This window comes from Oreochromis aureus, linkage group 5, assembly GCF_013358895.1.
Source record: "Oreochromis aureus strain Israel breed Guangdong linkage group 5, ZZ_aureus, whole genome shotgun sequence".
Taxonomy (NCBI): domain Eukaryota; kingdom Metazoa; phylum Chordata; class Actinopteri; order Cichliformes; family Cichlidae; genus Oreochromis; species Oreochromis aureus.
Window position 1 is genome coordinate 19,517,567 of NC_052946.1, and position 119,955 is coordinate 19,637,521.

Consider the following 119,955-nt stretch of genomic DNA (forward strand, 5'->3'; position numbering starts at 1 on the left):
TGGTTCTTTGAGTTACAGCTGCCTTCCTATAAGCTTGAAGCAGTCACACCATTGTCCTCTGACATCAATGAAACATTTTCACCCAGAGAGCTGAAGCTCACTGAATATTTGATCTTTTTTGGACTCTCTGTAAACCCTACAGATGGGTATGTTTCTGAAATTCGGCTTGAACTTCAGCTGGTCATCTTAATCATGTCTACACACCTAAATGCACTGAGTTGCTGCCCTGTGATTGATTGATTAGATATTTGAGTTAACATGTAGTTGAACAACTGTACTCAATGAAGTGGCCAACAAGAGTATATTGCACTTATACCAATATTTTGGCAGAAGCCGCACATTGTAGGTTAAATTATCCGAATGCATCCAAAATATTTTACAAACATAGAAACTCTTTATTACAACAGTATCTCTCGCTTTAGCTTCAGCCATGTTTTTTTTTTTAACACATTCATATCATTGTACAGTGGAAGTCATTCTTTATCTTCACCACAGCTTAAAAAACAATCTCTGAACAAGTCAAAAAACCCTAACACAAACATTCAACATCATTCACAGTTTGAGATATTTAGATGTGATAAAAAGAAGGTGTCAAGTTGGCCTTGTCACTAAAACACCCTCTGAAAAAATATCTTAAAAACCCTGTTTCCACAATACATAAGAAAGCCTCTTTATTTTAATCAGTCATTTTCACACGTCTCCCTCTAACAGTTGGCTATAAAATACAATTTCAGCTCATAGTTAAACTGCAAAACCAAGTCTTTTAAAAACCTCAAGCAAATTCTGTCTACTCTGTTCTTCCCACAATATTAAAGTAGTGTGCAGGGGTCGTATTTGACATGGAGCTGTGCATGACAGTGAAATATTGTTTCCTGCACTGAGGTACTTAAAAACAAAACCCTGAAGAGAATCAGGGTAGTAAAAAGAAAACAATCCACATGTATTCTCCTTAAAATCTCACAGCAGAAAAACACGAAGAAGGCAGTTACTGCACTTGTCAAAATACATTGGCCTCCTTGTCATCACTTCTTTTACAAATACCTAAACTCGTCATTTAAAAAATGCTTGTGTTGACTGACATACACAACCAAAACTTACACAGTTTTACCAAACATAACTTAGAGTTTAGTACGTTAAACAATGTAGAGAACAGAGTCATCATTCAATTTTTAGCAGTGCATCAAGCAAATGCTGATTTATTTATTTTTTTAAGATCTAAATTTATATCCAAAGACATTGATAGATACATCACATGGCAGGAAGCGGGGGTAACCCTAAACATCGTAGTTACATCGTAAAGCACCAAGGAAAGTTTGTCTGTAAACAACTTGTACCAAATCCATGAGCAGTCAGGCCACAATATGTACACATCTAATGTAATCGAATTGGCTTAAAGCTGCCGTTGTCACTGACAAAACTCCAAACTATTGTTCAACATGATTTTTTTATTGCTGTCTTCTTTAACATTACTTTTCTTGCAGCAATGTTTAAAATGACTTGCTGAAGTCTTGTAAAAAAAAAAAAAAAAGTGGCACGCGGAATTTTAATTTTCATATTTGTATACTAGGGTAATTTATCTGATAGCAAGATGTAACTGCACAATATTAAAGTAATGATTTCAGAGGGAGCCAGTGTATTTAAGCAAGTGTTTCTTAATTTGAGATGAAAAGAAATTCTCCAAAAATATTTTACTGCCAAAACGTCAGAGACTCAAACACCAAATTAATGTTGTTTTTTTCATCTATTAAAAAAGCTTAAACAACATAAATAGCAATTCAGTGAGTCATTTACTGTACAGAGCTGAGCCGAAGGCCAAAATACAGCCTTTTTTTTTCTTTTTTTTAGATAAAGCAGTAACTTCCCTGTTCGCAAGCAACAGTTTGTACATCTGCATTTAACTGTTCCACCATGATTGTTTTCAAAAACAAGGATGAAAACTGATGAGGCAAAGTGCAGTGATCCAAAGATACAATTACAAGTCTTTAAAATGAATTTAGCTACCTGGTGGACAGCTTTCAAGAAAAAATAGAGAAACGTGTTTTCCTGAAAGACTGTGTTTCTTTAAACGTATTTTCAAAATATAGAGACATTGAAAAGTCAGCTGTCTGTATATATATGGTTGTTTTTCGCCTGTTCAATCTCAATAAACTCTGAAGTCTCCTCTGCAATTTGTCCTGGGATACGGAAATCAATGGGTATGGCATGTGCCGGCTCGGCTGGCTGTGACTGAGCCACAGGGCAGCAGGCCTCACCCTTAGGACTGGAAGTGCTGTGAGAGTTTTGAGGATCCAAGTTGCAGCCGGTGCCCTGAAGAAACTGAAGGAAATTCTCCTCTATGGATCCTTCGCGGCTGGGCAGTCTGTCCTCCACCTCGATTCCCGCTCGACGAAACAGGCAAGGCAGATGCTTGCCCAGCTCCTCTCGGATCTGTCTGTTCAGACAGCCATAGAAGAAGGGATTGGAGGTGAAGCAGAAGTAGCCAATCCAGGTGACCACTTCCTCCAGAGAGGCCAGTGTGGCTGGAGGGCTGGCAGCCAGCGCTGAATACAGGTGGAAAGTAAAGTAGGGCAGCCAGCAACAAAGGAATTGCCCACCTACTGCCGCCAACACCGCTGCAGCCTTCCCTCCTCCAAAGGGGCGTTGTGGAGTTCCTCTGCCAGTTCCAGTACCTGTCCCGGAGCTGGTAACCATTGTAGAACGGCTGCTGAGTGACTCTGACCGCTGGCGGCGAGGTGTGTCCATCCACGTGGGCAGTGGGCCGTGGTGCATGGCAGCCACCCGGGCCACTTTAAACATGTTGCAGTAGACAACGAGAATCACCAGCAGTGGGCACAGAAAATACACCAGAGTGAAGAGAACCATGAAGGCCAAACGGTTTGACCCTCCCCCTGTCCAGTGCAGTGAGCAGCGCCTGTGACCCTGAGCCGGGGGAGGTGGCACAGCACCGCCACCCCCTCCCTCAACCCCGCTACTCTCCAAAAGAGGAGTTTTTCCACCCTGCAGGAACCAAGCGAGCAGTGGCAGAGCAGACATGGCCAGAGCTTTTACCCATATCCCTACAAGCACTGAAGCTACCAGGCCAATGGTCATCTTCACTTCATAACGCATCGGATGTATGATGTAGTAATAACGCTCCACATTGATGACAGAGATAGAGAGGATGGCAGCACTGACTAGGCACACACTGAGAAAGAGGTAGCTCCTGCACAGGGCCTCCCCGAAGAAGGCGCGGCTCGAGAGCATGCCAAGGGGCATCAGCACCAGGGCTGCCAGAAGGTCCACCACGCACAGGTGGAAGACAAAGGCAAACTTGTGGAGCTGCGGGGCCTTGGCAATGACCGCCATGACAGCCACGTTACCCACCACAGCCAACAGATCCATGAGCAGCATCGCCAGTAGGGCTAGCGACTGGGACAGAGCCCAGCCTTCAGGCAGAGAGGAGGCAGACATGTTGGATGTAGGCTGTAGAGGTGTGTGGGAGGAGTTCCACATTGGCTCCATTGAAGGGTGGGACGAGGCAGGCGGGCAGAGTCAGTCACAGGCCCATCACCCATCCTTCAAAGAAAGGGAAATGTGGCCAGAAAACAGTGACTTGAAAATGAGGTAAAAAGCTGCCCTGTAGTCCAATAGATGTTGATGTGATGTCAGGAAGTTTAGATGTTTTGAATCCTTTCCATTTAAAAAGCCTTCTTGTCTTTCATCAGTCACAAACCCACCCTACAATAAGAAGAAGAAGAACAGAGGGTAAATATCTGTGAGTGGATGTTTGCCTGTGTGTTTACTGTGTCATGAGAGACCTCTAATTTGCAAATATCAGTTATATGAACTCATCCTTCCATGGTGAGTTTCCCTTTTTGCCCCAGCTACCATCAAAATTAATTCACTTAGATGAAATTTTATAAAAATCCTCCTTAGCTTCTGAAATCTCTGTTAAAGCGATCTTGCTGATAAGGTAATCCAAAGCCAGCCCTCAAACCAATTAACTCTATTAGATATTCATTATTCAAGGCATGGACATTTGACACCTTTTTTAGCAACATGCTGCAGGAACTGAGTGAGTAAAATGAATGAAAAATGAGAAGTCATCATGCAGTAGAGTTAGGCCACATCTAAAACCAAATAATAATACTGAAAAAAAATGCATATTTATTATCACAATAACTCTAAGGGAAAAAATTGGAGAGCAGTTTAATTTTTAAGAATATATTACAGCAAAGAAGGTCAACGATAAATCCAGACTTAATCTTCCCGAGCAGCAACAGCAGGAGGGTATAAATACTTTTCAAGCACACATCCTGTCTGTACATGAGCTAATTCACCAAAACCAGTACTATCACTGACTAGTTAATAGGCCTTTTCCATCATATCTACAACTGCCATGAGAGCACTTCGCTTGCTTCAAAGATATATTTTGTGGTTAACTTGCGTATTTATGACTACCTTTTCTAGCCCAAAAAAACCAAAACATAGCCACAGACTCTGGGAGGCCTGTATGTAGGTCTGTGATTGTACAGAGGCTGATGCCTTCCACTGAGGAAGCCCTGATCATTTAGAATGAGTTAATTTAATGTTTCAAATAGAATTTCTGAGGATATTTCACAGGTTGAGCAGGCTGTTAGCATGTTACCTGTGCACAGAAACAGAGAGCCATGGTTGGCTGTTGCCATATAAAGGAAATCATGCTGCCTGCTGATATGAATTCTGTCTGCCACAGATGTGACGTTTACAGTCACAGTAATCCACGTACAAGTAAAAACTGAGCTCTAACCTCTCTCATCACCTATGAATGACTGCCCACACTGAGCAACGTCTGTATACCACACATAAGGGTACAGTCAATTCACTTTAACCCTCCTGCCTGGTTTGGCCATGCCTTTCCCTTCCACCTGCTCGTTTATATTTTAATTATTAATGCATTACACCCATTTTAATAATAAGCAAGGCTCTTATTCTGTATATCAGAATGTAGCTTAAATGAATTTGTTGCAGTCAGCGCTACACAACGAGCAGATTACAGGAGGCGTGAGAGAACAAGCGAGGAGAATGTGGTGAGGATCGGGGAGTGTGATGGGAAGACACAGAAAGAAAAAGGCAGAGAGCATAATATACCTGAATCAGAGTATTTCCTGATGCAGCTGTCTGCTGCTTTTGGGTCTGAGGATGGAATCCTGGTTTAGCTCCTACTGCTGAGGTACACAGTGGAAATCAATCACTGTACCTTAAGAAAATGCTGCTGAGGTACTTCCCACTGTAACAGCCCCGTTTCTTTCCCCATCCCTTGATCTGCCTTGTGCATCCTTCTCCCTAGCTGACAACAGCTGTGGCAGCAGAGATTTCTCTGAAACGATGCTGATGTAAATGCTTGCAAAGACACCAGCTCACTCTCTGCCTTCCCCCTCCACTCACACACAGTGCAGAGATGGAGCAGGAGGCAGTGAGAAACAGGACCAGAGCTGCTGTCTCCACAGGGTCCTAATGTCCTTACCGTCATCTCAAATTGAGTCTTCAAAAATGAAGGAATGCCACTGCAGCAGCGTTATAAATTTGTTTTAAACAATGAGTGCTTTAGTGTGTCTCAGCCGGGTTGTCACAAAGTTAGTAAAGATGGTCTTCAGAGGATGATAGCAGTCATTTTGGCAGTCCCCTGACTTCACAGTCAGCACCACAGGGAGTTTAAATGTTAGCTTTATAGCTCAAAGCTGAAACTTCCCATGTTAAATTTACTGCAGCAACAGTCAGAAAGCCGCTTTGCTAACTGTACATGTTCCCTAAATAATATACAGAGCAAAATCCAATCGCTGCTGATGTGCATTTTTAGCTTGCTGTGTGACCTGATGGTTACTTTGCTACACCCTGACTGCTCCAGATGTAGCACAGCTGAGCTTTATATTTTTAAAAGTTGCCCTCTGCTGGGGATTTAGAAGGGGGAAAACATATCACCTTTCCTGACAGGAAACCTACTGTCACCTGCTACTAATATACCAAAAATATTGTTTGTGTGTTTCCAAACTGCTGCCTTGGAAAAGACGATTCCGAAATGACCTGATAAAGTTCATAAATCTTTGCTCATGCTCCTCCCTCTCATATCCCGCCCCTTATTTCTCCTTCCTCTTCCAGTTGATTTTCTGTTGTCAGCCTGTAGTGTTTCAGTTTGTTATTGTACAGATTTAAGCGCCTTCCAGTCTAAGATTTGCTGAGACATTGAAGGATTGATTAGGCCGGGCCTCAGCCTCCATCCATCCCAGCTTCTCAAACTGGGACTCCTGTTGCCACGGTGATCTTTTTCACATGGAGTCCATCCTCACTGCTCTGTCTGCCGAGGACAATGAAATCTGGGCTATTATGGATAAGGCTACTCTACTGAAGGAGTGGGCATAAAGCTGCTGAGTTCTGGGGTGTTTTTCATTTGCATTTGTAAGGTTTCCCATAATTACACACATAACATTTGCATTTCATGGAAATTATGTCTTCTTTGACCATTAAAAAGCACGTTTTAATTTGCAGCACCTCTCATGCATTTTTAGATTAAACTAGTCGCTCACTAATAGCTCTATTATGATAACGCCACTGGTTTAGTTGCTGTGAGAATTGAGGTTTTCTAGTTTATTGCTCCCATCCTCCATTTCAGTGTATTTATTGCACTATGGCAAGTAGAAGATGCACAGGTTTGCTGAGAGTGGAGTGGTGTCACCCACTTAAAAAAGAGCAAATAGTACTTATTGATTTACCATCTGTCACTGCAGTTGTTTGATTCATTTCTAACCAAAGCACCTTTTTTGAAGATTTGTGAATTGAGTTATTGTGTTTTTACAGCATTACAAATTTGTAGATTGTAAATATGTTGGACCTGTGGCCTGAGGAATTCTCCATTTCACCAAGAAACTGCTGTTGACAGATTCCCACACAGGTGGCTTATTGATATCTACGGTAAGAAGTTTGGCATCATTTACAACCCTGTGCTCATCAGTGTGCCAGGATGTGTAAATAAAAAAAGCTATTTTTTTTTGTCCTTTGGCCTCAAAACTCAAATGCAAACATGATAAATCACAGTAGCATCATTTTCTGTATGTTACATAACTGAGTCATTATACGTTAATCGCCACCATCATCATCAGCTTCTTTCAGCCAATGCTTCAAAAACAAAGCAGCAGAACATACAGAACATAAGGAAACATGATCAGTTTTTGGTGGAGGGATTTAATAGACAGCACTTACTACTGTTGTCATGGTGAAGATGTATCAAGATGCCTGGTAGCGCTGAGGAAGGATGCGAAACATACACATGCTTGTGTAACGCACAGCACTTCTCAAACACTACACATGAGTGAATCAACATTGCAGGTATGCGGTGTGGATGTGTGCACTGTGCGAGTGGAACTGTCTGCTTGAATCTGTATTCAGGCATGTTCACCTGAGTGTGTCTGAGTGTGTGTGTGTGTGTGTGTGTGTGTGTGTGTGTGTGTGTGTGTGTGTGTGTGTGTGTGTGTGTGTGTGTGTGTGTGTGTGTGTGAGAGAGAAAGAGTGTGCATATCAGGTGTTGACTCACGACAAAAATAGCAGAGTCTTGCTTGGCCGGCAGCACCAATCACTGCCACCACAAATACAATGGTTTCCATGGCAACCTTGAAAAATAGACTCCACATTCGCACTCAGAAATAGCAAAGGACGCTTGTAATAACCCCAGAGAGCCCCTACTGCCAATAATAACCACCGATAGATATGAATGCGCAAATAACAGCAGCACTCAGAAACTGAAAAAAAAAAAATCCTTCCATTACATTTACCAAAGCATAATTACCACTGCCTACACAAACAATCAGCTCAAATCCAAACGCACTTTTCGTAGGGGTGCACCAAGGCACGGGCAAACATTAACCTGCACCGTGTTGATAGCATCAAAGCAAGAGAACAAAACGACTGTTGAGGCGAGCTGCACAATACCTGAGTGAAGGATACAGAGTCTTTACAAATGTCTAACAAGCATCTGTCATGTCACATTTTCAGATGGCTTGGAAAAGTCAAAATGTGTTGGAGTGATGCAGAAAAAGACTTAAGTGCTGACTGAATGTTGCCTTGGAGACTCTTGGGGAGGAAGGTTTATATCAGAGCAGACAGTCAAACATATTAGGATGCAGGGATTTTTTTTTTTTCTACACCCCTGGGAGCTAAACAGCGAACGATTCCACTAAATTTAGTAAATATTGAGTTACTATCGGGCAGGTTCTGGAGCTGCTATAGCAGAGACACAGATTGAATTACTTTGCCATGTGCAGTATGTTTTTTGTTTTTTAATATGATGAAGATGTGGCTCTCTCTGTTATTACTATACTGTAATCAGAAAGTTTAGCATAAACACCTACATGTGCCTCTGGTGGTGTCAAATTTAGTAGCTACATTTATTTATTTATTTTCTGTGTGCTGTAAACGGCCTCTGAACACTATGCATGTTTGTATACATGAACACTTGTAGCCAGTGCATTTACCAGTCGTGCATATTTCCTACTTTACAGGTAGAACAGATCAATGATAATTTTCTTTATTGATATGTTGATCTGTTACACAATCAGTACTTACATATGTGTGTGTGGGTGTGTTTGCTCAATGTAAGACATAAGAGTGTCAGCGCTTCGCCCTGCATAGAGGAAAGCAAGGTCACAATCATTTTTACTGATGGGGTATCGTCGACACCCTGCCAGGCAGGCAGGCAGGCAAGCAGCGTGAGCACCTAAGTTTTTATAAATGTGATAACTGGAGAATGAAGCGAGGTAGGAGCTTCAAATTGCTACCATAGGTGAGTCTACTAAAATTACTGGATGACTTCAAATCTCAGCGCCCTTGGCTTCAGGGTCAGAGTAGGTTTTCTAAAAAATCTTCTAAATGCAATAACTTGAGAACAAAGCAACGTAGGATTTTGAAATTGATGCCATTGGTGTGTCTACTGGGAGGCTGAGGGGGAGCACAGGTGGTCACCAGTATTTTTTATATATATTATAAGCCATATGTTGTTGGGCTTACTTTTTTGCTTTATACTTTTAGGCCACTACTTTCAGGTAGAAATATTGTATGTTTTTAAATGTGCAAGACTTTTTCAAAGCTACTTTTACACACAAGCATATAGTTTCTAAAATATATTTTTTCCAGGTTAAATTTGACAGTATACACTGACTGGCCGCTTCATTAGTTTTGCTAGTATTTAGTTGGACTCCCCTCTCACTTTCAGAAGTGCCTTTATTCTTTATGGCACAGATTCAACAAGGTGCTGGAAACGCTCCTCAGAGATTTTGGTCCATGTTGACTTGATAGCATCACAGAGTAGCTGCAGATTTGTCGGCTGCACATCCATGATGCAAATCTCATGTTTCTCACCACAGCCCAACATTTCTATACTGGATTAGGATTTAATGACTGTAGAAGCTGTTAGAGGACAGTGAACTCATTGTCATCATCGAGAAACCAGTTTGAGATGATCTGAGCTTTGAGACATGGTGCTGGAAGCAATCATCAGAAAATGGGTACGCTGTGGTCGTGAAGAGGTGGACACAGTCAACAAAAATACTCATGTAGACTGAATATTATTGAGTATTACTGAGGGGTGGATATTTAAGTTACTGTTCAGTTCATATCAGCTCAAAGTAGTGGATATTCTCCTCTAACCTCATGCATCAGTAGAGCATTTTTACCCAGAGAACTGCTGCTCACTGGATATTTTCATTTTTCTGGACCATTCCCTGTAAACCCAAAAGATGTTTGTGTGGGAAAATCCCAGCACCACATGCTTTGATTTCCTGCCCATGTAGTTGGCTCATTAGATATTTTTCTCAATGATTAGTTGAACAGGTGTGCCTAATGAAGTGGCCAGCGAGAGTGTCCTAAGTAGTCAAAATGAGCCCTTTAGTTACAAAATTAAATGCTTTTTTTTCCTGTTCACGCAAATCTTCATGAGCTTTCTGGAAGAGGCAGAGCAGCTGAGTTATTTGTGTAACTGGTGAGCAGAGCTGAAAAGTTATACAAGAAAGCACATGTGCTTCTTCGAGCAGGGCCTGAACATGCTGCTTGGACCAGATGGTGGCAGTATGTCCACTGTATTGTGCACTGTATTATCAGTGGTTGCCGGCTGCACACATTTTAAACAGTGAGCAGCAATATCTCCAATAATGATAGAAAGAAACCTTATTAACAGTAACCATCAAGTAAAACCGCAAAAGCTTTTATGCATCTTGGCATCCACCGGAAGGCTGATCGTCATTCTTCCAAAGAAATTCAATCATTTGGTGGTTTGATGATAGAGATGAAGAGATGATGGAGGGCTGTCTAACACAATGGGACAAAATCTTAAACAGATTAAGATTAACATGATATCTATGCTCATCAAACCTTTCAGTGATCCCTGATGCTCAGGACTACTTACAGTGTATTTATGTGCAGTGATCCTTCATTTTAAAGGGGCAAGCAAACTCAAACAATCTCAGCATAACGTCCCCCATCGCATAACAGAGTTAATTCACTGAAGGGTTCAAGATTTTTTCTTTAATTTGTCTCTGCTTGTTCTTAACCTGTACTTGACACAGGTTACTCTGGTTTATTTTATTCTTTCTCTGGTTGTGAAGGACTTTAAGTGTTTGATAAATCAGCCAAATCCATTACCATGGAGTCCTTGATAAGGAAAATAATAATCAGTGATGTGCGATTTTACAAAGATGACCACAAGTACAAATCTGTCCTAAAACATATCCCAGCTAAGACTGGGGAAGAGGCAGGACACACCCTGGACACAACAGGGCAAACAGAGAGGCAGAAGACAATGCAATGTGTGTATTCAATCCAATGGACAGTTTACCTAACAGTGAAGCATGAGAGGGCATCCAGAAATCAGAGCAACCACAGGAGAGCCACATAGGTACAAGGAAAACATGAAGACCTTGTCTAACAAGCAAGAGCTGAGCAACAGGTTCAAACCCAGAGCCTTTCTTTCTTTTTTTACTTTAAAACACACATTTCAGAAATATTACACACCAGAGCAAAAGACAAGAGCGTCTAAGGTTGCAGGACATATCCTTTGGGCATCAGGATACAAAATGTTAGTGTCAATCCATCAAGCTAGCTTTTGAAAAACATGTCTCGTGTCTTACAAGGACATTCCCTTTATTTTCCACACCGTGGGCTGGTTTGGATATTAACTGCGACCGCTGCCCTGAAGCTGCACTTTAGTAATAATTTACAGGAGAACTGTAAACCTCATTACCCTCCACAAAGCTGTGGCCTGAATCACTCATGCTGTCTGATACTTCCTTATAGAATTCACGTCAGGCTGAAGAGCTTGAAGAGTTTGGTGGGACGAGGGGAAGTGAGTTTACATGACTCAGCAGTGCACAATAAACACTGGAAAGAATGAGTATAGTGAGGTATTTATGTTTATTCTGAAGACTAGCTTTGTGGATGGATAAGGATGTCAGTTTGCAGCCTTTTTGTTGCATCTAAATCTATGCCAGTATCTTAATATTTGCGACAAATAGAGCAGACCACCTCCAAGCCCATTTTTTTTACTGAAGGTGTCAAACTTTAACTCTTTCGTCCATAAAGATTATATTTGTGACCCCCACATACCCTTCGTGACAGGTTTTAACATCTCAGTATATATCAATAAAGATGTGGTTTGATGACCATTAGAGTAGGTTCTGGGTTTTTCAAAGGTAGTCTAAGTAAGCTGTGTGGGCAGTGAGAGTTTATACCCTCACTAACTTCTGATGCACACTCACACTCAGTTAAGGTTACGCCACCACTTAAAACCAGGCACAGTGGTTTATTCTTCAAATAACAGTATTTGCTGGGGATCATTTACATATAAACACACATCTGGCACTGCAGTCAGTATTTACAGCATCAGGACTGTATATGAAAAACACCACAGAGCCCATTTCCCCTGCAGAGAAGAGTCACATCACTCACTGTGGCTCACGGAGGTCTGCTGAACAGTGAAATAAACTTTGTTGGGCACTGGATACACAGGCGATGTTAACACTCTCCTAATGATGAGTATTTACACACTATTATAAAGTGGAGGCTGCTGATGCATTGCTCCTGGAGCGGACCCCCGAGTATGATGCACATCAGTTTCTCCTCTGGGAATTTTTGTGTTTATTAAAAATTATCGTGGGGGGTTCAGATTTTTTTATGTTGCGGTCTAAAAAACGCTTTCAACCAAATGCTCAAGTTTCACTTTTCACGACCCCACTGCAAATAAATCGCACGTTTCACACTTTACTACAATGCCCAGAGGCTACAGCACAACAGCAGCTGGAGACCGACCAGGAAGTAAGGAAGCACAGGGAGGGTGATGACGTGCGTAAATTACCAGAAATGCAATATCATTAGCTTTTCATGCAAGTTCATCTGCTCCCTCACATCCAGTTCATTCATTAGAGCAAATATTTTATTGGCCTCTTATCGTGAGCTTTAATGCCTTTATGGCATTGAAAAAAGCACCACTTATTTTTCCATAGTGGAATTAAAGGGAAAGGAAGCCATGGTATTTGATTTCTTTGCTTATTTGTTGCTTATTTACTCTTCATTTAATCTGTTTGCATTATGTATTTCTTTTATCCTTCATCGCTAATGAATGATTGGCCTTTTGCATACATGAACATTAGTAAGTGATTTATGTGAGTAATAACTGCTTATTTCATTTTGTATGACCCTTGAGACACTGCACTACTTTATTTAACTGAGAAACAATAATTTCGTCATAACTGTAAGGCATGAATGGCATGAATCTTCTCTGTGTCCAGCTTTTTCTGCCACTTTTGTTTTTGTCTTTCTTTCGTTTTGAAAAAAATACTGAATGTGTGATGTCAGCAGTATCTTGGCATGTGACACTAATGTGTAAGTGACACCTCAACATCGCTGTGACTGCCTGCTGGAATCTTGCCCTGAGCTCTTGTCACAGTTTAACACTCAAAGACTTGTAGGTCACCATCAAGTGTGGCATGTCCACCTTTTGATCCCAGCTGAAGTCACAACTTCCCGCCTGTATTCACTCCTCTTTTTTGGTTCAGCTACCTGACCGTGTTTCTGAGCATGCTCAGTGACACTGACAGGCATCAGACCTTGTATATTGTTTTTAGTTTGGTTCTCCATTTTTGTTTCTTTTTTAAATAGACACAAATTTGAGTCCTGAGCTGTCTGTGCCTTTTTGTGCACATCTCCTTGGCAGGTAGTCAGTCTGTCCTCTCTGCAGCGCCATGGTGCCTCACAGCATGAATATCCTGTGTCTGAATCTCCTGGTTGCCTGGGGTCTTTGCATGTTCTTGTACCTGTGTGGTACTTTAGCTTCCTCCCACAGTCCAAAGACATGAATGTTAGGTTAACGAGTGATTCTAAGTTGGCTTTGGATGTGAAGATTGTCTTATTTCATTTTCAGTAAATTATGTTAGTCTCATAAATGGAATTATTTTTACGTTGTTAAAATGAGTTGGGTAAACTCAAATCGATTTATTTTGCATTCCTGCCTTTAAACTGAGTTCGGCTGCATATGTTTATTGGGTTGATTTAATTGAGTTCATCCATGTAAGAGAGACGGGTAGATCGTTTTTACCTTGGGTTTTACAGTGGGATTGTGCCCAGGAGATTGATAACAAGGTAGCATGTGAGTTAAATAGTCATCTTTCATGTTAGCACCCGTAGTGTTGCCCTTTTTTACCTGCTTCAGTTGTAGATTCATCTGTTATCAGTGTGTAGGCTATGCTGGCATTTTCCACACACTGGCATGCAGACCTTTTCCACAGCAGACATATTGACCTGTCATGAGGTGGAAACCACAAGTTTAATTAATAGTGTCACTGACGGCACAGTCCCCTTTAAGCTATTCCAGTCAGCTGGCACAAGTAATACAAAAACCACAGACACAAATGCTGCCTTTGTTATAAGTTACACCTGAGGTCTACCTGTGAGATCACAGCCTTGAAAATGACTGTAAATGAAGTGTGACCTCATCAAATAAGAGACCAGTTTTCAGGACTGGTTTGTCAAAGCTTTCCTTTGCATGGATGTCGCAGTAGAATAAAACTTCTCCAAGCAATCCATCTTAAGAAACTTTATGTGCCTCTCAATTTCCCTGCTTTGTTTGACTGATTGTGCTTAATGTGTCTGTGCCTGCCTGGTGTTTACTGTAAGTCAATATGCTGTGCTGTACTCTGAACTCCCCATATTGATTCCTATGTTACTGTACCCACATCATGTCCAGAGCTGCTGCAGTTCACCCACGCAGGTACCTCGTCCTTCACCAGGATGTTAGGACAACTTTGGGGAAAGAGATTCATTATTAAAGGCATGGTAGCACTGAATGAGCCATCAAGTCAGGTTAGGTAAAAATGAAGAAAAAACTTAACTATTTATGTTTTTTGCCTGTTAACAAAGAAACTAAAAACATTCCCCTAAAAATTGGTCCAAAGAAAACCTTTGAAAGACCTCCAGAAAACCTGGAGAACCACTGTTTTAAAAATATATATATATATATCAGAAATGTTGGCTCATTGGAAGCAGAATAAGGATCAGCTTCGGTGAAGATGATGAAATGTTGACGCTTGTGTAGCCGAGCTGTCATCTGACTGCTTTCATGTTGGGTCCTTGTTTTGTGTCTTTTGAATCAGAGACTGGTCATAAGTGAGAGAGACAGAGAGCAGGAGAGGAAATGTGGCACACACCCACCTCTGCCGTTTACACCCCTCACATCAGATCAGCTCTCGGATACAGTTGCATTTCCTTTCCTCACCAGTGAGGCTCGCAGACAGCCTCTTCCGGTCATTTGGAGCCGGACAGTAAAGTGCGTTCGCCCGTAGCTCACCGTGTTAAGGTGGATGTCTGTGAGCTCGCGGGTCGCCGATGATAAAGATGATGAAGATGAAGACGATGCATCTGTCCTAATCATCTCCGAGACTGGACTGCTAAGGACTTCTTTCTCTTTAAAAACGGGGGGAAAAGGTAACGCAGTATCGCATCCGCAAGCTGGGACAAATGTAAATGCTTTGATAACTGATATCAGAGAAACGACTAACACCCACACTCAGTTAACTTTTAGACTATTTTGTTTATTTTGAATAATTTGACACATTGATTAATCACCATAGTCTGTTATTTATTGTATGCTGCGACACGATATGACACTGATAACATTTTTGCCGACATTCAACTTTTTAATGATCCAGCTGCGCAAATGCACCACGCCTCTCTGCATTGTTTTAACGGCATGAAACTCTGCATCATTATCCTGTCATATTATGTCCTGACAGCTGATTTATTGATCACGTGGCACAATGTGTGATTGCAGATCCATGATTCTCCACTGTGAAAACTAAGAGAACATCCGGAGTCCCTGCAGTGCGTAGTGCTGGCGCCATGGTGGGCTCCATCGGCTTTTCTCGGCCTGCTGCTGTTGCAGTGTTAAAACGAAGGAGCTGCTTTATTCTGCATTTGACTTTGCTGTTACCAGCAGTGAGAGCCAGTGGGCAGTTAACTGGAAGCCCCCTGGTTTGTCAGAAGACTTGTTTGTGTGCCAGCACCATCATCAGCTGCTCCAAGAAGAATCTAACAAATGTTCCCAACGCTCTTCCATCGTATGCAGCTGTGCTGGACCTCAGCTTCAACTCCATCACTAAGCTCCAAGCTGAGTGGACCGGCATCAGACTCGACCGACTGCAAAGCCTGCTGCTCAGTAATAACAACCTCACCTTTCTCTCCTCTGAGGCATTTGTGAATGTGAGAAAGCTTCGCTACCTGGACCTCTCCTTTAACAGCCTCCGCCTGCTGGACGAATACATTTTTGAGCCGCTGGAGAATCTGGAGGTGCTGCTGCTTTATAAAAACCACATCTCTCAGATAGATCGCTCTGCCTTCTCTGGCCTCATCGAGTTGCAGAGGCTCTATCTGAGCCACAACCAGATCTCACGCATCCCCGTAGAGCTGTTAAAGGGCCGAGGCAGGCTGAAAAGCCTTAGACTGCTGGATGTTTCCTCCAACCGAATTAAAGCTCTGCCCCTGGATGAGCTTCAGGCTCTGCCTGCCTGGATTAAAAACGGTCTGTACTTCCACAACAACCCTCTGACCTGCAGCTGTGAGCTGTATGAACTGATGGCACACTGGGAACTCAGGGAGCTCAGCCCTTCCACTGACTTCAGCAGTAACCACACATGTGTGACATCAGGCCAGCCGAAGGAAAAAATGGCCATACTAGATCTGACCAGACAGTACCTGAACTGCAGTGAGGTCAAAGGTTTTAAAAAAGAAGGCTATCTGGAGCAATCTTTGGTGTTAGACTGTGACACCAGACAGAAGAACATGGTGAAGAGATGGGTGCTGCCAGGAAACCTGACACTGTCTCAAAACGAAACCACTTTAATCCGTAACCAAAGCAGCCTTAGGATTGGGCCCCTGAAGGTAGAAGACTCAGGGATCTACACCTGCTATGCTACAAGTGATTCATTCAATGAGACGCTGTATGTAACAGTAGTGGTGTTTAATACCACCATGAGCAAAGGACTGGAGAATCTAAAAACAGCCTACACCACTCTTGTAGCGTGTCTGATCAGTCTTGTCATGATTCTCATCTACCTCTTTTTCACACCGTGTCGCTGCGCTTGTTGTCCAGGTCAGAACATGGAGAAAAATGACGCCAAAGACAGCCTCCACTCTTCAACTGTCACTCTCTCCCATGCACACGAGGAGACATGGCAAGAGAGGGTGGGAGGTGGAGGTTTCCTCTACAGACACGCGGCCTTCCTGGAACCTAAAGAACAGCTGGAGCAGAATGGGAGGCTGAATCCAATAAGTGAGGAAGATGAGGAGTGGCAGGGGGCCAACAGGGGCAGAACGAGGTCTGATGTCAGCTCGGTGTGCTCCAATTCTCCTATGGTCATATGAGATAAGAGCGATCGCCGCTGCTTCTTCGTATGCTCAGAATGTGAGCAAAATATCAAAAGTGAGCATCTTCCAAACAAAGCTTTAGTTGACTCGAGATGGTGGCGCCGTTCCAGTAACATAAGATTCAAATTGATTTTAATCTCGTGATTAAATCAGTTTTAGGCCTTTCCATTTGTGATGAGTCTTAACTATTCAAATGAATCCTCTGTGAAGGCACAGAAAGCTATATTTCTGGTAGAGGACTCCACAATTCCACAAAGTGTTCCCTAAAAATGAGAATATATGAACTTTAAATATTGTTTGCATTCTTAAAAATGCTTACCATGTAGACATTAACCACCAAGCAGCACTCAGTAGACTACTGAAAGGCATTACTGAGAGAAGGTAACTTCAGAGTAGCCAGTAGCCTGCGTGTTAAAGATATGGCTTTTCTTGCAATTGGGATGAAGGTGCTGCAAAGGTGAGAAGTTCTGAATTTGTTGAATCACATAGAAAGGGAGGCTAATGTTTATGCAACGCTTCCAGAACGTACTCTGTTACTATTTTTATGCAATATTTATGCTATATGTAACATTCCTGTTTGGTTAAACACAGAAAACAGTGCATTTAATAATTACTCTTATGCAACTTTTTCAGTTAAATTTCTTTTTAGATGCAAGTGCGATGTAATGTTTAAACAGCAATATGTGTTTTTTGCAGTGATTTTGGCCTTAAGATGAAGTGCTTTTAAAAGCGGCTCTGATTAAATATCGTATACAGGTATACTTTTATTATCATTTAAAAAGAATTCTAATTTCTGCTGAATTTAGTGGACTTTCTGTCTCATAAAATATTATTTACATTGCACCAGTTCACAACAACAGCTGTCTGAAGGCACTAAGTTTTTAATAATTCTTTCAAATCAACCAGACGAGCTACACATATCTTCCTGAGAACCGGGGAAAAATGAATCTTCCCACTGAACTTTTTCTGTGATTTCCGCCCTCTTTGTAGCTAAAAGAGGCCCCCCAAACACATAAGATATCAATGGACAGACCAGGATGTCCTCTATTTAGTATACCAGGACTTAATAGGGTAGCTCACATAAGTCAAAAGATATCAACCTAAAGCCAAGTCCATTAGAGAGGACATAAATGAATAGGCTGGTTCTCAGGATATAAACACTCATAAGATATTTTATCAGTATAAACACAATTATTGACTTTTATTTGGCAAATTTATTCTCTTCCAGTATACATACAATTTCAGGAAACAGTGCTGTTGTTGAGCGTCAGTAATCCGCAGTAAATATTGATGAAATCTTGATGTCATTGTCTGATTGATTAGTAAATAGCATGCCAATAGCATGAATACAGTCTCATTTAAAAAGACACTATTCCACTGACAAAGCTTCGGTTATAGTTACTGTTATCTATAGATTATGCAGAAAAAACAAAACCTGGTTCCTGGTTCATAAAATAATCATTGCAGTAAGCTAAAGTTAAACATACATTCCAGAAGACAAAAACAAAATCACCCAGCTGAATTTAGCTACAAATCAACAAATGCCACCATTTTATTACGGTCTATATGAGCAAGTTATTAAATGTAAACATGACAGGTTGGGTTCGAATTAAATTGCCAAAGATTACGGAGTAATTAGAGTAAAAAAAATAGTATTGTTTTGTGAATTTGGACGGATGGATGGATGAGTCTTAGAAACTTATGGAAGCTGGGAACCACTGCTGTAGATGGAAAACTTGAAACTGATTAATAATATTTAACAAACATATTGAAGAAGTTTCTAGTTGAGCAAGTTTATTTGCATATTTTGTTATGACACTGTGATAAAATATCGTGTTCAGTGTCAGTTTTCAGAATGGCAACATGAACGCACGTACTCTCATACTGAAGAGTAAATGGCAGCCCGGAAGCACCGCCCAGGGGGAAACCACTGAGAGCAAGTACCATCCACTGAATGCTTCTGGGCATTAGTGCCCAACCCTAAGCAAATCAGCCGATGCCAGCCACAAGCCAGAAATCTCATAAACACTGTCAGAAATAGCAGCTGCAGCCAACACTCGGGCCCCTGTGGCTGGCCGACAGCTGAAATATAAATGTAGATGTAGCAGTTTTTCAAACAGATGCCAAAAGTCCAACAGAATCCTCTTAAAAGGACTAGAAGCTCATATTTTACCCTGGCTGGTGCAACCACAAAAGCTGTGTTACACTGTGCAGAAAGGAGTGTGAATGGAAATCAATGAAGACCAAAAAATGACTCAAATAAATGCAACTTATAATAATAAAAAAAACAATAATTATAAATTCAGGCTGTTCATTTCAGGTCACAGTCTTAGCAGTAAAGCATCGTAATTGCTACACAATCACTGGATAATCGAAGTTGCGTTATAGAGGGTATGTATGTTAATGTTGAAGGTACAGTGATGTTTATGCACTTCTCATGGTGCTTTTTCAATATAACCTCGGTGTAGTCATGATTACATGTGTCTGTGGGAGTTTAAGTTTGGAAACTAGTCATGACAATCTAGCATGTCTGTTAAATATTATGATGTAGCAACACAGCCTGAGGAACTTTTCAGTCTGTCAGAGGAGGCACATATCTACTCTGTCATCATGTTGGACATTAGAATAACCAAAGACCGAGCTACGTGTGACAAATCATTACCTACATGTTCAGTGTTTACAGTCAGTATATTGTCAGTGTGCTGAGTTCACCCACTGTATTTTAATATATGCAATCCTGAATAACGACTTATTGCATTTCATCGTTTGCTCTGTGTTATCTTGTTTATTGCTGTACTACTCATGTAGTTCATAAACAACAAAAATAAACAATGTAAAAAGAGACGTGTGCAGTATGTCCTGTGACATATATGCAGCTGCAGCTAAGTAGCGGGTGACTGAATCCTCATTTTTGAGCCTTTAATGCTATTATTACACTGAGTATAGTTAGTAAGGACAGCTAGACAATAACATGCATGTTAACACTTTATAATATGACCTCCAACTTATTGTTCTGTGACGAAATGGAATTTCAACATATTTTATTTGAAATTACAAGGTAATTATATTTTCCTACACATACTTGAAGGTATGAATACTAGAATAAGGGGCAACACAGCAACAAAATTATTATTTATTAATAATTTAAAACATTAAACTCAGAGGGACACGGTCAAATTCCTTCTCCAAGTCCACAAAACACATGTAGACTGGTTGAGCAATGCACTCTCAAATGTCCTCGACAGGTTAAAGAGCTGGTCCAGTCTTCCGCGACCGGGACAAAAACCGCATTGTTCCTCCTGTAGCTGAGTTTCGACTAACTGACGGACTCTCCTTTCCAGCACCCTCGCATAGACTTTCCTGGAGAGGCTGCAGCCTCTCCAGGAAAGTGTGTGTGGTAGTGTGATCCCCCTATAGTTGGAACACACCCTCCGGTCCTGTCTGCCAACATAAAAGTACCGCCCCTGATCTCCACGCAACATCGTAGAGGCAATACAGTCCTACAACATCCAGAGCCTTTAGGAACTCAGTGTGAACCTCATCCACTCCAGGGGCTCTGCCACCAAGGAGTTGTTTAACTGACTCAGTGATCTCACGCCCAGTGATGGACAAGTCATCCCCCTTGTCTCCAGACTCTGCTTCCTCTAGGGAAGATGTATCAGTAGGATTAAGGAGATCCCTTCCACTGCCTGACAAAATCCTCAGTTAAAGTCAGCACTACATACAGTGCAGGTAGAGGACCGCTTTCCCCTCCTGAGTTGCCTGACGGTTTACCAGAATCTCTTTGAGGCAGTCCAAAAGTCTTTTTCTGTGGCCTCACTGAACTCCTCTCACGCCCGAGTTTTTGCTTCGGTCCGAAGCTTCAGCCACTGTCCAAGCCGTGTTTCATTTGGCCCGTCTGTACCTATCAGCTACCTCTGAAGTCCACCAACCAACTGAAGGCACCAACCAGCTCAGTGCAGCATGTCTGTCCAGGTCTGTCCAGCATCCTACCCGGCCACCTGATCCAACTCACCGCCAGGTGAGGCGTTGGTCAGTTGACCAGAGTATACGGCTGTAGATTCAAGAAGGCCAGATACACTAAACTATTGTTCGGCTTATAAGCGCAGTGAACAGTCAGGACCCATTCCCCAACCTGCAGGATCAGGGAACAACCCCTCTCGTCCACCGGGAAAAACTCTAACATGCAGGCAGCAGGGAAGGCAGGGATACTAAGATACCCACCCCAGCCTGCCGTCTCTCACCACAGATGACACCAGACTGAGACAGATTCCAACTCCTCTCCAGGAGACTGGTTTCAGAGCCCAAGTCGTGTGTTGAGGTGAGCCCGACTATATCTAGCCAGTACCTCTCAGCCTCACGATTAGCTCATGCTCCTTCTCCACCAGAGAGGTGGCGTTCCATGTCTCAGTCACTAGCCAAGAAATTATGCTTTACTTAAATTTACTTACAGTCTAATTATTTCTTTGTTTGCTGTAAAAACCTGACTTGTTAAATCCTTAATCTAGTGTACCTACCTTTAGATATTTGAAGATAAATATATTTAGATTGTCATTTTAAATAAAATATATTAAAATCTATTTAATTGTTGGGAAATTGTGCCCTTAGTTGTGGGCCATATTATAAAGTGTTGCTATCTTTACTACTAAGGGCCACTGACTCTCTTATCAAAAAAGAGAGTCTTAATAAGAGACTATTCCAATTCAAAATGTAAAACTGTTCCTTTAACTTCGGCTCCGACTGATCAGACTTGGCCTGACTGTTGTGTCCTTCTAGGCAAAGATTAATTTTCACTTGCTGTCCTAGTTAGTCTGCAGGAAATCCTCTGGCTTCAGTTTCTAAATTACATTATTGACCCAACCTTGTTCACTTGAGAGTGAAATAGGAGACCACATGGACTGTGGGGGTGGAAGCTGGGAGTCGTATTTGTTGCATCTGTGCCTGAAACATGCCGGCTTCTGGCCACATTTGAAGTTGCTGGATTTTCAACCTTATTTGGATTGTTGACCACAGTATGTCCCCGAGGAGAGTGAGCTCTCTGTGCTGTATTCAGTTTCCTCTGCCTATCACAGTCCAAGACAGAGCTGCATTATATCAGCTTCTGACAGCCCAGTGTTTCCATCTTATTACTGTAAACTTGCAATTTACACACATAAAACACATCTAATTTTATGTGGAACATAATATATGACACTTGTTCATGTGACAGTCTGGCATGTGTGTGAAGAGGGTGCACTGTGACACCTCACCGGCTGCCCTGCAACTCATCTCCTGGTTAAATGATTGAAGAGGTCTGCAGGGATGTTCGTGCTCCCTGTCTCAGCAGGCGCTTTCTCATATTACCACGCTTACTCGCAATACACCCAACACTACCCAGGTGTGTGTGAGACTAGGCTTACAGATCTGAAAAATGCAGGACGAAAACACAACACTGAATCAGGATCTGCAAAGTGTTTAATTCATAAAAAGCCCAAAGGAGACAGAAGGGGGTTGACAGTGGCTGATCTGTGTGATGATGCAAGCGTTTAAATGGGAAAGAGCTACATGATATGCCAGATTATTATTAGAACAAACGCAGCTGTCTGAAGAAAATATCAGATTGCTGAACATCACACACACACAGATGGCAGTGACTGTGAGCCTGCTGACAATGAATGAATGGCGTCTTTGCTCAGTGGTTTAAAGGCTGAATTCTAAGTGAGATGACTCATCCTCTCCTCAGGCCCCTCCAAGGAGAATCACATGAATGGGGAAGCGACTGAAGCAGCAGTTGAGCGAGTCTACTGCCATCTAGTGGCCGCCAATACCCTGACATGGAAGGATTCATTCTTATCTCTGCAAAAATATTCTTGGACACTTCTCAGATCATTTTTTTCATGCTTGCATGGAGTATGTAGGATTTGCCCTGATGTTGTATAAGATGTGGAAATGTTTTTTTGGTGGTCTCAAAAGCAGAGGATGGAGGCTGGTGAAAGAACAGATCAGTCACTTTGTTACTGTTGTCTTCCATTATTTGTTAATCTTATATTGGTGTTCCCGATGTTTCACAGTTTTTCACTCCATCGGGACAGAGCAGAGCCCGTCGTGCTCAACAATCATGGCCGATGCACTCTAAAGATGACTTCACAGCAGGATAAATGTTCTCCTCTTGCAGCAGCTGCCAGATTGAAGCAATTGGAGCAACTTTTCACTTCAGTTTCGCAAACATCTGGGAGCACACTCATAAACATTTTCTCCAGAATATCTCAGGCCTCATAGCTTAACCTAAAAAGGAATAACATGCTGGGAGTGATTTATAAAAGTGCAGGAGAAATTATAAACTCTGAGCTCGATGAGGTGAAGAACACAACGCGGCCCCGGTGGTGAAACTGCACCGTTAGGTTCAATAAGTATTTGATGATGACACATTTTGCCTCTGTGCACCAACACAGAGGATACTAAATACATTTTTAAGAAAAGTATGGACATAACTTTTCATTTTACAGTCGTTTACCCCATTTTTAGAGGCTCATGTCAACATGTTTAATCTTCCAAAAGCTTATAGATCCAACTGTGAGCCACACTTGTTCTCAGGTGTCCTCACTTTCACTACATCCTGATTGAGTTTCTGTTGACTTTTCTTATCTACTCTCTGTAAAAGTCCCTCTGAAGTGAAGAATACTGTTGCTGCTTTTATTTGGCAAACGCAACGTTAGTTGTGCAATCATAAAGATGAAACTGACCGTCTCCTATTTGTGTCAGAATGAACGTGTTCATCCTGCACACGGGAGACTGGATGTTACTTATGACAAAATAGCTGAACTTTTCCCCCATACAAGCTACAAAGCCTCTGTTTAATATCGCTCCACTCAATGCTGCCCTCCGGAGGACTGACAGTGTAAAAGGCTCATCATTCAAACAAATACCGAAAAAATACAGAAAATCAGAAGAGTTTAAAGAACAGCTGCCTTTATTCAAGCACAAAATCAAGTGATGTTCACATTATTATGAGAAACAATAAAAAACGTGGTGTCAATATGAAAAGTGCATTTTTGTAATTTAATTAAATTGTACTCACAGAGCCAGCGTCCCACAGCGTGAAGGTTTTGGGTTTTTTAAGCTGCAGACTGCTCATTCAGTCAAAAGGTGCTTTCAGAGCGCGAACCATTGAGGATGTTTTCATTCTTCTTTGCTTCTGTGTCGAGGGAATGACCTGAAACACTCAACATTTTGATTAGAAGCGCCTTCAAAACATGTTCAAAACAAAAAAAAGTCAGAAAAGTTTCCAAGTGTGCATTTTAGATTCAGAGCTGGAGGAGATGACATTGAATTAGGCCAAATAATACAAATTTCTTTGAAGTTAAAATGCATGGTCCTGGGATACGCTCACAATATAATCATTAATCATATAAAAGTTTTTGCTTTTCCACTTGATTTCATACTGTTTCACTGGGTTTGCTCATTTTAATTTTATTTTGAAATGTTTGTTTCAGGTAGTTTGTATTACTTTTTTATTATTAATATGTGGAGGGTATTTATAAGACGGAAAAAAACAAACATTTTATCAACAGCTGACTCACAGTCACTCATGTGAACGTCCCAAGTTTAATAAACATGCATAAACTGTCTGGGGCCATCTCCCCCTTTATTTTCATTTAAATGTGACTTTTTAATCGGTTCAGTTCATTCTTGTTATTGTATCCACACCTAATTTTAGTTCACTATAACAACATCAAGCTTCAGTTGCCCTTTCTGGTACAGGGTGTTTGCAGATGAAAATAAGCCCATCCCACAACTGATTTCCAGCATTTAGACCGGAGGTTACTGCGTTCACATAAAGCATATTCCTGTTTTTTACCCTTCACCCTGCAGAAATCCAAGCGCCTGTACCTCTGATTTAGCAAGCAATCCCGTTGGCATGAACCTTTGCACCGACTAAACCTGAAGCTGTAAAACTAAATTTGCACGCCTCATGTACCGCGGCTGGCAGCGCAGAATACAGTAAACTAAACAGACTGCCATCATAACGAGTAAGAACTGAGGCTGCTGTGACTGACAGCACCTGCTGATGACTGATTGCATCTATATCCATGATGCCCAGTGAAAATAGTGCTGTGTAATACTGCAAGTTTTGGTATCGATACCAAGTAAATACAAGGACAGTATTGTTAATACCAATACGTTTATCTTATAAAGGCAGCTTATGTAGAGAAGAACAATGTGCAATGATTTATGAGATGAATCACCATCAGTTTGCAAAATCTGAATAAATTTTACTGACCAACAAATCACTGTGATTTTCACTTTCCACAATAATTAGTTAATAATACAAATTTAAGACACACATTTCAGCTTTTCATACATTTTAAAACTGGAAAATGTTTAAGAATTTTTTCTAGTGTATGTTTGAGGTATAGTTTTTCATTTTCAAAAAAAATATTTAGTAAAATTCAGTGGGTACATTCTGAACTTGGATGATAGAAACAATGTACTGATCCTAGTATTCCAGTATCCATCTGATACCATCATTGGTATCAATACAATCATTATTTGGATCAGCCGCAGGCCTCTAACATTGACATAATTCTTTCTCCCAGTGCAGGTAAGAGCACTTACAAATTATAAAGGTCTTGAGATCTACTTTTCCTCATTTTTGTAATGTTTAGTTTACCGTCTATTTGTTTTATATATACATATCTTCAGTTATTACAGTGTTGAATTTTCTTTACCTTCTATTTATATTTTACTTTAACTTTAGTTTCTGGCGTAAGTTTGTTCATTTCAGTTTAGTTTTTATTGTTTGAAAAGTTTTAGTTTTTTGAAGTATTGCTGTATTTAGAGCATTTACCAGAGACAAGATTTCGGATAATCAGTGTCGATACTGATATATATATAATATAAACACGGAACTTTTGAAAGCAGTCGACTTACAGTCTTGTAGGTCTCCAAAGCCTCATCAGGCAGGTTGTGCTAACAATTTTTACCAAATTAGCAAATACTAAACTTTTTTATTTTTATTTTAGTTTTCAAAGTTCACAAAATTGTTTGTTTTTTTTCAAAAGTCTAATTTTTTATACCTATTTTAGTTTTTAATGAACTATAATAATCTTGCCTGTATAACATTGTCCTGCATCATTCTTTAGTGTACCTGAACCATTTCCATTTTCTTGGCTGTTCCCATTAACTGTATTTTATTTATTTTTATTTTTTTACATCTATGAGTTTTACTCCTGCACATATATTTGACTTACTTTGAAAATCAACATTTAATTTTTTACTGTAATACCAATTAAAGGAAACTATAGCACCATCTCACTGAGATTAAACATTACTCACATGTTAATGCACTCAAAGGGGCAGAGCTTAATTTTAAGTACCTTTTAAAATGAAATTAAATCTTTTGCTAGATTACAGCAGTTTATGGGCTATAAAAACATAATTTGTTGAGACAACAGGAAAGAAACTTTCACCGACTGTCACTGACAAACTGCGACAATGTTAGCTCAACACTAATCTGTGGCTTTTATGCTTTTAACAAAATCAGAATTATTTTAATTTTACTGCATGTTAACTGAATTTTTTGCTATTTTTTCCTCACCCCTCCACTTACCAGCTTTTATTTAAGCAACAGCGTGTCTGTGGTGCTCTTTGACATTACAATACGTACCCGCTCGTGTCGTTGTGGCCATCAGTATACGTTACCTGAGGGGTAGGAGCAGCCAGGAGGAGACGTAAAGCTGTTACACTTCACGCCACCCCCTCCAGGGGACACCTTAAGCCGGAGCACCGTGTGGATACCTGGAGCTGAAGGATAGCCGTCCTTTTTGTTTGAAGAACAACCAGGAAACTACGATGGGAGTCATCCTCTCGTCTCTGTGCTCTCATATGCAGTTTGCCACACAATCTTTTTAAAAGTGCATAAATCATCAGATCAACAAACCAACTAAAAGATTAGGATTCGTGCTCAGGCCTCAACTGGGGCGATCTCTCGTCTCTGCTGCGCTTCCTTTCCGATATTTGGCAGATGCCGTCTCACCGCCTTGACCTCCTCTCCGACACAGGCTGAGGCAGCAGGTCTGGCCCTAGCACAGAGATCTTCTTCTTTAAAACTCCAATGCAAGAACAATAAGCAACTACACAAACACTGCTCCTGCTGCAGACGCTGAACAAACACACTGTGCACCAGTGTGCTGCTGGAGCCAGATGAGGGGAGGAAGAAAAAGCTCCCGCTGAGAGACGAGCCCTGTTGAGAAATAGCTCTCAGATGAGCAGGTTCTGTGTCACACCTCCGCACACACAAAGGCGACCGAGGAATAAGCCACAGGTCTGAGGCGGCACAGGGATTCTACATTTGCCTTTCCCAAACAGGCTGCACAAAGTATTCTAGCACCGCCAAATTTCAATCTGAATGAAGGTCACATGAAAAAGCTCTTCACGAGAGAGGTCACCGAACACATGTCGAGCATCACGAAAACACAGAACTGAGAAGCTTTCCCTCGATTCTCACACTTCCTCTCACGTCTGCCGGGAAGGCTCCTGCTGTCAAAGTGAAAGCCTTTTTCCCCCTTTCTTTTTTTTTAAAGACTTTCATAGAAAATTCCAAGAACAGAAAAAGGTCACAAAAGTTGTCTTCCGAGGCACTCGTGTTTCCCACGAAAGAGTAAATTTATTAAGACAAGATGCATGAAGTGCATGTTGCACTTTGTGTGTTTTTGCTGACAGGTATACTTCTTAGGCCCATGAGCATTGATGATCTCCATTTCTCCCTCTCTCTCTCCAGATATCCTGAGTATACAGCACAAATCACTCTTTATCCATTTGAAACACAGTACTCAAATCAAAGCATGAAAAACAATCATTAAGAGTCCTTTTTGAAGGCGGCAAGTATGGCCAGTTGAACATGGCCTCCGTTCCTCGTGTGTGGAAACGTACACCAAAGTCCACTGATCGTACTGCAACTTTTTCTTTTTTGGAGACTCCAAATCAGGCAAAAAAAAAAGAAAAAAGACCTGTGCATGGCATACATATAGCTCTTCGGTTAGAGGTTACATTTTTTTTTTTTTTTTTAAACAATAGGCTTTCTTAGGGTAGTAATTGTAATCAGTCAGTTAAAACATGACAAACGGAGTGAGGTATCTGCTCAAACAATAACTGCTCAACCAAACTGTGGATAATTAAAAAAAAAAAAAAAAAAAAAAAAAAACACAGCAGAGAAGGGAAGGACACAAAAAGCAACCTCATACTACAAAATAAGAGCCCGACAACACAAACTACCCTTGTAAAATTTGCATTGAGACTGCGGGGCAGTTGATTTAGCTCGGTACTAAAATATTAAAAGATAACGATAAGCAAAAAATTTCAAACACACACGAAAAAAATCTAGTCCTCAGGTTTTGGACTTTTGGCCAATCAGGGAGCATTTTTCACAATTTCAGATGAGTAATAATAATAATTTAAAGATTAATGAGTAGTTGGATCCTGATACACCTTTGAGAAAGGAAAGCTTGCAGAGCTTGCTGCTTGTGTCCATCCCCTCACAAACGGCTGCTGCTGGTACAAGTGCTTGGTGAAAATTGTGAAAGCACCGATGACAAACCTCCACTTAGTCATAAAGTAACATGACTTTGAAACATGGCACACACACGCGCAACTACACATACACACACAAAAGCACTGGTAATGTAAATTATACTTGAAACTCCTGATGCTCTTGTGTACCTTAACTTTACACATGAATATCCAGAAGGATCAATGGAGTGATTTGGTCTGTTTAACTGCTCTTTCTGCTATAATTTGAAGTCTTAAAGATCATTTACTGAAAGTTGGAATTTGGAAGTCTTCAAAAAATTTTTACTTGGTCACAAAAAAAAAAAGAAAAACAAGTACATACGAACATCTGGTTTAGGTCAATTACTGGCCAACGGATAATGCTTTAAAGCAAATTGACTTCCTTAATCAAGAGGACAAAAAAAGAAAAAAGAAAAAAAAAAAAAAAAATCACAGTGTACATGAGTTTGATTTCAATGACCAAAAATGAGGCTAAATGCTCTCTTCTGGATCTTCAGCTCATTGTTGTAGGCAGGAGTTGTGTGAAAAGCACATAAAGGACCAGTTCTTTTTAAACAATAAGGCAACACACACAGTATTGATTCACAGACCTGTAGTTCACTCTGGACTCCCCTTAGGATAGTACCCTTCAGGTAATGTGCATTTAATCTAAATATCTAAATAGTAGAAGGCAACGTTTCACCTGATTTATCAATCAAATTCATCAACTTATAAAAATGTACTTAATTCAGTTTGACTTTAATTTTTATAAACCTTCAACAGGATGAAATAGAAGCAGGTTAGAGAACTAAAATCTGCACCCTGCTGTTTCTCTCCTGCACTGCTTTAATACCACTTCTTCTCCCTGTGTTTACATCTCACAGTTTAACAGTTTTGAGTGTGATATGACACATATATAATTTCTTTTTTTCTTTTTTCATTTTTCACGATGCTCCTCTGATAATAACCATAACCAAGTAGTCGTCCTCTGATTTGGCAAAGGCTTTGGCAGAGGCATCCAAGAACTGCTGGGAAAACTCACATGGGGGAAAAGCGTGTAGTACTCCTCCGTGGTCCTTGTCACGGCCGCCCCCAGCGGGGAGGCTGATGATACCCGCCGCCTCTTTCTGCTTCAGGTAGGACACCAGGTTCTTCAGGGGTCTCTCGGTGGAGTTGACGGCGTCCTGGGCACCGCTGTCATCGGATTTCCAAGGCAAAGCGAGGAGGATGGCGTATCCGCTGGAGCCGGCGGCCTTGATGCGACGGGAGACCTCGTCCAACTTCGGCTGGTCCAGGCGCAGGCGCTGGCTGATCTTCAGTTGGGAAGCTTGGCCCCCTGTAGAGCCGTCCACCAGCAGACTGGCAGCCACCTTCATGTCCCCTTCCAGCAGGTGCAGTGAGGTGGGGAAGCTGCTATTCTTCAGCAGGAGGACGCCCTGCCACGCCTGACTCAGCTTCTGTTTGTCAGCATCTGGGTCAGGCTGCTGACCGGGTTTGGAGGAGTTCGTAGAGGAGGAAAGATTTTCTGAGCGGTCCTCCTTCTTCGCTGGGCTCTTGGAGGAGTCACTGGCTTTCTGTTTGCGCCCCTTCTCGGAGCCGGAGCGTGGCTCTGATGGGCTGCGTGTTCTCCTTTTCTTGTCCACAAGCCCAGCGTCCAGGCTGTTCTTCTTGTCTTTGACTGGGGAGGTTCTGCCAGAGCGAGGCAAGCGTTCGGGGTCACTGTAGCGCCCCCCATCTCGGCTGCTCCCTCCCGGGCTGCGGTCCAAAGAGCCGCCATGACGCCGCAGACCAAAGTTACTGCCATCAGGAGAGTGCTCCAGCCGCCAACCGTCATCTAAAGGTCTCTTTTTGCGGGACAAATCTCTGCTTTGCAACTCCCGCTCCCGTTCTAGTGACCAGCTCTCATGGGAGCGCCTGTCCAGACGGTCTGCCGGGTCAAAACCTCGCATCCTCTCGTGTGCACCGAGGCCAGACCATTCAGCAGAGTAGAGATCCCTGTCTCTGAAGCGAGCAGGAAGTGGAGGGGACCGCTCTCTCGCTCTCACTGGATCAGAAAGGCGGTGTGAATAAGGCTCGGTGGCTAATTCATAGTGTGGCAGGGGGAGAGGAAGCTGCGTATACGGCTGCTGCTGGTAGCGAGTCTCTGCTTCTGCAAAGTCCACTCTGAGTCTCCTGTCGGGGCCACCGAGAGGGAAGCCACGCATGTGAGTATACCCAGCCTGAGCAGCATCCAGGCTCTCATACTGGATATAAGCCCATGCGTCACCTTTCCTGTAGTCTATAGTCCTGATGGTCCCGAAGCGGTCAAACTCTTTGGCAAGTGCAGCAAGTGGAACCCAAGGCCCGAGCCCCCCCACCCACAGCCTGGTCGAGGGCGTAGGTTTCCCATATCCTATTTTAATCGGGCTGTGGCCCAGGATTTTCCCAGCCATGGCCACTTTGGCCCGATGAGCCATGTCAAGGTTCTCAAACTTGATGAATCCATAGGTGTTGCTCTGGCCTCTCACTGTGCGCTTAATGTCCACCTCTGTAATCACTCCAAACCTGTCAAACGCCCTCCTCAGGTCGCTCTCCGTCACAGTCACGTCCAAATTGCCCAAAAACAAAGTCCTGTTTGCCCTCTGGTCGTCCTCGGGGCTCAACATGTCCTCATCGCGGAAACACTCGGGAATGTAAGGCGGTCTGTTTCTGCCTTCGTACACGGGAAAATCTCTGTCTCTGTCCAGGTCTCTGAGGTGAGGAGGCGGCGGAGGGGGAGGGGGCAGACGGCCCAGAGCCAGCTGCTGTAGCCGGTAGTCTCTGAACCCCATACCTGTGGGTGACAGAGCTTTCTGAGCGTGGAGGGGTCTGTGTCCCGCGGGGAAGCCGTCTTTAGCAACCGGGGAGCGGCTCCTCCGTCTGCTCATGTAGACTGTCTCTATTTTCAGCGGCCGATCGTACAGCACCAGCTTCCCGCGGGCGTGTTTGGCAGCACGGGCGTCATCGGGTCGCCTGAAGTTCACAAACGCGACCCTCTCGTCGTTTTCTCGGGTTATTTTAACGCTTACGTCCCCAAACTTCCTGAACTCGTGGAACAGGCCGTCCTCTATGTCCTCGTCGTTGAGCTGGGAGCCCAGCTCGCTGATTTTCAAAGTCTTGTACTCACTTCCTGGGTTTGACGGAGGCCTCGGGTCGCTGCGTGAACCCGACCTGGAGGATTCCGCGGCGAGGTCAGCGCCACCGTGCGGCTTGTTCACGGAAACAACTCCGTAGTCGTAGCCGCTGCTAGTCCGACTGGATGAGTTGTGTCCGTCCGAATCCCTCAGGTCTCTTTTGTCGTTGTGTAAGCTCCTCCTGGATGTAGAGCCGCTGTAAGCAGAGCCGTTACCCGTGTTGCCGCTAACCGCCGACAGGGCTCCGCTCTTCTTGCTGCTCGGGTGGCTTCCTCCTCGGTCTCTGCTATCATCCAGCGCCCGGGAGCGCTTCTTCATCGGCGATCGCTCTTTCCCCTTCATTTCTAAAAGTCTGTCTGCCGACACTGAGCCGCTTTAATGAACTCTACTACTGAAATCGAGCTGAACTTAAAGCGCTTCCCACTGCACTCTCAGGCGAGCAACGTAAGCGCCATGTTGGATTACTTGCACTACTGTACAGGAAGTCCCGCCTCCTTCCCTGTAAAACAAGCCGATTGGCGCCGTGGCTTGTCAATCCATGAAAAAGGAAACCAGCTCACCTATTATAAAAGAGGGTGCGGCTGTGCTGCTGAGGTCAAAGTACAGTCCTGCAGGCAGAAGCTTATTTTAAAACGGGTTGTGGGATTGTGGTTGAAGCACTGCATAAACAGAAGAGGCCCAAAGCAAGAGAGCATATGGCTTTTAGATTACTATAACTTTCATTTTCTTATTGAAATATAAAAGAAAAATATAATTTTTTATAATTTTTGAAGATTTAGTATACATCAAAAGTGGCGTAATGTCTGCACAGGAAGGCTCCAGGTGCCCTTGAAGTGAGGTAACTGATGTATTGTGTAATACTAGACAGGAAAAACAGTGGCGGGGGGATGGGCTGACTGCCATAATACGTAGAGCTAGGATCAAACAAGTTATTTGCATCTGTGCGGTGCTGTGTCTGAAATAGCCCGGTAGGTGCAGCTGGTCATTGCCCCTATTCGAAGAACAGAGTTGTGGAAATGTGATGAGCTGAGGGAACAGTTTTTAGATTGAAGTGCACGCCTTAACTGAGAGGTAACTTGCAGGATAATGTGTAAGATTTGAATAGTCTGATTTTCTAAACCGTAATCACAGTTTCATTTCTAGCCTTTAGGTATGATGAGAACCAATCAAGAACCTGATCTGTTAAACCGAGTGAATCATGATAATCAGATATTTTCAGTATCCTCCTTCCTTCAGATTGCTCGTGTTAAATGTCACAGTCTGTGGCAATTTCTTAAACTTTTCGATCTCTGCTGGTTATTGTAAGCACAATTTATTCGCCATTAGAAGTGCAAACTGTGCTTTAAGAAGTGAACAGCGGTTAAAATCCGTTTATGTCCGTCTGTCTGTGACTTGCTGGCCCGCTGCATGCTGAACACAGAAACACCACCAGAGGGCAGAGAAGCTTCTTTAAACATCTTCAGTGAAACAGGAAATCAAAGCACAGCCTGTCTCTATAGCAGAAGCCTTTGGGTATCAGTGGTAGAAACAGCTCAGCTGGAAACATTTTCATGTCTAGTTACTCTTCTGTACTACTCCAAGCAAAATATAAAACCATTATATCCTCCTCAAAGCCAGCCTGTTCATTTATGTCCTCTGTAATGGACTTTTTAGGTCCATTTGAGCTAACGCACTAAGTCCAGGAAATCCAGGTCTTTCCAGTGATATCTCATGTATTTGGGTGGCATGTTTTAGCTCCAAAGAGACAGGAAATCACAAAAAAAACTGAAAGATACTTTTTCCCTTTAGTTCTCAGGACGATATTACATTTCTATTTTTAATTTAATTGTTACTGTAGTAGCTCTATATTACTCTCTTCCTGGGAAGATGTTTTCCACTAGTGATTAATTAACCTTTCTCACTGTCGAATGATGTTCAAACTTGCTGATGATCAATTCATCAAATGCATTTAGCAGCACCTAGCTGCTACTTACACTCTTAATTCATGTGGATGCAGTCAGGATGTGCTCAGTTTCACTGGACCGCAGACAATCCTGTGCTCACGTGACTGTAGCTCCTACTAAAAATGAGCTCACCATATTCCACATGATTCCTATTATGTGGGATTCATTGTTAACATTGATAACACAGAGAGATAAAACCCTGAGGCATGTATGTAGGGCACTCCCACATGCAGGATTACAGGCAGTATGACAGAAGGGCGAGAAATGGTTGTGCAGTTTTTATGAACAGACAAGCTTCCAGTTTCAAAGCATCTCCATACACTTTCTTCATGCTCAATCATTAACTACAGTTACATTTTGCTCTGTCCAGCCTATGTCCAAATAAACAAATCCTCATTTTAGGTCATAATATTCAAATGACACAAAATCATGTCTTTTTGCCACATTTAAAACTGTATATTTATTTTTTCACAGTGAGTTTGACCTGATTATTTGCAGCACCAACTGTGTTGCACCAACAATACTTTTTTTTTTTTTTTTTTGTAAGTGTGCTTTGCTGCAGGGGTATTTTAAAAGGATTATGTTGTCCAAAAAAATGGGGACAGGAGCTTTGTCCTCAACCCTGTGAGCTGGACAGGCCCCTGTTTGAGAGGCCATCTGGTGAGGTTCTTCCACGGAGAGTCACATGTCCCCTCACAGGTCCAGCAAGGCAATCTGCTGTCCAGTATTAAAATTGGTTTGAGTGTGTCTACAAAGACAGCATGAGTGGAGAAGTGTGGTGCCGGATCTCTTTCACATAACCAGGTCATTTTTTTGTGTAATCATTGAAGCAGAGCAAATAAATGACATATAAACAGTGGCAATGGGTTAAAAGAGATTTTGTAGTAGCATGTACACGTTCATACCACAAAATAAGCAGCTGGAAACAGCAGTGTTGTCAGTAAGCGTTATATAAAGTGTTTGCCAAATTAAATCATTTTAGGTCAAATTTCCCAAAGCTACTGCTACAAATTCACAGAAATATTAAACCTCGACCGCAGTGAAACAGATACGAGGTTCATCTGTTAATAACCCCTGAAAACAGAACGGCGTACCAAGGTTTTTGTTAATGAGCTGTCAAAGGGTAAATCTGGATTAGCGGAGGGGAAAAAACAGCTTTTAATGAGTTTCTATTTTTGTGTGTTGCTTTTAGGTGAACATCGCGACCTGATCCACCGCTCCACGGCTTTCATCTGAAACAGATGCTTGGTAACAGATCTGCCTGTGCTTTTTCGGCATCCGCCAACCAAAGGACAGCCGGCCTTTCACCTGTGTAACCTGAGCCAGCATGGATGGAGTCATGATGAATTTCCAATCTTCAATAGAAACTCAATCCTGAAAATGAATCCCACTGATGTCACTGAAATCACAGTCCTCTAATCAGACCTATCATTATTTCTGATTAATATTAATTAGTGAAAACCTTCTCACACAGCAGATTTTGAGTAAAATATGTGTAAATAATTTTTTTGAAAAAAACACCATCTTGGAGTGAGCACTGCACTAAGTCTGTCAGAGCTAAGCATGACCCACTTTCTCCTGTGTCCTGTGAACACCTGCACAACACCAGCATATCCCCACGTACTCATGCACAGGCAGCAGTTAATGCTGCCTCCACAGAGAATAATGTAGGAGCTAAGAGTACGAGTCATGTGCATTTGCTGTGCTAAAGATGCACCTGAATTGTCAAACATTTGGACAATCAGTTACTTTGACAAGCCTTTTCACATCTTTTAAATGTGTCCATACTCACTCGCCTACAATAGAAATGTCAGTGGACGTGTAAGCATGTTTATTCAAGCACTGAGAATAATGGGCTGTGTAAACGAGACCACAGAGCCCAGTGCAGGGTGAAGCTTTTTTTAGCAGCTCAGAGTGACCCAGACAGCGCAAACCACGAAGGAAGAAACAGCAGGGAGGGAGGGAGGGAGAAAGAAAGGGATGGGACAGGGGGAATATAAATGAGACTGGAGTAAGGGAAAAGTACTGGGCGGATGTGGTGTTGCAGATGCATAATGCGTGAGCACATGTGAGTGGGTGTTGGGGAGCAGCAATGAATGCTGCGAAACAGCAGGGAGACGATGTGGAGTTGGAGACGACTGAAGGTGAACAGCAGAGAGGAGCAGAGATGTGTTGCGAAAGGGTGCTGACGTCAGGCACCAACGGTCGAGAGATACAACAAAAAAACCCCAAAACAAACAGGAGACATGTTGTTTGAGGAAAAGGTTTTAAAGAGAGGCTCTTTAAGGCGAAAGGAAGGACAATGAGAACAATTGCTGATCATAAAAAGGTCCAGTGGTTAAGACAAAGAGGAATATAAGACTGGAAATAAACTGTGTTTGTAACACCTCACACCACAGTGAAATGGGTTTTTTCAGCTAATTGCTTGTTTGGAATCACCTTGCTGGTGCACAAATACTATTTTATGCCTGTCAAACAGTGTTATCTTTGGAATTTGTTAGGTAAAGAAATGAAACGAATGATGTGTTTCTGTGACAGGTGGGGTGTGCCCTACCTGTACTGGCACATAACACTGGTTTATTCCTTGAGTTAGGGGCCTTTTCTTTATGCTTGAATGATTCGTAGGCCCACCACCCGCAGGAGGCGCCATAGGGGTCGGGTGCATTGTGTGTCGGGCGGCGGCCAGGAGCGGAGGCCCTGGCGGACCGATCCCTGGCTGCCAAGACTGGCAATAGGGACATGGAATGTCACCTCTCTGGTGGGGAAGGAGCCTGAGTTAGTGCGTGAGGTTGAGAAGTACCGGCTAGATATAGTCGGGCTCGCCTCTACGCATGGCTTGGGCTCTGGAACTAGTCTCCTGGAGAGGGGCTGGACTCTGTCTCAGTCTGGAGTTGCCCCTGGTGAGAGGCGGCGGGCTGGGGTGGGTATTCTAATATCCCCCGGCTTGCTGCCGGCACGCTGGGGTTTTTCCCGGTGGATGAGAGGGTTTGTTCCCTGCGCCTCAGGGTCGGGGAGCGGGTCCTGACTGTCATCTGCGCTTATGCGCCGAGTGGCAGTTCAGAGTACCCAGCCTTCTTAGAGTCCCTGGGGGTGCTGGAAGGTGCCCCACCTGGAGACTCTGTTGTCCTGCTGGGAGACTTCAACGCTCACGTGGGTAACGACAGCGAGACCTGGAGGGGCGTGATTGGGAGGAACGGCCTCCTGATCTGAACCCAGTGGTGTTTTGTTATTGGACTTCTGTGCAAATCACAGTTTGGCCATAACGAACACCTTGTTCGAACATAAGAGTGTCCATAAGTGCACGTGGCACCAGGATGCTCTAGGGCCGCAGGTCGATGATCGATTTTGTGATCGTATCACCAGACCTGCGACCATATGTTCTGGACACTCGGGTAAAGAGAGGGGCTGAGCTGTCAACTGATCACCACCTGGTGGTGAGTTGGATCAGGTGGCGGGGAGGACGCTGGACAGACCCGGTGCACCTAAGCGCGTAGTGAGGGTGTGCTGGGAGCGTCTAGCAGAGGCCCCAGTCGCGAGATCTTCAACGCACACCTCCGGCAGAGCTTCAACAACATTCCGAGGGAGACTGGGGACATTGAGTCCGAATGGACCATGTTCAGCGTCTCCATTGCCGGGCTGCTGCATTGAGCTGCGGCCGCAAGGTGGTTGGTGCCTGCCGTGGTGGTAATCCCGAACCAAATGGTGGACACCAGAGGTGAAGGGAGCCACCAGGCTGAAGAAGGAGTCCTATCGGGCTTGGTTAGCCTGTGGGACTCCAGAGGCAGCTGACAGGTATCGACAGGCCAAGCGGAATGCGGCTCGGGCAGTGGCTGAAGCAAAAACTCGGGTGTGGGAGGAGTTAGAGAGGCCATGGAAAAAGACTTTCGGACTGCCTCGAAGAGATTCTGGCAAACCGTCAGGCGTCTCAGGAGGGAAAGCGGTGCTCTACCTGCACTGTGTATAGTGCTGGCGGTGCGCTGCTGACGTCGACTGAGAAAATTGTCAGGCGGTGGAAGGAATACTGAGGACCTCCTTAATCCCACTGACACGTCTTCCGAGGAGGAAGCAGAGTCTGGGGATGAGGGAATGACCCGCCAATTTCTGGGGTCGAGGTCACTGAGGCAGTTAAACAACTCCTCGGTGGCAGAGCCCCTGGTGTTGATGAGGTCCGCCCGAGTTCCTGAAGGCTCTGGACGCTGTAGGGCTGTCCTGGTTGACACGCCTCTACAATGTTGCGTGGAGATCAGGGGCAGTACCCTGGACTGGCAGACCGGGGTGGTGGTCCCCATCTTTAAGAAGGGAGACCGGAGGTGTGTTCCAACTACAGGGGATCACACTCCTCAGCCTCCCTGGGAAAGTCTATGCCAGGGTGCTGGAAAGGAGAGTTCGTCCGTTAGTCGAACCTCGGATACAGGAGGAACAATGTGGTTTTAGGTCCTGGTCGCGGAACACTGGATCAGCTCTTTATCCTCTCAAGGATACTTGAGGGTGCATGGGAGTTTGCCCAACCAGTCTACATGTGTTTTGTGGACTTGGAGAAGGCATTCGACCGTGTCCCTCGGGGTGTCCTGTGGGAGGTGTTATGCGGGAGTATGGGGTGTCTGGCCCATTGCTACGGGCCATTCGATCCCTATACAACCGTTGTAAGAGTTTGGTTCGCATTGCCGGCAATAAGTCGGACTCGTTTCCGGTGGGTGATGGGCTCCGCCAGGCTGCCCCTTATCACCGATTCTGTTCATAATTTTATGGACAGGATTTCTAGGCGCAGCCAAGTGGCGGAGGGCTTTCACTTGGTGGCCTCAGAATCTCATCTCTGCTTTTTGCGGATGATGTGGTTCTGTTGGCTTCATCGGTGAGGGCCTCCAGCTTGCACTGGAGCAGTTCGCAGCCGAGTGTGAAGCAGCGGGAATGAGGATCAGCACCTCCAAATCTGAGGCCATGGTTCTCAGCCGGAAAAGGGTGGAGTGCCCACTCCGGGTCGGGGATGAGTTCCTGCCCCAAGTGGAGGAGTTTAAGTATCTCGGGGTCTTGTTCGCGAGTGATGGAAGAAGGGAGCCGGAGATCGACAGGCGGATTGGTGCTGCGGCTGCAGTGATGCGGACGCTGCACCGGTCCGTCGTGGTGAAGAGGGAGCTGAGTGTAAAAGCGAAGCTCTCAATTTACCGGTCAATCCACGTCCCGACCCTCACCTATGGCCACGAGCTGTGGGTAGTGACCGAAAAGAACGAGATCGCGGATACAAGCGCAGAAATGAGCTTCCTCCGAAGGGTGGCTGGCCTCTCCCTTAGAGATAGGGTGAGAAGTTCGGCCATCCGGGAGGAGCTCAGAGTAGAGCCCGCGCTCCTCCACATCGAAAGGAGCCAGTTGAGGTGGTTCGGGCATCTGACAAGGATGCCCCTGGGCGCCTCCTGGGTGAGGTGTTCGGGCATGTCCCACGGGAGGAGGCCCAGGGCAGACCCAGGGCGCGCTGGAGAGATTATATCTCTCGACTGGCCTGGGAACGCCTTGGTGTTCCCCGGATGAGCTGGAGGAGGTGGCTGGGAGAGGGAGGTCTGGGCTTCTCTGCTTAGGCTGCTGCCCCCGCGACCCGATCTCGGATAAAGCGGATGAGGATGGATGGATGGATGGATGATTCGTAGATCAGAGTTAAGTGATTTAACAAGCAAAACCTATTCCTCTGAAAATGATCAGGTACAAGGACTGGATTGAAAATTAGTGAAAAAGCAGCCAAAAAACTGGCTCCTTGCAAGCAAAATATAACTATATAAGTGGTAACTAAAGACTTTTGTGCAGTGCCAAATACTTGGCTAAATGAGAAGTACAATAAATGAAACAATAAAAGACAAAACGACACAAAACTATTTGTACTCAGACCACTCATCGTGGGAACGACTAAACTAAATTTAGACGCAGGTTTAGAGAATAAACACAATCAGACAGGGAAGGAAGTAAACCTAAATGCAAGAGAGAAACATGCATGAACTTTAGCACTAAAACACAACCAAGACTAAAAGGCTGAGCAAACTGAGTGCACCTGCACAATAAACACAGCTAAGAAATACAAAATCATAAAGCAACCAAACAGAGCACCTGAACATGAACTGGAATCTTGAACTCCAGCCTGATCAAAAGTCCTGGATCATGACAGTATCAGGATATGGGGCATATAAAGCAAGAACAAAGCTGAATCTACATGGGACTGTTGGTTCATTTGCTAACAAGAGAGGGCAGCAGCAGCACTGTGACAATAGTCCCACAGGTCTGCAAGGCTGCTGATGCAGGCTTAATAACCCTCAACCCCTAAAGACCAATCGTAATGCTGAGTGGAACCCTGCTGTCCAGTTAGCAGATGGCCTGCAGCAGAAACTGAGGCTGTGCAGCTTTGGTCAAGGGTAGCTGAGCATCAGTCAAATGTTTATTTTACAGTTAATGCCCTGTGCCTTGTAAGTCATAGGGTTCCTGTTATCTTCCACAAGACCAGGTGAGGTAAATGTTCTAGAAGCTAAAGCGGGTAAAGTAAACTATCTTACATTTCCAGAAGTCCTCTACAGCCACTTTGATGATTTACGGTTTTGATTTAACACAGATTATAAGTTCATTCCTCTCCTTCTCACGGGATGCCACTGAAACTTCAGTTTGCAAACCGGAGAAAGCAAAGTATGGGGAAGGGGGGATGCAGGAATGAGATGGCAGAGATGAGGCTTGTCTGTCATATGATCCTGGGGTTGCTGTGGCAACTGCTCCCAGTAGTCAGATGAAGGTGTGTCAAGAGCATCGTCAAGTGAGAAAAAAAAAGGAGAAATGTGTGAGAGCGAGCTTGTCTTGTGTATTTTGATTCCGCCTTAAACAAGCCTGCTGCACAGAAATAAACCTGCTTCTCTTACACTACAAAGGCCATGTTCTGCTTTGTTGTGTGTGTCATTTAAAACTGTTAAACAGGATTCTGGCCTCCGACAGAGTTTAAAGGCAGGTAATTACACTCATTTCCTATATTCAATCAAAATAAAATAATAATAATACAATAATGTCTTATTATTAATGATTATAATCATTAATAATAATCCTTCCGTTTAAAAGGAATCTGATAATGATGCAGACACGTCAGTGTCATAGTACAGGAAGCGGACATGTGGGAGCAAAATAAATCCATAAACTCAGCATGAAAAATGGCCTCTCAATACTATCTTCTCCCTCTATCTCGGTGGTAATAAAGAATATTCTGCTGGATGGTGCGTGATTTATGGTCCCCTGGGTGACTCGGTCTGCTGCAGTCGTGTCGCACGTCCATGTCTCAATAGAGAAATGACCACCCAGCTCAAGACTTACAGTTTCATCACAGAGATAAAGCTATTAGTCTGAGATTACTGCAGTGGAGTCCATGTTGGGAAATATTAAAAATAATCTCTGTATGAATAGTTACTGGGTATTTTTATGTTCCTAAACTGGGTTTTACTGACTTTTACATTCATTTCTGGACAAGAAGGCAACAATAACACCTCATCGCCTCAGCCTGAGGTACATGTCTAATAGGAACAAACGCAGCAGCCCAGAGTCATGCAGAGGCTCCAGTCTGGTTTCCAGCTGATGCTGAGTCATTTCAATTATTGATTACTGTTGATTTATTAATGCTTACTTATTGCTGAGTAATGTAAAACCTCTCATGTTTCCCTTTCTTGTGTCTTTGAAAACAGTAAGCTTATCTGCTTATATGCTTTTTTTTTCTGCTCATATACTGGCTCCCAAAAATCCTTTTATCAAGCAATTTCAGTTGTGTAGAACTAAGGCAATTTAGTGGCTAATGGGTAACTATGAGCAGTCTGAGGGGTGGCTGTCCTCCCAAGGAAAATGTCAGAATAAGCCTGTGACCAGCAAGTGCCCCCAAAGGCCATGTTTATGCATGAGACGAAACTGCCCTGGAAAGTGTTAAGAAAGCAAAGGAGGTGATGAGGTGAGGCCGGTAGAGAGCCAGGTCAGTGTGGATGAAGGGGTCTGCAAACCTGACCCTGAGCTGAATCTTGGAAACCTGTCCGTCACTGTTTATATCAGGTTTATAATAGTCCCGTTTTTGTGCATGACCTTTAATGTAAGCGCAAAACTTTGTTAGACACCACGTTAATTTGAGCTTTATTTGGTTGTTTTCTATGTTTTGTTGCCCAGATCTGCTTGTGATTATTGTTATCAGATATATTTTTTCTTAAAATAAACATTTCCTTTAATATCAACACTGAATCTTCTCTGCTATAAAACGCACATTTCAACATTTTGCTCATTTCATCATAATACTGTCACCAGAAACCAGGCTCATTGAGCTCTACCTTGGTTTTTTCTCTTTTTCTGAGCACTCTTTTTCACTGTGCCGACCGGTCATGGCTGAACGGCTTCAAATTTCCATCAAATGAAAAAAGCGAATGACGAAAACTGCGTCAGACGGTCGTTTCCTCAGGTAGGAGTGGATAACCTTGACAAATCCGCGCACAGTTGTAGCCCCCTTCATTCATTCGGCGTCCTTCTTCCGGCGCAGAGATGCCGTGATGGATCTCAAACAAGTGAAAGAGTGGGGCGTGTTAATTTGCCACTGTTGATAATGAGCGCCACTTCGTGCGTCACGGTGCGCTCTCCACCCTCCACGTCAATTGTTGGCAGTGCAGCATGTGATGCTCCGTCCTGCACTGTCCTGTGAGCGCTCAGTCAGTACCACAGCCGCGCACACACACACACACACACACACATACACATACTCGTGGTGGATGTATTCATGCCTCTCTCCAGATATTCTCTGACAACTGCGATCGCTTAAGCCCGGATTTTACTGCTGCACAAGACTCACGGTGAGAAACTCCTGCCATTACTATACTCAACATTTCTTTCTCGGCGCTGCTTAAAAGTAGTTTTAATTGTTCTGTCTCATACCTGAGATGCTTGCCAACTTTAAAGAGAAGTTGTGCTATGTTGCGAACAAAACTGCATCCAGATTCAAATGTGCTCCGGGACGCACGCAGGTCTGGGCTCTGCGAGTGACCTTGATTCTGCTCAGGAATGAAAAACAGAGGTGAAAACAGAAAACAGAGGCAGAGGTATTGCTATCATCACCAGATGTGTCACCTGGTGTTCCCAGAGAGTGATCTGTGTCGTAGTGTTGATGATGGAGATTTTCACAACCTGCAGCTGGTTTCCGCATGCTTTCCATTCACACAGTTCCAGCCTTTCAGGCCTAATCTGCCATTTGGCCATTACAGACATGCATGCTTCAGACTTTTAACACCTTTTACTTTGTGAAACAGCTGATTAACCTTTAACTGTGGCTCAGACTTGTAGAGCACGTTGATAATAGCAGGATCAGCTGATCAATGAAGTCTGGACATTAATTAAGACTGATTGCAGAAGCTAATGCATACAGGGTTGCCTCTTTATACTCAAATTGCATTTTGCATCGTGTGTGACAATGTCAATAAGTAACAGCATCTGTGTATGAATGTGTACATGTGTCACTAATAACCAACTTCTAGCTAATAGGTGAGGTCCTTTGGCCTTATCTGCAAATGAATATAACTTTTACACACCGTGGTCTGTTTGTGATGGAAGGCTCAAGCGTCTCAGTCTTTGACATACTGCTTTTCATATATGCTGGTATTCGGATCTCTTTTTAGCCACAGACTGTTAGTAAGAAACAGAAACACTTTTCTATTCTAGGCAGCTTCATACATACACGGAAAACTGCTTTCTTGCACATGAAAGTGTGTGTGAATCCAAATCATGTGTTTTTACTAGACTGATGATGATGCAGCCTGTATATCTAAATCCCATCCCTCGTTACAGTGATGTGAAATCACCAGGACAGAATAAGTATGCAAAGGCCAGGTTGTAACTGTGTGGTGAGAGTCTTTGAAGGACAGAGCAATGAATGACCTCAGACAGAGCAAGCTTTACCCGAAGGTTTCTTCCAACCTTTTGCTGTAGTATGAAATTGCTCCACACAAACTCAGTCTTAGCATTAGCTGGGGTCATCTGAACTGTGTGCTGATTTTTTTTTTTTTTTTCCAGAGGATTATTGGATGGGTTAGTTGATGTTTGCTGTTTTTATTTTTCCAGTGTTGGCCCCATGATGCAGTCGCTGATTGATATTACGTGTATACTGTAGCGTGGGATTGAATGACAAGACAGAAAAGCAGCATTCGGGTGGTTTTTACAGTTAATGCACACAGGATTATGAAGACTTGTGAATGGCTGCGCTTGGATTATTACATCATGGGATCATCTTGTCGTGCACAGAGGAGGAAATCTGTTTTAGGGATGTTTTGTTTTTTGTGTTTTTTTTTTTCTTTAGGACAGCAAAAGCGCATCAAGAATATGTAGGTTTGTTGTTGCCGGCAGAAGCTCTGAGAGGGTTTGTGGAGCATTTAAGGTCTGCTGAATCGGCTGGTACTGAGGAAGCTTGTTTTAGGCTGATGTAAGCAGTGACGATGAGATCTCGGGCGCATCACTGCTGTAGCATCACGTGAAAGGTACAGCACCTTCATTCAGCTCAAGTGTGGAACTGGAAATATGAGCTCACAATCACAGAGAATACTTTTTCTAGTTAATTTCCTTTTCTTTTCTCTTCTTTTTCACTTCAGACCTCATATTTTGCAGTTTTTGCATCTCAGTTGGGCAACATGATAGAGAAAAGAGCCCACTCAATAAGTAATGAGCCTACGCAGGCTTGTGATGTGGATCAGGAGAACGTATAAGGGCACTTCATCCAAAGCATCATGTTTACTTACTTTACATTTGGGTTGAACCAACCGCTCCCTCGAAGAGGGGTGGGGATGGATGTTGGCGCAAGGCTCCAGAGGATTAAAGGATTTACATGAAAAAAGCTTCACTAAAGTTAAGCTTTTCAGAACAGGGAAATTAAATAGAACAATTTGCAGGATTGGGAATTTTTGGGACCTGAAAACATTGCATGAGATACAAAGAGCTGTGGTGAGGGGCTTTGTTTCCGTTCCAATCACTGGTGAGCTTTTCTTAAAATCAGATACTGCATACAGTTGCAAGAAAAAGGTTATTATACATGCTGTAGACATATATTTCCACATTTCTACATAAATATTACCACAAACATCATAAGAATATGTGGAAAAGTTCTAATAAGCATAACCCAAGCAAACAACACAACAAGACCATTTATTTTTGAGGTAACCGATTCAATGTTGCGTCCCTATGTGGCAAAGTCGTGTGAATCTTTGCTTTCAGTATCTCAATGTGACCCATTTAAGTGGCACGAAGTGCAACTAAGCATTTGCCTTAACTATTGATCAGCCACGTGTGATGGCGTGGAGAATATTTTAAGTGTACCCCAAAGCTCAGAGCACATTAAACTCCAACATCTCTGTGAGCGCCCCACTTCTGGCCCTTTCACAATACTTTGTGTTGGTTATTTTAAAATATAAACCATCTATTGTAACAGTTTTTCAGTTTCAGATGTCTTGACATTTTTTCCCTTTAGAATTTAGGCCTGCAGAAAGGCCTAAATCTTGACACTAACAAGATCATGTTTTACAGATGGGATAAGGTTCTTGTTTTTCTTTTCATATGAACCAAATGCTCTGTTTTTGGTGTTGTGCATCCACAAAGTCTCCTGACTTCACCACACAGCCCTAAAGGCTGTAAACGGACAGCAGTGATGTTGTCTTTGCAGCCCTGCATTCCTCAGTATTGTTGTTCTCCTGGTGGTGGACTCATGAGCATGACAAATAGCCAATGTGAGAGATGTTTAGTTACTTAAAAGTTACCCTGGAATCACGTGTGACCTCTCAAAATGCCTGACTGGTGGAGTCTAAAATTTTACAAAGGATTGTTTAACCCTCTCCAGCCTGATGAGCATCAGTCATCTTTTTTGCTGAGGTCCTCAGGTGTTCAGAGAACTCATTTCTTCACACCACGATTCACTTCCTTTTAGTGGTCAGTATCAGAGGTCTGATATTTAAATGCTGGTCAGAGTCCACTAACATCTCAGTGTCATCACCTGTTGCTTTTATATTCAAATTTACTGCTAATACCGCTCCTCATCGCAAACGTATAATATTGGATCAAATTCTGCAATAAGTCAATGTGACTGGTTCTGCTGGTTTTATATTTTCTCCCTTAAGGACTTGTAGTAACCTCTGGTAATGTTTTAGGTCACATTTATGCAGAGGCATAATAAAATTGTCCCCAAACATTTTCTTACAGCTGTCTTTGTGACAAATTGTCTGCGATCCTGTCTTTATGGTGCCATTCTTTATTGGCTCTGGAGAGATATAACCATGTGTTACAATCCAGTGGCTTATTAGGAGGTTAACCAAGCACTAAATGGGGTAATACTTGTGTCAGCTACTGTACAAAGTGTTATTTAACGATCACAGTTAGGAAATTAGACTCACCAAGGGCAGAAACCTTCTAATATTTTATTTAGAATGCAGACGCTTAATGTTATTATCATTTGATAATACACCATCATTACCATGTTAAATGTTACACCATTTTGGGTGCAACTTTCGCTCTGTTTTGTTTTTCTGATGCAGGACTGAAGCCAAGAACTGAAATCCAGCAGTCGCTCTTCAGCATCGCTCTTCCTTTCATCCCCACCTGACGTTTGGCCTCTGTCACTTCTTCCAGTCTCTCGCTCTCTGTTTCTCTCTCCACTCACCCCCCCACCCCCCTCCTGACCCTCAGCCTCCCTGATGCCTAAGAACAGCAAGGTGATACAGCGCGAGCAGAGCCATGAGCACGTCACGGAGTCGGTGGCTGACCTGCTCGCACACGAGGAGCCGCTCGACTACAAAAGCAGCTCCCTGAACGTCGGAGGGGCTGCGGGGAAGAAAGTCCCTCAGATAGAGGTCCCTGAAAACGATGGGCGACCCGCCTGGAACAGCAAACTGCAGTACATCCTGGCCCAGGTGGGCTTCTCTGTGGGCCTGGGGAATGTGTGGCGCTTCCCTTACTTGTGCCAAAAGAATGGAGGAGGTGAGTTAGAGGCAATACTTACAACATTTACCACATTTACACTGTCTTCTTTTTAAATATGATTCATAACAGCCTGTCTGGGTCTTGAGCTCTTTCAGCCATCCTACTCATGAGGATTTTGCACTTAAATTCTCTGGAACTGATGAGAATTACATTTATTTCTTCATTTAGTTAAATAACTCCCTTACATGTTACTCCATCAACACTGCCAGGAAGTAATTAATTATCAATTATCATTATCCACATTCAGTTATTATGATGATGGAGCAATTTGTTCCAGATTGCCAGCTGTGGCAGCACGGCTGCTATTGTTGTTTGTGTCTTTGTGGCACTTTTCTTTTGACACTTGCTGTAGTATTTTTTCCCATATTTAGCAGGTATTTATATTTCAGTCTCTGTGGAACAATTTTAGTCACAAATCTTTACAAACCCAAATGAAGACTGAGGTTAACGATGGCTTTGGTCTGAGAACTCATGATGTCACATTAATTTTGTAAAGTGGTGTTGAGCAATAACTCTTCAGGCTTTCTAAAGGTCTTTCAAAGGTTTTCCTTGGTCATCGGCTGCTTTTTCACTCATTTCCAGTCGTCCTGGTACCTCACAGTGGTCAGAGCAATGTCACTGACCTATGAATCGTTCAAGCATAAAAAGGCACATAAGTAAGGGGATGAATCAGTGTTTTGTCTACACATAACAGACAACTTAGCAAAGAACCAGTTATAAATTGTATTTTTAGGCACTTTGTTACTAGCAGGCATAAAAATGTATAACTTAGATAATGTTATATGTTTTTATAATGTATACATTTTTTTTTTTAGTTGAATCTACAAAAAATATCAAAAATAACTGGATTGAAAACCAGTGGCAACAGGGTTATGGAGCGATGACTCCAAATTTGAAATGCTGTTTCAAAGAGGAGTTCAGGAGAGAGGTACAACAGTGAGTGTCTACATTTTCCCAGCAAAAATATAAGAGGTTATAAATAACAAACTCTAATACAAAGAGAAGCTAAATTTCAAAAGTAAAAAGAACTAAAAGCTACAGATCCTACAGCCCAAACAGAAATCAAACATGAAAACCAGCCAGAAGAAATCTTATAAATAATAATATAATAAATAAAATAATAATAAATCATATTATCAAAGGTTCAGCTTAAAACTCACCAGGTAATAAATCAAATATGAAAGCATCTAAAGTATTAGGATGAAAAAATGAAATAAACAGGAATAAACTTGTAACCTATAATCAAAGAACTGAGAAAACCAAACAGAAAATAAGTAATAATCAGCAAGAATTAACTCAGGGATTATAACAGATGCATGTGGATATTAAGACAATATTCTTGTGTACATTTTGGTATTGATCGCTCAGTCCTACTTGAGCAATGGGGTTTGTTTTCTTTACAGACAAGCATGTTCGTTTGCACAGGCATGATCCCAGCAAAAAGCCACAGAGAGAGCTGTTCATCTTATGACCTCGACTGTCAAAAACAACACGACACTTTCATTCGTTTCAGCCCTGCCAAGAGAGCAGCTGTATTGTGCATAAAGCAGCCAAGTCTAAAAATAGCTGCATTATTGATTACTATAGCCGGTAGGGCAGGCCAGGCTCAACTGATACTCTGGTAAACAGAGAGCTCTATGGAGAATGAATGTAACTGTATGAGGTTTTATTTTTCTCAGGTATACATGTACTCTATGTAATCAGAGGCATATGCAGTGTAAACGGGTGTTCATTGTAGGAAAAAACACCTTGTCATCATGGGCTGACAGATCTGCTCTTGCTTCATCGGTCTAGGTGTTTTTAGCTTTACTGCTTGGGCCTGACTTACAGCATATTATTGCCTATAGGCCAGATTTACTGCCAGTAATCTTGCCCCAGCACTTGCCAGGTTATGCGATTTGGCAAGCAGGCATTTTTCATTGTGTAATTTGCTGTCTGGCACCCAATTACAGACACATTAAAGATCAGGGTTGCTTGGGCGCTACTGATGTGTGGACTCCTCTCTCGTTTCCTCCTTTCCTCAGGACAGGACTTTCTCTTTCTCGTTCAGCATCCTCTATCATTCTTCCTCCTCTGAGATGCCTATCTTACGTCACATTTTTTAGTGGCTTCTGGTTTCAACTAGCGGGTGATGAAGTGGATTTCAAGTTTGGCAAGAGACCAAAATCGCTCACTAAATTTAACTTCCTCTTTATTTCAGCTTTCTGGATTTAGCCTTTTGCCTCCTCTCATCTCTCTGCCTCATTACTCCACCGACTGTGAGATGCATGTACTACTGAATGTAATTCCCGCTTCTGATGTATTAATAGTACATGTTTGCCAGCTATAAGTCTTTATATCCGGGATGATGACTCACCCTTCACACATAAAACACAGTTGCGTCCTGATGATTCCTCTCTGGATTAAGCTCCAGAGGGGACAAATTCAGACATCCTTTAAAATTAAACTATATTTCAAAGAATATTTATCAATAAGGTTTTCTTGCTGAATCACTTCATCACATTTTATAAGTTAAACAAAACAAGTTTTATTCTGGCAAAAATGCTGTCAGGAATATACCACGTTATGCAATGGGCAATCTTGTTTCTCTCTAACTTAATTTTTACTTCTGCGTTATATCTGCGATGTACCCTGTGTGTAGTTAGCAGAGGGATTGCTCTCTTTAACTTGATCTGTTATTTTCTGTTTAAATTTAAAAAAAAAAAAAAAAAAAAAAAATGAAGGAAGAGGACAGGAGGAAACAGTCACAATCACAGTCATTGTGGGCTGTGTCGAAATAGTTATATTTTCTAGAGAGGTGCATCTCGGAGCTTAGGTTGTGCCATAGGTTACAGTGTGGGGTTCCAGAAGGGTTAGTACTTAAGACGTACAGGGAATATTTAACCCAGACACAAAATCCACTGTCAGTCTTGGTCCATCACAGCAACAAATCAGCTGCAAACCCAAAAAACTGCACGTAATTTTGTCAGAGACACCCTCCATCACAGACAGCAGCCCCGGTGCATAGCTGCTGTTTAACAAGCTGAAGCTGCACAAGTCACCTTTGTAGGGAGTTCTTAAGTCAGTGATCTGGCAAGTAGTCAGCAAACAGTGGGGATGCTCTCGATCCAGTTCATTACGTTTTTATTTAGTTAATTGTAGTTTTTAGTGCTGTCAGCCAATGGTTATTGAAACCATCGGTTGACCATTTTCACTGTAGTTAAACCAGATGTAACAGACAATAGAATAGAATAGAGTCGCCCTTTATTGTCCCTGCACAACGAAATTGTGGGAGGTAAAAACTCGTGCGCCGCCCGGGAATCGAACCCGGGTCGCAAGAATGGGAATCTTGCATGATACCACTACACCAGCGGCGCGACGGTGTGTCACCATTGGAGGCCCATCCTAGCATACCCCTCTTTACCGTGCTTTTTGTGTTACTGTTCAATGTTTTCATCATGAACTTCGTTTTGTATCGCATAAAACCTGAGAGCAGTGACTGAGGGTGTTTAGTGGGATCACGCGAGAAGTAAAAAGGTTATTTTCCCACCGAGTTTGATACAACTGTGCTACTTTTACTGTAGCAGCTAGAAGGCACCCAGTGCTGCCCATTAGCTTAGCATTTGCCTTTTTCTCACACAAAAGCTATGTCCATTCATTTTACAGCATGAAAAAGCCCCCTGTCCACGGTGAATTGGACAAAGACTTGGGATTTCCTGTGTAAGTTAGCCAACCAAACAGCAACACTGTTTTCCTAGAAACACCAAATCTTTTTTTTGTTTGTTTGTTTTTTCAGGCGCCTATCTGGTTCCCTACTTCATCCTCCTCCTCATTATTGGCATCCCTCTCTTCTTCTTGGAGCTGGCAGTGGGTCAGAAGATCAGGCGTGGAAGTATCGGGGTGTGGAACTACGTCTGTCCCCGCCTGGGTGGAATAGGAATGTCAAGTCTGATGGTAAGCTGTGATGCTTCTGGTTCTGTAAGGAGTGTGAGACAGAACCATCATCTTTTTAACTGTGAGCCAAATGTACACTCTTTCTTTAGCAGTGCTCTTAAAGTCTTTAACAGCTCCATAGGAAGCAGTTTGACAAGTGAAGCATGGTGGTAAGATTAGATTTATCTATCTAGTTAAAGTTATATCTTGATGCAGGTTTATGGAGGTATTGACGTGTCTGAGAGTGGAAGGTAGTCTTACTTCAGAGCTGCAGAAGTAGCTATAAATATCTCACAGAAGATCACTGTTGAAAAGAGAGCACTTCAATTATTCATGCTTCCCTCAACCTTATTTAGCTTCTGAATGTCCTTGCTGGCAAGGCTGCTCCAAAGACTGACAGCAGCATTGGGACATGCACAAAGCACCTGCCTCATTTGCATGTTTTTCTCACTCTGCACAGATGTTCCTCTGCACATGTGATGTCTATATCAAACCTGACATCACATATTTGTACCTCATTAAATGTTATCTGGCTGTTTCTGTCACATGACGCCATCTATCTGTCTGTAGGTGTGCGGCTTTGTGGGTCTCTACTATAATGTGATCATCGGTTGGAGCATTTTCTACTTCTTCCAGTCCTTCCAGTATCCTCTCCCATGGAGTGACTGCCCAATCAGAAAGAATGGGACACTTGCCAGTGAGTTTATATGAAATTATTTTAGTGCAATACCGACATTTGTTAATCGACAGTTAACGCTGATTCACAGATGCATTAATTGAGAGCATATCGACATAATTGTCGTTAGTTTGGAATTTTTTTTTTAAAAAAACCTCATGGTAGTGCTACAGGAAGAGTCATACAATCGCGAAGAATCGCCTTCTGGGGACTAAATTTCTGAATTTCACTGCGCAGAAGATTGTGTTAATACACACCTGAACGTTCCAGATTTTATAGAGGTGGTCACTCTTGCTACTTACTGTTGATACTTACAGTCCTGTGAAAATCTTTCTTTTTCACATGACCGTATAGGAAAACTGTCTCAACTGCAGGTCACTGATGCATTTAATGCAGACCGCTTAGGGTTTGATTTTTAAAAGTTCAGCATGATGAGAAAATCATGGCACTTATTTGGTGAAACATTGCAGATTGCACATAATTCTCACAGTTATACTTCAGTGGATCACTGTGCTACATAGCTTCAGTCTTCATCAACACTCCTGAGCAGAAGACACAAGCTGTCTTCCCTTCACTACAACTTTCTGTCAAGACTTCACTTGCCTAATCCAGATTAAAAACCCACTGGAACTTATTCGATTAGTGGTGATTATATTGTAAACCCTGGGGCAGCCAAAAACCAGCATGTGAATGACTCAGCAAGGCTGGCTGAAAGACGGGGGAAGCAGAGATTCATGCTGAAGGACACTAATGCTGAAGGACAGCAGCAGATTGTAAAATGTTTCACAACTGCTGTGATGGCAGACACGTGGAAGCAGACGCAGGAAACAATCAACAAACATAGTAAAGAACAATTTGATTTGGTTTAATTTATGAAGCACTTTAACCTGCTTGTGCTTGACTTTTTTTCTGTGTGTGCCGTGTGTGTCTCTGCACAGATAAAGCTCAGTAATACGTGATCATATTATCATAATACCGCTGCCTCTACTCTCAGCCACACACACTATATTTCATTTCTTCAAGGTAACAAGTTAATACACTGTGAGGAAAATCTCAAGGGTTGTGACTTTAAGTTGTGTGTTTTGCATACCAACTACACAGATGACCTTGTGTAAGTGAGAAATATACCAGCCAAATCTTGTAATACTGACCCCGAGCAAACATCCTCTGCACCAGTATGCTCTCCTTTCGCTCTCCTCAGCCTCCCTGCAGTCTTTTCAAACCTTTTCTCTTCTTGCTTCCTCATTATCACCCAAATTAAACTTTTTTTTCCTGTCGTCTACAGTTGTGGAGCCAGAATGTGACAAAAGCTCGGCTACGACCTATTTCTGGTACCGGCAGACTCTGAACACGACCAGCACCATCGCAGAGAGCGGCGGCCTCAACATCAAAATGACCCTGTCTCTGCTGGTAGCCTGGATCATTGTCTGCCTCGCCGTCATTAAAGGAATCGCTTCCTCTGGGAAGGTTGGGAAACCATGACAGAAACAGATAAGAAAAAATATGGAGGCTTGTTTTTTGCTGAATGGATGTCTTTTTCTTTTGCACCTGTACAGGTGATGTACTTCAGTTCTCTTTTCCCCTACGTGGTGCTGTTCTGTTTCCTGGTCAGGGGTTTAATGCTGAAGGGCTCCGTAGATGGTATCGCTCACATGTTCACTCCCAAGGTTAGGATGAAAGAGTCATTGTTCCTCACCTCTATTTTTTCAACCATGCATGCTAACAAAAACCTCTCCTCACATCTCAGTTGGAGAAGATGCTGGAGCCGCAGGTGTGGAGGGAGGCCGCCACCCAGGTCTTCTTTGCCCTCGGTCTGGGTTTTGGAGGAGTCATTGCCTTCTCCAGTTACAACAAGATTGACAACAACTGCCACTTTGACGCCGTGCTCGTCTCTGTCATCAACTTTTTGACCTCCATTTTGGCCACACTGGTTGTGTTTGCTGTGTTGGGCTTCAAGGCCAACATCATGAATGAAAAGTGTGTTGTGGAGTAAGTTGAACATTAGTTTTTTTTTATTTGTTGGCAACATTGAATGTAACCCCCCAAAAAAGAAACAAAAGTCTGACAGCATGGTTCATGAGTACTGCATATTAACCAAAGATCACACCTCAAATTTACAATCCCCACAGTCTTTATGTTATAAACAGTGGCAGTTATCCTTATTTTCTGTCACATATATGTTGTTACAGTGATGGATCCTCATATTTTCAGATACTGTGGTCAGTGCACATGCGAGCAGTGCTTTTGAGCCAAAAGGCCCGGCTTCACATTGTTCTGAGTTCTTAGTTTCTGATGGCGTTTTTCTGTTCATGGCTCTATCTGATGTCAAAGACGTGGAAAGTCCCCGCTTGAAGACAAGATGATTCTTCTCAAAGCTTTAGCCTCATATAATAAATGTACCTAAATATCCCTAAAACAGTCATCATACACACACAGTTTTGGCTGTGAGCACAAACCTGCTATTCAAACTTATATGAGGACCAGACAATCAGGGGAAAGTTAAAAATTAAATTAAACTAGGATGTTTTTTGTTTTTTTAATAAATTTGAAACATGCGAGCTACTCTGGTAGAGTCCAAGAATATAAAATAAGGGCAGGGATAGCTCAGTAGGTAGTGAGGTCACCCCATGATCGAAAGGTTCCACTGAATGGCTACCCTGAGGTACCCCTGAGCAAGGTACCGTCCCTACACACTGCTCCCCGTGCGCTTCACTGAGTAAATGGGTTAAATGCAGATAGAGTAATTTCTCCACGGGGATCAATAAAGTATACATTATAATTATTATTATTATTATTATGTATCTGGAAATGAGCATAATAGGTGTTCGAACTATGGGAGGAAGCCAGAGAGCTTATTTTGAGGTCACAGCACTAACCACTGCATGAAAAATGCATGTATCCATTTACTCTTTTAAAAATACATGTTTTTGGCACATTAACAAGTTAAAACTCTGTAAATTTGTTCCAAACGCAAAGTACAGGAGTAAAAGCCACAATTTTTGTTGCACTTTTTACCTACCTAATTATTTATGAGGAAAAAACATCCTTTATAAAGAATATGAGGGTACCAAAGTGTAAGCTAAATAGGTATAAATTGTCTCTATTGTGATTATTTATTAAATTACTGAGTGGTAGGTGAAATTGTAAATGAATGCTTGTATCTAATTTAAGATACAATTTAATCTAATTTTATTTAATCTAATTTTCAAGTAATTTAACAGCACCTGTTTTTTTTTTTTTCAAGAAATCGTACCTTACATGGCTTTTCGTCAGAGCATCAGTCAAGCAGTGTGGCACAAAATATGTATTGGATTCATTGTGATTCTGACCTTTTCTGTCTGCAGGAATGCAGAAAAGATCCTGGGATACCTCAACTCCAACGTCCTGAGCCACGATCTTATTCCTCCACATGTGAACTTTTCCCATCTCAGCACGTCAGACTACGCTGAGATGTACGGGGTCATTAAAACGGTCAAAGAGGACAGCTTTCCCCAGCTGGGTCTGGAGCCTTGTGTTCTGGAGGATGAGCTGAACAAAGTGAGCTTTTGGCACACATGAATCAGCTGAATCCACAGCATGTTGTTTCACACCTCTCAATGTCTCTCTGCAGGCTGTCCAGGGCACCGGCTTGGCCTTCATCGCCTTCACAGAAGCCATGACGCATTTCCCAGCATCTCCCTTCTGGTCAGTCATGTTCTTCTTCATGCTCATCAACCTCGGTCTGGGCAGCATGATCGGCACCATGACCGGCATCACCACACCTGTCCTCGACGCCTACAAAGTCCAGAAGGAGCTTTTTACAGGTAGGCCGCTCTCCAGCACCACCGCCACACTGACTCCCTCAGCCTCCGTGCTATTAGTAGTTGAAACCCCTTGCTCAGCACTTAGAAAGGATTAAAGTACATCTGGGAATGAGCTGCATTAGTATTTATGTGCTCTGAGCAAAATGAATGGAAAGCAGAAACAGGAAATAATAGCACTTAATGGCAAATAAAACCTTTTTAATTTGCGCTTTCTCATCTGTTTTTTCAAACTTTTTCCTAATCTTTTCTTCCAAATAAGCTCCAATTGTTTCTGTGTTTGTTTCAGTGTGTTGCTGCATCATCGCTTTCTTATGCGGCTTGTTGTTTGTTCAGCGGTCGGGAAATTACTTTGTCACCATGTTCGATGATTATTCGGCCGGTCTGCCTCTCACTGTAGTGGTCATCCTGGAAAACCTGTCCGTTGCTTGGATATATGGCACCAAAAGGTGAGGCTAACTGCAAGATGCTCAAAGCTGTGTATTAAACTACAAAAGTGTCTCCAAGGAAAGGATCCTTACTGCAGTTTGTTGTTCTTTGTCAGGTTCATGCAGGACCTGGAGGACATGTTAGGTTTCCGACCTTGTATTATCTATTTCTACCTTTGGAAGTACGTCTCCCCTCTCTGTCTTATCGTTCTCATCTCAGCCACTGTCATCGAGATGGCCATCAGCCCACCAGGATACAACGCCTGGGTTCAAGACCTGGTCAGTCTGTCTGTGTGTGTGTTTGTTCTGTTTTGGTGTAAAAGAAGTTTTCAGATGCTTCACTCAGGGAAAAGCAGCTAAAACACAACACAAACACTGCTGAAGTATAAGAAACATGTCCAACAGCAACAGACATATATGACAAATTTTACTTAGTTTTTCACAGGATTGCATACCGTGTCTCTGTGTGAGTAAGAATAAACAGCACAGAAGAAATTCCCACGATTACACAGTCGCACGGGTTGTACTTTGTAGGAGTGATTGGGGGGTTATTTTTCACCTGGAATGTTTGAAAAGTGTTTCCTTTTCATTTCACCCCTCCTCTGTCATTTTAGGCTCAGGAACGCTTCCAGAGCTATCCTCCCTGGGCTCTGGGCATGTGCTTCGCTCTTATCATTGTGGCCATGCTTCCGCTCCCTGTTGTCTTCATCGCCCGACACTTCAACTTGATGTCAGACGGCTCTAACAAGCTGTCCGTCTCTTACCGTAAATCTATGATGAAGGACATATCCAACCTTGAGGAGCAGGATGAGGCTAGATTCATCCTTGGAGGCAAACCAGGCGAGGCCCCATCATCAGGGCCAGCACGCAAACCCTTCCTGACACCTGGAGGAAACAAACCCATGGACTCCCTGTCTCCAAACATCTGCTATGGTACTAGCTACCAAAATGCTGCCATAAGCCCCACCACACCAACTACACCAAGCACACCTCTCACACCAGAGTCTGACTCTTGACTGTTGCCCAGCCTTGACAGACTCCCCTCTGACCACCCCTGTAGCACAACCTTACCCATGAGGTCTCCACTGGAGCTAGCGCAGCTCCAGGAATCCTCACCACTGCCCTGCCACAAAACTGTAAGTAGCCACCCAATTTATGAGCACACGCTTCAAATATAACACAAAGGAACTTCATGAGAAGATTTCCAGAATGTTCCTGAGCATCTGGAAGTTAGAAAACTGGAGAAAAGGGACACATTTCACTCCTTTACAATAAACGAAACTGTGGAATCAGGTTGAGATTAACAGTGACAAACTACATCTGTATATATTTAAAAACATCAGGTTTATGTGCTCAGAATGAAGTTCTGTCATCTGATTTTCTTTGCCTTAGTTTAAGGATCCCCTAGCAGACGCCAAACCCATAGAATAAGGAAAACGTCTGCACAGTGCAGGCAGTGTGAAAGAATGAATGTAGTAGAGTTTGTGAGGTTCTGCTGGTTTCCTATGTAGCAATAATGGGTGTCAAAGCCATGTACCACTTAATACACAGCAAGTTTTCTTTATATTAGATGTTATGCAGTCGACAAGGTGCAGCTGAAAAGTTCCAAAACCATACCTGATTCAAATTTGGACAAATTGTTCTTCAAGGTCATGCTCAGCACAGCTGTGGGAAGTCCCATTTTCACTCCACACTGTGAATTCAAGTCACAACTAAACTCTACTGTAATGTCCTGAGGTGTCTGAGGAAGACATTCACAGCAAACCACCTGACCTGTGGTGTTTGCCGCTGTGTGCTGGCACACAAGGAAACAAAAACAACACCCTACTCTGTATGTTTAAGAAAATGACCTTAAAGGAGGGCACTTCCAAATTAAGATCAGGTAACGTTTTTGGTCACAGACTTGCAGCTCTGTTCTGATGCCGTGAGATTTGTTTTCATAGGACTATGCTTTGTAAAATATGGTAAGACGACTCTAAAGGCACCCGTTTATGTTCCAATCAGACCCCACATCCACCTCCTCCTGTAATTTGCGTGTAGAGTCTATTGTTGTTGTTCATTTTGTAAAAACATTAAAAGGTGTAAAATCACAATGTACAGTATACAGTTATAGTAATGTAACATACCTTAAGGACTCTGGGTTTTATTAACCGGGAGCTCAAACCACTGTTTCATTATCCATCACTCTCACGTCTCTGTGCTGTAGAAACACACTCATTTCAGTTTCTCCACCAAAGAGTTCAAAGTAAACAACAAAACACTTGAAATCTGTTCCAGAATAACAGACCTGTTACACTGAACTGCAGTGAAAGTGAACTACAACCCAAAACACAAGGCGGCCACGAAGCACGCTTTGTTTGCTTTTCTTCCTCCTTCAAAAAAGCACAAAGGAGATTTTGACTCACTGAGCACAAGCAGATTATTGGCTGTAATTGTCTCAAGTATTGATCCACATTTTAAAATTAACTCCTGCCGAGACATATTATGGGACACACAGCAATATATATTTATATTGGCGCACAAACTCTGTTAACTTTGAACAAAAAAAAATGAACTTAAAATAAGAAAAATAGCTACAGACCAAAAGATTAAAAAGCAAAAATCCCAATTCTGTGAACTTATCAGCCGACCTGATAGTGTGCACCTTTGAAAGCCTTAGACTCCTCATGCACAGACAGAAATACACATGCACACACATACACACTGCTCTCTGTGTTACAGGCCCTGCCATGGCGCAGCAGGGCTTACGGTGATGGTCGCTGACTTGAGTTTAAACTGAGCACATTTTAATTCCTATTTAAAGGAATCTTTAATTTATTTTTTTATCACAGTATTTAAAGCCATGGTGATTAGGTATAAATGGACTATATTTATATTCCTGTATATTTGCTGTTACGTAGGCGTGATGAATTACAAAGATTTATCTTTTACAAGCGTTTAGTATGTACACTGTGTATTTTAATCTTGTGTGACGCTTATTGAGTCTGTACATTTTAGGACTGTTTTGTAGTTTGTGTAGCTGATCGTGGACATGAAAATGATGCTGGACTGTGGAGCTGATCTACGGTCTTGTTTAGTCGTGTCTCCACTTCAGGTTTACTGGTCTAATCGTTCACCACAACATGCTCTGAAAATGTCATGTTAGCCAACAGGTTCATGAAAGGCTGTCTCTAAAATATGTTTAGCGTAGATGACACAGCATGCTAACATCCTGAGCAGGTATCTTTCCAGATGTGTACAAAACATGCAAGTACTTTTTTTTTTAGGTTGAAAAGATGATTGAACCACTCTGAGGTCACCCATTGATTTTGGACTTTGTTCAACCTTTTAAGCCTCGGGTATTTGGACAAGAGGGTGGCATGCTAAGTTATAAGCTAAAGTTAGCAAGCTTGGTTACTAAGCTGCACTCATAATCTATATAGCTTCAATGCACAATGATAAATATCTGCTAATAAAGCTCAACAACAAGGTTCAAGAAAGTAAATTTCTCCACAGGGATTTTAATTATGAGCTATAATGTTTTAGCCGTCTAAAGCAGACTCACTACGAGCTACGACATAATTAAACGATGGTGCGACAATCTGCTCCTGTGGAGACCAAAAGGTCTGCATGACATAGAAAAGAACTACACTACCCACAATCCTAAATTGAAAAAGCGACATCTCTGATTATGGAGGTTGTTGTTACCATGGAAATGTTAAAACGTGCAAACATCAGGTCATTTAGTGAGCGTGATTACAGTCATAAATGAAGCACTGTAGCATATTGATAGGATAGGATTTACTCTGCTACACACACACAAGCTGCTAAATACGACCAACACTATCATACAACACTGTTGTTAACCATAAACACTACAGCAATGGACAGGATTACATATGAAAAGGCTAAAAGTCGTTCACTGAGGAATCTGGGATTTGGAGTGGGTTATGGGGATGTGTAGTTCTTTCACCATTAAAAGTAATTATAGACATAGTCTGGCACTTTTGTCCCGTTTTATTTTTTCTTTGTGTTTTCATTCGCCTTATAGTTGTTTAAAAAGTTTAAAACTCTTTATATAAAGATTTTCTGAAGCATTAGTGAAGGAAACAAATGGAAAATTAACTTCTGGAACCAGAACCCTTAAAAAAGTTAGTGGTCACTGTTGAGCCGTGTTAAGAAAGGCCACGCCCCTAACTCTAGTATCCAGATCTATTAGATTAAAAAACATGTAGCCAACACAGAGTCAATAAAAGGGAAATTTATCCATAGAAGCAAGGAACATTTTTCTTTTTTAGTGCTCCAAAGGTTAGCATTTTAACATGGGAGTTCATAGGGATCAACTCACTTTTGGAGCCAACCTCAAGTGGCCACTAGAGGAACTGCAATCGTGGAGGTTGCTGCTTGAGTGGTCCACACCTTTGCGAATTTATTTAGGGGCAGGTGAAAAAGTGCTGATTCAAAAATACAGCATCCAACAAGAAGCAAGATGACTATTATCAGCGTCCTCCAAATCATCTCCATCGACATCATTAAAATAATGATGGGGGGTTTTATGCACTCAGAAGTAACATTGATGAAATACTCACTTCTACCCACATCAGAGACAGACAAACACTTTACTGGAAAAATCTTCTTTTTTTTTTTCAAATAAAAGATTACATCCAGTTTGGGGGGAAAACACAGACACGTGTATCAGGAATATGCTGTTTTTTTCAACTGCTCTATATATGAAAAATACAGTTTCCTTTAACAGTGTAAGGATTCAGAAATGAATGTAACAGAGTAGGTTTGATCCACAAAGTGGGTTTTTTTCTGTTTGATTGGTTTTGTTTTTCTCTCTGAATCAAACATTTTCAGCTTCCATGGACATTTGTCATCCAAATTTGCATGGAGAGACCTGAGCAAAGGGTTTGGCTAATCCTCCTTTGGCAATGTTTTTGCCCCCTGGTGGTAGCTCTAAGAACAGCAAGTTGTCACAGTCCATTCAGGAATTAGTTTTCTGCTGTGTAATGAGTGGATCACTAGTGTGGTTACAGATGTTTTGTGTTTGGTGTGTGAGCCGTTTTAGTGTAAGAGTGTATCACGCAGACATCTCTGGTGTGTTCATGTCTGTAAATAATGTTATGTAACCAAACTATTCTGGAGATAGATTTTATTAATGTGATGTAGATTAATGTCTTAAAAGTAAGAGTTTTAGCAGTAAGTATAACAAAAGTTAGAAATGAATGTGATCAATGCACTTTTTCACAAGACTGCAAAAAGCTAGAGTCTGTTTTCATTGTCTTGTTTGCAGTACATTTAAAATTTGATGAAAAGCAATATGATGTTATTTAAATGACAGAATAACTGTGGCTGAAAGCAAATCCAGGCACACGAGTGTCTGTGAACAGCAATCCTTAGAAATAACCCCCAACACTGGTGTGTGCACATGTGTGTGTGTGAGATGTGAGTTTGGCTTGGTGTGTGCAAGGCCTTAGTGAGCACACATTTCAAACACTATACAGGAGACACATGTCCCTTTACAGCTTCCCTCTCTTTCCTCTTTCATTTTATGAATGTATCATACTGAGGAATATTGTAAAAATTGTGACCATGAAAAAATTATTCTAATAAAGCGTGGACAAGCTGCCGTCACGTTTCTGGACTTTTTTGGTTTAAATTCATTCTCAGTCAAAGTAAAACATGATGTATCAGATGTTGGCGGTGATCGATATATCAGCCAGTACTATTTTCTAGAGATATCACTATCGGCATTTATAACAGCCGATAAATGAAAATTTTAAAAGTGAAGAAGAGACGAAGATGATGTTACATAGTTTGTTTAGGTGAGGGCGCTGTCCCGAATTCCAAATATTGAGGATGAGAACAAAACAACAATGGTCCAGAAGAGTTTGGTCAAACGATGATTTTATTGAGCACACGTGCGGGGAGATGTATACTGCAACACAATCAGCATAGGTCTCCGCCCAAAAATACACTTCAGAATGCTTTTAATATATCAGGGTTCCGCCCCTTCATGCGTCTATTACAGTTAATGCTTCACTAAACAAGCTAAAAACAGACAGAGAAGTTCCTCTTTTCAACAACATTCTTCCACATATGGCAATTTGTTTCACCCTCCAGATGGTCCCTGTTGACTTACAATTTTCTTAACTCTTCTTCTGTCACTTGTTGCCAGGCAAGCTCAAATGCAGTTAGAACCTAAATGAACTCCAGACCCTTTGGCCTAACTATCTCCTACAATCATCTGTGTTTGTAAGCGCGTCACCCTCTGCTGCTCCAAGTCACTTACACAATAAATCGTCAGGACACCGCGCCAAACGAAGCTTAAGACCTTCAATAGACTGAGCATCAACTCTTCATGAGCACAATTTGCAATGTGTGTATAAAATGATTATAGCTGCACCTTTAATAAAAGTTTCAATCTAATGCCAGTGGCTTTAATAAACATTTTAATGCAATGCTAGTGATGGAAGCTATATTTAGCAGTAAAATATTTTCTTCAACTTCCCTGTTGGCAACACCTGTCTGGAACATAAACGCGACTACAGGTCAGAGCAGAGTCGAGTGTAAATGAGTTATCCACAAGAGTATTTTTAAACTGTATTGCTTTATTATGTTAGTAAGCACTCTTAAATAACTAGACATAACAAATGTTAGGGAAATCTGTCTGTGTTTAAATATAGTTTTTTAAACAGACTTTTAAACCACCGCATATCGATATCTAGGTGAGATCACATGACTGACACAGCCAGTCGTCATTCATTTCTTTGCGTTTTGGGTTGCTTGAACATTATGTTTTGGGTCATTATCCATTCACACTGTGAAGCAATCAGTTTTGCAACATTTGTCTCAATAATACGTGCAGAGAGTATAGCCCTGTACACTTCAGCACTCATCCTGCTGCTTCCATCAGCACTCACATCATCAATAAAGACTAGTAACCAGGTTCAACTGGTAGAATCGATATATAAAGCACTGTTTTTAAAGTCAGAGCCTTTTAAATAGTCACCATATACTTTAAAACACGACACACAGTTTTAATATGCACAATTAGCAATTAATAAAAAGATAAAGACCAAACAGTCTATTCTTCCTATTCTGCCATACCGAGCAGAACAGGAAGAATAGACAATGAGTTCAAACGCAGACTAATGACAATCTCCTCGAGACTCTGCAGTCTCACCAACCAGCACTGCAATATAAAAACTACACAATTTCCCTGCCTGCTAGATTAAATTATCTCCCTTTAACCACACTGTTAAATCCATCATCCTTAATCAAACATGCATTTCAAATACAGAGGATTTGAGTAAAGCTGGACCAATAGAGGATTATTAAGACCAGCACCAATATGTGGTGATTTATAAGTCTAATATATCAGCTAATGCGATAAACAGATTTCCAAAACATTTGTTATGTGGATGTATTTATGAGTCCTTACTGAGATAATATGGCAATGCAGTTTAAAAATAATCTTGTTTTATTGTGACAACAGGTCATGATGACTAATTTATTAGTAATTTCCCGCTGAACGACGAGTGTTCTGGTGTTACCAACAGGGAAGAGTTCAGAGTGCCCTCTGGTAAGCAAACTATGTAACATCAACAACCATAACACAGTTCAGGGATGTTTCTCCCACCCCGAAGTGGGCAATCAAGAGAGACGGCGTCTTTATTTTTTTTATTAAAAAATATTTCAGGATTAATTAATTACATTTGTTTTTGTCCACTTGTTTATTTAGTTCTTTAATATTGACCTAACTGACATTCCATACAAGGCTAGAGTATTAGGCAAACCGCAGACACATGGCGCCCTCTTCTGGACACAGTAATCTCACAAAGCAATGTTTAATAGAAACACAAATATATATATATATATATATATGTACAAAATAGTTTTCAAAGTTAGCTTAGATTCACCTGAGTCGAGGTTTGTGGCAGTATTTAACTCCTCGAAGAAGTTCAACTCCTTCACTGAACAGTCCCAGGAACTTTTCTGCAGTGCACACTAAAGAAAACAGCCAAAGAGCACCACATCTGCTCTCCTCTACAGGCATCACCTGCTGTCTTTTGTCTCTTCATGCTTCTGCAAAAGCTATATAGTTTCTCCATCTGTGAGTACTTGAGGGTCTGCTGCTGAAGTAAATCTTGCCTTTGGAGGCTATGTAGAAACAAGACATTCTTCTACATTCGGCACTCTGTCCACAGACCAGTATAGTTCATCTCTTTATCTAAAACATGTCCAGCATGAATAAAAATGCAATTTTATATGATTGAATTTATACAAACATAAAAATATAGGCAATTTGGGCTTCAGATACTGCAGAGTTATCAACCACCCCACACGTCGTAGGAAACAGACATGCACTGTGCAATCTATACAGCAATCAAAACATATTATTTTTAATTTCCCTTCAAGTAGAAAGAAGCTGTTTGCGGTTGTCTTCGGTACTTTTACAGTCGGCTCTGTCTCAGATCACAGATCCTGATGCAACATTTCTCTCCGAGCCAGAATCCGGGATACAGCGGCTCTCTGAACTTGGCTTCAACCTTGTACAGGAAGTTCATACTGTCCGACACCTCATAGAAAGACAAAGTTCCAGTTTGAAATTTAAGATAAATTCCAACCCTGTGATGACGGGGTGGTGTAGTGAGCTGGATGCTTTCAGAATTGTGGCTCACAGAGTAATGTTTAGATAGATCCAGACTCCAGGAATTTGCTTTGGCCCCAAAGGCTGACAGTGTAGTGCGGGATTTTCTGTCTATTCCTTTGTAGGTGAGAGCGATCTCTGCCTTGTCTCCTTTCACCTCTACCTCATAGTAGCAGTCAGCTTGCAGTCCCTCCCTGCACAGCACCTGCCGCCGATGTATAAACCTCTCTGGGTAACGAACACTAGGATTCTTGGACCTCTCGCTGCGCAGCTTAACCGTCTTCTCTCCTTCCAAAATAACCAGGTCCTCATGAGCTGTCGTGGGGTCCAGAGAGAGCTCACACGCATCTGAGATAATGAAGAGGACATTTAAGGACTGAATTCTAAGAAGACACCTGTGGTTGGATGACTCTGCATGTGGGGTAAAGTCATGGTGAGAGCAGGTTGGAAGATAAACTTACACTGCAGGAACTCTTCTCTGGTTTTAGGCTCCACTTTCTGTTTAGCCAGAGTCCTGCTAACTGTAAGGAGACACAGGAGACAGCATCAAAGCATCAGTGAGCATCTCTGCTGTATCATTAAACAATACACAGAAACTCGTCCCCAAAATAGAATAAAGCAAGGATAATGTAATAGAGTCCATTATCCTGTAAATCAGTTCACACAATTGCCTGTAAGTACAAGTTATTCAGATGTGTCACCAGACCACCAGGTCTGGAAGAAGACTCAAACTTTCACCCTCAGATGAGAGGACATGTTTAAGGATGTTGAGGCACAACCCAGGAACCACCAAGACTCAAACCTGCCATCAACTGTAAACTGCTGAAACGCCAGCATCACTGTCCACAGTGAAGACACACGAAAGAAGCCCCTGCTCCAAAATCGACACCTTCAAACTCGACTAAAATTTGCAGCTGCTCACACGGACGGGTATTTTGGTCAGACAAGATAAAGATTGAGGTTTCTGGCCACAATTACATGAGGTATGTCTGAAGGAATAGTGGTGAGGCTTTTAAACTTAAGAACACTGTACCATCTCTCAGTCATGCTCTGGGGCTATTTTGATGGCCTTTGTACTGGTGTTAGGAAAAAAAATAAAGCTGTTTTTTAGGATTTTTATATACACATTGATATGAGCTCATTAAAGAGTTGGCACTCCATGAAATATGGGTCGAAAGCTTCACTCAGCGCTATGACTGAATTTAATTATTGTGATTGACATGTAGAAGTGCAGAGGGTTTTGCAAAGCATGCTTACACATCATAACTGGTTAAAAGTCCAGATTATATTTTCTGGGCCAAGGGAGTCCGAACAGAATGTCCCGAACTTAGATAATAAGTAGAATCAGTAGCCTTAGGATTGCTAGATAATATTAATAATCAAGGATAGGCAGGGAGGTGTCTTCTTTCTGTTTTATTTTTCCAGGAAGAGGAGCAGATACAAGACGAGGTCAGACGGGAACGGAGAGAGAAGAGTCACAGGGAGACGGCAGGACTGCCACGTCACTTCTGGAAGAAGGGAGTCATAATAATACGTGTTTTTGTTGTAGTATAAAACTGGACTGCCCACTCTGAGGGTCATCCTCTGTGTGAAGCAGATAGCTGATTTCACATCAAGATCCAGTGCTGTAAACTTGTAATTTCAGCTGCTGAAGCAAATCAAACTTTTTAAACGACAGATGTTCTCCTGTACTTCCTTAAGAAAAAAATAAACATGTCACTGGTACATCATAAAATGGATGGAATAATGAAGAAGGAGGAGGACTACATGCAAATTCTTCAACATAAAGTCAAATAATCAGGACAATGAGGACAACACACATCACAACTGGTTTTGGAATGGATGAAGGAGGCTCACAGTAAGCTTCTGAAGTCGTCTTCCTAAAGCCCGACCTTAACCCTATTGGAAATTCAGTGGACTTTGCTTAAAAGCAGGGTCTGTAACAGGAAACCAGCCAATATAAATGAATTCTACCAGTTCTGCCAAGAAGAGCAATCAGCCATAATTATCCCAGAAGCTTGTTGATGGATAATTTACTAAGGGACATTTAACCAAATATTATTGGGGGCTGGTTAATATGTTTGAGCCTGTATGTATACTTTTGACTCTGTGTGAATTAAATAAATCCAAAATATATTCAAACTTCTCCCTTCAATTCTTGTTTCTCAAAGCCATTAAAGATGTGTGCTGAACAACCGTTTAAGGAAACCATTAAAAACCCAAAATTACCATGACAGTCATGTCCATGATGAGGAGTGGGTGTAAACTTCTGACCACAACTGTAAGGTAATAATAAAATTGTTCTGGAAACAGTTTGAAGTACAAACCACGGGGCTGTGAGACACTGGCTTCACTTCTTCGCTGGACATCATCTTCCTCTGTCTCTGATGCTGATTCCTGCTGCTCCTCACCATCAGCTGTCATACACAAGGACAGATATTCTTACATTCTTATAATTAAAGAGAGATGTTTTCCACATAATGACACATACCAGTGTTACAGATTGAAGCAAATTCTTTGTCACAGAATTCCTCCAGTTGCTTCCCAAGCTGTTCAACGGCTCTCTTTGTGAGCTCAAAGTGGAGGAGTGGATCCTCTGAAAGCTCCTGGAAAGAGTGGTCACAGAGGAGCTTCAGAGAGGGCCATTTCTGTGAGGATGGAGGGGAGAAGTTTAGGATACGACCTGTCACACAGAAACAGGCAACGTTTCCAGTGCTGTGTTGGCAGTATACCTGCAGGAAACGGATGTTGCTCTCAGTATGTGCCAGGTGGTCCAGCTTAGCATCCCTCTTCTTCATCTGCTTCATCTCCTCCTCCAGGCTCTTTAGCGAGAGGCGAACCTGAGCTGCAGCCGCCTCCTCCTGAGCTGCAATCGCTTCCTTCACTGATAGGTAATGTTTCTGAAGGGAGTCGATGGCGCCCACTATGACGCTTTCACAGAAGGCTTCTGTTTTTCTCGCCTCGTCCTGTTTGATACACATGTGAGTGGGCGACACACTACAAACACTTCAGACAACATAACTTTTTGGTCACATGTTCCCCTCACCTGAATCTGTCCGATCATCTCCCCCATCATCTCCCTTTTCCTTTCTTGCTTCTGAAGAGTCTGCTTGAACTTTGTCTGCATGTCCCTAAGTTCCTTCTTCAGGATGTGTTAGTTGGAAGCAAACACATAATTTGTTTAGATTTGTGAAGTTGGTTTAAATCATCAAAGCCACTATTTAACCCTAATCCTTTGCAGTCAGTCTTTCAGTTTTTTCCTGGATGGCACTTTTGACATTTGTATGAATTAAATGCATCTTTGTCTAAAACTGGGTCGATGCTGTAAGTCATTTGAATGTTTTGTAAGGCTGTCCCAGTACTCAGGAATGATTTGTTTAACCAAATAAAGTGGAAATGTCACCTGTCTGTGAAATACAGACAGCCCCTCTACTTTTAAAATTAGGCTTAAAACATCCCTTGTTGATAAGGGATCATCAATATATTTGGATCAGATAACCGTGAATCTTCCTTTAGTTATTCTGCAGTAGGTCTGTTCTACTGGGGGCTTCCCATGATACACCGTGTTTCTTTTTCACTCACTATGTGTTTATACACCATCCTGCATTTAATAATTATAATAGTTATCATCTCTATCATCATATGCTTGCTCATAGGGAGTTGTCAGTTCATTGGGTTTTTTTCTATATTATTAAAGGGTCTTTATGCTCCTTAAGGCGACTCTTGTTGTTATTTGTCGCTACATAAATAAAATCTGATCATGGTAATAATGTTTCCACAAAAATAAAGACCGTTGTTAAGAAAGACTCCACAACGTCAATAAAGGCTTTCGTCTATCAACAGTCATGTGATTTTCTAACACTGAGCAGATGTTACTTCTAGCGCTGTGCATCATAGATATCATTATAGCGCTTTCTTTTTTTTAAATGCTGAAACTTAGTTTCAGCAATTATTCATTTTTTTAGGCTTATGTTGAAGTTTGAATCGTCGATCTGTGTGCCTTAGATGCAGCATGCACTTTGCTTTCATCTCAGTTACATGGCTAAAATCAGTATACATATATATAAATCACAAGATACGTAAAAGTTTCCAAATATCCGTCAGGATATAAAACATTGTCAGCAATCTTGAAGTTGCAGGAAATCACGAACAATCGGTTAATGACAGTTTCCTGGATTTACCCAAAGAGAAAACATGTTCTTGTAATATTTTTGTTACAGTCAGCTATGTTGCTGCATTATCGTTTTAAAACTAAATCTGGAGTTAGGTCAGGAAATATTAAGTGGTCGAGGGTCTAGTATTATGCCATAAGACTGCATAAATTGACTCTTGGGCTAATTTACCAAAAGCTTTCCAGGAGACGCTTCCTTCGATTTCTTCTTCCTGCAAATTTGAGCTTTCAAGTAGGATTTGCACCATTTCTATCCTGTTTTATGTACCTCCTTCCGCCTCCGTTCCTCCTTCACCCACCCGATCCTGTGTCCTCCATGCTCAGCTGAAGCACACTGTGCACATATGATCTGCTCATCTGTGCAGCAGTAAACATCCAGGGGCTTGTCGTGTTTCCCACACAAAGTGCTCTCCGATGTTTCTGCACAGCTCCGGGGTCTCTTCAGGACTCTCTGGTGCCCTTCTGAGGACTGCTGCTCCTTATTACAACTCATTTCTGTCTCTCTCACCACCTCAGCTAGAGTTGTGTTCTTGATCAGCTGAGGTCTGGATGGAAACTCATATTCACATTCGGGGCACCTGTAGAGACTGCTCCTCAGCTGGTCACAATCCCATTGGTCCTGGATGCAGCGCATGCAAAAGTTGTGTCCGCAAGGAATCATCACAGGATTCCTGAGAAGGTTTCTGCATATTTGACAGCAGAGGTGGTTCATCTTCGCAGGAATGTTACGCTCCGCCATGTCTCTGTGGAAAAAAGGCGGGCTGTAACAAGTTTAGTTTCATTTCCTGCACAAATGACTCACAAGTGTGCGTTTGTGTGTGGGAGTGACTTAAACTTTTGAAAGTCTTCTAAAAAGGAAGGCGGGGTCCGTGTCTCCTCCACACTGGCTGTTTGAATCTCAAAGACCAGACAAATGTAAACAACAACCTTCAGAAAGGACAAATAAATCCAACATGAATGTCTTTATTACAGTATTTAGCTAAACATGAAACAAAGAAAAGCAGTGATAAATAAGCTTTGTAATTTACATTTACTTTCATTTCCTGAATGTTTAAATAAAAACAAAGAAACTAATATCTGAAAAAGATGTGGAAGTATAACAGTTCTGTAACTGGCAATTTAAATTCAGCTGTACCCTTCGGTTCAAAAACAGCCGTCTGATGAATAAAACCACGCAACAAGAACCACATTTATGAGACCAGAAACACTCTTTTCTTTCACAAGATCCAACACACACAGCTGGGGTGTGTGCACAGCAAAGAAGATGAAGATGCTGACGAGCTTCTTTTTTCTTTTTTTTTGTCTAGACTGGGATTTTAATGTCCATTCAGCCTCATTGATGGTCCCAGAGCAAAAGCACTTAGTCAGGCAAAACAGATATGATATCATCCTGAAAATCCAGCAGGGCAACAAAAAGGTCCAACTGTTAAAGGAGCAATGATCCGACTATCATGAGTGTACATAAAGAAATCCGGACCTTTCCTTCCATCTCTCTGAAGATGATGAACTCGTGAGATGGAACGAGGAATGTTTTATTCATGTATTCACTGTGCTGAGCCTGGCCTAACACTTAATACCCTAAAATTAATAATCTATTTAAACTTAAAAGTGAAAACGTGGTCATGTAGTGCTTCCTGGTGAGTTGCAGACCTACAGTAGCAGGTAAGAGGCACACAGAGGAAATACCTGCAATGTAAAGAAGGAGCAGAGTTCAAGTCCACAAATGGAGTTTTAGCACTGAGGTCATTATCAGCGATTTCATTAAAAAACTGGGAGACAGGCAGGAGAAGTCTTAGAGAACCTAAGTACAAAAGGATGATCTTTTTTTTTTGGCTAAAAACTACACAGAAATCATAACAATGCAAAATTTCTCAAAAGGCAAAGGTTCAAACACCAAAAGCATTTAGCAGGACCCCCGACAACACTCCTCCATGCTGGAAACTGAGAGTAAAATCCATCCGTCACCTTCAGTCTATACAGAATGTGTAACATAATGTTCTGTTCACAGAAGAGTTCTGTTGATCAGTGAGAGCACTGGTGGTGCTTCATCTGAACACCTGACTGAAACTGTTTATTTAAAAAAAACAAAAACAAGAATAAACTACAAGAATGTTGACAGTGGTCGAGTCTCACTGTAGCAGTTCTTCCCAGGAAATAGGTTTGGAGAAGACTTCCCTCTCCAGCCAAAGGTCGTAGTTCATTTGGAAGTCCTCGGGCAGGTCCACTCGTTGGCCCAGAACACTTTGCAGACAGTTGTCCACAGGCAGGAAGTCTGGATTGCTGTGGCTCTTGTCGTAGCGGCGGCTGTTGAAGCGCTCGATGTTGGCTCGTAGAGCGCACTCCTCGGCCTGGAAGTCCCACGGACGAGCGTCCAGATCTGCTCACACAAAACAAACAGTAACTGGAAGTTAGTGGATTTTGTCTGCTCTGAGTGTGACAGCAATCTGCAGCAGCCCACAAATCCTGATCTCCATTAGGACATAAAAACAAAACAGCAGGTTTGTCCCAAAAGGCGAGAAACACATGAAACATTCATGCAGCGAACAGACGACTGATCTGAGAAACACGAAACACTTTGAATGTGCAGCTCATCTTTCACTCACACACCAGCTGTCTCATCTCAGTCAGTCTGCGACACTTTTCCCAACTCATGACATTTATTAAATGCACACTCACCGGCCACTTTATTTGCTGTCTAACTGCTCGTTAACACAAATATCTAATCAGCCAATCACGTGGCAGGGTTTATAGAAAATGGTCCAAAAAAAGAGAAAATCTCCAGTGAGCAGCAGTTCTCTTAAAGGTCAGAGGTCAAAGAAGAATGGCAAGACTTCTTTGAGCTCATAGAAAGGCAACAGTGACTCAAGTAACCCCTCATGACATCCAAGGTATGCAGAAGAGCATCTCTGAATGTTCAACACACTGAACCTTGAAGCAAAAGTGCAACAGCAGCAGAAGACTAGACCAGGTGTCACTCCTGTCAACTAAGAAAAGGAAACTGAGGCTACAGTTTCCACAGGGTCACCAGCATTGGACAAAAGAAGGCTGGAGAAACACTGCCTGGTCTGATGAGTCGATTTTCAGATGGTACTATTGTAATCTGCCATAAACAGCATGAATCCATCATGCTTTTATCAATGATTCAGACTGCTGCTGCTGGTGCTGGCATGGGGAATATTTTCTTGGCACAGTTTGGAACCCATAGTACCAAACTCTGCATCCTTTAAACACCACAGCGGTGGTGTAAAGGATGGTGGTGTTGGTGTCCATCAACAGCAACAACACATCTATGTAGTGTCCATTGCTTTATGACCACAGCGCTTTATGACCCATCTTTCAATAGTTGCTTAAAGCAGGATAGCAAACCAATGTCATAAATCTAAAACCGGTTTCTTGAACATGACTATGAGTTTAGTGAATTCAAATGGCCTCCGCAGTCACCAGATTTCTTTATTTACAATCCAACAGAGCACCTCTGGGATGTGGTGGACCAGGAGATTCACATCATTAATGTGGAGCCACTGTGTAACGCTGTCATGTCGACATGGACCAAAATCTCTGTTTCTAGCAACTTGTTCAATCTGTGACATGGTGAATTAAGGCAGCTCTGAAGGAGCTGCAACAATCTTCCAAGTTTGACTGGTTCTCTGAATATAAAAAGGATTTTATGGTGTCCAAATATAACCTGTTCCCTACTTTTTCTAGAATGATACTTGAATAATGCTGTCCTATGTTTGTGTGTAGTGTTGTATATTCTGCACGAAAGCTGTTCAGATTTTTTTTCTCTCACCGTTTCCGTACGCCCAGTCGTCATTCAGGCGATGTCGGACCTTCTGGTAGATGGCAGACATGGTCTTCATGTTGCTCTTCCTCCACTGACGTCCGAGGTACTTTGTTTGCACTTTGAGCAGCTTGAGGACATACAGCTGCATCATTGCCTGCTTGACCTTCAGCGCCCTTTTCAGGATGGGTGCCGACTTAAACACGACCAGCATCTGGCAGAAAATGTCAAGGAAAAAAAAAAAATCAAAGCAGAGAGTTATATCCTGTCTTTTCATACGTGATTCATGTGTCACAGCAAATGTGACGTGACGTCCTCTCACCATTGTTCTGGAGTGCTTCCATTTGGTCAGTTTGTTGAGGATCCTCAGCAGGTTAATACAGGAAAACAGATTCCTCCAGCAAAACTGATTGTTGTCTCCCGCTTCCTGTAACAAAGAAATCGTCCACAGTAAACATCCAAATCCTACAGTCACGTGTCAACAACAACAAAACAACAGAAACAAGGGGGAAAAAATTACCAAACTCTCTGCGGTTAACTCTGGGAGCTCGTGCACCACACAGTACGGAAAGTCGAGTACTGAAATGCTTTTAGGAAGAAAAAAGTAAAGTAAATGTAGTGAAATACAGAGCCGTGTACATATTGATGCGCACTGCAAACAGGAATCATGACTTTGTTATGTAACGCCACACTGAAAGTACCTGTTCTTAGCTGTGATATAAGACATGATGTTCTGGTTGAAGAACTTGAGAATGAGGGGGATGCAGTTGGCAAACACCAAGTGCTGAGCCATGTACTCAAACTATGAACACCAACCACACACACACACACACACACACACAGAGGGACAGCAGTTACACAAGGATCAATTTTTATATGGATACATGTATGTAGTTTGTATTTTGGTTACTACTGAACTCACGATTAACACAACAACTGCTCAACTCTGAAAATAATCTTGGATTTATTTAAGTTTAAGAAAAGAAGAAACTCGCCTTTTTTATTTAAGTGGATTTTTTAAGACTATGCTCCCAATTCCCTGTTTTAAAACTTAATAAAAACAGAATGCATGACCCAAAAACCTCATAAGCCCAGATTTTATTCACATCAGAACACAGAAAGCATATCAACTGTTTAAACTGACCATAAATGTACCATTTTAGGAAAATTATTAGTTTTTGAATTTGACAGCAGGAACTGAGGAGACCAGCTGCTGGACTTTTGGGAGAGGAAATGACTCTACCTGCTCAGCAGTCCTGGTCTTTTTTGTGGTATCTTTTGATTTTGAGTTGTTTAGTTGGTAAATAATCTGGACTGCAGGCAGGTCAGTTCAGCACCCAGACTCTTCTACTATGAATCGATGCTGTTTTAATAGCTGCAGTATGCAGTTTAACTTCTTAGTTTTCCTTCCATGAAACAGACGTGGAGCATATGTCAATCTAAAGAAGCCAGCACCGGAGAAGACAGCAGTGTTTCTGGATCATGTCCACTTATGACTTCATCTTTGCCTGATGGGGCTTCAACCTAGATTTTCAGATGGCACCGTGAACTCTGTTTACAGACAACGATTTCTGGATGTGCTCCTGAGCCCATGAGGTTTCCTTGACAGCATCATGGCTGCTTTTAATGCAGCGATGCCTGAGGACCCGAAGATCACAGACATCCAGTACTGACTATCAGCTTCGTCCCTTGTGCACAGAGATTCCTCCAGATGGTCTGAATCTTTGGATATTATGTACTGTAGATGATGAGATAGCCCTAGTCTTCACAGTTTTATGTTGAAGAACATTATTCTGAAATTTTTCCACAATTTGTAGATGCAGTTTTTTGCAGATTGGTTAACCTCTGCCCATCTTTACTTCTGATAAACTCTGCCTCTCTAAGATGTTCTTTCTATACCCAATCACATTGATGACCTGTTGTCAGTTAACCTAATTAGTTGTAAAATGTACATCCAGCATTTCCTGCTTTCCTACTTTTCTAAACTTTTCTTAGTGTATCCACTAATACTTTTCATGCACAAGTAAAATGTCTCAGTTTAAACATTTGATGTTTTCTGTGTTCTACAGAGGATAGAATTTAGTTTAAGAGACATGCAAATAATTTTTGGTCACTTTTTTTTAATTGAGGCTGTAAATAAATAAACAAACGTGAGTTAAACTAAACCTGCTGCAGCGTGAAGGGGAGTGAATCTGTTTTATCTCTATTACCATGTTTTGATATTTGATGTGATTCAAAGTTATAATTTAAACTGGAATAATAACAATGTGCAACGTTAAACAGGCGTGTGGCGTGCGCACCTGGTAGATGTGGTTGAGTTTGAAGTGTTTCAGGAGAAGCAGCAGAATTGCAGAGATGGCTTTCACAATGATTTCTTTGTGCCGATTCACATCAACACCAAGTTTCATGCTTTGCAGCACCGTGGTCCTGCAGGGTCAGACAGAAGAGATCAGGTCAGATCAGACAATCCTCAGTCTGTTCTGCTCTCAGGTAAAAACCTACACCTGCCTGTAAATCAGAACTTAGCAGTCTTGGAGTCTACTGTTCTCAAACATGCTCAGGTAAAATAACCTGCTGATAAACCACATCTCCTTGTTTAAAAAAACCACGTGTGAAACCAGCTCCAGCTCTGTATGTAAAAGTGTGCATGACCTGAAAACCTGCACTCACCCTGAAAAGTAAATGCATTAAAGCCTTTCCACATTAGATAATGGAAATGTCTCTCAGTTAGCATATGTTCCCTCTTTATCACATAATGGCACAGTAGATAAGAAACTGGCAGGCTTTTCAAGGCACTTACGGCATCTCCTCCGGCAGCACGTCTGCCAGGATGTTAATGGAGTCGGTTTTAGCTTTGGATGTCGGAGCAGCAGCCAGCAGGATCTTCAGCAGAGCAATCTACAGAGAGACCAAGCATGATGGAGTGATTTAAACACTAAATCCAGCCTGCCAACACTGAGGTTTCTAAATCTTGGAGTTTTATTTATGTACTTAAAATGTATGCAGGGTATAATTTGTAAAATCTAACTAAATGCTTTAGTATAACTAACAGCACACCACTGATCTGTGACACAAAACTTTACACAAGTGCTGCAATAGAGTATTTGTGTAATAATCTTTATCGCCATCCCTGAGCAGACCCTGCTCTGTTGTTGCTTTCACACAGAATTACAGTTTTTAAAGCCTTTTTATGACTCTACCACAGCTGTATCACAGCTGTGGTATTGTGCTACTGTGGGACCACTCATACCACAGCTGTATCACAGCTGTGGTATGAGTGGTCCCACAGTAGCACAATATAAACCATACAAAACTAACCATGTATTGAGGCAAACTGGGCAGAATTCCCTGGTAGAGCAGCTCGGTGGCACACGTCTCCACTTCCTCTTCACCCTGACAACAAGAAAAAAGAAAAACACAAAACAAGAAACAAGAAACAAGAAACGTCAAGTAGAAGAATTTACTTTGTGTGTTTTTCTTTAACTGAATAATTAAAATGGAGCTATTATGCTTACCTTGAGGATAATTTATGCATGGCCAGAGTTTAAAATTATGAGGTCAGTGTATGTGCAAAAGCCTTCAGACAGGCATCAAGGTAATTTGTTTCTGCTGCTGGATGTGTACGATATGAATGAACAAAGTTGTGTTTCAGATAGAAGATGAACTAAGAGGCTGCACCAAGGCCCATTATATGATAAAAAAGGACTATTCTGAACTGAGTAACCATGCCAACCAACCTTAGTGAAGTCTAATGAGAGGTACCACGACAGATCTCCTTTTAATAAAGCTGTATCTGTTTATACTTACGCCAGAAAGAGGGGTTTTCTGAAATTCCTCCTCCTTTGTGATCTGTAGTTCAGCTATAGAGACATACTTGTGCTGAAAAATAAGATGGCATTTAATAAATTAAGGTTCAGGAACACTTCAGGTGTGTGAAATTAAGCCATGCTTCAATATCCCTAATGAAGTACAGTGCAAAATGCTGCAATACCTGCTTTAAGGTCTTGATGCTCTCGTGAATTGGCCTGGGTAATCCAACCACTGTATCTGTATCACTGCAATGCATGCACAAAATAAACAGTTCTTAAACATGTCAACATTTCTGCACAAAAGCTAACTGTCATCTCTAAAAAAAAAAAAAAAAAAAAAACATAAAGAAAACACTACCTTCCAAGAGTGTAACCAATGAATTTACTTCTACTTGATTCCAGGAAGTTTTCAATATCTTTTTCCCTGTTGGAGCAAAAACAGTAACATCAAAAACAAAAAGTCTTAATTGTATATTTGTGGATATAAAGGAGGAACTAACAGGCATCATTACAGTTCAGCATTGCTGTCTGGTGAGACCGAGCAGTACCTGACTTTAGGAGCCCACGGCAGACCTTTTGGGAAGGAAACCCTCTCCGATGGAGGATGAGGAATAGGTGGAGGCATCACCTCGTCCCGCTCTAGAGGGAACGTTTCTGCTTCTATAGAGTTATCATTGTCATCATTGTCATCTTCATCTTCTCGTGAGTCATCCGCCTTGTAAGGATCCTTTTCATTGAATGCATCCAGGTTATCCTGTTTTATCAGCGCCTGTGTTTGAGTTACAAGATAATTACAACTAGACTGAAGCAAATACTAAAATTACTCAAGTATTAAATCTGTGAAGCCACTGAATGCAGAGGAATTATTGCATGAATACATTATAAGCAGAAGGCTCGTCATCTAAATGAAACAATAATACAAGCTGGTGCTCTAAAAAAACAACCTGAATGTGTCAGCTGTGTTTGCACAAAGAGGAAATGGGCGTTGTAAAGTGCGTGCTGCTGCACACAGTCCATCGTACACACCAATACAGTTTGTGAGAGCATTGCTGCCCTGGTCATGTAACGAGCATTCGGAATAACAGTTCACTTTCAGGTGTTTTGCTTATAGCTGGCTTTAACCTGATGGTAGCAGCTATAACTACCTTGTGTTCACGACGTGCCCGCTTTTGTTGCTGCTCAATGAGGTCGGATGCAGATGCAGGAGGAGAAGCCGCTCTCATGCTGCGAATGACTCGAATGCTGTCCTCCGGGAGAGGAGGGAGACCCAGTTCCTCTCTCTTACGGACCTTTATGCTCTGCAGCTGCTCAAACCCTCCGAGTGTGAACTGAAACAGAAGACAGGAAGGTTTTTGGAAGATAAGATGGGATTTAGGAGGAAAATGCAGATGAACTCTTTGGGATCTCTGTGAAAGGCTGATGTTTGAGTCTCACCAGTATGCTCTTCCACAACAGCAACAAAACTTTCTTCATGGGGAAGTGAGGCGCATGACCGCTGCAGAATTTGGTAACCATACCAAAGAGCATAACGGAAATGGGCTCGTTGTTGAAGAGAGGAGATCCTAGATCAGAGAAGCAGGTTCATTTAAAAGGCTGATTCTGCACATACCCTCAATGAGTCTTCAGCTACTCTGATGAAATTTACCCAGTTCTGTCCTGAAAGTCTCCTTGATGATTTTCCATTCGGGCTTGTCGGCTGGGTCGTCCTGTTGGATGGTTTCCACCATCATGTACATGATGTTAAGCAGCACCCTGAGATCTGTGCTGTCAGCCAGGGAGATGGCTGGTTTCCTGACAGCGCTGCTGCAGGCAGCACTGTTACTGAAACACAGACACCACAACAGGCAGCTGGTTAACCCGAAGTCTACCACAGACAACCAGTGATTCTTCTTTTTTATTCTGAGTGAATTCATTAGTTTAAAAAACTAAAACCATAAAAACAAACAAACAAAAAAAAAAAAACAACAGACAAATAATGTGTTTCCCCCGTCCTAAATTTAAAGTAAAACTGCGTGCTGACTGATCTATGGCACCTCAATAAATGCTTCCAGAAAGCTATGGGGTAGGAAAAAATGGCTTCTTTGGGGGTTTTTTTTTAACTGCCATTTACTTCTGCAAGGCTAAAAAATTGATGGAGAGCATACTCAATCTCCATGTTGAGCAGTTCCACCAGAGCAGAGAAGGTCCCCACATCGAGCAGCAGAAATATATTGTATCTCATCCAGTGCTGCACCTCCACCTCAGAGCTGCACTCAGCAAAGGTCCCTAAAAACAGAAAAAAAAGAAGACAGTACATGAAGACAAACTATTTTCTAGTTTACTTGAAATCGTGGAAACGTGTGATGGACTGACCCTGAGCCATGTAGAGAATGGCTCTGGCAACCTTCAGCCTTTTCTCCCGGGCAGTGACTTCAAGACTGTCCAACAGGCGCATAGCGTGAGCTCTGTGCTGAGCTTCATCGAGCTCTGTCCACTTCTTATCAGACACTAAGGCACAGCAGAGGTGAAGAAAATAAACTAAGATGCATACTTGCTTCATGTTTTATTTGTATGGCTGACGTGTATGTATATTCTAAGTGCTTACCATGAACTCTGAACTCCTCTTCAAAGCACTTCCTATTAAGAGCGAACTCTGGTCCTTCAGTATAACTGTAAAGCTCTGCAACACACATGAAGAGTTCATAAATAATATACACACATTTTTAGGTGGTTACAGGTTCTTAAAGTGTGACACACACACACACGTACCTGACAGCTCTGCAGCCCACTTATCTGTGTCCGAATATTCAAACTCCAGATCTGGAGACTCAGACTGCCCCTGTGCACAACACACTGCAGAGGTTAGACAGAGAGGTACTGGATACAAAAAAAAAAAAATGTAATTAAATTAATTAATGAATAAATCCAAGGCAAATTTAATCACATCCGACTGATGTTAAGAAGTCACATTACCCAAACTCTACACACAAACACATAAAAACCTATTTTCTCATTTAATAAGTGGTGGTATTTAGTTAGTACTGTTTAATTTCCTTTCCAAAATTCTCCATAACAACAGCAACATCATCAAGAGTCAAAGCACCAAAATGTCCAAGTGACTCTTGCTAAGAGAAAGTGGTGGAAGTAGCATTTTGATCATTTACAATATCAAAAAATAAATTTGACTAGGAAACCTTCTGGATTAAAAGCCCACTTATGTTAACACATGTAAGTCAGTAAGTTGTACTTCAAGTGTGTAGTAAAAATGTCCCCCGTTAGTATTTACTTTTGGATTAATATTTCTCCCGCATTAATGTCTTTTGAGGCTTTTTACTGCTGATAACGCTGGTTGAGCTAATACATTTTTGTTGGGTTGTTTTATCTACAGCAATGCATCATAATCACTATGATCTTCCTTTGTAGAGTACTTGAGTCAATGCATTTAGCTGCATTTCCCCACATTTTAGTATTTAGCTACAGGTGAAACACTCCTCTGTGCTCGCAGCTACTCTCTAACAAAGCTTACATCTTTTAACATCTTTTTTTTTAATCAGGCATGTTCTCCACCTTATACATGCCTATAAAGCACGGTATAAGGTATAAAGGTATAAAAACATCCGGTTGGCAAGAACAAGCAATACTGTTAAAGTAGTTCAGGAGCACAAAGTAACAAATAAGATGCAATCAAACACTGCTGTAATAGCACTGTGTCCTGTTTAAGACTGGGTGCACCTGAGTGGTGGGAGTGGTGAAGGTTATAAAACCTCCACTTTCAGTCTGCTTACTCTCTTTGGAAAGTTTCTTCATGACACTGTTGGTTTGTTGGGTTACTTAGTTCAGGAACACTCAGTCAATTATATTTTCAGTTGTCCATAAACACCGTGCACAGCTGATGTCAGTTACTTTAACACCTCACTATATTTTGGTTACATAAACCGCTTTGGGCACTGTTTATTATAAAGCTGTACCAATAGTAGTAGTAATAAACTTGTATTTGAGTATCTATTACTGACAACTCTATAATCTTTTATTCTATAATTTACATTTCAGACTAGTTAATGTAGTTTCTGATTTGTAATATAAAGTTTATGAATCAATAAACAACATTATGTGTACCAGCTGCAACACTGAAAGTAACAGTAACACACTGAGGCTGCCATCATGAAGCATTACTGCAGAGCTCCTTCAGTGACAGACTGCTGCATCCTAGATGCATGAAGGAGCGTTTCCGCAGGTCCTTCCTCCCTGCAGCTGTCAGACTGTACAATCAAAACTGCTCCCAACAAACATAGATGTTTACATCAGTGCTGTAACAACTTCTACTGTTATAACTGCACATTACTTTTCTCAGCTTATATATACACTAACTTATTGGAAGTTACATGTCTACTTTTTAATGCACAGGTACAATACACAATCTGCACTTTACTAATTATTCTAAATATTCTTAACTATTTAAACATCTTTCAGTATCCTGCTCTGTTTGCACACTATCTGTACGCTAATTTTAACAACTGTACTGTACTCTGCTCTGGTAACTATTGTCCATGATGTAAATATGTAAAAATTGTGTTTTTTGTTTTCTGTTCTGTGTCCTGTTCTTTTTGTATATGTGTGTTTTTTTGCTGCTGATACAACCAAATTTCCCCTTGTGGGACAATTAAAGGATTATTCTATTCTATTCTATTCTAACTAAACACAAGAGGATTTACTGTTGCCACTGTGAGCCTACTTTCAAGAAAAGACTGGAAATAATACACCTCTTCAAGACAGACAGGGAAGCAGTGCTACCATGACTGTCTCCAGTGGCTATTTAAACCACTACACGGAAACACTCAGCTTGTTTTCTTTAAACGTCACACAGATGAGTGACCAATTTGCATATATACAGTAAAATTACACTGTCATAGCCGACTGTCGCATTAGAAAGATTAAATGTGTTAAGCAGGACCTAAACAATCAGTTTTCAACAGGTCCTTAGATTCCTGACACATACACAAGCCTGGCCTGTAGCCGGCTAACGTCAGCTAGCTGTCTCCTGCTCGCTTTTCACTGTGTTAACACCGGAAAACAAACGGAACACCGTACAGCTAAGTACACGTACAAACACCGTAATGAAGGTCGTTTGCTGCTCTTAACTCCCGAATCATGTTAGAAACACTAATTGGGCTACAATGACAGAGCTAGCTAACTTTACACTAGCAGCAGGAAAGGCCTCGTCTCTTTAGCTAAAATAATACACGCTGGAAATCAACCATAAACATCTGGATACGTACCTCTGAATCTTTTCTTTGATTGCGGGTAAATTCGCCCCTGGTTTTGTTAGGTAACATAGCTCTCTGCTTATTGTTTACAGGTAGCCCACTACCGTTTCCACCGACGTCCATAATTTTTTGGGGCCCAGTGAACTCTCGCGAGATGAGAAATGGAACGCGACAGTCGGACTCCCGTCAGCGCGAATCTTGTCCGAAGGTCCGCAGCAGCGGCCCGAGGTGTGGGTGTGGAGAATTTGTGTGAAATGAATTTCTCTCTGCCTCTTCATGTAATCCCGAACTGACGCCATGATGAGATCAGAAGTCGGAGCAGGTATCATTCTGGATGAAGAAAGTTCACAGGATCTGTCGTACTGTAGAATTAATGCGGGACTACTCAGAAACTTCTCTTCTACGTGATGGATAAATATCTAAAGATGATTAAAATTCTCCAAAACATTTTTAATTAAAGAAAATATATAAATAGCATTTTTTTTAAAAATTATGGATGAAGTTGTGGTCAGAGGTTTGCATTCACTTATCATGGTGCATGCATGTGATGGTAATTTTTTTGTTTTAAATTATTTATTTGAACTGGGAGGGGTTTTTTTAGCTACTGGAAGGGACTTCCCAAAGCCCCGAGCTAAGTCCTGTTTCCTGGCTCTTGTTGACTTAAGAGCCAGGAAACCAACCAATTTAAATGAAGTCTACATTTCTGCCAAGAGTGGCCTAATATTCGGCCAGAATTATGTCAAAAGCTTGTTTATGTCTACCGAAAGCATCTGGTCGAAGTGCAACTTACTAAGGGACGATAATATTTTGACCCTGTGTGCATTAGAGAAAATCCCAAATAAATAAAAGCTTGTGCAACCAGTTTTTGTTTATGGAAAGTCATTAAAGATGTATGCTCTACAATCATAGGCTTGTTCACAGGATATCATTAAAAGCCCCAAATTGCCGCATCATTCATGCCCATGATGAGTAGATGTAAATTTCTAATCACAACTGTAGCCATCATAATTACATTATTTTTAAATGGTAAATGGACTAGTTCTTATTCAACGCTTCTCTACTCTGAGCACTTTACACAACTAGTTCACCCATTCATACAAGCACTTTTTTTCCCTATGCTCTTTCTAGGTAAGTGCATGCACACACATTTATACTTTGATGGATGCATCAGAAGCAACTTGGACTTAGTATCTTGCTCAGGGATGTTTGATATGCAGACTGGACCAACCTTGCAATTAGAAATGACCTGCTCTTCCACCTGGCATACAGTCACCCCAGTTAGGGACATATGCCTAAATAAGATTATTCTGATTGAAATGAACACACAAAGAAAATTATTGTTTCATTTGGCTCACTGTCACTGTTACCCACATATTTTTGCCTGTGGCCTTAGTGAGTGAATAAACACTCACTATCTGTTTATATGCCTCTCTGCATTTAATTATTAGTTAGTATTCATTTCTGGCTCTCCACAGCATGTTTTTGTCTCGTCTTCCTCCCCTCATCCCCAAACAGTTGCAGCAGATGGTTTCCCCCCCTAAGCCTGGTTCTACTGGAGGTTTCTTCCTATTAAAAGAGTTTTCCTTCCCACTGTTACCAAAGCGCTTGCTCCTAGGCGGTCATATGATTTTTGGTGTTTTCTGTTTTCTTTGTAGGGTCATTACCTTACAATATAAAGTGCCTTGAGACAACTGTTGTTGTGATTTGGTGCTATATACATTAAACTCAATCAAATTGTGTAAAGCTTATTGTCTGTCTGCAGGAAAATGATGTTTCTGAGCCATTTTCAAATTTAAACTGGAGTTTATTAAAGGAGAAAGTGAAGAGAAATTTAACAAGCTGTATTCAGTTGACATTATGAAACAAACTAGAAACAAAGTTGAAAAATAAGCAAACATTATAGGTACTATATAATGTAGACAACCTTGTATTCAAATATAACAATGTACAGCTTCCAAATCACAGTGGTATGCTGATTAACTTCAATTTAACAAAAGTCAAGCTGTTTGTGCCAGTAATATAACATTCATTTGTCTCTATAACAGAGGAACAACTAGGTTAAAGTGACTGTCACTATTAGTTATAAAGCGAAGCATTTTCCGAGTGCCATTATGAAAGTAAATGTACCATTATTACAAGAACATAGAGAAGATTAAAAAAACCCATCACAATAAATGTAAAAGGTAAATATCAGAATGTAAAATGCTGCTTATTCAAACTGTTTACAGTAATTATTAGCATAACTTTTTATGGAATTTGTGAAACACTGACTTTTCCAGAAGAAAGGCTGAGGATTCTTTGCTGCATAGCTATAACTGTATATTGCAGGGTAATAACTGTGATGGGCAATAACATGGATAAAAAGGAAAACGCACAGATGGTCCATGTGAATATAAATTACTGAGTGAGTTACAAGGCACTGTCAACTGATCAGTAACCATGGTTGCAGCACTCCTTTTACTGAAAATGATGTCCTCCTTGGCTGTAATGCCCTTAAAGCTGTTAGTGCAAAGATGAAAAGCACTTTGCAGTAGCACACTGTAGGCTACTATTCAATAAACAACAGGAGTAACTGGGAGGTGGGGGCAGCCTGCTCATTTAAAATTGAAAATTACTGCACAAATGAAATACGCAGTTTCTATAAATTCAGGTTTATGCTTAGTGCGGTGATGAAACAGGATCCTCAGTCATGTGGAGCGTTACTTTAAAATGGTAACAAGGTGTCAAACACTTGAGAGGAACAGCAGTGATGTCAACTGTAAAGAATTAATGACTAGTGACCATCCTCTCGTACAGCACAATGAAATGTGTTGAAGAGCTGCAAGTTCAACAAGATACAACTATCTGTGTAATACCTAGTTTAGACATAAAATGAGTCACTCAACTCAGTCATCCAAAGTGCCCACTGTTTAAAAAAATATCACATGTGAATATAACAGAGTAAAATGTGAATTTGCATTTAACAAGCCTCACAAACATTTACGCCTCACAGTGCGTAAGCCTTTAAAATGATCATAATCTTCTGGAAACACACATACTGTGTTGGATTAAAATAACTGTAATACCACAAGATAATAGGAGGTAAAGCTAATACAACAAAGCTCATCCATGTCTAGTCCCAGAGCATTTAGGAAACGACAGTTACTTTTCTGTTGTTAGCATTCTTTAACAGAGTCCTGAGACAAATCTAACAAGACACGGCATTACGAGAGCAGCTCATCAGAGGCTGCTGTATGTACAGTATAAATGTGCTGTATGTAACATAACCGCCAAATTCAATTTACTCTGAACAGCTAAACCTGACAAATGACACGGATCACAGACACGATTATATCCCTCCAATTTACAGACATGCTGTAAATATTCAATTCAAAACCAACAGATTACGCATGAATACTAAGATTAGATAGTGCAGATGCATTGACATATATTTACAAATAATTAGAGATATTTGAATGCCCTGAGGTACAGATATAACTCTCACCAGACACCAAAACCTCATAAATGGACAAGTTCTTTTTCAAGAAAAAAATATGACAAGCTCTTACATTTGCTCTGCTCAACAAGCGCTTATGTTTCTGTTAGGCCCAGTGAAGGTTAGCACTAATTGTGAGGATACTACAACAGGAGTGTATCTTGTGTATGGAATGTATAAGGTGATTAAGTGCTTTAATATCAAAGCAGGAAGAAACGTTTAAAGCAGCACAGAGCAATTTCTGACCGCTGGACAGTAAAAATACTCAGAGGAACAAAACTTTGATTTACAGTCAGCTCATCAGGTTATTATGGCTCATCTGTAAGCAAACGATTGCCTACTCAGCAGATACACAGGAAAAACTGATTTGACATCTGATTAATGCCAAATCACTGGCTAGTTTAAAAGTAACAATAAGTCTCATATCGACTGGCCTTTCAACTCCGATTTGGTCCACCTACTCCTGAGATAGAAAAAAAAAAAAAACAACCAGGAGTTTAAATCATGTCACATTTTTTTTGCAATTGTTGGCTTATCTGTTTTTTAAGGAAAAGACTGCAAACAGTTTTAAGCACAATATTGATGAGAATGCCAAAACAAGGAGCTAAAAGTGCATAAAAAGCACAGTAAGCTCCTGAGATTCCTGGGTTTGGCATTTTAAGTGACTGTTTTGCAGTACATGGAGTGAATGATTATACAAAAATAGTGCTCCGTGTGGGTTTAACATGTTTAACAACTAATATTTCTGAACAACCACAACCCTCCTCTCACAGTCATTTGGCACAATATGCTGATATACTCAACAGCTTTCAGAATGGAAACACATGCAATAAAAAAAAAATCATATATTTTCCTTTTTTTTGCATGTGTTATCTCACATAAGCAGAGTGCTTACACTTCACTTTTCATAGCCAGCTTGGGTGCCATTGGTAAAGCAGCAAAACTTTCTACAGTCACTAAAATACAAGTAAATGAGCTATGCATCCCATGAAGGGTAAAAAATACAATACACAAATCATTATTTTGCCTGGAAATCGGGTACTAATCAGGAACCGTCCACATGCTGTTGTTCTCAGGTGAGACAGACTAATACCTGTGAACAACAACAACAAAAACAGATAATGTGAATGAAACAATTCTTAAAAAATGTTTATGTGTTGGCAAACAACCTAGTGCAATAACAATAAGTTAATAAAAGTTTCAAAATATTTCCCCATTTCAAAATTTTAATATGTGCAAAAGTGTACCTGTAGTAATTGGGTTTAAAAGGGCCATTCTTATTCAGACCCAGGTATTTTGCCTGCTCGTCACTAAGCTCTGTCAGGTGGGCATCAAACGTGGCCAGATGCAGACTCGCAACATATTCATCTGAAAAACAAAGACATCCTTTAATAAGAAAGAAATGGGCGCACACACAGAAGATGTGTATCTGTCAGTTCATGCACACCATTCTTGCAGCCGTCCATAAATAATGCCTGTCGGCTTTCAACGTGTAAATAATACAGGCAGTGGTTAAGTATTTAAATCCTTACCCATCTTTTTGGGAAGCAAGTAAACATCTTGCTTGTACCGTCCCTCTGGAGCGTTGTAGAGCTCGATGAGTGCCAGAGCCTGAAAACATACATCAGTAACACTGCTGAAATGTAATTGCAAATCATGAATTTAATGAATAGCGCAGGATTAAATTAAGAACTACTGATTATAATGAGAGAGCGCATCTATGAGCAGAAACAGCGTGTAGATGTTGGGTCAGTAAATGAGCTTATCTGCCAGGACGACCATCTAATTACAGAAAATGGGGGGGGGGGGGGAACACACCGAGTTCTATGTACTTTGCTATCTGCACCAGACATCAACAGCAAATATGGTCTGGCTTCAGCTGCCATCAGCATGCAATTACGTGTTACCTGAGTGGTGGCTGTGATGGACAACACAAAGGTAGGGACAGTGGAACAGCTGAGGTTCAGGAGACGTCCCTATTGGACAAAAAACAACATGTTATCACAGGCTTTAAAAAGTAATTTAATCAAAGGTCTAGAGCACATTTGTTACAGTCTAGCGTAAGCTGAAAGTGATTTGATATGACAGCACATTAAAGAGGAGAATGGATCGGACTGGATCAACACTGTTTATTAACAAGGATGCTATCAACCTGAGATCACACGTGCATAGCTGTAACGCAGTTTAATGTTGTGTAGCTATAACTGACGCAAATCCATAAGCGAAGGCACACAGACACAGGCAGTCACCTCAGCCAGGAGGATAATTCTCTTGCCATCAGGCCAGATGACATGATCCACCTGAGAGCGGACTCTCTCCCAGGTCAGCTCGGGGGTCCGCAGACTTGCCTAGATGAGACGAGAACACAAGTAAACCTCGTTTTATGATCATTTAAAATTACAGAATATTTATTTGATCTTTACTTATATGTTTGTTTCTGCTGGTTATAATCGTGGTATTAAATTTTAAATTCTACCATCATACTTTAAAGCACTATTTTACCACATCAATCTCAGTGTTGGAGTGTCCCATGTTGCAGACAATGCATCCATTTTTCATTCTGTCCAGCTGGTCCCTGGTCACCACGTTCTTATTTCCTACAGAAAGGCACAAATATACCATCCTCATCCATTACAGGAGAAATAAACGCTCTGGAGCCCTAAGAAGCAGTGGAAAATTCCATGAACTTAAAACTTCTTATGTTATATTAAAAAGCTATAAAAAATGTCAGTGAGTACAACAATTTTGTATTAAATGTAGTTACCAGTGCATGTGATGATGACGTCTACTTGGCGAATGACTTCATTAAGCTTGACCACTCGGAATCCGTCCATGCTATTTACACACAAAAGAAGGAAGAGATTCCGCATTCAGCTCAGGCCTGGGCAGTGACAGGCTGGAAAATCTGTTTTTACTGACAAGCAAATCAATTCAACTAAAGGGTGTGTAGTGCATTTGAGTTAAAGCTGATCATTAGTTTTCCATAACATCTAAAAATATCTTTGTTAGATAATTAACACGAACAGTTTTCTGGACAGCTCGGTTTTATCTCTGCAGCTTTTTCCTGTTCATATCGCTCGATAGATTCATCATGTTTTCCTCACCAGGCCTGCAGGGCACAGATGGGATCAATCTCTGTCACATAGACAATGGCTCCCAATGCTTTCAGAGCAGCACAACAACCTTTTCCAACCTAAAAAGACAAAATAACGTAGATACTACATGGCAAACTACAGATCCTTTTGTTTTTTAAGCAAAAGAGTTTAAAGGGCAGGTTTAAAATGTCTCACACATTTTCACATCTATGCGATTATGATTACTGCGGAATGATAATCTAAAAAGGAAACAACTCACCTCGCCGTAACCACATACGACCACCTGTTTGCCTCCAAACATGACATCTGTCGTTCTCTTCAAACTACAGACGTTTAAGACACAAAATTAGCACATTTTGTAGAATTGGAAAACAAAACTGACAATCTTTAATAGTGTTTGCAAAATTATGGCACACAGTAAAATGTTATTTGGCACTGCTTGTACCAAAAGTCCCTGTAATATATCCAAAATTGCCACATTGTCACACTGGAGTCTGTGTGCTTGTGTGCTCCAGTGACCCTAAGAGCCATGTTGTCCTGGGAATTTTTGTTGCCCCAAATGGAGCAGTTTAAGTCTCTCAGGGTCTTCTTCATGAATGTGGGAGTTTGACCGACTGATTGAGTCTATGTGTTCGGTGATGCTGACACTGTCCCGGTCTGCTGTGCTAAAGACAGAGCTGAGTGTGAAAGCAGGTCGATCCTCATTCCTACCCTGAACACATGGTCACAAGCTCTGGATAGTGTTCAATGAGATTGGATACTAGCGTCAGAACTGAGACTCTTTCGTAGGATAGTAGTATTAAGACTTGAAAAAATTTACAGATGTGTCCTACAGAGCTATTTTAATCATGTATTTATGGTTTCTGTGCAGAATATCATGTAATGTTCCATGCAACATGCAATAAAAACATCCTACACACAGTCCTTTATAGCAAGTTACCATGTTGGTCCCATTATATTTATATAATTCAGTTAGTCATTCATATTAGACTAAATAAGCTGCGACAGCAGGAGTGCAGTGGGTTTCTGGGTTGAGAACAATCCCTCAGCAGAGTTGCAGGCATGAAAAGTGAGCCCCTCATCTTGTGTGCAGAGAAATTCAAGCCACTTCACCGATCCTCCTCAGAAGTGACTCACTGCTCTCCACAATATTCATTATAGTGCAATAACTTTAATAAAGGCAACAAGCTGATTAGGCAAGGCACCAAAAATATGACAAATTATACCTGTCAAATAGAGGGTATTAGAAAATAAGACCTGCTTCCAATACAAGCCCACTTCAAATTAAATTAACATTACCTTCCACAGTAATGTGGAAGGTAATTTTCTCAGTTAGCCCTGGTCACTAACTGAGGAAATATAATTACAATCTCATAATGGAACACCTGCTACTAGACAACATTGTACCTGCTTATAATTAATCCAGAGGAACAGCAATAAATTTTCTGCAGTAAGCACAGAAAAGCAGAGCAAGCACTGTTCCCATGCAGAAATGTGCACACACTGTTAAAGAACACTAGACCTTTTATGCTGCCAAATAACAGTAGGGTTATAAATGTAACTGTGCTGTCAGGCTGTTTCAGGGACTGCAGAGTCTGCAATGTTCACACTAGACAAGTTTTTACAAGCGTAACATCTCTTTAAAAATCAAGTTTAAATCTTTAATGGCAACATTCTTTGTGATAGCAGCATATGAGGCTGTCCGTCCTCCACTAACATCAATTATGATTGTTATTAATAATTAATGTTGTGATATATGCCTATTTTTCTTTACAACGTGGTCACGAGAGACAGTTTTGCAACGCAAGTGATGCAGCTGGACAAAGAGATTTTCTCAATTTAATTCCTCACTCTCTTCACTCCTGTGAAAGGCTGACCCAAAAGCCAAAAGAATTACCCGCAGTCCAAATCAACCATCATCCAGAGATTTAAGCACATTGTGTTTGCACCCACTAACATGATGCTGAGATGAAAAGCAGACCATAAAGGGCCTGTTCTGCCAGATTTCCCCACTTGTAGACAAATGATAACACAACACAAATTACCTTGCTTAGCTCCCTCTGGAGCCAGAGAAATCTTTATACTACATTCATTCAAATATAAAGTACAAGTGTACATAGACATGGATTTGTATAAAGAAAAGCACATATATCTAAAGGTTTTAAACTCTAAGTTGATGTTCTCATTTATCACTTCTAGAAAAGTGACTAAAATTCCTGGATTCCCCCTTTTTTCCCCCTTAAACCTTGTTATTAAAGTTATCCAATAAATAGTTGTTATAAATGAGCAAAACATTTAAAACCCGAGCTTACTCACCCATCCAAGATGGACTCTCTGCAGCAGTACAGGTTATCAAACTTCTGCTTTGTCACAGAGTCGTTTACATTCATTGCCGGCACACACAGTTTTCCAGCTTTAGACAGCTGATACAACCTAGACAGAAACATGATGGAAACATGTTGGCTCGCAACTAATTGTGTCAAGAAAGCAAATATCCACATATCCAAAAATAAATTACCTGTGAACCCCAGTGACACTCTCCTCTACAATGCCCCTGATCTTCTTGAATACGTTGGGGTATTTCTTGTACATCCAGTGTGTCAAGTCTCCCCCATCATCCAGGATCTAATAAGCAGGAGGAAAAGATTTGTTATCTTTCCTCCTTATTTATCTAATTAAATATTTACAGACTGTTATTAATGAACAGGTTCTTCTTCTGGTGTTATTTGGGGCTTTTCAACGTTGCTGTTTGTGTACATCATTCACATATTACAACTGGCAAAAGAAATGTCCATGTACAGCACCCGAAAAATGTTTTCCACCAACCATATTAGGTTGCCAGCCCTCAGTGTTGATACAGCGGTCAATACACCACCAGAAGTCATCTTCAGACTCCCCCTTCCAGGCAAACACAGCCACACCTGAAACATAGCAGACGGGCGGTAATATCTCAGTAGCAGTACGTCATATCAAGAAACCACTTCAATGTTGTCTCGTTCATCTCACAGAGCAGAAACTGGATAAACTGCATGCAAGTCTACATAAAGTCTTAAATAAAGACAGTGAATACAGTCAAATTCACCTCTTTGCTTAATAACTGGTATTATAGATATAATATCTCACTCATCCCAGTGGAAACCGAAGATTTTTCATGACATAGTATTTGTTCAAATGAAATGTGTCACACTCCAAACAGATGATATCAATATGATTACTGGGTGTAAAAGCAAGTTTGAGACCAGTTTAATAGTGGCAGAAATTTGTACTCTCTACGTGCCCTTTAGTTTAATGAACAGCCCAGTACAGTATGTACAGCAATAATTAACTGAGCACTAGACACCCTGTAAAAAATGCACGATCACTGAGACTCCCCCAGCCTGCCCGATCATGACGAGTCTACTCTGAAAATTTAATGCACACTTTGACCATCACATAGCAACCGCAGATAAAGGGCATAAAGAGTGCTGCTAATTCACTACATGGACAGAGTTATGTGTTCCCATTAAGTCTGCAGGGATGAACTGTCATGAGTTTAACATTTACAAACCGTAACCTTGGTTTTAAAAGCCATGAGACGCTCACACAACAGAACAAACCTTTGCTCATTAAAGATTAAAAAGAAGCCTTATCTAATGCCGTGTTCTGCTGTTATCACAATGTTGTTTGCAATCAAGCTCACCTAGAAGACCCAGCGTGGTCTATGAGCTTCTTCACCATCTCTGTGCTTACCTGTCTCCGACAGGGCAGCAGCCACTTCATTCTGTGTGGAGTATATGTTGCATGCGGTCCAGCGGCACTGAGCTCCGAGAGCAACCAGAGTCTCAATCAGCACCTGAAAACATACAGTGTATTTTATTGTTATATAACACATGAATTTACCATGACCCACGTCTACACACATTATCTTTAACTCTTTGGGATCATCTGGCTGTTGACAGCCCATGAACACAGCCAGCTACATACATTTTAATTGAAATACAATAGATTTTCTTTTTACTCATTTAATTAAAAAAAAAATAATAAGAGGAAGCACGAGCTTGTGTAAAGTAAGAAGCAGTTAAATAGCGATTTAAAGTCCTATATGACGAAGAGACACAATCACAGTGCAGCCTTTGCTCAGGCGTTGAAGCTCGATGTCAAAGACAAATCTTACTGCAGTCTGGGCAGTGATGTGAGTGCAGCCCACAATCTTGGCACCTGCCAACGGTTTCTCACTCTGTGCTCTCTTCCTGAGTGAGATCAGTGCCGACATATCTGAAAACAAGATTACATAATAAAAATAGTCAGTGGGAAACACTGCAACGCAGACGATGCAGTAGAAAAGAAATTCATCCTTTTCTTTTAGCATGCGTTACAGACTAGAACTAAACCGTTAACAGTTAAAGACAGTTATCTTTATACAGAGCTACTGGCTATTTTTTGAAAGATGGATGAAGGGACTCTTTGAAATATACAGTTTTTACTTTTCTCTCTTGGGTAGAAATATGTAGTGTTATTGGTGTTTGTGTGTTGTATTTCTTAAATAAAGCAAGCCTCTAGGCCTGTGTGACGGGGCTTAAATAACAGCAGTAGCAACAGCAGCAGCGAACAAGCTTAAGTTTCCCATCTGCTTCAGTGACGTTTTGCCAGCAAACAGACCTTTAAAATGCTGCTTTAGGTTCCAAATGTCAGTGTTGCTTAATAATGCAGAGTCTGTTTATGAATCGTGTCTAGATTTTCCTTCTCTTTTTTTCATGTTATAGGAAATACTACAGGCAGGAATCATGTTAATGTTTTATTGCCGAGAAATTATAACAGATGAATACTGATTAATAAATTTAGTAAAGATAAAACTATAAATGTATCATGAATTTTTTTTTGTTTTAAATTAGGATTATAAAATATTGTTGTTACATTTGTACCTGACACATTAATAAGGCCTGCTTCTCAGCATCACACTCATCTGCACAGATACCCAACTCTTGCCTGATAAGACTAACAAGATTTTACTCTGTATCATATCCAGACACGATTAAAACCATGTGGCTCATCTTATTAAAGCACAACTTATAGTTCTTTGATCCAAAGCAAGAAAGAATGGACAATGTGCTAGAGATCTTAACATCTTTAGAGATGTGATATCATGACAACTACTTTCCTTTTTACAAACAAATTAATATCACTTACAGCAGCGACAGACTGAGAAGGTTACTCACATTACTAAATAACTTCAAATAACCTTATGTTCAGGGTGAAATATTCTACCCTTGAAATGTCACACTTCAGTTGTGTAAGAGGATTTATTTTTAGGAGACAGTGTTGTTCGTTGCTACTTAAACATTAACCTTTGATTCCTGTTTTGTTTTCCTCCACAACACTTGTAAATTTAGTAGATGTTGCTTAAATGAAATGCTGAGATTACTTCACGCTCCTTGTGCTGACCTTGCTCTGCGATCTCAATCTCCCGCCTGCCAAATTCAGCCTGCTTGATGTTCTTGACACAGAAGTCACTGCTGCCCTTGCTGTTGACCTGAGTTTTGTCCCGTGGCGAGGTCTCATCATCAGAGCTATCCGTATATGATGCAGCTGTAAAAGACGTTCTTTTATTAACACCAATCAAACTCAAGATTCAGGAAGTTAAGCAAACATTTTTGCTGAAGGTAAAAATGAGATGAGGATGACAAAAAGAAGCATTACCACAAAACCTATAACAAAGAAATGTACGAATATTGATGTCATCAAATGGCCTAACAGACTCCTCTCATTACCTCCCTTTCCACACTGTACAGCTTAGTAAATACAACACAGTGTAAAATCTTTTGCATCTACATCACAAATGACACACATGTGATTCTGGCTCCTTCTTACCAGAGCTGTAGCTGTCTGTGGAGGACTGGGAGATGGAGCGGGACAGGGAGCGACGGCCTGCCTTGGTGGGGAACCTGCTGAACTCCTGCTTGTCCTCCACAAACTGGATTTGCTAAAAAAAAAAGGAAAAAAACCCCAAAAAGGGCAGACAATGTAAGCCACACACACACAGACAAGCAGTTTAATGTCTTGTGATAATTTTCTTGTGGTTCAGCTAAATGTTAATTTCTTACAGTCCTTCAGGAGCTAGAGTAGAGCTGCTTTTGCCTTTATTGTATCATATAATGACTTTAATAGATTTGAATGGAGCAGAATCCAAGAAAATTACTGGCAATATAAAAATCCCCCTCAAATTTGTGAGCTTATTTCAGTCTATTACCAAAAATAGATGTCTGGCTATAGCCCAGCAGACAGTGCATCATCAAGACTGATGTTCCAAAATTAAGCTGCTCAAGCCATATTTTGATTTCGATGACCCCATCTGACTCGTGCTTGTGTAACGATTGTAACTATCGACTCTCTGCTTTTCTGACATCGAAAAATTCCCTGTCGTGTTGTTTGATCGCCTGCAGGGGTGTACAGATGGCAGGAAAAAATGAAAAATAAATCACCTTATATGACTTTTTAAAACATAAACAAAGCTCTCCAGCTCTCCAGCTTTGGTTCCAGCACAGTGTGTTAAGCCAAACGTGTGACATTTTGCTCACATTGTTGTGGTATTTAAGCAACTGACGTGAAATGAGTGCAAGTCTGAATTGTACCTACTGATTACTTTTCAGAACTATGAAACAGTCCTACTCCCTGTGTGTGCTGCAGGCTCTCATCCTGGGTTTTTTTTTTGGCCTCCAATAAAATATTTCTCTGCATGATAAGGGTTTATCCGTGCCCCTTTAAAGCAAACAGTACACATTTCTGTGAGATGAAGAAACCGGACTGGTATTTTTGTTGTGTGTAACTAACTTCATGCCTGGACAGTTTGGGGTTTTTTTTGGCTTTATTTATTTTTTATTTTTTTGCAACAACAAGAAAGCTTATGCTGACAGGAATTTTTCCACTCTCAAGGTGCTCCAATGCAAACAGAGGACAGAGAGATTGCCCCACCTCAGCAGTTTCTGGAATGTGTTGGAGTTTTCTATCCAAGTGTCAGATTTAAAGGTCAGCCTAGACAATAAATGATATACATGCATAACAATTACTTCCACAGTTTGCCTTTTGTTTTTCTTCCCACAGTTGCCAAGTGCTCGCTCAAGGGGTCGTCTGATTGTTGAGTCTTAACCTTACGATATAAAAGCACCTTAAGGCGACTGTTTTGTGATTTGGCGCTATATAAATAAAACATGAATTGAACAACTGTAAATGAAATATTCTCATCATTCCAATTAATTATCTTGACTTGAGGTGTCCCATCCACATACCTGCTAAACACCATGGTAACAGAAGACAATGAGGAGCAGTCTTCTTGCGATTTAGGTGAAAAACACCACATAGTTCAGCAGGGTGGTGTAGGTTTCAGGGTCCCAAGGCCCAACTGAATGAAACATACTGTTTTATGTGAGCTGTTGGGGGGGTTTACCAGAATGATTGAGTACGTGGTTAGCACAGACTCAAAGGTATTAAGACTGTATTACTATATTTAATCAGGACTCTGTGCATGTTACTATGATTTCCGGCCATTTGATAAACAAAAAATGTATTCCAGAGGAAATGAAACCCTTTTTTTTTGTAGTCATGTTTTATGTAGTGGGCGGAAGACACATCTGTCTGTATATTCATCACATGGAACCTAAAGTTAAAAGTGAAGTAAGGGCTAGATAATTAAAAAAATGAATCTGAGCACATACCATTTGGCAATATTTTAAGGAAAACTTAAAACTTCTTTTTGTGTGTGCTTTTCCCCCAGTCTGTTACAATATTGTTCTTTGCCATCTGTGATTGAATCACACTTGTTTCTTTATTTTAAATGCCTGTCAAAGAGATTACAGTCTTTCTGATATCACAACTCCAGGAAGCCCAGACTTAACCATTATCCCTCCAATTCGGACTGTAAATAATTAGTAAGCTTGAAACTTAAATGTCTTTCACTAAATATGTAAGAATACATAAGCATTACATTTAAAATAAAAGGTCAGTAAGCTCAACTGTGCTGTCATAAAGAACACTTATCAACATGTCCTCAATGTTCACATTTCCCAGTTCTTCTTGATATCAACTGAGCACAACTATTTTGAATCCAACAATACAAAAACTTTGAACTCTTTGGTCAAATGTTTGGCTCTTGACTTTGCAAGCTAGTGACTGCTTCAGTGTAAAGATCCTCCCTAAAACGGTATGAGGATGTGAAACAGTCGTGTATAACAAGAACGCCTAGCTAATATGTTCTTGGCTGAGCATGCGGACGCTTGCATTTGACAGACTCCGTGCCCCATGTCGAGCTATATGCTTTCCAAATGCAAAAACTGTTGCATTGTGTTCATTTGTCCACTTCAGTGCAACTCATATGGAGTGTGCAAACACTGTCCATTCAGCCTCAAAAGTGAAAGGCGCAGCTCTTCCTTGTTCCTGGAGTGTGTCAAATAACTTATTTTTGCAAGTTTTACAGGGAACAAGTGGTTGTTTTGTTTCGCAAATTCAGGTCAGAAGCCGCTGCTGAAAGTGTGCTGAAACTGTAAAGACCCTTGAAGTAAATTTGGGATTTGTAATAAGGGGGATATGTGAATAAAAATGCACAATTATAAAGTTTTAGTGTTATTATTAGAGGTGTGAGCCATTATAGACATGCAGAAAATGCTTAAATTGCTTGGGACTTGACGTGTGACTCTTTAATTACTTAATGTGGGTTTAAACAACTTTTTAATTCTCTTGTCACACACACACAATAGCAATGTGTGTGGACTGTTATGATACCACAGATACCCTAACCCCCTGTGACATATAACTCATTAGTACCATATATATTTTCTTAAAATCAGAAGTCTTTGAGCTCTAGTAAAATGTATTCAAGATGCAAAAAGAAGGCTAAGTCTGACTATACAAATACCCTTAAACAAAGAAGATACAGCACCTATAAAGTGCTGTTATCGCGCTAAAAAAAGAGCCTTGGAGGTTTGTTTTAATATCCAACGGTCCTCCTCGGTGCCGTTATGCTTACACCTGGCGCAGACTTACCTTTTTAACCGGTTTGTGAGTGGGCACAGCGCTGAAGACAGTCGACAGCTCTCCCATGGTTATTTCGCTGTTTTTGCTCACAGTCATGGCTGAATATTTTTCCGCTACGTTCTCGCTCTCCTTCACCTCTTTGCTCGCTTGCTTCACCTCCAGCTTCGCTTCTCCGACAGGTTCGGACATCTCGCCGCTGGCTTATCTATCTTTGCCCGGACAGAAATACAACAACCAACCGTTGAGCTTTCTCTAACGTCAGAGGCTAGCGTTATGTTATGGGTGTCCTCGAAATGCTAGCTGGTTACGTCGCAACTGCTAACGGAAAAGAGACTGTCAGATTGCGAACACGTGAAAGCAGGCAATAAACGCAGGATTTAAGCAGGTGGTTTTGCCTAGTCGACTTTGATTTGGTTGTGAATCGTTACGTAGTCGACTTCTTAACGCAGGCAGGACGTGGTCCGTGCTGTTTCCCGGCTGGCTCTCCTGTCACCTGGCTGGCCAACTTTGTGGGCGGTTACTAACAGACTGAGTGGGCGGCTCGCGTGTTAAGCTACGTTCAGGGTAACTCGGATAGCACGCAACGAATGATGAACGCGTCCTTTAATTTATATTTTAATGTATATATATTGCCTTTTTGGCCAAATTTGACATGTTAGATCCCGTTATAGTATAGTACTTTCTGTTTTGTGAGATATGGCGGACGTATGTAACTTTAACTTTACAGTTACAGTTTCCCCCACATTTTAGTCGTGATCTAAGCAGGAAGTATGTCCCAATTCCACACTGTAAATAAAGTCAATGAACATACGGTGTACTCATTTGTTTTGGCAGGGAGTAAAGCAGCCTTTGTACTCAGGAAATTGGACGTGTATCAGTTATCCGTGGATCAAGCTATTATTTTGGAAAACCACCGGCAGAAAAATCTTAGAAAAATCTTGCCAAGGAAATACAACCATAACACGTTTTATTTATTATTTTTTCCCACTTCTTTTCTGAATGATGAAGTTATCTTATTAGCCACAACTTACTCTTTTCAAAAACAGAAAAATTTCTGTTTTCCAATATGCATTACATTTATACATTAGTATCTCAGTAATAATAAAGTGATATTTTGCATTTGCAGTCACAACGAATTATCACCCTTGTCACTTATCAGAAAGGGTATAGACAGACGAACTATGATACTGTATGTGGAAGTCAGGGTTGTTAAAAAAAAAAAGTAGGTGAGTATGTGAGATTGGTGCAGGACACGAGGACAGCAAAATAGGGGTGAGGTGTGTGGTAGGAGTGAAGGATGGATTCAAGGTGGGCGGGTGATTACATCAGAGGATCGGCAATGTAGTCCCTTCTCGTTTGGAGGAGTGATGGACAGGCTAAGAGATGAGGTCAGACAGGAGTCTATGTGGACTATAATGTTTGTAGACAACATTGTGATCAGTAGTGAGGGTAGGGAGCTGGTGGAAGAGGTTTGGACACAAAGTTAGAGAGGCAAGGCTGAGATGGATTGGACGTGCAGAGTTGGGATAGTGAATATATTTTACAAGGGATGTTGAAAATGAAGGTGTAACGCAGTAGAAAAAGCGAAAGACCACAGATAAGATTCATGGATGTAGTGAAGTAGAGCATGATGAGGGCTGGAGGCCAGGGATAGGGTGAAATGAAGACAGATGACCAGATGACCACTGTGGCGGAGACCCCTAAGGGAGCAACCGAGAGAAGAAGAGTCCTAAAGTGCTTTATTGTACAGAGTACAATTTATTTACCTTTATTAGTTCAAATATCTCTATTTCTCTCAATATCATTTGAAGAAATACTTTACATCAATTTAACTATGCTATGTAACTCGTTAGTAACAGTAACATAATTTTTCCTTGAGCGCTGGTAAATGTATAAACTTGGACAAATCGCGGCTCAAGACTTTTGCACAGAAGTGTAGCTGCGGGGGTGGGGGTTAGGCAAAGGAAGGAGGCGACATTAACCCCGCCCTCTCGGAAGTGGCATCCCGTTACTCCACTGACGTCACGCCATTTTCCACCGAAGACGAAAAGGCACAATTTAGCCGGATCACAATCGATCATCTGAGCTGATATTTACATCTAAAACGGTAGCGTTTCAACTTATTGTGTTGTAATATGTTTGTAAAACGACCTGTTGTGAGTTTACTTCACATATGTGAATGTATAGTATAAATTTCTGCGGCTGCTAGCCGAGTGCCGCTACCGCTGAGTAGGCCTCGGTAGGCGGCAGCCATTTTAGCTCCCCGTAAATAAGCTGTTAGCTATCATTAGCTTCGAAACACAGTGCAGCGTCGAATATGCAACAATATAGTTGGAGATATAAAGCAAACGAGTTAACTAAGGTATTTTGGGATTCGCTTCGTCTGGATGTTTTTTTTGCTTGTTTTAGCTTCCGTTAGCATAACCTGCAAATCCAGCGCAGAAAGTAGGCCAAGCTCTCTATTCGTTTGTGGGTCATTAGGCAGCATGTATTGCACTGTGGTTCATGGCTGAGCGAGAGAGAGTGTGACCAGTCTTTGTCTTTGAGCTAAAACATTAATATTATTCTGCTCATTTTTCAGATACAGTCATGCATCGTGACTGTCCCCTTGACTGCAAGGTCTACGTTGGAAATCTCGGCAACAATGGAAACAAGACAGAGTTAGAAAGAGCATTTGGCTACTATGGTCCTCTCCGGAGTGTTTGGGTGGCCAGGAACCCCCCAGGCTTTGCCTTTGTAGAGTTCGAAGATCCCAGAGATGCAACTGATGCCGTGCGGGAGCTTGATGGAAGGTAGGTGGCAATCTATTCAAGTGTTTTTATGCATGCTCAATCATCCAGGTCAGGAAAGTGGACTCTGTTCATCTGGACATGGCGTTTTCAGGGGAAGAACGCTGCATCCACATGAATAGTCTACTTAAATTAAAGTATTGCTATTGGATCAGTACTACTCTTTCCTCCAAGTTCAGTACATTGCTCCCATTCCGCAGAAAGGAGAGCTCTTCTCATGCAGTCACACTTTTAACAAAGATAATGTGTTATTGGTCATCACATCTATTACATTAGCAGACATTTAGACTATTCAGACATTCAAATAATGGCCCACTGAAGTGTGCTAAGTACGTCATTTTATTGGAAATGAGGAAAAATACTTTCTTTTCATGTTTTTTTTTTTTTTTTCGTTTTGTTTTGTTTTGTTTTTTTCTTTTGCAGGACTTTGTGTGGCTGTCGGGTGCGTGTGGAGCTATCTACTGGCGAGAAGCGTAGCCGCACTCGGGGTGCTCCCCCTTCATGGAGCAGGCGTCCTAGAGACCGAGACGACTACAGGCGGCGTAGCCCACCACCCAGACGCAGGTGACCTACATGTTGTTGTTGGCCAGTGGACACGATAACCAATCTATTCTGCACTTTATTCTTGCTTGGTCACTTACCGGTTCAACTTTCTTGCCCACAGTACAGTTCCCTTTAATTGCATTTGGGTTTCCAGTGTAGGTATTTCTAGTGTTTGTGACCTTTTCTGGTGATTATATATTTGTGGGTGTTGCAATGCCTAAGGCTTGCAGATTCATCTTCATTGACATTAATGGTCATTTTATGGAAGGAGCCACACAGATAGTCATTCACCATCATATAGTGGAAAAAGGGGCATTATTTCAGAATGTAGAGAGGGCTGCCTTTCTGTTTCTGAGGCATCTAAAGTGTGGTCTGCAAGACCTAGGTTATACTTAAGGCACAAATGCTTCCTTTGAAACGCACATTTTTGTGCAGTCTCATTTGAACTGTTTTAAAAAGGCAAAAATGGGTGTGGGGAAACAGATTTAGGCAGTCGGTAAAAGTATAGGCTAAGTATAAGTATACGTTTTGGGGGGAATAAAAGTGCCAAATGTGATGCAAATTTTTTTCTTTTTGTTTGAGGATGCTTTTTATTTTTCATCTATATTAATAAGAATGAACCCGTTGCAGAGCCACCACCATGCCTCTTCTCACCACCCTCTGAGTCAATCAACTAGTCCTCTTTCAGCATCATGTGACTGCTGATCATCGGGCCGCAATCAGCTTGGCTGGTGCTGTCACATGACCCAGGCATGGCCAGTCGTCAGGTTGCACCAGCCCATTGGTTCCTCAGCATGCCGTTCTCAACCTCCTCCTCCTTCAACCTTAACCCAAACGGCAGCGGCCACCTCACATTCCCGACCAATCAGCGTATTACGTTCCCAAATGTCTACAACCTGCCAGCAGCAGCCTTCGGCTAACCAATTAAAGCAGGAAAAAAGCCACAGCCAGCCCCCATCTGCCTGCCACCTAATCACCTTGCAGCATCTGGCCAGTCCTATTCAGCCAATTCTACCCACCCGGCCGACAGTCTGCCTCCCTTTCGTCATTTCTAGCTTGTTGAAAACCAAAAATACTAGTAAGTTTTCCTGCTTCATTCAGTACACTGCTGATTACAGTTTTAAAAGTGAAGAGACAGCTGGTTTAAAAGGGTTGTTCTTTTTTTATTATTATTATTATTTTGATCATAAGTTTGTCATTTTGTCGTCCACCATTTCTGTAGTCCTTGTTTCAAAGGGGGATGGACCAACATCAAATATCTGGAACATCATGTTTCCAGAGATTTCGATGATAGATAATCATCTGGTATGTCTTGGGGCTCTGAGCAGAATTATGAAGTCACATCAAAACTTTCCTTAAACACCCCCTATGAATATCAGATCTTTTTTTCGTGTGTGTGTGTGTGTGTGTGTGTGTGTGTGTGTGTGTGTTCCCGGTTTGAGATCTTAGCCTGGCTGTTTCACGAGGCTTATTCCCTGTGAAAAATAAATTTTGGTACCAATTTCTGTACATTTTTCCCTTAAAGTGCAGTGGACTGAATTCATACAGATGGTGGCCCAAATGGTGTGCTGGGTTTTTGATTCCCCACATCAGAGCCGATCCACAGTACGATATCAAATTACCTTAAGATGAAAATCCTGCTGGTGTTTCATGCCTCAGAGCTCTGAATCTACTGCTTATGAATCAAGGGACAAATCCTAATCTGCATTTCAAAGTTAGACTGAAATATAATTGAACTTTATTGAAAGGCCCACATGTTACTGTGGGAAAGGTGAGAGGGGGTTTCCTCTGCACCTGCCATCTTTATGTGCTGGGTCCACTGCCAGTGACTTCTGTTTTCTGGTTGAAGTATTTGTTTTCCTTGGAAAAACACCCAAGTCGTTTACTTCCATTTTGAGTTCTTGAGATAGCCAAAGGGCTGTGCTGAGGGAGCCCTGTGTAAGAAAAGGAGTAAATAATGTGGAGCTCTACACAGTGATCAATCCATCTGTCTTTGCCCTTAACACGTTTGTATTTTCCATGCGCAGATCCCCACGCAGGAGGAGCTTCAGCCGCAGCCGTAGCAGGCAAGTTAGCTTTCACGCTGCATGAGATTAACTCTATAATTTCAGCATTGTGTATGCATGCGTTTTATTTGTAGCATTTAGCTGTGTGATGCAGAAGTGTTGCACTAAACCTGACCTGTGTGGAAGCTAGGGATGGGTACCGGTGTCCGGTGCCATGATGGCACCGGTTCTGACATAAGCGGTAGTAACCAGACCGAAAAGCAGCGCACATTTCGGTGCTTTATTTCGGTGCTTTTTTTTTTTTCCTGAGCCAATTCTAGCCAATCATTTTACGTTTCCGAGGATAGTAGGCGGGGCCAGGTACGTACGTTCTTTCAGAGCAGAGCTACAGATTAAAAATGCCCAAGGCGAAGCGGTCAAAAGTCTGGCTGTACTTCACAGCAAAAGGTGCAAACTCAGCAGCCTGCAACAAGTGCTTTAAGCTGATACTGTGATACTGTCAAAGAAGGTAACACCTCAAATCTGATGAAACACCTGGCGACGCATAGCGTTTTTTTTTAAAGCCGAGAAATGCGCCGTGTTTGATAGCTTGCTGCAAGACCTCACACACCGCACATCTACTGCGGGTGTGGTGCCTGTTAGCAGACCTGGAGTTAGCAACATCCCCCCCAAAAGAGTAGAGTCCTGGCCCCTAGCCCTGTCAGCGTAGCAGAAATGATGACGGATGATGATGGCGGCAGCAGCCGTTCTCCTCTGCGTGAGTAGCTTCATGTTGTTCGTGTGTAATTAACGTTGAGTACGCTAACCACATTATCACATTAATGCATGTAAGGTGAACTAGCAAACACCGTCGTAGTTACATGCGGCTGTCTTCTTGTTTGATGGCAAATACTCCCTTCACCCTGGCCAAAAAGGCTAAAATGACCAAAGAAAGAGTGGAAAACAGCTAAACATGAGAGATTTTTGGACAAACCCATATGTAAAAGATATATAAAAATCTTATAAAGTTTGTATCTGTCTTGTGTGAAACTTGTATGAAAAGCATACAAGAGTGAAAACAGATATAAGATCCCTTGAAAAATTATATAAATGAAACTTGTATGTTTTGGATACTTACTAAAACAATATATGAAAGTAATGAGAAAGTGGCCACTTTCATGAGTGAATCATATAAGCCTTAAATGATTCACTATATGAAGTAGGCCACATGTTATGCAAGTCTTGTATAAGTTTTTACTATTTCTTTTCCATATGGGAAGTTTGTGTTTTTTCCATTGTTTAAGCACTACTTCCAGTCAAGAGTGAGACCATATATGCCCTATAGCTGCAGAAAAGGCTAACATTGTTATCTTTTTACAAAAAAACAGCTAAACATGAGAGGTTTTTGGACAAAGTTTGTGTTCTCCATTCTTTAAGCACCGGTTTGAGCACCGTTTAAGCACCGGCACCGTTTCAAAAGTACCGGTTTGGCACCGGTATCGGATAAAACCTAAACGATACCCATCCCTAGTGGAAGCTGAAATGTTTTTTGCAGAGGAGCTTGTTTAACTTTACAGCCTGTTTGAAGCTTTGTTGCTGTTTCTGTGGTGATGCAGTGTAAGCTCTGTGCTAATTGATAGAATGTGGAAGGCAAAGTGGAGTCGGCTCACACTAAGTGAAAACTGAGTGTGTACATATGCACACTTACTACATTCATGTTTACAGATTTCAGACCTTGTTTACGTGCATCTTTACACTAAATTAAATGTCATTTGAAATCAAACCACCATCTTTTTAAATATATCTAGCTTTTGGTTAAACTGTTTTTGTTATAAAAAAAAAAAACGTTCTAAAAAGGTTCTAAAAAAATTTATAATGGGATGTTTTTCTTCTTCAGGTCTTTCTCCAGAGACAGGAGGAGAGAGAGGTCCCTCTCCCGGGACAGGAACCACAAACCTTCGAGATCTTTCTCTCGATCAAGAAGGTACTTGTACACCTTGAACTGTCTGAAGATTATTTCAGTCCATTAGAGTAGGGCTCTTAGCGATTCATCAAATAGACAAACATTATTTATTTAAATAAAATATTGTGATATTAATGTACAGTGACAGTGTTGGTTCTTAGCTGACCAAACTGAGATAAAGTCAGCTCGACTGACAAGCCATCCAACACCGGATACTCCTGTCAAAGCTGCTTCCTAATCCAGAGCAAGCGAATGTCTCCATCACACCAATAAAAAAACAGGACAGCCACTTTCTTACCCCCAAAAAAAAAAAAACACGACTTATTGCAATTATCGGTGACTAAATGGTTGCCCAAAACTTGAGTGTTGCAAGTTTGTTGATATCTGTTTTATCCAGTTAGATAAAGTAGGCTTTGAGCTTTGAAATTAAAAAAAAAGAGCTGATAAATTGCAGTATATGTTATTGCAATGTAAGTGAAGTATTGTGATGATAGCTTATCATAGGGTGTTTGGTGGCAGCACCTGTTTCTCTGCTGAAAGTAAAGAGATGTATGACCCAGAGTGTCCGCCTCAGAGTAAACTGATCAATAACCACTCAGCTGGAGCTGTGTGTGTGAGTATGTGTGACATCAGTCTGCTGCTTTTGGTCACACGATTAATGAATCTGGCATCGAGTGTGTGGGTGTGGTATTATACGCAGCACAAACTCCCACAAACACATTTCAGGTGCATTTAAAACCCAATTTGATTGTTTGTGATTGGTGAAGGGTGCTTTAATGCAGTAATGAGCTGAAATGTATTTCTTTTTTGTCTTGTTCTCCCTCACAGCCGCTCCAGGTCTAATGGCAGAAGATAAGAGGTCTGCCAGGTGTAAAGGGAGCTGAAGATGAACGGTTTTACGGGCTTTCCCGTTTGATATGATGGACTCATCATGGCCGTGAGGTCACTTTTGTTTTTTGTTTTTTGTTTTCTTCTTTTTTTTTTTCATCATTTATTTCATGATTTTTTTTTTTTTTTTAAAGAAAACAACAACAATCGAGCATTTTAGTGTCCCTCCCTTTTTCCTGTTGTGGTGACTTTCAAATACAGTGACTGGGCGTGTACAGGTGCAATAGCTCACCTGTGCCACGTCTGTCTTGCTGGTCCTGAAACAGTAGTGCCACCCAGCATTCCAGTTCACCAGTTAATCTTTGAGCTTTGTTTTCTTGTTTTTTGTTGAAGAATGTTCTGTGTAGTTAGACATCGTGTGAGTAGTCCGTCATTTTTCACTGTGTAAATGTCAGCATTTTTTAAAAAAAGAAAAATGGGATGAATCCCTTCTTGTTTGTTTGTAAGCCAACTATGTTTTTTCTTGCTACACTCTTCATAATGAAGTTTTCCATCTGTTAGTGGTTGGCTGATTTTGTTTATTTAAAAAAAAAAAAAAAAAAAAAAGACAGCCCTTTCAAATGCAAATCTGTCCAGTGAATCAAAATAGGTATAAGGAGCAGAGGTCAGATTTTTGTCTGTGAAGTTTTTCATTTTTTCTTTTGTTTGATACTATGTGAAATTGTCTCAATTAAAACTGGTTGGTTTAAAAAAAAAAAAAAAGTTGTTTTTTTTTCTATTTTATTTCTCACACCTTTCCTGAGATTAATAAAGTACCAGTGTACTTTGAGCATTTAACCCCCACCAGAGGGCGCTCTTGATGTGTGAAGAAGCCCAGAGCATTGTTTTAGCTGAATTTAAGTAGACGTCCCTTTAAGAAGCTAGCTAGCTAGAAAATAGCTGTCATAGCTTTATTTTCATTTGCAAGTATTACTTTTTTGCATTTAATATAACTCTGAACCAACTCTCTCTTCATTATAAGCAGTGTAATGAAGGTAAATGAGTTTAAACGCCTTGGGTCAAATATTCAGAGCAACAGAGTGCAGGAAGGGTGGAGCAGGTGGAGATGAGTGTCGGGTCATTTTTGATAGGATTCAGCAAGAGTGAAAGGGATGGTAGTGAGACCTGCTATTGGGTGTGGTTTGGAGATGATGGAGCTGGAAGTGGGAAAGCGGAGCAGAATGGATGAGATTAGGGAGTCCATCAAAGGGACAACTCAGGCTGAGCTGTTTGGAGACAAAGTTTGAAAGGCCAGACTGAGGGGGTTTAGGTGTGTGCGGAGGAGGGATTGAGGATATTTTGGACCAAAGGTGTTGAATATGGAGCTGCCAGGAAGAAGGAAAAGAGGAAAACCTGAGAGAAGATTCTTGAAGGAGGGCATGCGAGTTAGTGAGATGGAGACAGATCCACAGTGGTGACCCTTAAAAGAAGAAGACAACATTTACCGTAACAAAAAGCTCACTCGGAGCAACCTGTTGAATCCACGTCCACCTGGAGGCGCTGTTGGGATTTTTTCCTTCTGATTTGTTGAACATCATTTTCTGTTTCACGGTTTCACTTCAGGTAGTTCAAACTCCACATTAGTACAGGTTTCCCCATATTTGTCGTCGTTTATGTAATAAATAATGCACAAAGGGTCTTTTTAAAAAAAAGCTTTTTAGTATTTAAATTCGATGTAAAATTCCCCTTCAGCCAACTAAAATTTTAAATAATGATATCTTTTATAAATAAAGCAGAGGCTTTAATATTGACTTTCTTTTTTTTTAAAATTCTTTATTTCTAAACTATTACTTCACGAAGGTGACTACAGGCATTAATCAACACAATTTATAATATTGACTTTCGAAGAAGATTAGCTGAGTAGAGGAGCAATCAGAGGACTGAGGAGGTTATTACTCTTCCCGTTTGCCAATACTGTTCCCAATGTGTCAACAAGTCAGGATTTAAAAAAAAAAAAAAAAAAAAAAGCAGCCTATGGCAGGTTCATGTCCTCGTAATGTTCCTCCTTTGCTGCTGAACGTGAGGTTCACTAAGAGGCTGTTATGTAATAGGTTGACTGATTGTTTAACCCTTTCAGCAGGATAGATAACCAATCCAAACAATGATGTCCTTGTGCTATTGATAAAGTTGTGTGCAGGCTCTTGAAAGCGTCTGAAAGCCGTGCTAATACTGGAAATTGTAGCTAAGAGTGAAAGCGTAACATGACGCATAAGGGTGCTTCACACAGTTTCATTCACTAAATTTAAAACTGGGGGTGGCGGACTTTATTTAATACATCCCGCCACAGCTCTCACGCTGTCCAGTAACTTTTCCTGGGTTCCACCCAGCTCCAGCTGTTCACGCTCACAGTCCACGTGAAGCCGGCATAACGGAGGCTTGAGTTCTCAAATCTGCGCGCGCTTTTCCGCAAATTGCGCAAGCCCGTGTGACGTCACTGGAACGATGACTCACTGCATCCACGGCGACGGGTCTCAAACCCGCGGGAATCCACTCATTGAGCCGTGGTATTTCCACCCCAGCGTTATGTAACGTACTGTCTGTGGGTTTGGCGCCCACGGAGAAGAGGACGGGATGATGTAAAGCGCGCAAAGGTGCTGCAGTGTGTTAATTCCAGACGAGGTCACAGTTCAGTACCCTGTGATTACCCAGCGCTGAGCTGGGTAACCAGACAGTAGATGAAGACAAAATAAAACACTTTAAATAATCAGTCCAAGTCATACACTGTCTTTCATCTGTTCCAAGGTTGGGATTTCATATCAGTGAGAAGAAGAACTTGGCATCCTCTCTTTCTTCTTTTCTTTTATGGAGGCGAATATTTTACCTCTGTCCTTGAACACAGCACTTTATTAGGAACACCTGTGCACCTCCTTTCTCAGAGAAACCCTTTGACAGCAGTATGGTTGGTTGGTTATTTGTATTCAATTTTATTTAATTCAATTGATTTTTATTTATATAGCGCCAAATCACAACAACAGTCGCCTCAAGGCGCTTTATATTGTACAACCCCAATCCCCCCCACCCCCCCAAAAAGGTAGCTTTGATGCTAAATAATGCTAAATAAAAACGAAATGACCAATGAAGTGAAATGATTTATTTACAATAAAAACATATCAACTGTTTAAACTGAAAAAATGTACCATTCCATGGTCCTGTTGAGCAGTACATCTCAAAGTCAGGAAAGACCCATCCCCACTTCGTTTAACAGTCCGCAAACGTCTGGGGACTGAGGAGACCAGCTGGCTGGACTTCTAGGATCGGACTATTGCCCCATTCATGTCTCAAACAGGATTCTAGCTGCCCAGCAGTCCTGGGCCTTCTTTGTCGTATGTTTTTGTTTCATGATGAGCAGATGTTTTCAGCTGGTGAAGTTCTGGCAGATCAGTTCAGCACTCTGACTCTTCTACTATGAAGTCATGCTGCAGTAATCGCTGCAGTATGGAGTTTAGAATTTTCTTGCTAAAACATGTGAGACCTGACCTGAAAAAGACATCATCTGGATGGGAGCATATGTTGCTCTAAAATCTGTATGTACCTATGAGCACTGATGGTGGCTTTGCAGAAGCACAAGCTGACAGTTTGGAGCCACTGGATGGATAGATGAATGGTTGCTAGATGGTTGCAGACCAGTCTCTTGGCCTGTGTGACTGGGGCTTTATTCACTTGATCCTACTCTGTCACTACGATTGTCACCAGTCCTGGGCAAGTTACTTTGAAAAAGTAATTAATTATGGTTACTAGTTACTTCTTCAAAAGAGTAACTGAGTTAGTAAATGAGTTACAAGATTCTAAAAGTAATTAATTACTTGAAAAGTAACTATTGCGTTACTTTAAAAAAAATGTTTAACCCTCTGGGGTCCGGGGTATAATTAGCCATTTTTAACTACTTTTGATTTTCCCTAAAAACTATTTACTTTGCCTTGTATGGTATCATCCTTTTCAGCACAACCTCACGTGTCTGAATTTACAGTTATGTTTTCATTTTGACATACTGTATTAACAAAATTGATCTAAAATCAGACAAAAAACATAAAATCCGAGTAGAAAAAGTTATATTTTTTACTGTAACAACCACAAACATGTTTAATGAATCATATTTCATAACTTTAAATGCAAATATAAATAGTCAATTTTAAAATCCTATGCACAAGTTTTTTCAAACTTTTTTCATAACAATCAGGTGTTGTGCATTCAATAACATGCCACACAAATTATTTGTGCCACTCCAAAAAAATAATTTCTGTCCACTATAGAGGAGAACATCACAGCCTGATACCTGCAGGTCTGACAGCAAGAGGTGTATCACTGCTCCTGGTTTTTACCTGGAGACAGCAGTCGCCTCATTGTTCTGACACACAACACAAAACTATCCACAACACTACACACTAGCTACACAAGACAACACATGAACTACACATCCCAAACACGCTAAACGTCACAAATCTCTCACATCTCAAAACTCACTCTCTCTCTTTTTCTGCTGTCTCTCTCTCTCTTGCTGTCACTCCTAAAACTTCTCCCTCTTCCTAAATAACCAAATGTCATGTTGCCATATCATTTTTGATTGGTCGACATGGTACATTTTTCCACCAACACGAACGGGCAGTTTTTTGTTTTGTTTTTCTCAATTTTTTGGTCATAAGCAGAGAGTGCTTGCTAGCGCTGTCCTTAGACAGTAAACGTGACGAAACTATTGAGGAAAAATCACGCGTATATTGTTTATCATGACTCTGGTTTTACATGGCCTATCAACACAATTTAAAAACTGGTATCGCCAAAAAGTGATCGTCGGGCAGAAAGTGCTCAAAGCCGTAGCGCCCAGATTACTTACAGCTACTTCCGTGCAACTGATATAAGATGCGGTAAGCTGAGACCGCTTCAACCGGCTGTTTGTTGAAAAATAGTAACGCAACCGCACCGCATTTTCTTGTTAGTAACGGTAACGATAGAAATAGTAATTAGTTAGATTACTCGTTACTGAAAAAAGTAACGCCATTACTTGTAACGCCGTTATTTCCATCACTGATTGTCACACATCGAAAATGGTGGACAAGTTAATGTTTTTTATATTTTTGGGGTCTTTTTGTCTTTCATCAACAGTGAGGGGTAAACAAGACACACGGGAAAAGGTCACACTCAAACCCATGCCACTGCATCTCATCCTTATATGGCATCCGGGCACCTGCTCAACCACTGAGCTAAACTGGTGCCAAGGACTAGTTAATGTCTCCAAAACCTCAATCGGACTGGAAGTATTTTGCAACCACAGCTATTGCCATTTGTTGGCCATTAAAAAGAATGCATATGTTCATTTATGAGACCCAGAAGCTGTAGCCATCTTTTATACATGTGAATGGAGTATGATCCCTTATACTGTGTGTAAAAATCAGAGCAGCTGTTTGGTGGTGAAATCTCTTTCCATAGTGAAGCCATTCAGCAACTCAGTCTGAGCCTTTTGGAAACATTGATGCAGATGACCCGATAACTTCCTGATTCGGATCAGTTACTTAAGTTCTGTCCTGATACCATCACTCATTTTATGCTTTTTTTTTCTCTTGCCTTGTAAATGCATCCCTGTAGCTTCAACTAGACATGTGTCTATACCTGCAACATTTGAGAAGGCTGTTTTTAGCCTTAAGGACATTTAAGCATTGATTCTGAAGTAAAAACAATGATCCACAACAGCTCGTTATACTCTTAGACATACAAACAATATCAGAAAGCCAAGTTTTAGTTGAAGCAATTGCGAGGTAACAAAAGAAACCCAGTATTCAGGTTAAAAAGTAATCCACAAGGAATTTGCCTTTACATGTACGTCTTTTTCATTGGCTTGTTGCACCAGCAGCTTCTACAGAGACGAAGAAGCTGCTTTTATTTGCGTGAAACTGAACTCGGTCTGAACTCAGCCTTAATCTTGAGACTGCTGCAGATTTAGATAGAAAAACAGTTATTTGCACATCCCGTATGCGTGTCGTAACACGGTGCTGTCGTACAGCACACTGGACCGATAGTTCTGTAAATGTTTTTCCTCTGTGTTTATTCCAGAATTTGGACATTTTGGCATATCTAAATAACTTTAATGTTTTTTGCAGCGGGATGGTAAAATCAGTAACCCTCTATGCATTTTTGAAGGCTACATAATTGTGTGCTTTGCAGGGTGCTTTGTCAGGACATGCTGTGCTCCCAGGTCAAAGTGTCAACAGACAGTATGTACAGTAGAAAGCTGAAGCAAGTACAAATCTGTGCAGTTTCCCTGAAATGCTCCTGGCTGAAATGTGGGTTATTTAACTGTAAGCATAATTAATAACAAACAGGTTTTAACATTTTAATGAGATCATACACAAGTACTTGATTTTGATTTAGTTGCATGCTTTCAGTATTACATAACCATGGTGTCAGGTAAAATTGCAAAGAGCGGGACTTCCTTGATAAATATTTAACTAAGTGGTAGCTTACTTAGTCTATGCACTTCATTTGGCGCTTTCTGTGAAACAAAGGTTTTACGGTGGGTGCAGAACAAAGACCTGAATAACACAATGTGATTAGGCCTGTGCACTGTGCAGCCGCCTCAGAGCTGAGCGATAATAAAGTGTCCACTCAGCTGCACGAGTGTAAAAGCAAATTAACTCCAGTGCATATCTCCACTGAGTATAGCTTCCTGGCTGGTGTGTTGGTGTGCGTGTGTGTTTCTCTTGTGTCTCATCACTCACTTACTTAACAAAGGACCCACTGTAGAGTCAGATCAGCTGGGCCTTTATACACCGAATCCTACAGTCTGGGCCCTTATTGTTGATATTCTGGGAACTAGGCTAAAGGGCAGCATGATGGGGCTGGAGAGCATTGGGGGGGTGGGGGCGTGGGGGGTTGAAATAAACAGACATGACACAAGAGTGGGAGGAAAAGAAAAACCTTCTGGTACAGTATGTAACCAGTGTGGACCAATGTGGACCAGTACTCCTAGACTCATAGCCTAAAATGCAGCTTCTATCGTTTGCACTGATTTGTACAGTTTCATGCGAATCCTGTTCAACATGAAGATAAGCTGGACTACAGGCGGAAGCGGTACATTCAAACTCACTGTCTCCCAGTGATGATCCAATAAAATGTAATAAAATGATGTAGAATAGTTAGGAATTAAACAAATGTCAGTGGCTTGTGCATTGCTAAAAAGCTGCAAGTATAAAGCTGTCTCCTGATTATTATAAGCAGACTGTATTCCCTGCTGACACTTTTAGGGTGTTATTATTACATAACATTATTATGTATAGTTTATTACTGTCTTGTCACTGCTGCTAGTATAAGATTGGGTTTATTCTGTAAAACTTGAAGATATTTTATAAAATAATGCTGTTATTCTTTTTAGTTTATTATGTCAAAGTAAGTTGCACTCATGGGCCACTTCTTTAGTTACAGTAGTTGCCTTAAATTTCCAATAAGCTGACTGATTTTGGTCCATATAGAAAACAAAACCAGATACATGGGTAGATTTGCAAATCCATTATGCAAATGTCCCGTTTCACCACATCCAATGGTGCTCTATTGGGCTGAGATCTGGTGACTGTGGACACCATTGGAGTATAGTTGTTCAAGAAACTAGTTTGAGATGATTTGAGCTTTGTGACATGGTGCATTGGTCAGCAGCAATACTCAGGTAGGATGTGGTGTTTAAGTGATGCTCAGTTGGAACTAAGGGACCTAAAGTGTGTGAAGAATATATCCCTCCACACTATTACACCATCGACAGCAGCCTGAAGTGTTGATACAAAGCTGGAGCGTGGATCTATCCATTCTTTCATGTTGCTTACAAAAAATCCTGAACATACAACCTGAATGTGGCAGCAGGAATTGAGACTCATCAGACCAGGCAACATGTATCCAGTCTTTTAGTGTCCAGTTTTTATGACTCCATACCAATTTTAGCCTGTTTCCTCCTTTTGGCTGACAGGAGTGGTACCCTGTGTGGCCTTCTGGTGCTCTTCCTCCCCTCACTTTCAACCGGTTACAGCAGATGGTTGTCCCTCCCTCAGCCTGCTTCTGTCAGAGGTTTCTTCCTGTTAAAGGGGAGTTTTTCCTTCCCAGAAGTGCTTGCTCATGAGGGGGTGGGGGTGTCCTCTAACTGATGGGGTTTTCTCATATTACTGTAGGGATTTTACCTTACAATGTAAAGTGCCTTGAGGTGATTGTTGTTGTTATTTGACACCGTGTAAAGAAACAATTTTAACTGAACTGAGTTGAATAACTTGAGTATAACGTGTGGTTATGTGAGTTTATGTTGCCTTCCTATCAGCTCGAAGCAGTCTGTCCATCCTCCTCTGACATCAACAAGGCATTTTCACCCAGAGAACTGCTGCTTGCTGGGTATTTTCTCTTTTCTGGACAATATTGCAAACCCTGGAGATGTTTGTGTGGGAAAATCCCAGCACAGCAGCACTTTCTGAAATGCACAGACCAGCCCATCTGGCATCAAATTCCCTTAAATCACTTTTCTTCCCCGTTCTTATGCTTACTTTAAACATTACCAGGTAATCTTCACCGTGTCTACACATCTAAAGTTGCCGCCATATGATTGGCATATTAGATATTGACGTTAACAGGCTGTTGAACATGTGTACCTAATGAAGAGGCCGGTGAATGCTGTCATATATAGAAGTGGTCGATACATATAGTGGGGGGGGGGTACCACAGGAAGGATATATTTAAATTGGATACAGGTACAAAGAGCGCATGAGTGAAATTACCCAGTGTAGTTCCATTTACTGTTTACGAGTTTCTCCACTTTTACTTCTACTTTCTCCTTCGCTGCTCTCTGCTCTGTGATGCCAACAGAAACCGAAACGTCGCGTGAGCTGTTTTAGAAATGGGAGGAAGCAAACGAGATGTGTCATTGTGATGTATCCTGGAAACGGCACAAGTACAAACGCCGAAGCGCTCTGTCATGCGCACTGAGAGGCAGGGAGAGACGGGGAGGGGGAGGCTGAGCTGGGCTGTGTCCTCCTGAGCTGGAATTTCCTCTCGTCTTCGACCCGAGCCAAGCTTCACGTGTGCTCATGTGTTTACCGGGCCAAATCCACGTGTGCGAGTCCCCCGAGTCTCCGCCTCTGGAATGGAAAGGAGGGTACCCGTCCACCGGAGCTCATAAAAGTTTAGCAGGAGTCCGTGTCTGTAAGAAATCTTAGGAGAAAGTGTCACGGAGAAGTATTTTCCTGTGAATCTGTTGGGTTACATAGCATCAGCCTCGTCCGTTTATTTACATCAGAGCTGCTGTGAAGACTGGAAATCAGAAAAACAGTGAGAGAAGGTGGATAACAGTCAGTTTTCCCCCAGCAAGTTTGAAAAAAGGAAGATTTTTTGTCTTTGAATTAAAATGTAAGTAAAACTAAAAGTTTGAATTTTTGCGCTTTGGTGGTTTCACTTGTGACTGGCCTGTTAGTGTATACAAGTCTAAAAAAAAATCGCTGTTTACATTATATGGCTAAACAACCTATAATGTTGTAGGAGCTACTTTTAGTTTCAGTCCTACCTATATGCTTTATCTTTTTTTAATCTTCATTATTTATTTATATATTTGTTCGTTTAATCCCATAAATTACACGTTTCCATGACTACCTCCGTCCCCGTGCTGTTGTTGGGTTTATGTCTTTTAGCTGGTTTCAGTGTATCAACTCAAAACTTTACCAAAGCTTCCCTCACGGTTGTTTTTAGGTGTGTGTGGTTGTGGTTCGTTGGTGTGCAGGGGTGGTGGTGGTGGTGGTGGTAAGGGCTCCAGACAGTGACAGCGCAGATTGGCCGGCCAGCACGAGCTGCAGCCTCACGTGGACCTGTGTAGTAAACTGGGCAGGGTCCGAGCCGGTTCCAGCGCCGCCCGTGCATGACTCGTTCTCCCGCCACTCGCTTGAATCACTCCGCCCTCTCCTCTCACGCCGCGTCATACGCGTGACTGAGTGGATGGAAATGGGAGGGTGTGAGGAGGATAGTGGCTACAAGCTGTGTGTCCACCCTCTCCCAAAGTGTTTCAGTGTTTCTGATGTTTTACTTCATTCTGAATGAATTGGATTTATTTTTGGCTCCCCAGTTCTTCCCAGTATAAGGACCCCCACCCACCCCTCCCTGACCTTTGTGCTTGCAGGTCCACAGTTATGTAACAGTGGGTGGGAAGGGGAAACAGTCTGTGCCACTCTGTAGGATCCACCCTGCCTCAGTGGCATTTTTCAGCAGGTGAGGTTAATATAGTAGTAATGTAGTAGTAAAGTGCAGGATTTGGATTTATCCAGCCATTAGTGCTGTGCTATCTTGTATTGATCCACTATCACCGATACCAATACTTTAAACCTATAAAGGGGAGAACAGTGTGTCTTGATTTGTAAGGTGAATCGTCATCTGTTTAAATGTGTGCAAATTCTGAACACATTTTAACTTTCAGCTTTTTATGTGTTCTTAAATTGTGTGTGTTTGTTTGTTTTTTGAGAACTGGGATATATATCTAAAGCAGTTTGAGTCAGCTTCTGTTATTTAAATGTGCCATAGGTTATAAATAAAATACACAAAAAAGGTTCAGACATTTTTATCGCCCGTAGTATCGATGCAGTACCAATACCAACTTTGGTATCCATCCTATTGATATTTCAATCAATCTGTCACTTTGCATTACTTAATTTATGTAATATTATCAAGAGACCTTTCAGTTTTTCTCTCCTTATGCCATCTGAAAGCCAAAGCTGAGCGGGGACATCAGTGAAACCAGGAGCAATAGCCTGGCCCTTCACATCAGTAATAAACTACTGGGCACAAAGACACAAGCGCATTCCTATCAGATGAAAAACTATATATGAGCCTGATCTTTGGGCAATGTGTGTTAAAGTTTTGCTGTTGTTGTTTTGCCTCCAAGATTTCGTTGAGCTTAGAATGAATGAACTGCAAACCTTGGACAGTCGCCACATTTGTGGGATGATGTAACAGGCCATGTTTTAACAAGATTTCCAGCCAAGTCATTTTAAGGACTGTGTTTATTGTAAAGCTTTGTTGAAAAAACTGGACTTAAGGTGCCAGTGAACAGTTACCAGGTTGTGTTGATGGATTTGCTTCTCTGCCTTATCTGGATTTCTCTTCATCGTCATTATTTTCATCATTTCTATAAAAACTCAAATCAGAGTGACCTCTCCCCCTCCTGCTGTTCTCAGCTGGATAATCATGATGGGAACCGCTTCTCATGATTGTTCCCTGAAAAGAAAATCCTGGGAATTCTGCCCAGTCCTTCCCGGATGGCCTTAATGACATCCACCTGAGACACACCTGATTCCTTCCTGTAGCCTTCGCAGTAAAGTGTTTGCTGTTTGTATGTAAGTCCCGTCCAGATCAGCAGATGTGGAAATAGGATTCATAAGTCACCGCCTCAGATTTTTACTCTGCAGGGGGCCTGATACTGCCACCTGGTGGTGATTCTCGGTGTTTGCGCTCTCGGTCGCTACTTAGGACTTGTCCTTACATGTCTGGTTGAGATTATGCCCTGGCATGTACCAGTGATTCAGAGAGAGGGAGGAGCGCTCAGTGAGTCACTGCCTTAGTATAAAAAGCTGCCCAGCGAGACCAGTGTGTTAGTTCACTGAGGAGCTTTACGCTGGTTTGAAAGATGGTAAGACAGATTTTTACTTTCATACTCGAGGCAGTATCAAGTAACTGAGATGGATGCACTTGTAATGGATTACAGAGCTCATTTTGCTTGGTTTAGAATAAGACTGGAGCTGAGGTTCCTCTCCTCCAGAGAAGTCACTGCATGTTTTACTTGTGCAACATTTCATCAGCACTGAGTGTCCGGGAGGATTCGTCTAATCGCTGGAGATGCTTAATTAATGGAGACAAAATTAACTTTCAAATATGCCATGTCTGGTTTATTATTGTTGCTACTTTTTAAAGCAAAATGCCAATCAGTGTTACTGTAACCAGAGATCTTCTCTCTGTTTTCATCAGTGTAGAGTGATGGCTTCTCACAAGCGAATCTTGGGGGTACTGAGAAAAAGACCAGCCCGGAGAAACCTGTTTGGGCCTGTGGACCGAGAGCAGCTACAGGTGGAGTACCAGGCCGCCATGCGTAATGACCTGGAGGAGGCTTCAAAGCGGTGGGGCTTTGACTTTAGCTTGGACAAGCCTCTGGAGAGCAGCGATTTCCAATGGGAGGGTGTCCCGAGCACTAGGGTGCCTCTGCTCTACAGGTCCTGTATGCAGGGTCTCGGACAGGCTGAAGGCCACAGGTCAGCAGAGACAGTTACTCCCAAGAGAGGAAGGGTGGAGACGGCACAGAGCGAGAAGGAGAACATCCCCGGTATGCCGGAGAACTGCATGCACGGCCGGGAGATGCTGGAGAAAACACCGGAGAAGGGCGAGAACACCGGGCTGAAGAGGAAGCAGACGAACATCACAGGTACGTGTTCCAGCTGAAAGCGAGAAGTCTCGTCATTTCACGTGAGAGTGCACGAGCTTAAAATTCCTGCACTTTATCCCAACAGATTTCTACCAGGCTAAAAGAAGAGTAGTGTGGATGCCCCGCAAATCCGGCGAGTGATATTCGGTGGAGAAACGCCAATATTCCAAGAGAACCACCCAGACAGGGCCACGCTCAGGAATCACACGTCCCGCACAGACTCTGGCCGTGCACCCAGGAGGGACCTCAACCACACGTCAATACAAAACAGTTAATTAGGGTACTGCAGTCACTCTGAGGAGATTGGTGTTTTTTTCCCTCAGTGGCAAGAATGCGACATTTGAGCAGAGAAGATTAACAGTAATCTCTGGAATCAGTGGATTTACACTCATTTGGGGAGGGGGGGGGGGATGCCAAAGTGTTGCCCGACTGCACATTCAGCCGCACTGAAAGGACAGTCACATCCGCTGGAGATGTGTCCATTAAAATCATCCAGTCTGATCATGTCTTTAAGGTGAGAAGACAAAGCTCTTTGGCTCCATAGTTCAAAACCATGATTGTTTTTCTACAGCATTTTTTCTACATGTGTATCACAAGGGCTTACCAGTCATCTTCTTTTTTTTACTGTCTAAAGTATGTTATACTTTTTATGTCCAGCTGTACACAGTGCTTTTATCGACAATCATTTAATCAAAGGAAGATGCTTGAAGAGTTCTGACATCTCAAACATGCAGTTGCTTTGCTTAGATTATAAAAGACAGAAGTGCCATCATGTCCTCTTCCATCCTTTTCCATCTACTTTACATCAGCTGATTTTTGATGTCCTTCGACAGCCCGGTCCAGACTCTGATACTGATAATGTTGGCTAGGAACACTAAAACACTTTTATTTAGTTATATATGTATAAGAGGTATATCTATAAAGTTAAATATGGTATTGTCAGGTAGCATAATCATTTAAACTGCAGTGTTGCACATAAACACCCAGTATCAAGTGCCTTTACTGGCATTTGTTTTTGGTATTTAAAGCTCCTTCATCAAAAGCAAATGTATTATTTAGTAAGCTAAAATGACACATTTATTATTTTCTATTCACCGTGCAATCTAACTAATGATGTGTTTTGTTTTTGGTTTTTTTGCCTTAATTTGTTCTTTTTTTCCCCCTCTTGGCACTTATTTATGTCTACATTAGCAAATTCTGCTGCTATGGGTAATATGAATGGGTGTCGAGCGACGTCGCTCTGACGCTAACCCTCACCAACAGAGAGCTTTGAAATGCTCCGAAGCCGAGAAAATAAGCGAATGACCCCAAACAACGATTGCACTTCTGTTTGTAGATGCTTTCCTCTGTATTGTGTTTTGTTCAAGGCTGCAAGTGAAAATCTCTGTACTTATTTATTGTGAGATACGATGTCATGTGTTAATTTAGGTTTTGTTTAATTATTATGAAATCCAATAAAATGGTCAAATGAACCGCCTTGTCTTTAATGTGTCCTCACTTTACTTTTAAGTAGCAACGGTAAAACTATTACTTAGTTTGGCTGAACCCTTGCAGTGTTGTATCACAGTACAATTTCTCCATTAACGCCATTATACAATCACTAGCCACTTTATTAGGTACACCTCGCTAGCACCAGGTTGGATCTCTTTTTGTCTTCAGAAGTGCCTTAACTCTTTTTGCACAGATTGAACAGGGTGCTGGAAACAAACCTCAGAGGTTTTGGTCCATGTTGACATGAAAGCATCACACAGTTGGTGCAGATTTGTCAGCTGCATATCCAGATGTTCCACCACATCTCAAAGGTGCTCTACTGGACTGGGATCTGGTGACTGTGGAGGCCACTGTGGCGCTAAGGGGCCCAAAGTGTGCAAGAAAATATCCCCCACACCATTACACCATCCCCAGCAGCCTGAAGTGCTGACACAAGGCAGGATGCATCAATGTTTTTGTGCTGTTTGTGAAACATTTTGACCCTACCATCTGAAGGCTGCAGCAAATATCGAGAGTCCTGAAACCAGACAACGTTTATCCAAACATCTAATGTTTAGCCCGTGCAAATTGTGGCTTCAATTTCCTGTTCTTAGCTGACGTCACTGGCAACGTGGTGTGCATAGTTTGGTTGTAACATTGGCTGTTATTTCAGTTTCTGTTGTCTACCTATCTGTTCAAAGCATCTGACCATTCTCCTCTGACCTCTGACACCAATGAGGTATTTTCTCCAAGAGAGCTGCTGCTCACTCATTGGATATTTTCTCTTTTTCCGACCATCAGACTATTCTCTGTAAAGAGGTGGTTGTGCAGGAAAATCCCAGCAGATCAGCAGTTTCTGAAATATACATAGCAGACCATTCCACATTCAAAGTCACTTAAATCGTCTTTCTACGCTAATCTGATGCTTCGTTTGATCTTCAGCAGCTCCTCTTGACCAGCCTGTATGCATAAATACGTGGACCTGCAGCCATGTGATTGGCTAATTAAATATTGATGTTAAGGAGAGGTTGAATACACCCTAATAAAGTGCCAAGTAAGTGTCTTAACTTATTACCTCTTGCTATTATTGGACCACGAGTAATGCAATAATTTAAAAATAATAATAACACAAATCACTAAAATCAAGTGTTGTTGAAGTCTATTTTATTTAGTTTACCTTCCAGTTCCTTTTCTTATTTATTTATTCTTTTCTGTTCTCAATTCCTCTTTGAAATCTATTCCAGGTTTGTTTTTGAAGACGACGATGAAAGTGTGTTTTACGCTTCCTTTTTAGAGGGCGTCCCTCCGCGGAGACACATCCTGACGCACCGTCAGGCACAAAGAGATCTGAAGTTGGGTGAATATATCCTCGAGTA

The 119,955-nt window shown here is 41.6% G+C and overlaps 9 protein-coding genes and 1 non-coding gene across 14 annotated transcripts; 4 read left to right on the forward strand and 6 right to left on the reverse strand.

Moving 5' to 3' along the window:
• Positions 1-1,953: 1,953 nt before the first annotated feature.
• On the reverse strand, positions 1,954-3,450 carry LOC116333921 (G-protein coupled receptor 61-like). The gene is made up of 2 exons (XM_031757214.2): positions 2,253-3,450; positions 1,954-2,216 (listed from the first exon to the last, which is right to left on the reverse strand). Exons 1-2 carry the CDS (start codon positions 3,448-3,450, stop codon positions 2,098-2,100), a joined length of 1,317 nt encoding a protein of 438 aa, XP_031613074.1. The 3' UTR covers positions 1,954-2,097.
• An 11,335-nt stretch (positions 3,451-14,785) lies between these two features.
• On the forward strand, positions 14,786-19,748 carry LOC116333920 (amphoterin-induced protein 1-like). Its single transcript, XM_039611878.1, has 2 exons — positions 14,786-14,976; positions 15,323-19,748. The coding sequence occupies exon 2, from the start codon at positions 15,391-15,393 to the stop codon at positions 16,909-16,911; it is 1,521 nt and encodes a 506-aa protein (XP_039467812.1). The 5' UTR covers positions 14,786-14,976; positions 15,323-15,390; the 3' UTR covers positions 16,912-19,748.
• Positions 19,749-27,523: 7,775 nt separating this feature from the next.
• Positions 27,524-32,087, reverse strand: LOC116333897 (RNA-binding protein 15-like). The gene has a single exon (XM_039612409.1). The coding sequence runs from the start codon at positions 31,932-31,934 to the stop codon at positions 29,385-29,387; it is 2,550 nt and encodes an 849-aa protein (XP_039468343.1). The 5' UTR covers positions 31,935-32,087; the 3' UTR covers positions 27,524-29,384.
• Positions 32,088-42,189: 10,102 nt separating this feature from the next.
• LOC116333882 (sodium-dependent neutral amino acid transporter SLC6A17-like) lies at positions 42,190-57,428 on the forward strand. Of its 4 annotated transcripts, XM_031757161.2 has the most exons (12): positions 42,190-42,363; positions 46,078-46,519; positions 50,298-50,455; positions 51,005-51,131; positions 52,396-52,577; positions 52,667-52,777; positions 52,858-53,099; positions 54,455-54,647; positions 54,721-54,913; positions 55,200-55,359; positions 55,455-55,617; positions 55,953-57,428. In XM_031757161.2, the coding sequence occupies exons 2-12, from the start codon at positions 46,237-46,239 to the stop codon at positions 56,352-56,354; spliced, it is 2,214 nt and encodes a 737-aa protein (XP_031613021.1). In that variant the 5' UTR covers positions 42,190-42,363; positions 46,078-46,236; the 3' UTR covers positions 56,355-57,428. The 4 variants fall into 4 exon arrangements, with proteins under 4 accessions (XP_031613021.1, XP_039467778.1, XP_039467776.1 ...); XM_039611844.1 differs by lacking the exons at positions 42,190-42,363; positions 46,078-46,519 and adding an exon at positions 49,879-50,221 and having other exon boundaries at positions 50,363-50,455; XM_039611842.1 differs by lacking the exons at positions 42,190-42,363; positions 46,078-46,519 and adding an exon at positions 49,879-50,038 and having other exon boundaries at positions 50,168-50,455.
• On the reverse strand, positions 49,808-49,878 carry trnag-ccc. Its single transcript has one exon. It is a non-coding gene; the product is annotated as a tRNA-Gly (tRNA).
• A 5,560-nt stretch (positions 57,429-62,988) lies between the features above and the next one.
• On the reverse strand, positions 62,989-68,915 carry LOC116333910 (tripartite motif-containing protein 16-like protein). The gene is made up of 7 exons (XM_031757204.2): positions 68,413-68,915; positions 67,020-67,115; positions 66,706-66,939; positions 66,465-66,621; positions 66,301-66,390; positions 64,435-64,494; positions 62,989-64,321 (listed from the first exon to the last, which is right to left on the reverse strand). The coding sequence occupies exons 1-7, from the start codon at positions 68,881-68,883 to the stop codon at positions 63,777-63,779; spliced, it is 1,653 nt and encodes a 550-aa protein (XP_031613064.2). The 5' UTR covers positions 68,884-68,915; the 3' UTR covers positions 62,989-63,776.
• A 176-nt stretch (positions 68,916-69,091) lies between these two features.
• strip1 (striatin interacting protein 1) lies at positions 69,092-81,191 on the reverse strand. Its single transcript, XM_031757107.2, has 20 exons — positions 80,990-81,191; positions 78,483-78,552; positions 78,319-78,393; positions 78,087-78,221; positions 77,879-77,999; positions 77,380-77,555; positions 77,169-77,296; positions 76,880-77,062; positions 76,283-76,503; positions 76,093-76,158; positions 75,917-75,980; positions 75,733-75,804; positions 75,244-75,318; positions 74,726-74,823; positions 74,226-74,352; positions 72,627-72,727; positions 72,446-72,512; positions 72,248-72,352; positions 71,935-72,139; positions 69,092-70,521 (listed from the first exon to the last, which is right to left on the reverse strand). The coding sequence occupies exons 1-20, from the start codon at positions 81,098-81,100 to the stop codon at positions 70,274-70,276; spliced, it is 2,448 nt and encodes an 815-aa protein (XP_031612967.1). The 5' UTR covers positions 81,101-81,191; the 3' UTR covers positions 69,092-70,273.
• A 1,569-nt stretch (positions 81,192-82,760) lies between these two features.
• On the reverse strand, positions 82,761-97,071 carry LOC116333799 (S-adenosylhomocysteine hydrolase-like protein 1). The gene is made up of 17 exons (XM_031757058.2): positions 96,560-97,071; positions 93,395-93,506; positions 92,969-93,112; positions 91,701-91,801; positions 91,277-91,379; positions 90,374-90,468; positions 90,066-90,172; positions 89,864-89,980; positions 87,807-87,870; positions 87,557-87,645; positions 87,217-87,287; positions 86,955-87,049; positions 86,702-86,800; positions 86,360-86,428; positions 85,985-86,063; positions 85,700-85,820; positions 82,761-85,545 (listed from the first exon to the last, which is right to left on the reverse strand). The coding sequence occupies exons 1-17, from the start codon at positions 96,737-96,739 to the stop codon at positions 85,539-85,541; spliced, it is 1,653 nt and encodes a 550-aa protein (XP_031612918.1). The 5' UTR covers positions 96,740-97,071; the 3' UTR covers positions 82,761-85,538.
• A 1,436-nt stretch (positions 97,072-98,507) lies between these two features.
• Positions 98,508-105,420, forward strand: srsf3b (serine and arginine rich splicing factor 3b). Its single transcript, XM_031757081.2, has 6 exons — positions 98,508-98,657; positions 99,132-99,342; positions 99,763-99,903; positions 101,910-101,948; positions 103,765-103,851; positions 104,659-105,420. Exons 2-6 carry the CDS (start codon positions 99,140-99,142, stop codon positions 104,684-104,686), a joined length of 498 nt encoding a protein of 165 aa, XP_031612941.1. The 5' UTR covers positions 98,508-98,657; positions 99,132-99,139; the 3' UTR covers positions 104,687-105,420.
• Positions 105,421-113,681: 8,261 nt separating this feature from the next.
• cdkn1a (cyclin-dependent kinase inhibitor 1A) lies at positions 113,682-118,581 on the forward strand. Of its 2 annotated transcripts, none has more exons than XM_031757138.2 (3): positions 113,682-114,060; positions 116,659-117,109; positions 117,195-118,581. In XM_031757138.2, exons 2-3 carry the CDS (start codon positions 116,668-116,670, stop codon positions 117,248-117,250), a joined length of 498 nt encoding a protein of 165 aa, XP_031612998.1. In that variant the 5' UTR covers positions 113,682-114,060; positions 116,659-116,667; the 3' UTR covers positions 117,251-118,581. The 2 variants fall into 2 exon arrangements, with proteins under 2 accessions (XP_031612998.1, XP_031612997.1); XM_031757137.2 differs by lacking the exon at positions 113,682-114,060 and adding an exon at positions 116,197-116,323.
• Positions 118,582-119,955: the final 1,374 nt, after the last annotated feature.

Bases quoted from the DNA above. Each gene is read 5' to 3' on its own strand.
- LOC116333921 (XM_031757214.2), bottom strand. From the start codon at position 3,450: ATGTCTGCCTCCTCTCTGCCTGAAGGCTGGGCTCTGTCCCAGTCGCTA. The intron at 2,217-2,252 runs GTGAGGCCTGCT...AGTCACAGCCAG, and splicing joins CAGCACTTCCAGTCCTAAGG to CCGAGCCGGCACATGCCATA.
- LOC116333920 (XM_039611878.1), top strand. From the start codon at position 15,391: ATGGTGGGCTCCATCGGCTTTTCTCGGCCTGCTGCTGTTGCAGTGTTA.
- LOC116333897 (XM_039612409.1), bottom strand. From the start codon at position 31,934: ATGAAGGGGAAAGAGCGATCGCCGATGAAGAAGCGCTCCCGGGCGCTG.
- LOC116333882 (XM_031757161.2), top strand. From the start codon at position 46,237: ATGCCTAAGAACAGCAAGGTGATACAGCGCGAGCAGAGCCATGAGCAC. The intron at 52,778-52,857 runs GTTAGGATGAAA...CTCACATCTCAG, and splicing joins CTCACATGTTCACTCCCAAG to TTGGAGAAGATGCTGGAGCC. The intron at 54,648-54,720 runs GTGAGCTTTTGG...GTCTCTCTGCAG, and splicing joins TGGAGGATGAGCTGAACAAA to GCTGTCCAGGGCACCGGCTT.
- LOC116333910 (XM_031757204.2), bottom strand. From the start codon at position 68,883: ATGGCGGAGCGTAACATTCCTGCGAAGATGAACCACCTCTGCTGTCAA. The intron at 66,391-66,464 runs GTATGTGTCATT...TGTGTATGACAG, and splicing joins TGCTTCAATCTGTAACACTG to CTGATGGTGAGGAGCAGCAG. The intron at 64,322-64,434 runs GTAAGTTTATCT...TCATTATCTCAG, and splicing joins CAGAGAAGAGTTCCTGCAGT to ATGCGTGTGAGCTCTCTCTG.
- strip1 (XM_031757107.2), bottom strand. From the start codon at position 81,100: ATGGACGTCGGTGGAAACGGTAGTGGGCTACCTGTAAACAATAAGCAG. The intron at 75,319-75,732 runs GTAAGTATAAAC...TCTTGTTGTCAG, and splicing joins AGAAAACCCCTCTTTCTGGC to GGTGAAGAGGAAGTGGAGAC. The intron at 74,824-75,243 runs GTTAGTTTTGTA...GTCTCTCTGTAG, and splicing joins CCAGTTTGCCTCAATACATG to ATTGCTCTGCTGAAGATCCT.
- LOC116333799 (XM_031757058.2), bottom strand. From the start codon at position 96,739: ATGTCCGAACCTGTCGGAGAAGCGAAGCTGGAGGTGAAGCAAGCGAGC. The intron at 91,380-91,700 runs GTAAGATTTGTC...GTATGTTTTCAG, and splicing joins ACATCACTGCCCAGACTGCA to GTGCTGATTGAGACTCTGGT. The intron at 87,646-87,806 runs GTGAGTTGTTTC...TTGTCTTTTTAG, and splicing joins TCGTATGTGGTTACGGCGAG to GTTGGAAAAGGTTGTTGTGC.
- srsf3b (XM_031757081.2), top strand. From the start codon at position 99,140: ATGCATCGTGACTGTCCCCTTGACTGCAAGGTCTACGTTGGAAATCTC. The intron at 99,904-101,909 runs GTGACCTACATG...TTCCATGCGCAG, and splicing joins AGCCCACCACCCAGACGCAG to ATCCCCACGCAGGAGGAGCT. The intron at 103,852-104,658 runs GTACTTGTACAC...TCTCCCTCACAG, and splicing joins TCTTTCTCTCGATCAAGAAG to CCGCTCCAGGTCTAATGGCA.
- cdkn1a (XM_031757137.2), top strand. The intron at 117,110-117,194 runs GTACGTGTTCCA...TTATCCCAACAG, and splicing joins GAAGCAGACGAACATCACAG to ATTTCTACCAGGCTAAAAGA.